This window comes from Paramormyrops kingsleyae, chromosome 19, assembly GCF_048594095.1.
Source record: "Paramormyrops kingsleyae isolate MSU_618 chromosome 19, PKINGS_0.4, whole genome shotgun sequence".
NCBI lineage: Eukaryota > Metazoa > Chordata > Actinopteri > Osteoglossiformes > Mormyridae > Paramormyrops > Paramormyrops kingsleyae.
Genome location: NC_132815.1, coordinates 13934512 through 14077521, shown reverse-complemented (window position 1 = coordinate 14077521; position 143010 = coordinate 13934512). Strand labels below are relative to the sequence as shown.

General features: G+C 42.4%; 8 protein-coding genes, 1 long non-coding RNA gene and 1 other non-coding gene across 20 annotated transcripts; 6 read left to right on the top strand and 4 right to left on the bottom strand.

Annotated features, from left to right (window-relative positions):
* The first annotated feature begins 25878 nt into the window (after positions 1-25878).
* On the top strand, positions 25879-37477 carry LOC111841326 (uncharacterized). Its single transcript, XM_023806998.2, has 3 exons — positions 25879-26215; positions 30467-30948; positions 35836-37477. The coding sequence occupies exons 2-3, from the start codon at positions 30473-30475 to the stop codon at positions 35972-35974; spliced, it is 615 nt and encodes a 204-aa protein (XP_023662766.1). The 5' UTR covers positions 25879-26215; positions 30467-30472; the 3' UTR covers positions 35975-37477.
* Positions 37478-38883: 1406 nt separating this feature from the next.
* Positions 38884-45657, top strand: LOC111841318 (neuronal acetylcholine receptor subunit alpha-2-like). The gene is made up of 7 exons (XM_023806990.2): positions 38884-39123; positions 39604-40266; positions 42250-42401; positions 42818-42862; positions 43222-43331; positions 44002-45091; positions 45269-45657. Exons 2-7 carry the CDS (start codon positions 40203-40205, stop codon positions 45392-45394), a joined length of 1587 nt encoding a protein of 528 aa, XP_023662758.1. The 5' UTR covers positions 38884-39123; positions 39604-40202; the 3' UTR covers positions 45395-45657.
* Positions 45658-46018: 361 nt separating this feature from the next.
* On the bottom strand, positions 46019-85990 carry LOC111841315 (protein-tyrosine kinase 2-beta-like). Of its 2 annotated transcripts, XM_023806976.1 has the most exons (31): positions 85862-85990; positions 75235-75471; positions 73742-73920; positions 70879-70966; positions 70471-70550; positions 67523-67585; positions 67344-67398; positions 67096-67236; positions 66587-66661; positions 65539-65640; positions 65019-65136; positions 64886-64925; positions 64597-64640; positions 64430-64474; positions 63864-63961; positions 63301-63382; positions 62884-62984; positions 61914-62029; positions 60764-60864; positions 59060-59149; positions 56057-56261; positions 55573-55672; positions 55427-55486; positions 54868-54990; positions 53963-54112; positions 53354-53389; positions 53054-53078; positions 51476-51522; positions 49700-49834; positions 47700-47780; positions 46019-46999 (listed from the first exon to the last, which is right to left on the bottom strand). In XM_023806976.1, the coding sequence occupies exons 2-31, from the start codon at positions 75430-75432 to the stop codon at positions 46778-46780; spliced, it is 3000 nt and encodes a 999-aa protein (XP_023662744.1). In that variant the 5' UTR covers positions 75433-75471; positions 85862-85990; the 3' UTR covers positions 46019-46777. The 2 variants fall into 2 exon arrangements, with proteins under 2 accessions (XP_023662744.1, XP_023662745.1); XM_023806977.1 differs by lacking the exon at positions 54868-54990.
* Positions 85991-86664: 674 nt separating this feature from the next.
* Positions 86665-90234, top strand: mrps10 (mitochondrial ribosomal protein S10). Its single transcript, XM_072702965.1, has 6 exons — positions 86665-86818; positions 88091-88225; positions 88316-88455; positions 89027-89135; positions 89366-89455; positions 89878-90234. The coding sequence occupies exons 1-6, from the start codon at positions 86729-86731 to the stop codon at positions 89956-89958; spliced, it is 645 nt and encodes a 214-aa protein (XP_072559066.1). The 5' UTR covers positions 86665-86728; the 3' UTR covers positions 89959-90234.
* Positions 90235-92553: 2319 nt separating this feature from the next.
* LOC111841327 (uncharacterized) lies at positions 92554-98126 on the bottom strand. Of its 3 annotated transcripts, none has more exons than XM_023807002.2 (6): positions 97856-98126; positions 96427-96534; positions 96205-96348; positions 95925-96071; positions 95664-95774; positions 92554-92592 (listed from the first exon to the last, which is right to left on the bottom strand). In XM_023807002.2, exons 2-6 carry the CDS (start codon positions 96510-96512, stop codon positions 92583-92585), a joined length of 498 nt encoding a protein of 165 aa, XP_023662770.1. In that variant the 5' UTR covers positions 96513-96534; positions 97856-98126; the 3' UTR covers positions 92554-92582. The 3 variants fall into 3 exon arrangements, with proteins under 3 accessions (XP_023662770.1, XP_023662767.1, XP_023662768.1); XM_023806999.2 differs by lacking the exon at positions 92554-92592 and adding an exon at positions 94289-95287 and having other exon boundaries at positions 97856-98125; XM_023807000.2 differs by lacking the exon at positions 92554-92592 and adding an exon at positions 94289-95287 and having other exon boundaries at positions 96427-96512; positions 97856-98125.
* An 883-nt stretch (positions 98127-99009) lies between these two features.
* On the bottom strand, positions 99010-99968 carry msgn1 (mesogenin 1). Its single transcript, XM_023807009.2, has one exon. It carries the CDS (start codon positions 99740-99742, stop codon positions 99275-99277), a length of 468 nt encoding a protein of 155 aa, XP_023662777.1. The 5' UTR covers positions 99743-99968; the 3' UTR covers positions 99010-99274.
* Positions 99969-100089: 121 nt separating this feature from the next.
* On the bottom strand, positions 100090-111980 carry LOC111841316 (GEN1 Holliday junction 5' flap endonuclease). Of its 4 annotated transcripts, none has more exons than XM_023806980.2 (14): positions 111860-111980; positions 110237-110424; positions 109717-109909; positions 109455-109631; positions 108234-108344; positions 107760-107833; positions 107529-107614; positions 106440-106590; positions 106200-106236; positions 106046-106126; positions 105254-105384; positions 105095-105156; positions 102656-102805; positions 100090-102264 (listed from the first exon to the last, which is right to left on the bottom strand). In XM_023806980.2, the coding sequence occupies exons 2-14, from the start codon at positions 110395-110397 to the stop codon at positions 100958-100960; spliced, it is 2721 nt and encodes a 906-aa protein (XP_023662748.2). In that variant the 5' UTR covers positions 110398-110424; positions 111860-111980; the 3' UTR covers positions 100090-100957. The 4 variants fall into 4 exon arrangements, with proteins under 4 accessions (XP_023662748.2, XP_023662746.2, XP_023662749.2 ...); XM_023806978.2 differs by lacking the exon at positions 111860-111980 and adding an exon at positions 111478-111664; XM_023806981.2 differs by lacking the exon at positions 111860-111980 and adding an exon at positions 111435-111464.
* On the top strand, positions 106947-107018 carry trnac-gca (transfer RNA cysteine (anticodon GCA)). Its single transcript has one exon. It is a non-coding gene; the product is annotated as a tRNA-Cys (tRNA).
* si:dkey-119f1.1 (Structural maintenance of chromosomes protein 6-like) lies at positions 111589-124861 on the top strand. Of its 4 annotated transcripts, none has more exons than XM_023806973.2 (27): positions 111589-111791; positions 112987-113145; positions 113272-113389; positions 113476-113581; positions 114410-114546; positions 114859-114920; positions 115017-115097; positions 115255-115356; positions 115696-115815; positions 116644-116742; positions 116829-116975; positions 117844-117932; positions 118016-118180; positions 118666-118844; positions 119029-119230; positions 119347-119461; positions 119900-120060; positions 120174-120309; positions 120423-120503; positions 120634-120804; positions 121090-121227; positions 121374-121519; positions 121729-121854; positions 122737-122842; positions 123457-123609; positions 123743-123840; positions 124622-124861. In XM_023806973.2, exons 2-27 carry the CDS (start codon positions 112996-112998, stop codon positions 124734-124736), a joined length of 3303 nt encoding a protein of 1100 aa, XP_023662741.2. In that variant the 5' UTR covers positions 111589-111791; positions 112987-112995; the 3' UTR covers positions 124737-124861. The 4 variants fall into 4 exon arrangements, with proteins under 4 accessions (XP_023662741.2, XP_023662743.2, XP_023662740.2 ...); XM_023806975.2 differs by lacking the exon at positions 111589-111791 and adding an exon at positions 111893-112287 and having other exon boundaries at positions 124625-124861; XM_023806972.2 differs by lacking the exon at positions 111589-111791 and adding an exon at positions 111897-112287.
* Positions 124862-125915: 1054 nt separating this feature from the next.
* Positions 125916-130335, top strand: LOC111841329 (uncharacterized). Of its 2 annotated transcripts, XR_011984040.1 has the most exons (4): positions 125916-126016; positions 126132-126225; positions 128699-128751; positions 130210-130335. It is a non-coding gene; the product is annotated as an uncharacterized lncRNA (long non-coding RNA). The 2 variants fall into 2 exon arrangements; XR_002837641.2 differs by lacking the exon at positions 125916-126016 and having other exon boundaries at positions 126087-126225.
* The last annotated feature ends 12675 nt before the right edge of the window (positions 130336-143010 follow it).

Below are 143010 nucleotides of genomic sequence, written 5' to 3'. Positions count from 1 at the left end.
TTACGCCGCAAAGAAGAAGATCAAGCTCTTCCAAGAGAACAGTCTGGTACCGGGTAGGAGTCTGGTGTACTTCTGAATTAGCTGCACTTGGAAAAGGGCCTTCTAATTTAAGCAGGTATGATGGTGCTGCGAGTTATAGAGTACATTTCATCGATAGCCCAGTGACGGAAAATACATACCTTGTTGAGAATCTTAAAAAATTATCTGGATCTTTTATCTGGGGGTTATGTAACAAACTCATGGTTTGCTTGCCAAGTCTCATTTGTAATCCTGCCCCAAGTACTAGGGCAGCAGGCTATAGTCCTCTGTAGGGGGGTGCAAGCGGAGACGCGGGAGGAGAGAGTCCTGGTTGGAAGGTGTAATGGTCTACTTAGAGATAATTAGATGAAAGCTGATGAAAGGAATGTTTTATGCCCCGTCTTCATTGTTAAATGTAAATGAGTTGGCAATTCTTTTACTTGACATTGATCCTGAGCATAGTTGGGTTGGATTCAGCGGCTGAGGCCTTCTGTCTGCATTCTTCTTCAGGCTACGTGAAGCTGGGGACGCCCCGGCTGGGTGGCGTGTGTGTGCGGCGGCTGCAGAACACGTCGATTTTCATTTCGCCACCCATGTTAAAAGTCGTCACACCGATGACGCCAACGGCGGGTCATCTCGAGAGTCAGTGAGGCACCTATTTTTCACATGTGGACCTTGGTGGATAAGATTGGCCACCCCTGTTCTAGACTACATATTACAGACATGAAAAAAATAAATAACCATTAAAATTAACCATTTTGGCAATTGTATGTTATTAATGAAGTGACATGTGTACTATACAGTCAGAGCAGACAACCCAATGTAGACTATAACTATGCCACGTCAATAAGTTAAATGGACATTAGGTGACACAAGCAGTAGTTTTCAGGTGCTGTATCTTCCGCTGTCACCATGTCAACAAAGGTAGACAAAAATAACACAAATGTTTTCTCATTAAAACTTGTCAACTTCATGGTCTTCACTTTTCTAACTTTTCTCACAAACATGCTATTATTGATGGCTATTATCGACGGTAAACTCAATGCAGAAAGAAGGGCTTGCAGTAACGGCATGACAGCAGGAACACGGGCGGGGTGGACAAACACACAGCTCTGTGCAGATGCCACACCACCACTGTGTGATCGGCCTGAGGCATGTGGATTGATGAACTCAAATGATGCCCAATTCTAATGTGATCCTAATCCTGATGTGGGGGCGACACACTGGCATAAAACTAATATTTTATGTTAAATGTGGGGGGGTGGGTCCAAACAAATAATTATGAAATGTGAGGGGGACACGTCCCCCCCAGATTTAATGGCAGCGACGCCCATGATGTTAACGTTAATATTATCTTTCCCTCCCAGTTCTCCGTAGTAGAGTTGGCCGGTCTTCATCGATTACATATCCTTTAGCCCAAAAGCAGTTAGAGCATCAGTCATAAATCTATACTATATTTTTCTTGTATTTGCACCCCAGGCCTTAGATGAGGGTTCAATGTTACAAAACACACATTTAGGCATATTTCCTTATGATTTCTTTACTTTCCATATATTTATTATTCTTTTGACTATTGATATGTCCATTGTGATGAATATTCAGCTGATTATTATTAAACTTGTTTGTTCATAATTATTTGAAAGTTTATAACATCCATTCATCTTATGAAACTGCTTGTCCTATTCAAGAGCATGGGGGGGGGGGGGTCCAGAGCCTATGGCCACAAGGCGGGGAACAAGCCAGGATGGGGCACCAACCCACACTGACCAAAGCACACCTAATGCACACTGGCAACTCAGCGTGTTTTGGGATTGTGGGGGGGGGGGGGACTGGAGTACCCAGAGGAAACCCCACAATGACACAGGAAGAACATGCAAACTCCACACACATGGAACCTTGGTGAAGACTTGAACCCTAGATCCAGAGGTGTGAGGCACCATTGCTAAGCCTGGCACCATTGGGGCAGGTGCGGCTCTGTAGGCTAAGCCTGTGTGCCATGGAGTCTTTTTGTTATATCACATATATAAATATGAGGTCTCAGTGAGCTTTGTACTGTATAGAGTTCAGACCTCTGAAATGGGCTGACAGGCACATTTGTATTTAGGCAAAGCAGGAGGGGATCACTAACATGTATACAGTGGGCAGACTCCTTCGAGCAGTTTTGCATCAAAGCCACACAGAGACAAAATAGGGAAAATGTGTCTTGTACGTCAGTGTTTTATGACTCCCGGGTGGAATGGGAGGGGGGGGGGGAGATTTATACCCCTCCCCACCCAGAGAGATTGAGAAGAAACTCCTGCAGGCAAACGGTTGCCATAATAGTTCAGTCAAGGGAAGGAGAACAGCACAATCAATAACGTGACACAGATGAAGCCGCGGCAGCAAAAGGCCGCCGTCGCATTGACATACATTTCCATGTTTTTTTTCTTGCTGTCATGAAGTCTGCAATATCGTACTGAATCTGCCCTGCATCCGCCATTAACTGGTCACATCTATATTGCAACAATGTGTCTTAAACATGGATCTTTACCAAGTGAAGTTCATGGATTCATGGTTGTGAGAAACAAATAGGAACACGACATACAGTATATGCGACAACGTTATTCACAACTGCGGATAAACGTTACATTTGAAGCAGGATCTGGCAAAATGGAACAGTCACAGAGCATGCAGGAAATGATGCGGAAGCCGGTGAATCTAAATGATTTAATTAAAATAAAATGGAAATTGCATTTCTTTTAACTAAAGCTTTAATGGGATATATTAAAAACCACTAAGCATATCATATTGACCTTAGCAGTCTTGCTGAAGGCCGTTAGCTAATTATGGGGTGTTTTTATGGCCTCTGGTGTGAGAGGTTGAGGCTTGAATCACGCCGACCTTTCCACTGCGCCGTTACGTGAAACAGGACAATGCCGGGCAGCCCTACAGGTGGGTAATGAGAGCAGAGAACGGACCACTGTTTGTGTCCATCTACAGGCAGATGCAAGTCCTTCTCAGAGCAAAAGAGCTGCAGGGAAAGAGGAAGAAACAGCCAATGAAACTGCAGCATAGAAACTGGTGTTGGCAAATTAAAACAAAGAACTGTTAAGGTACGTATATTTGCCACTTGTGTTTGCTCTGCTGTTTGACGCTGACCTGGTGTCTCAGCAGTCCCTTTAAGGGAATCCCCCCCCCCCATAAGCTGATTCTGACAAATACTTTAAGTCTTACAGATAAATACTGGGCTACAATCTGTAATTCACAGAACCATGAGGAAAAAAGTGGTACATAAATGGAAATATGCAATAAAGTGTTCTGGGGGCATGTGGCTCAGCAGGCGAAGCCTCCGTGTCTGTGATCGGAAAGTAGATCCGGCTCCAGCAGAATAATCACATGTCCGTGGGCCCCTGAACAAGGCCCTTAACTCTGAGCTCCAAGGGAGTCGTACTCTATAGCTCTCACTTGTATGTGTGTCTCATAGCAAGATGGGGTAACCGAAAAGACTATTTCCCCACCATGATTAATAAAGTGTCTATGTTCTAAAACTCTAATAAAATTTGTAAGACATTTTAGAAAGTTTACGGATACGACTGCAGACAAAAATAATTACTGCTGCGGTAATTTGGACGTCACCCATGCTGAAAAAGCCCAGGAGAGGAAGAAAACTGGGCCAGCAATCAACTTAATGGATCTCAAGTGGGTCCAAGACACAGACCTCCATTTTCCATTAATTACATTTGCAGAGTGAAATCACTATTCATCAGCATTGACTATGCTGAGAATCTGACTATATCCTCTACCGACGTAGTTGATACTTGTTGACTCGCTAACATTTGTTAGTTAACACCCAAAGTTAAAGAATTACAAAATACAGCCTCTCAGGCTCAGAGAGACTTCATGGGAATCGGCCATCAGGAACTCCTGGTAGCCCCTCTGATTTGCAAAGCTGTTGAACGCTGTTAGTGGCTTGGTGGCTCAGTGGGCCGTCCTCGTGCATTTCACGTTCAAGGTTAGGGGCTTAAATCCCACATCTGTTCTCTGTGTGTGCAGTTCTATTTAGTATCTCTATATTGCCAAAATTGTCTATGTCATATAATGAACTGAGTGGTTTTCTACTAGGTTCCCTCCTCCCATGACCCATGAACAAGCAGTTGATGGATGAATAGTATTTGATAATCTTGTTTAAACATCTTTGTTCTGTTGTGAGAGTAGGATATTCTACTAGCAGTTAACTCATGTTATATTCATCATTACCACAGAGACCAGCTGGCCTTTTCTAAAGAAGAGAGAGTCTGTAGCAGATATGTTTCCAGCTTGGGATCAAATCCACATCAGCAATGACTGGATTAATCTGCTGAACTGAAGATCTAAATTTCGAACTGATCTATTGCCATGTCTCTAGAGGTGAATGACAAGGTCATCATAGACTTATGTACACAAATCCCACTACAGATGCACCAGTATAAGCATGGGTGTAGGCATGTGGTAACACAACACCCGTGGTCTTATCCTTGTTCATTGTTCATTGTATTTAGCCTTCTGATTGGTGTATTGAGATTAAGATTAACTTTATTGCACCCAGGGGGAAATTCTAGAAATATTATTAAGAGAACAATCATTATTAATTCAATAAAAACACAAACAAAACCAAAAATTCCCCATTCCACTTACAATGCCATCATAAAAAAGTAAGTTTCTTATCTCATGTTTTCAGAAAATCCAAGTATTGATGCTAAGGCCTTTTAGGGAAGAAGCCAAATCCTTTGGTTCCCCACAGCTTCCTTGTTTCTCTCCCCCCCCACCCTTGTACAAAGTGCTCTCCTGGCTCCCGCTGTTGCAGAGATCTTCAAAATCCTTCTTGACATCCAGACACATAAAAAAGGAGCAGGACCGGCGGGGGTTTATCTGCCAAGGATCAGGACGGTTTGGCACCAGGGGACTCCTCCTCGGACGAGCCTGTCTCCACACATTGATCTTCTGTTTACACCCCATTTTTCAACCCCAGCTGACGGGATCTTTAATATCTTTAATATGTAAAGGCAAACATCGGATGTTTGCTGCTTGCATCTTTCAAATTTGCAGATAGTCTTGAAAATCATCACAGTAGAAAAAACTCCCTGGTATCTCAGTAATCCTGGCTGCATATAAGGACAGCTGAGAAAATATTTATGTCAAGTAAATTGTGGGTTTTGCTCCCTAAAGGGGATCTGACACTACATCTCAGGAAACCCTTAAATAACATCTTGCAATGTCAAAGTGCGCTGCTTGTGTTTAATCAGTAGGTTTTAGGACATACGGTACACGCTGTCAAAAGGTGCAGACTTCAAGAGACAGATATAGTGTGGGAATTAACTACTCATAAAAATGTTTAGTAAAATGTAACTGATTTTGGATCTTATTGCCTAAATATCACATTGGCTCTCCATTTAGGGCGGAAATATGTACCTAATCATATATGCCAAAATACATAGGAAAATTATATTTAAAAAAAGTCTTGATATATCAGGCTAAAGGTCGTTTGGGAATTTGGCAGGGAGTCTTCTTTTTATGCATTATTAATTGAAATTATATGATTATGGGGACGCAGGGAGCTATTAAGATCACCCAGGCATTGTGCTAGATATGCTGAGATGAGGTCTCTCTCTCTCTCTCTCTCTCTTTCTCACACACACACACACACACACAGCACAAATACAGCAGATGGTATAATTAAAGGTCAAGCAGATGCAGTTAATATTTAAAAGGTTGTCACTTAAACCATGCCCATAAGATTTAAGAATAACAACAAAGAAGACTCACATTTACATTATTTTTCATTTCCTTATACTGCATCAATAAAATATGTGGAAAACTATGGACACATCACAAGGCTAAAAATTATCACGATTAAAAATATTAAGACAAACTTAAAAACAATGAACATGAAGCTGACTGTACTGACATTACATTTGTTTTCAAAGAAAGTGTAGCAAAGGCCATTTGATTTTTTACACACTGATCATCTCCATTTTTAACGGAGGGCCAAGCTCCTCTTGGTTATTTAAAATCTGCAGCTCAGGCTTCTGTCTGTGATCGGAAGGTCGGCGGTTCAAATTCTATGGTCAGCAGATTGGATGAATCACGGTTGGGCCCTCAAGCCAGACTCTTAATCCTGATAAATGCTAGAGGAGCAGCAGATAAGTCGCTGACCCTGAGCTCTGACCCCAAGCATCACTCTCACCTGTATCTCACAGGAGAGCAAGATAGGATATGACAAAGCCAAAGAACTCCGATATACCTGTACTCAGGCTTGTACAAATGGCAAGCCCATTCATTTCAATGCCAATATCCTTTCATTTAATTTCAAAATTGTGAACCAACAAAATGCAGCAAGGCCAGTAATGGAGAGGTGAAAATATAATTAACAAATTTCACCTGTCCATACAGTAGTTCTCTTAATTGTTTAAATAGAAAATGTTATGCCCTCTTGGGCAAGGCGAAGGATGTTGCTTGTTCTTTATACACTGCCCTGAAGGATGTTTGGTAATAAATGATCCTGTTTGCAAATAAATAACCTTGGATGCAATACTAGACCAATGTACACCAGGAGTGGGCAATCTTATCCGCAAAGGGTTGGTGTGTATGCCGGTCTTTGGGATAACTTTTAGGATAACTTTTAGGATAGCCCAGGTGTGAGGACAGTCAGTCCTCTAACTAGTAATCTAGGGAGTTGCAGTGAAATCCCAGATACACAACGGCCGTCTGGGTACCCCTGCCTACTCCTGATGTACACAATGGGAAACTGACACTGAATTGACACCTAATTTTGTAATGTGGAGGAACACGCGAGATCCGCATATATGGGATGGGGGGCCAATATTCAACCTCCCAACACTGAAGGTGTGTGGCAGCAGTGCTGTGTGTCACGATCAGTCACTTTCCTGTTCACTGTTCTTGCTGTTTTTGCTGTGTGTGTTTGCTCCTGGTTCATTATGTTTTATTGCCTTTGTTTCCTGCTCGTTTCCCTTAAGAGTCAGAGTCTGTTTGCCTTATGTTCCCCCTATGCCCCTTTGTTTTTAGTTTCCTTTTTTGAGTTTGATTTATAATAAAAACCCTTTTGTGTGAGATCGTCTTTTCGCCATGCAATGCCGCCATAGCAGCTATGATGCAATCATGAAGCAAATACTGTACATTTCTATGTATCATTCATTCCCCATAACTGCTTATCTGTTCCAAGGTCAGAGTGAGCCTGGAGCCCTTTCCAGGAAGCGTGACGCTTGGAGCCTCATGGATGGAGTGCCATATGTTCAAAGCAACATACAAGTGAGAACAGCTTGGGGTCAGGCTCAGATGGTGGAGTGACCAGAGTAACTGGGGTCCAATTGTGATACATTCAAGGCCATAATTATAATATATATTGGGGGGGAGATGCTCACAATGTCCCACCCAATATACGAGTGTTTTATAATTACGGCCTTGGTTCCCCACCAGAATGTTGACACTACGGCTATGGTCCTGGATACATTGACTCTACCAGCCATGGATCTGAACTCACAACCATCTGGAAATTTGCACAGACCCACTAACCCACTGAGCTCCACACCATCCCTAACATAGAGACACCGAAATCCTCCTACCTGCATGTTTTCAGACAGCAAGAGCAAACCAGTATCCCAAAGGAAACCTACAAAGACACTGGATAGAACAAGTGAAATAAATCAAGTCCTCATTTTGCGGCTCTATCCTTGAACCTTAGACCATATCCTACATGCCTTGGGAAAGAAATGGAGGAGCTTCTATCTTTGTTTGCTTCCTCATACTGTACTGTCACCAGTGTCAAATTCCCTGCCCGTGCACAGTGTACCTAATGGGACAGCAGATGACTTACCAAGGAAATTAATTGAATTGATATATGCCATGCATTATCACTTACAGCAACACGCAGGATTAACATACCCCAGAGAAACATGTTATAGACTTTTTTCCTGAAACTACAGAGATTTAAACAGTGCTGGAAAACATGGGCAGGTAATTACTTCTGTGGTCTAGAGAGACATACAATCAGCTGCAGCTCTGTAATCATGAAAGTGAAATTGCTAGGATAAATTTAATATAGAGAATAGAGACTTCTTACTGCCAAACAACAGGGTTGGCAGAAATTGTGTTTGGTACAGTTCTGCTGTATGTCCTACATATGTGACACATATAGCCATGGAAAAAATGAAGAGACCTCAGCACAATTTTTGATTCATTCATTTCTCAGTTTATGGTGGTGCCTGTGAATGATGTACAGTATGTATTTATTTGCAAACTGCAGCCTGGCTCTTCCCTGCTTCTCCATGATGAAGGGCTTCTTCCTTGCTTTATGGGACCTGCTTCTAGGAGCCTGATATGAACTGTCCTAGCAGTGCACCTCACACCTGCACTTAATGTTTCCCATTCCTTCTGAAGGTCACTTGATGTCATCCTCCGATTCATGAGAAACTGTCAGATGACACTTCTGCCCTTTACCTGGTTTTTGGTGGTTCCCAGTGTCTCCCGCTTCACCTTATTCTTCTGTGCTGCCGTCGAAGAGATTTTGAACCTGGAAGCAACCTGCTGCTTGGCGTAACATTCTGCCAGCAGAGGCATGATTAAACCAGCATTTAAAAATGCAGACTTGTTTAAAAATATAGAGTGGTCTCTTCATTTTTTCCATGGCTGTATGTTGACACAAAGGACAATGACATGCAACATGGGCAGGCATTATACATGGGCAGGCATTATACAGAATGAACAAAATGACATGGACTGCACAGTGATAGGCATTCAGCGAGTAAGACATGCTTGACATTTTGATACAAATGTGGATGTTAAAGATAAAAAGCACATTAGGATTTTGGCAGATATCGCTGATATGAGGGAGGACTACAGTACACATTGTGAAAGACTTACTGTAAAAAGACACCTTGATACATATACATTTATTTGTTTTCTGAAGACTCTTCTTCAAGCAAGGTGGAAAATTCAATAATCAGCTGTCATAAGAGTACAGATAAAATGCTGTTAATAGCTTCTGATGAGTTACCCGGAACAGACACAGAAGATGCGAGTCAAAGGGTAACACCATGAGGATTAGGTTCCCATTAGATATCCAGTGTTGCTGAGAGTCCGTAACATAAGGATAGCCAATGACAACGACATCAAGGAACCACACATGAGACATATTTAGAGTTAAACTTATTTTCCTGTTGAGGAGGAATCACCAGATAGCATTAGCTTGCTAACTGTATAGGGTATGATCAGATGGTACTGATAATCAACTGCATGTAGGTAGGCACTCTGCATGTGAGCACCTGTAGGCAGCCAATGGGAGAGTGACAAGGAAGAGTGAGAGCATTTCGGGTGACTGAATACCAGAAATGTTGCTGTATTTTCAGCCAGCTACACTGGTTTAAACAGCACAAGTTGACAGTTCTATTTGTTAAAGAGTTAAAGTGGTCTAGTCAAGAGATGACTAGTGTCTGGATTAGGAGCTAAGCTCCATATTCTGACCAATATGGTCTGATCCTCTTGATGATATACAGAGCAAATCTACAAGATCAGGAGATAGCTGCAATGCAGTGAGAAAAGGGTAGCTGGTCATCTACCATCAACCTGGGTTCCTAGGAAAATTTGGTAAAAACAACATTGATGCTCCAAGCTTCTCAGTAATGTTGTGATGAATGGTGGAGTTGGCAGGGAAGGTTAGACGCTTGGTCTTTAAAAGGTTCAGCTGAAGGTGGTGATCCTTCATGTCAGCTGCCATATCCTCTAGGCACACAGAAATTGTGCCAAGACGAAAGTGTCGTCATGGGAGAAGGTCAGGTAGACTTAGACACCTCTGCATCCTAAGACGCCTGTAAGGGTCTACTTAATAGGGGACTATCAAACCATCTCAGGATCGTCCGTGTGATGCCAAAGTGACAGAGGGTGGACAGGAGGATCTGGTGGTTCATTGTGTCCAGAGCTGCAGAGGGTTCTAGTGGGATAAGAACACATGACCGAGATGTAGCTCTTGCATATTGCAAGGTGTCAGCAGCAGGCAAGACCAGATCTCAGTGGCGTGTCCAGCTTTGAAAACGGACTGGTGAGCATTCAGGGGGTTATTCTGTGTAGGAAAGTCGTAAAACCTAAATCTTCCAGGATAGGCTATAAATCGACCCAAATTGCAGATGGAATGCATTAAAAACCCGCATGAAGGCATTTGTTTCTTTAGTCTGTTCCAAATATCTTCGTTTAATCTGTGGCCATTCACTACATTTACAAACTTTATGAAGCTCACACTTTTTCATGCACAACTGGGATGTGTGCTGTGCGGGAATTCGCTGACTGTTCCAGTCGCTCACCGAATTAAATAAATAACCAAAGAGTGGTTTTATATTCAGCTGGCTGAAAATTAAATCCGGGGTCGGGGTATAAACCCGACTGACAGCTGCAGTATTTCTGCCGTGTCGTTTCCCCCGTTGCAGTGTAATGGACTTCGGTGATCGCTCAGCGGTCTGGGAGCAGAGTGCACGACTCAGCAGAGCTGAGCCAGATAGAACTGAACCAGGCGCACTTGGAAAGGTGGAGCTACGAGAAGCCCCATTATTAATCTCCCTCCATCTTTCTTCACCCCGACAAATTGAGAGATCGCTTAAACTTGTTGTCGTATCTCTTTAACAGGGAAGCATGCATCTAGGTTCAAATATATAAGCTGCTGTGGAGCTCTTTGCTTTATTAGTGTACTGTATGTAATCAAGAGAAAGTGGATGGGGTGGGGGTTCATGTTTGCAAATGACTGCTGAGACATCAGAATCGTGGGCACTACTTTACCAGGGCAAATAGGCTAGGACGAGATGGTCATAGAAAACACTTACTTATATTTCAATTAATTGTGCAGTTATAGTGCAACACATTTTTCTGACGTCATTAATCTAGGAACATACACAAGCACTAATACAAACCTGTCCAATTCCTGTCACGACCCATGATTTGAAACCACTGTTTAAATATTTTACTATGTGGTGCAATTTAAAAATGGCCATCGGAACAGTATGAGTGAAAGATGGGCACTCTGTTACACTGACTACAAGTGCAAAAAGCACTGATTGAAATATTAACTCTGAGTCTGTGCAATCCCATAACTAATGCTATAAAAAGCCAGGGGGGCCATTTGCAGCTTGGAGCTAATAGGATTCTTGGACAAGCCACCCCCTCGCTGAGAGCAGTAAACATCTGGAGGGACTTACCACTAGAGAGATAAAAGGGGTTTTCTGTCTCATGAAAAATGTGTTTTACCAAATAATGAAAGCAAACAGGGCTTAGTTTCATCTCGTTTTGATTACTGTCATGATACTGTGTGACTTTTTTTTATTAATGTAACGCTCTATACATGCATTTCTTCCATGATTCTTTACACCTGTCTTGACGTTGGCCCAGGGAAGTGCAATTTCAACCAATGAAAATGAAATTAACCAAACCTGTGCAGAGCCGTGTCCAACCACAGTGCTGGAAGTGCAGTGTGAACTCAGGTCCAATTCCCTGCCTCTCCTGTTAAATGAAACCTGTTTTTTCTGTTATGTGTAATTTTTTTTTTAGTTCAGTTATGAGTCTGAGAAAGTTTTCATTCAATTTAAACCAACCGTTATTCATATAAACAGTTGCCTGATTTTTCATTCGTTTTAATAGTGCGCTCCAGAAATTTACTGTAAATATCTTGAATATATGCCGCATGTGATAAAGGATAGTGAAGATCAAAGTTTAATTTGTAAATACAAGCTTGTAATCCTCAATATTAGAAAATAATTGTTAATATTCTATGAGGGCACACTGGACATTATCACATGACAAAATCACATGATGAAACAGGTCTACTGTTGGGTTGCAATGTTGGCGTAGAAACAAATAGATTTCATGTGTTTTATCACCGGGAGGCAAAAGATAAATTAAATATTCAACAGAGGTTATTTTAGTAGTGTTTTACAACTAATGCCTGTGGATTAACCTAGTTATTAATTCAATTTAAAATCCAATTGAATAGTAGTAAGGAAAAATGTCTTGAATACTTGAATATTGTTTGGTAGAATGTGTTTTAAACCTTCTTTTAAGTTCTGGTGAGAGCTTATAGCCAATGTTATCTGACTATGAAACTGGCGATGAAATGTGTGTTTTAGGAAGAGTTGCTGGCTTGACAGCTGTTCATATATTGCCAGCAGTCTCACATCGATTCCTATAATTACATGGTAGGAAGTGTAACTGACGCGTGACGCTGCTGTGGATTCTGCTGCCGCTGTGAATACTGGAGGATGCAGGGATATGTGATATAAGCGAAGCATACTGAGCTAAATGCTGCTGCAGGAATATGTATAAATGTTGAGTTAATGAGGTTCTGGGAAAGAGGACGGGAGAGGCATGGAGAAAGCTGGGTCTGGAGGCAATAACCAATTCCGGGATGGTGTGTGTGGACGTCTTTCCCTGCAGTTCGAGAAATGAAATGCCTACATATCCTTGCATGTGCTCACCTTAAAGAGCCACCCCCAGGAAGAGCAAAACAGCAACGCTATCTGAAGGGAACTGACTTATGAATATTGATCAAATGGTCCTGCTTGGATCAGGAGGCACAAGGCAGCTGATATGCATTAGCAGACCTTAAAACGTCATTGCCTTTCGTTAGCCTCGCAGGAGGCCAGCACATCCCCGAAACACTCGAGTTTCCGGAGACCAGGCACAAACGATGGGCTCGTTCCAAGTTTGATTTGTCCTTTACGCAGACATACACTGCAAATGTGTGTCGAGAAATGCGTCTCCACCTGCTCATTGGATTGTGCTCAAACGGGAATAGTTAACAAAGAAAAGTAGCATGAAAAATGAAACAAGAAAAGAACAATAGAAATAAAATAGTAAAACAAGAAAATAAAAAGCATTATCCATAACTGAATTTACATAAGGCAGCAATCAGGAAGATGTGAAATGAAAAGTGAGGAATTGCATAAAGTGTCAATGAAGTGTATAAAGTGTCATGGGAGCTACTGGGAGTCCCCATTTAACATATGGACAGCTTGAGGGTTTCCTGTTATAATACACAGGTGTGCAAGTTGAACTGGGGGAAACTGCATTAGGATTGCAAATGTTATTTACGTACTGAAGCCCCGGCATCTCAGAATACAGTTCCGGAGGATACTTTCATCATAACCAGCTCCTTGGCTGACCAAAAAATCACCTGCAAGGAGGGACTGGATTAATATTGCAAATTGTGTTTTTCGTACAGAACACTTGGCATTTTGCTCTATACCGCAAAGGGATATAACATAAAACATTTATTTATGGACTTAGTGTGTGTCTCAAAACAGGTTTTTTTTTCTCTCTTTCATTTCTTTCTGTGATTTTCAATTAATAATAAATTGTCATTTTTTGTTTATTGTACATTAAGTAAAACAAAAGCAAAAAAAAAAAAAAAAGCTAATAAAAACCACCGTACAAAATATATCAAATGCTATATTAGCATTTGAAAATAATAAGAATCATCTTGTTTTACCAAGGGCACCTGCCTGTCTGAGGATTTTCATCTCGTGCATCATCAGACTTCACACCAAACACGTAACTGAGTAAAAATCAACATATACTAAAAAAGAAAGAAAAGTAAATAGAAAACAGATATGCAAGATAATACACGTAAAATAACAGACCAGTAACAGAGACAACAAATGTGTAGGAATGTGCAAATTGTGCGAAATATGTATACATGTAGTTTATTAATAATACTAATAACTAATCAAATTTTAATATCCGCTTCCATTCAACCATCTTCCAACCACTTATCCCAGTAAGAGTCATGGGGAAACCTTGAGCCCATCCTGGGCAGCTGTCAGGATTGGTCCCTGCCCTATCCTGTCTTGTTTCCTTTTTGGCCAGCAGGGGTCACTGGCCATCCTGTTCCTTTGTTATCTGTGTATACATGTGCCTGCTTTTGACCTGTTTCTCAGTTGGTCTTTGTGGATTTTGTATGTGCTACAGCTAATGATTGTGTAAATGTTTCTTGCTTGTGCTCCCTCTGCTTATCCTCGCATGTAGTTCTCGCCCTTGTTAGTTCTTGTTTCACCTACCAGCCTTTGTTTTGACCCCTCGTGGTCCCTTTTGTTTCTAGTTTGTCTTGTTTTTTTTTTTTGCAATAAATGCCCCTTGTTGTTCCTAAGCCCCACTGTGGACTGTCCTTTGTCATGCCCTGTCGTGACAGAGGCACAGTGCATGAGAACAGAGGACACTTGGCTCTATATAATGAACACACACACACAACCATCAAAACGAGGTATAAGGACTTGGTTACTTGTCCTGTGAGAGGTTTATTTCCAGATGTTTTTTAATCAAAAGAAAAGGGAACAGACATAAATACACTGTTACAGGAGTTCAGCAATACAGAAATAAATATTACAGACAGGGTGCAGTAACAATGACCTTTGGACTTCAATCTTCTCTCCTTGTGTAGCTTTCCCTTCAATGTCCCAAAACTCTTCCAAACTCCCTGATTTGTCTCTCATGCCCTGGACCATCTCCCCTCAATCCAGCACTCAACATGTAGGCAATTAGACACCAGTAGATGTACTGACTTATCTATCAGGATACCAGTGAATTACATATAAAATTAATTTCATTAGTTACTGTATACTGCAACAACACAACATATCCATCCATTTCCCAAACCGCTTATCCTTCTGGTTCACAGAGGATCCTACAGGCACAGAGCAACCCAGGATGGGGGGCCAGCCCATCGCAGGGCACCCTCACACACCATTCACTCACAGCTATGGGCAATTTAATAACTCCAATTAGCCTCAGCATGTCTTTGGACTGTGAGGGGAAACCAGAGCACCCGGAGGAAACCCCACGATGACACGGGGAGAACATGCAAACCCTTCAACACAACATATAAAGCATAATATTATTGTTGTATTTCTACACAATGCATCATGGATGACTCCAGTCACCGAGAACTGACACTTGTCACCTTTGTTTCCTCTGGTAAGTGGCTTAGGACTCCCTGCACAAGCATGACAAGATTCAGGAACAGCTTCTATCCTAATGCATAAGAAGACTGTGTAACACACACTAATGTGCGATATGAATACTGAGCGCTACAGTACTGTTAGCTACCTCTCTTTGGTACTGATTTGACCCATGCTCATCATTTTGCCCTGTCACATATTATTTACTATTATTTATTGCTAATTCTGTAATATTGTGGCAGCACTCTCTATAGTCTGCCCACTGAACCACTTTATACTGATACTTTGCCCTGCCACACATCATTTTACTACCCAATTTCCAATGTTATATTATATGTTGTTAAATATTATATGTTGTTAGATATCTCGTAGTAGGTAGTACTTTGTACTTAGTATTTACTGTATTGTAACATTGCATCTTGTTAATTGTCGGTAGTCAGTGGAGAAGGCTTTCAAGTAAGAATTTCATTGTACTTTGTACACTATACATTGTAGATATAACAATGACACTGAATCTCTTTATATTTCTGCTTCTCATTTGAATGTATTTTTTGTATCTCACTCACTTTTTACACACACGTTTAGAAGAGAAAGTAATGTTTGTAATCATACCATCCATCCAGCAAACATGGTGCATTTTTCAGAGAGTTTAAGATCTTATTTAAAGGTCCAACAGAGAGGCGGCTACTCTGCTGAACACAGGATTTAAACCAGTGACTAGAGGTACAGAAACCTAATCCACTGAGCTCCACACTGTTGTACGCTGGTGATGGGACTGCACCTCAATAAGTGGTTAGGGAGCATGGATGATTGGATGGATGGATGCTCTTATAATTCATCTTTAGTGTTTATTATTATTAATAAACATCCAGGCACACAAATCCCAGCTCATTAAGCCAGAAAAACGTGGCACTTAGTTATTCGACTTCTGAAGTTTAACGTAGCTCATCAAACTGTTACTCTGCTTTTTTGTTTTGTTTTTTTTCTTAAATTCCACCTACATTTCAAGTACAGTTACTCTTTCAGGAATTTCAGCGAATCAAGTGCTGCGGGCATTTTCATCACCAGCTAAGATTAAAGGCCAGATAAACATAACATAACAAGGCTCAGATGACTGGGAATGCTACTGGTGTCTCTTCACTGGAAAAACATTTTAGCAGAAGTACACCCTAGAATAGAATCCAAGATTACAAGCATGATTGTTCTGTTCCATCACTCTTTTATCTACATCTTTTCCTATTACTTCTGGTGGAAAGAGCCTGAACATTTTGTTACTTTGACTGTTTAGTTTCCGTATCCTTAACCAAGTGTCTCCAGTGCAGATGCAGTGAGTATATGGCCTGAGGTTCTGGTTTGTTAAAAACACTCAAACCAGCATCATTACATGGAAAGCAAACTTTCCCATTTAAACACTGGTTCAGAGTACAGTAAATCCAAAATGTAGAATATTAGGTATTTTACCTATTGCTCAGCAGAAATATTATACTCATTTGCCAAATGTTCTATAAAATGTGCGAAATCTGTTCAATCCTGTTTACGCTTTATAGTAGCTAATCAATGGGAAACCACAGTTAAAGCTGATTTAATAGTATGTTTCAATCCTTCCACCAGCCTATTCTGCCCCCTAAGTACCCAAATTAGGGTTATGCACCTGAAACTACCATTGTGGTTAAAAAGGATGTGGTGCTTTCAGACATTAAAGCCTGTTTTTCTGATAGGTCAGTGCTCATGTATAATGGGAAAACACAGGTTCACTTGATTTACTAGCATATTTCATACTTTCAAGCAGCCCATTCTGTTACCCAAAGCCCCCAAATTAGGCTTAGCTAACTGCTAAGCTAGGGCTAGGGTTACAAAGGTTCTGGCTTTTTCAGACATAAAAACCTGTTTTTATGATTGTTTGTATTATTAGAAGCTGTTTGAGCAGATTCTAATGATATGAGGTGTGGCAGAGTCCCATACATTTGTGGTTATGCATTTGCCCATTTTCCCTGCTAATTAGGGAAAATCAAGTTTTAGCTGCTCAGTTTTAGATCCAAGATGTTTAGCTGAGAATTAAAATGGGAAAAATGTGCAAATGAGCAATTAAAGCTATACACTGTGAAAAAATAGAATGAGAATCGCTTCATGAAGAGGCATTGCCATATTCAGGTATCCAACCCTCTGTACTTTCTATTATAATGTCTCAGTCAAATTGGCAAAAATCATATTATCCATCCATCCATCTCTCAGTTACAGATAAACAGGATCAGTGTTGTAGACTCGGTTCAGGAAAACATGGAGCTAAGCGATTATGCTTTAGATGGGATCCTCATCCATCACACACACATAGAACACACTTATCCATGCAGTTACACAATGCTTGGCGCCAATTTAATAAAACCATCAGGCATCAACACAGCTGAATTGGGCCTGGGGGAAAAAAGTGGGGAACTTTGTGGTGAAACCAGGGAACCAACAGAACCCCCTGGAGTTGGGAGGCAACGGAGAACAGGTGGCGTACATTTATCAGGAATGACATTTCTGTAGAGAAAGATGCCACTGTTTAGGCACTGATTTAACAAGGAGTTCAGTTGTTTTCTTTCTGAGAATATTATTGCTTTTTATTTTTCACCGTGTTTACGTTACGCTTATTTCAGATACTTATAGGTCCATAAATGGAAAACACACTTAAACATTAATAAACATTTTTGACACAGGAAAATATTAATATTACTCTTTAGTACAAACATCAGCGAGGAAAACATTTGAAACTTTGATGGTCAGACTCTAATGATCAGTATTTCTCTAACTGGTTGAGGTCAAGGCTGTTGGAGTTGGTTCTATGCTGGTCCCAGTTCAGACTCTGGTGAAAACAGAGGATAGAGTCACCGGCAGGGGCAGGTATGTTTTTTTTGGGGCCCCACACAAGAAGTCAAAAACCCCTATATTTGTTTGTGGCCAATAGGGGGCCCCCAAACATGGAGGGCCCCATGCAAATATGTCCTTTGAGTGATAGTGAGCACCATTGCTGGTGATAAGGCACAGTGATGGGACACTGATGGAGGTACTTGATTTGAAACATATTTTGTTTTATGACGCAGGTGTCAGACAGCATAAATCTATTAATAAAGTGCCCAGTCACACACTTCACACTTCAACCTTATGGGTTTGCATGTCATTGCTTGAATTATCAGCTGCACTTGGATTTTGTGTAGCGTTGTCACATAACAATGTGAAATGTGTTTGGGATCACAGGAAAGAAAGGACAGTATGAATTGTATGCTATATAGGGGTAGAAACACCTAAAATACAGGAAATTCAATAAATGAATCATCTGTTAAGAGCCCAAGGTGTAACGTCCGTCATGGACGCCTGACCCTCCTGTCTCCTCCCTTAAGTGGCTCTAATCAGCCAGGCCGGTTGCTTATCTCCCCTTGTTATTCTTTGATTTAAGTCCCTGTTCATCTCATGGGCCCCAGTCCAGTCACTGAAGTCAGTCGTCTTGTTGCCTGTGCCCTTGCCACTGGTCATCTTCCCATTCTGACCCCTCGCCGTCCAGTTTATTTCCCTGTTCTGGTCAATAAAGCCCCCTTTTGTTCTCCAAAACTGCTGCCCCTGAGTCACAACACAAGGAAGGATTCTTATGAGCGAGAATCAAGTGAATCAGGTTTTTCTAACAATTAAGTGATGAGGGTGACGGCTTCAGAAACTGCTTGATTTTATTTATTTATTTATTTTACAATACCATAGATCAGTATTGTAAGTAAGTGCAAGATCTCGTAAGCAATGACAGTATCATAAACCGTCATGCTTATTATGCAGAACAGAACCGTGTGTATGCCGTCCAGTTGTTTGATTACATTGTGACAGTCAGTGCAATTCAGTTTATAAGCGTCCTTCCATTACCAGTGATGTTTGTCTCGGCTTCTTTCCCAAAGCAATAACCAGGCTTCATATGAGCTGGATTTATTGAGGAATAAAAGAATCGCTCTTAACAACCAGATACTTTTAATTTAAAGCCCCAGAGTTCTGACACAAAAGGAGATCCACTCAGATCTGTCGGTTTAAAGAAAATCCTACAGCTTATTATTCGTAAATACATTTTATCGACTTGGTATCCAGCTGTGTCCAAGTTCCCTGTGTTCAGGTTTATTCTTAATCCGCGGCTTCAGCTCTCTTTCTGTTTATTTTGGGTTGCTGACGCCGCAGCAGATTCATTGCATGTTAAAAATAAGAAGTATGGTTCTCTAATTAACAAACTCTGTTCTGCCACAAGGTTTCAGAAGGACCATTTCACCTTGCTGTACCGGTAAGATGATCAGGTCTGGAAATTTCAGGTCAGGTTCTTTAGCTCCAGGGAGGATACACTGACATCTATGGAAGGAGAAAAAATACAATATCTAAAAGTCCTATGAATGGTGAGAGGGAAAGCAAGGAGTGAAAGTACTGTTATGCACAGCAAACCACAGGAGAGTCTAGATTTCACTTCCTGAAGCTCTTGGGCATAAGGTTCCTCTCATAATCCACTCCACATATAAGTTTTCATGGGAACATTTACATTGTTTCTGTTCAAAATAACAATTGTGACATGTCATAAATTCACCGTTAGAGGCCTCTGACGCCAGCCTTGGATTGGATTTGGATAGAAAACCAGAATGTTCCCCTGCACAAAAGCAGCCCTAGGGAACGATGCATCAAGGATTAATGCGACTCTGTGTGTGTAGTGGCTGCAGCTGCACCAGTAAGTGCAATTAGCCAATCAACAGTCAGGATTTGTAGAACTGGTTTTCATGGCGTGGTCCACAAGTATGCAGCAGGTGATCCTTGGAGTGACTTTGGCAGCATACCTAAAGCTATTTAGGTGACAGGAAAGAACGCTTTGAGTTTCAATGAAGTTTGAGTTATGGAGACCCACATTGCATCATTCTGCCTATTATGGCCTAATGTTTTAGTGTTTTATTCTGATGCACCACAAATTAAATGATGTCAAAACATAAAACGGGACGTTTCTGCATCAATATCCTTGCCTAGTCCATGGGTTGCCACAACTTTGTAGCCCAGGACCTTCAACATAACTGTGCCAGAGACTCACAACCCATATTTCGCTGGCTGGAGGGGACCGGGGAAGTGGGGGATGTTCTTTTGCTATATTTTGCTGAAGGTTCCCCTGAATATTTATACACTTGAAATCAATCAGGGATTTGCAACTGGGGGAACGCTGTCATTTAGGGAACCGTGGAATAACCAAGCCCCCCACCCCCCCCCCCATACAGGACCCTACAGTGGAAATAAATCACTGGTGTATTCCACTGTTGTGATTGCATGGTTTTACCTTTGCACTTATTATTGTTTGTACTGTTTTGTAATTGCTCTGGACGTCTATTATTGTTCCCACCAAGATACAGGTAGGATCTTGGAATAACAAAACTTATTAGACAAAAAATGAAGGTGAGAAATGGTCTGACCATGGAGCCAGAATGTAAACTTGTCTGGCTTAGATTCAGTGGGTGGTGTTTAAGGGTGACCCTCTGTTTTATGGCATGCTAAATCCATGCTCTTCCACAGCCCCCCCCCCCCCCCCCACCCTTATTCATTCTACATCACGGTGACCTCATCCCATCCCTTTAAGCCATTTCCTGGCTCCAGATAAAGTCTTTGATTCCTATTCAACATCATTCTCCTCCACTATCTGAAGCCAATTACTCAAGTGTATGCAATTCACTGTTGGGAGTTTTTAATCATTCATAATGTCATGAGTCAGATGACAGCTCAGCAAACAAAATGCAATTAGGAAATTAATTTTCCTTACAAATGTTGCTGAAGTGCAACGTCGTTGTTTGAATTTAGTCACCAGATAAGAACATCACAGTTTTAAAGCAGAAATCAGGCAAAAGTGTCAAAGGGTGATAACTTCATTTACAAGGTGCCCAAAACTGTGCTCATATTACTCCTAATCAATGTCACATTCATTTACTGGATTATGCTATTGGCCTGAACCAGTGTACTACAGTATATACACATTATGTAATCTATATCTATATCCTAGGATGCTGACCAGTATAAGTGGTTAGAAAATGAATGGATGGATGGATGGATGGATGAATTGATTGACCATTTATAGAAATGACAAGGATAAGCAGTTGGTAGATGGTGGGATGGAAGGAAGGAATTGAGACTTTACATTATTTGGGTACAGGAGTGAAGAATGGATTAATAGAAGCAGTGGAGACATATGAAAACAAAACAAAAAAATCAGCATTTTAACCTTTGGAGCTAAGTAAATGCACACAAAACATAAAGGATAGCAGATTTTAGGAAGGACTGTGAAGGTCTGGGCCATCCGAGCCTAAGAGAAAAGAACAGAAGCCAAACTCTTATGAACAACAATAGGGCATGGATGTACAGTATGTATGAATGAATGAATGAATGAATGAATGAATGAGCAAAGACACAAACAGTTCCTTCACCCACCCATCTTACTGATATAACCCGGGAGTCGTAAATATATAGGGCTATTGTGTTAAAAAAAAACACAACATGGCACAAATATAGGACTTTTCGAAGATTTATAAGTGGAGGGACAAATGTGTCCCCGACTGGAGGTCTTCCTGGTGCATCATGGAATGTAGGGATGGTAGCCAAAGTTATTTACAAAGCACTCATAAAAAGGCTACAGTGTTAACTGACAGCACCGATACTTGAACTAAAGAACAAAATTAAATCACCAAATAATTTTTATAGCACCTTTATACAGTGGTACCTCGGTTCTCAAACTCACTAGAACTTGAATTTCTTGAAAGTCGAACAAACCAGTTTGACCTAGAACTCGATCTGAATATCAGAAGTCGAACCGTGAACGCTGACCTAATATAAATTGTACACGCCAGGAAATGAGTCATACTACAATGCAATTCTTACTTGAATGCCTTCTTCACAGACTTGACGATTAACCAAATAAAGCAGCGAAACATTACAGTAACTAACAATAAATAAACCACTAACTTACGTGTACTATTAGAGCATTTATGTCATTTATTTAAACTTTATTTTACCAGGTAAATTAACTGAAAACCAGTTCTCACTGCTTTACGTGATATTCAGGAAAAATAGCAGATTACACATCGGAACTGCCTGGGATACAAACGTCATTCGTGGAACTAAACTCTTCAGCCAATAAGGGCAAAGGTGTGTCGTCACGGAGGCAGTTTCAATTTGTGCAGCCGGGTGAGAGGTGCACAATGCATCTAACCGTAATGCATTGCATCAGGATCAGAATGCTATATAAGATCTTGCAGGATAAGATCTTTATCGTTTTGGAAGCCATTAAGAAAAAAATGCTCTTCTTGTTTTATCCTGTTCATTTTGTGTTTAAATGCTTAAAAAAAAAAAACATATTTAGGTGTAATTTTGGGGGGCCGGGAACCAATAAATTGGTTTTCCATTATTTCTTATGGGAAAAATTCCATCTGAACTTTTTAGGATTCGATCCGGAGTCCAGAACAGATTAAGTTCAAGAACCGAGGTACCACTGTATTTGATTACCACATGCTGCTTGTATTTAATGTTATCAAGATTTATGGAAAATATTCGGTAACTTTACTTGAAAGGACATGAATAATGTAGTAATACACGCTTACTTAATGAATCAATTAACCAGTAACTAAGTGTTTGTTAAGCACTGGTCCCATGTTGATTCAACAATAAATTATGACAGTTCATGTATTTCATGGGGAAACCTATATTGATTTGTTCTTGAGTAGTAAATGAGTTAATAAGCATCTTTTTGCCCTCCCTCGTTTTCCATTGTTAACTAATTAGTTAACTGTTAACTAATATAGTGCCTGAATGGAATACATGAACTGTCATGGTTGATTAATGATGAACAAGCATGGGATCAGTATGTAACTAACACTTAGTTACTGGTTAATTAATTAATGCATTAAGAAAGCATGTACTACTACATTATTCAGGTCCCATCAAATAAAGTGTGACCAAATATTCTACTGCATTTTCACTGAACATAAAACAATCTATTATATATTTTTTATTTTTTATTTTTTTGTTTGCATGCACTGCATTTAATTCAGCCTTAAGTGAAGTATGTCGAGTTCAGTTTTTGGTTGCTTTCAGGGATGTTCTGTTTATTGGCAGGCAGGCGTCGTGGGAGCATGACCATGGGAAGCATGATCAATTTGAGGTCTGCTGCATATCACTAAGCCCTTCTGCACAATCGCAGCACATGCACGCGTCTTACCTTAATGGGCTCTGCTCTCCGCCATCCCAGATCAATGGGAAAACAATTAAACTGCACTTAATCATGCATGCCTGATCTGACTTCAGAAATGTAACATTTTTGCACTCTGCATTAAGGTTTTGATCCAAAATATAGCTTTTTAGCTAAATATATTACTTTATATTCCTGCATTACTGCTTACACTTGTACCTGGGCATTCAATGGAAGGTCAGCCGAGTTTTACTCATGCTTAGTTGACTCCTTAACAGCACGTATGCTTGTAAGGTGCTATATGCATCACTTGTACATCACTTTGGACAAAAGCGTCTGCTACTTAAAGTAAATGTAAGTATGTCCTTTAGTTTATGTGATTTCTCAATCTGAAGGTTAGCTGAGCTCTTTATGTGGCTCTGTGGGGTAGGACTTTGTGCACATGCTTGGAAGGTCATCACTTCAAATCCTGTGGCTAGTACAGCGACGTCACCGTTGGGCCCTTGAGAAAGGTCCTTAACCCCAGTTACTCCAGAGATGCTGGTTAGCCCTCTGCTCGCTGATCCTCACCTCAATATCAATTTGGGCAGGAGCATCTGCTGGTTATGTAAGACCGATTTTATGGCACACTAATGCGCACGTAAGATCCGTGTCACACAATCCCAGATATATACTTAGGACTGATTTATATGGAAGTACCATTTATGACAATTGGATGATTGCCATGGACAGTCAGAATGCTTTATTGTTGCGAAGTTTCCATCTGTGTGGGATCAGTCCCTCTAGCCAACGACTTCACCATAGTGAAATATAAACATTTTTTGTTTAGCTCCGCATAATGTAAATTATTTACATTTTCCTTACTGAGGGTAGTATATGTATTATTAGAACAACGCTGCTGGATCTAGCTGCTTTTTCACAGGGAATTGGGCCCATTAACACTCACCTTGAATGTGGACACGGTTTATAGGCAAACACAGGGACACAGCCTGTGATTTGTGAGCTCGTTTGCTTCCTCACTAAAAGGCAGACTCACACACGCGTGACCCAAGGCCAGAAAGGAAATTCCCGAAATGAAGGCCCACACCAGCCAAACAGGTGGCTTGTGTGGATTTACATTTACTTATTTAACAGACACTTGTCTGTTAAAGGAACAAGGGTTGAAGTGAGGATCAGGGAGCAGTATAAGCCAGCGTCCCAGCAGTAATCGGGGTTAAGGGCCTTGCTAACGGGTCCAGTGGTGATATAATTACTCTGGAGGCTACAGGATTTGATCTGCTGAATCAGGAGGGGTGGCGTGCAGCTCAGCAGGTTGAGAATCTGTGCCAGCTCACATCTGCTGGCTTGAGGGCTTGAATTGCACCTCTACTCCATGTGACTTTGCATGTTTCCTTTCTGCTCTGCATGTTCCCTTTGGGTATCACAGCGTCATTAGACATTCCGAGTCTCTAAGCTGCGGCTCACATTTGGGTGGATTCCTGTCTTCGACAGTGTGGAAGGTGCTTCCTCCCTGCCTGCTCTTATTCTGTACAGTCCAGACTAAACATGCCTGGCTCTCCTGCAGCTGTCATGCTGATGCAGCTGACATGAGAATGCAGGCTGTGCCCTGGGAGAGTCGGGGAGCACATCTGGGAGACACAGCTTACAGCGAAATTATATGGGGGCAGGTTAGAGTCGCTGCTTTTCATGGTAATACAAACCTTCCAGGGATGTGTCAGGTTAGATTTTGGTGGGATGAACAGCATCATCACACACATTTACTGTATCTACAGTATGTTATCCAGCATGGTATTGTGAAGTTTAAGATGGATGGATGGATGGATAGATGGATGGATGGAGACTTATATATATATGCTATGTTAATATAATCAGAAATGGCACTGAAAATAAATGTGGCATAATTATTTCTTTCACAGTCATTAATATAGTCCAACATAGTAGCTAATTTAATAAACACTAAGTGGCTTAATCTCCTTTTGTTGCAATGCACGTGTGGACAACAGTATTAAGTTTTTCTCTGGAAAATGTAACTCAAAGCTGACCTGCATTTCTACTGTCACTCGTGGGGCTGGCCCGTATTACACCAGGGAGCAGGAATAATCGAGGAGGACCTGAAATTAACCACAGTACTTGCAGTAATTACCATGTCGTAGTATGAAGAGATTTTTCACAGATTGTTGTTTTGCTTCCATAATTTAGCCGCGGTTTTTTTACTCACATGTATTACATTTTTTATTTATTAAGATCTTTTGTTTGCTGGTTTGTAATAGGCCTACTTAATGTTAATTATTAGTCACGCAAATATCAGTTGTTTTGCATTCGGTGCGCGAAAAGGCGTTAGGGGTCTTCGTGTGTGTTTTTTTTTTTTAGATTAAAGGTGTTTCGAAGAACTTTGAAAACACTCTAATGAGGTCGTGTAATTTTTGTATTTTGTATAATACCACTGGCTACCTGAAACAATAAGGTCTACAATTATCTAAAATAGGTAGGGTGTTCCTTAGGTTAAACAAAGAATCATCATTGTTGAACTGCAATGAGCACACATGTTCTGCCGTATTTTTGCATTTTCGCTTTATGTCTCGTCGTTAACAGCTTCTCTTGGTTTAAATGCTCAGTACATCTTGCCAGTTCAGGGGCGCTTTCCAGTCTGCTTGTCTTTTATACCTCGGATTTCATCTGTCATCCATTAGTCCGGGTGCAGATGGGGAGTAGATTACAGCTTTACCCCGGCCCCTCGCACTGCAAAAGAAAGGAGTCATTGAACACCAGCTTCGCTCAAAACATGCCCTCCCTGCACCGGCGGAGAGGGGGCTCCGGGAGCCCACCTTCCACTGAGAACGAAAAGCGAATCTGCAGAGAGACGTTCGGTGGCCGACTGAGGGGGAGGGAGGGGGCCGCCATCCGTTTCCCGGCGCAGAGAGGAATCCGTCCCAGCCGGTGAAGGGGACAGAGGAGGACGGATTCACGGGACCCCAGCCGTGCTCCAGGACTCGGGAACTTGCTGGAGCCTCGTAAACGCAGCACGTCAGTAAGTGCCCTGTTTTTTCAGCCGGGTTTCATCTATAAAAGAGGATATTTTTATCTCTGCCTCTAACCCGTCGATTCTGTGGAACTTCCTTAAGAGTCACTTAGCTGCGCAAATTTTAAAAAGTACTTTTAGAAAAGTTTTTTTTGTAATCATTTAAAAGGAATGAAAGGATTTCGCAAACGCGGTTAACTGGTTAAAAGCACCATAAATGTAGGCTACATCCTGAGGATAAGTGAGTAAAAAAGTGTAAATGTGCAGCAATTAATACAGAACTTCTGAAGGCAGCAGAAGCAGCCAAGAATGTAAATGGATGTAAATCCAAGGCTGACGGCGTTTCTGTTTTGTGTATTTTAAACCTCTTCAACACTTCTGCATTCAGCTGAGCAGAAAGATTTTTTTTCTAATGCCATGTAGTGGCTTTTAATAACCATGGATAAATTTCTAAATGGGGAGGTAATTATTTTAATTTTTTTTAATTTTATGAGGCTTACCTATTAGTTGACTGCTTTGTAATTAAGTTTGAAAAATCAAGAACTACACGTTGAGGCTGTCCCTTTTGCTTCAAACATCTTGGTCACCATGAACCAACACGGTGGTGATCAGTGGAGTCACCCTTATAATCCTAATTAGTGGGAAGTGATCTGCGCAGGAGCGTGCAGTTGGCTGGTCTCCCTGGCATGTCATGGCGTCTCTGCCTTCACGCTGTCAATCCTGCCCCCAGAGCACAAGGGCAGAGGTGTCAACCCATGGTGTGTGTTCCTGTCCTAAATCCAACACTGATGGCCCAGCTGTCAAAGTCACCGTCACTGTGGGGACAGTCCTCACACCATAGTCCATTTAGTGTGGACACTTCACACCCGCTCTTAGGAAAGTCTTGTGGCACCTCATGGAATAGCACTTGAAGTGCGATGATAACGTGCCAATATTTACAGTACCAGGGAAAAGTTTGGACACAGCAAGCCGCCCATAAAGGAGAGTCACAGTGTCGCATCGCATGACCCGGCCACCTGACCGAAACACAGCAGAAATGGTTTTGGAGGAGTTTGACCAGAGAGTGAAGGGAAAGTGGCCAATGAGTGTTCAGCATGTATGTGGGACCTCCTTCAGGACAGCTGGAAAAGCATCTCAGGAGGCCACCTTATTAGACTGGCATAGAGGAGACAGTAGGGTCAGCCAGTCCATGGAGTAACTGGGGTTGAGGGCTTTGCTCAAGGGCCCAATGGTGAGATCACACTGCCAACCCAGGGATTTGAACCAGCAACCTTCTAAATACCAACCCACAGAGCTGCCCCCGTCAACAAATTATTTTTTTGTTAAACACATTTTTGGTCAGTGCATCACTCCATAAATGTTATTTTATAGTTTCGATGTCGTTATACTTATTCTAGAATGCAGAGAATACTACAAATAAACATTTCTATGGGTAAGTGTTTCCAAACTTTTGACTGCCAGTGTATGTGGACGTGAATGAAGGCATCTATGGTTGGAGATGCAAAACTCATTATTCTCCAACCATGCTATTCCCTAGATATTTTGCTGGAAACCTACTGTCAGCCGAGGAATGCTTTGATTTCTGCTTCAGAGCCGTAATACAGGGTTAGATTCCTTTCTCACTGGGTGTTGCCGTCTGGCTGACGGAAATGCCTGCGTGAAATGACATAAAAACTGTTCAGAAGTCTCGTTTTGTTTTGTAAAAATTCACGGAGCCATTCAGCTGCAGTATGTCATTAACATGGCAGCACAAAGTAGTTTTCCTCTCAGAACAACACATCACCTCACTGACAATGGGGATCGTCACCAAAATAAACAAAAAAAAAACAAAGGTTAATGCACTATTAGGCCTATTATCAGAACTGTTTACATGTTTTCAGCAATGATAACATTGTAATCACAAAGTGTTACCTTTATTCTGAAACAGCCGATACATTACATTTAGAAGTGGAACAAAGCAGTTGTAAAACTGAGGAATTTAAGCCATAAAGGTTTGAAAAGTCTTTTTTAACGCAGTTCATGCATTTGTATCCATCTTAAACTGCTACTAATTGAAACCAGTAAAACAGTTTTAAAATGAGTCCATTTCTATCTGGTAACCATTCCAGTGTGTGAACTGTTATGCTATTTAGGACAAAAAGTTCCAAAAGCATGTGTAGGCATTAATTTCAATAAAAGAAAATGTACCATAGGCTGACAGCCAGCAGTAATGTGCATGTAAGAGATCTGGGTTGGTCTTGTTTGCATTCAGTGTGGGTCCCTTAGCCACTGTAATTCCAGAGAGGTCACTGTTCAGGATTAATCAGAAACAGGAGACCACTGGGGCCACAACCAGTAAAGGCTTTTATACAGAAGCTTATAGCCCAAAAATATATGTACATTTTAGTATGTCTTCTCACACTATTTAAAAGAAGAACTGAACTAGAATTACGCATTAAGTTGTTGTTTTTCAGAAGTTGTTCAAAATGTCCCTGTAGTATGGAGAAAACATGCCATTTTTTGTAGCATGTAATTTGCTGGGAATGCAGACCGAATATTTTCAAGTTCTTGCTGAGGCTGATGTTGTTACCTCCGGACCAAATGTGCTCCGACAGCGGAAAAGCGCAGCTCCTGCCGCTGGCCGCCGCATATCGGGTTACGGCGGCGCTGAGGCCTGGCGGGAAGCAGAGGCTCCGGCAGCGAGTCTCCTGCCCACTGGGGCGTCGCAGGATGCAGTCGTGATGGAGGATGGAAATGGATTTGATTCGTAGGTGGTTGCTGGCTTTGTTGTTGAAGTTGGTAGCAAGCGGCATAAACATATAATGTGCTTGGATGCAGATAGATAGATAGATAGATAGATAGATAGATAGATAGATAGATAGATAGATAGATAGATAGATAGATAGATAGATAGATAGATAGATAGATAGATAGATAGATAGATAGATAGATAGATGTAAGTTAATCAGACAAAACACAGGATAGGATGTTGGGTACTCCCCACTTAACTCAATCCGATGTGCAGAGGAGACTAAAATAACAAACCAGAAAAACCGTTTCCAGATGTGCTGTGAATGGTGAAGGCCAGCTCAGCGTAGCGGCGTGTTCAGCAGCTCTGGCGAAACCCCAGTCACTTCCCCAGAACACAGTCTTCATCCTTCTGGTTTTTACCCATCAATCCTGACTGTATCCCCTCTACTCCAGAATATGGTGTTTATCTCCTAGTCTTTATCTCAGGATCTGGTGATTTTCTCTTGGTTGTGGGCCTGGAATTCAGTATATGTTTCTAGTTATATGTCTTTATCCCAGACACTGTTCTTTATCTTCAGGTCTTAATTCCAAGTACAGTCTTTATATTAAAACTGAAATAACTCTTCATCTGCTGAGTCCTACAATCAGGTATTTGTTAAAGAATAAAACTGGAACTAAAGAGTTATGTCCACATTTAAAGTGAATCATCACTTCCATTCATATTTCCATTCATTATCAATTTCCACAGCTTTCCTCAATCTTGAGTTTAATCTGAACCCTTAGTGTTAATACAAACAGATTGGTGTGTTTGCATATGCATGCCATGATTAAATGGGTCTCTCTTCACCAAGAGGAATGCTGTAGACTGTTTTCTTATGCAGCTCTTTTCTGTGCAAATCTAGACAATCTGAATTTATACATCATTTGCCGTCCATCAAACTAGTACTGCATCATGGCAGCGATATAGGCGGCACAAAGCGAATCCCTCCTTACCAGCTAATAATATGTGATATTAACCTCCTCACAGCTCAGATTGAGGGCAGCCCGACAATAAAAAGAGGTCATCTGTCTCAGGTCAGGAATTCCATCAGACGTTCCATTGCCGTGTGTCCAGGTTGCTCCGAAAGAGCCTCTAATTGCCCCCATGTGGATGACGGCTGACTCCACAATCAATCACAACCTTGCAAGTTGGCAGAGACCTCGGCAGCCAGAGGGGCAGCTTTCACACTGGGGCCAAAGGTGGGATGCTGTTTGGGTTGCCGAGTTTTGGCTCAGAGGCAAGAGCACAGACCTTGGAGTCATGAGCCCCGAGGTGTGGTTTCAACCATGGTAGATGCTAAATGCTGGAATCATCTGGAAACTATGGGGAGCATCATTGTTCTTCCAGATGGGGTTTTCAGGTAGATTTACCCCAAGATCCATTATCTTGGTTACTATCACCAGACTGGAACCTGTAGGCTGTTTATCTTTATAGCAGCATATGTGTTGTTTGTTTTATGCAGAATTCTTGCATTTCTGTCTCCCTTGTAGGTCATAATGCTGGTCTTCTGGGTGCTGGGCACTTTCTTCCTGTCCATGGTGGTGCCCAGCTTCTCTCAAAGCGGGGATGGGGAGCTGGGTTCAGGGGAGGTCTATCTGAATATGAGCCGAGGCCCTTCCATCGAGCCCAAGGATGCTCCAAATGAGAGCGAGTTGGACCAGGAGACAGACCCTGACCGCTGCTCTGCGAGCTTCTACAGGTGCCCTGCCTCCGCTCGCCGCCTCAAAGCCATGAGGGATGAGGTTCACTACCTCCAGGCCATCCAGCATGGCAACCAGGCTGTGATGGAGAACCTGATCCAGTATGTCAGCACTGAGATGGGTGATCAGAGCTACCAAGAGGTGATCCAGGAGAACATTGTTGGAATCAAAGAAGACCACCTTAATCTTGAGGAGGTGGTTAAGAAGATTGTAGAAGATTTGGAAACCCAGTTGGAGGGGGGTATCCTGGAGTCATTGGCAGAGAAAAACAAGTAAGTTACCCCTCTCCCACACAAACCCACTCGGACAAACTGCTCACACTGGTTTTCTTCAAAACAACATCAAGCTAAGTGAGTTAGGCTAAGTTAAAGTTTAAGTGCAATCTGAGAAGGTATTTCTCTATGTATTCAGTTATTGACCACATTGGTCATCTTTGTCAAAAATGAACTCAGCTTTCCAACTTATCATACTGGAAGGGTCAGAATAATGTTGACTGGCTTGTCAAGGCCCAGGGAGACTAGATTCCCTCTATACTGAGCACAAAGCCTGATGGAACACAGTCATGAGAAATGCTAGGATGTTGTGTCCTTGAAAGTTGCTAATTTGAATCCCAAGCTAGGCAGGGTGATGTCACTGTTGGGCCCTTGAGCAAGGTCCTTGTCCCCCAAATGCTCCAAGGACTGACAGATCTTAATTTCTGAAGTGTAGATCACGGTGGATTCAGGACTGGACAATATAAATGACATATTGACTGTCATATAAAATTTAAATAATGAGAAATTTAGGTAAACTGTTGATGAGGAGCATTGCCTTATAGCAGGGTTTCTCAATCCAGTCCTTGGGTTGCCCAATTGCCAGGGAATTTGGAGAGAGCAAAAACGTGAACCGGCTGGTGGTCCCCGAGGACTGGGTCAGGAAACCCCGCCTTACAGCACACATCCCCCTTGTCACATCATAGAAATGAATGCAATACCCACCAGTCATGCGGTAGTCTTTTAAGAATGGATAACCTACATCTAAAAACACAGCAAGGTTGATTGAGTTAGCCGCATGCTTCGGTTTTGTAAATGTCATGAATGAGGTAAGTGCTCCCTCAGAGCAAACTTCAAGTGTTGGTGAAGAAAGCAACAGCTCAGCAAACACAACATTAAACAGGAAATACTGATAAACGTACAAAGATATCGGTGCCGTGGCAGTAGGCTAGTTTTTTGCAGTATAAAGTCCGACATGCAACAGATTGTTGCTGTGCACCGTGTAGAAACACCAGCAATTAGGGATTCCACTTTCAATATGGAGAAATATGGGACAAATCGCATCCTATATTGGTTAAAAGCAGGACACCACATTTCATTTTGCTTTACATGACAGGTGATATTTCTACTGGCAATACACGTGTTCCCTGAAACCAGCAGCAAGGCAGTCAGAGGAAAAAAACAAGCAACAAACTGTACAGTCAGCATTTTCTACTGCTGTGCCCTATGGCAAAAAACGTTTATTTTTGTATGATTATTTTATTAAAATGAGACTTCAGTTTGCAGTCCATTCAATTTGCTGCATTTTTTAAGGGGTATTCTAAGGGAATTTCTAGAAAAAATGGAGCCTAAAAGCAGGGTCATTAAGGTTGACAAAAACTAAGGCTGTAAGAAAACATTTTCATTATCTGAAATGATAGAAGACTTGGAAATAAAATTTAAAAACTACAACTGAACAAAACCTATAAATATTGTTTCCGAAAGTAACTGAAATAAAATAAAAACGTCAAACACTTTTAAATTATTATAAAAAATACCTGGAATATGTTTTGCCCGTTTTGAGGACAGTATATACTGAGCACTGTGCCTTCATATAAAATTACTAAAACTTAAAATGTAGCTAAAATACTTAAAGGCTAAACAGAACTACAGTCATGTGAAAAAATTAGGACACCTTTTAAATATTTGGTACTTCACACAGCTTAAGGAATTCTGCACTGGAGAGTGGGGAAAACTTTCTGCCAGTGATTTCAAAGATTGATATATGGTTTCGAAAATGTCTTATTGACGTTATTTCGGCCAAAGGGGGACATACTAGCTATTAGGGCACAGAGTTTTCCTCTGTGGAGATTCCCATCAGTACATTTCCTCTGCTAAATAATTTTTTTTCTTCTCTTGTTTTTGCATAGGTGATACAATTACATCACCTTTATCTACAGATATAATTTGAAAGATTTAATATTGATATTTAAGAACTATTTTTCACATGACTATATATCTTAATACTAAAACATAACAAAAACCACAATACACAAAAACTAACTAAAACTAAATTGGATTTCACATAATTGAAACAATAAAATTTTTAAATCAAAACTACAATAACACTGCCTTGAAATAAATAACTTGATAAAAATGACTTGAATTATTGTCAGAGGTGCCGTCGGGCAAGCAGGAAATCAGGAGCAAGGAAACGGAAAGTCAGGGAATACGGGGTTTAAGTGGAACAAGCAGACGAGTCTACACACGGCTCTCGACGTCAGTGATGGAACTGGGGATACACACTCTGACGTGGACTTAAATGCACAGGACTTAATGAAACAACAAGAAACAGCTGATAACATCGGGGTTTCACATGAGGTTAACAAGGGGGGCGTGGCACACAGGAGGACCATAAGAGCCCCCCCCCCCCCCCCCCCCCCCAAAGGCGCACCTAAGGGGAGCAAAGCGGCGAGACCAGGGACACAAGACCTGGAAAACAAAAGCAAAACATCAACAGGACACCGGGAACAGGACAGACACACAAAACAGGCACAGGGACAAAAAGCAGGACAACCACTGACACACCACAGAGAAGGCAGACAGGCAGAGGGGCACCAAAAAAATGAGACACAGGGAGAACATCGACGGGAGGTACGAAAGGGCCAGGAGTGAGCAAAGGAGAACCGGAGGGATGAGGAGCAGACATAGGGGGGCACAAAACCGGGAGGTAGGAAGGCAGACGAGGGGAAACGGGGAGCCTAAGGGAACCCCAGTGGGCAAAAGGGGGCAGCCGTAGGGGCCACAGGCAACCGGGAGGCCGGAGCAGGAGGGACCCTCATAGAGAGCGAGGAGATAGGTGGAGGAACAGGCAGAGGAGGCAAGGAGGGAGTCAGAGGGGGCACCAGGGGAGGCGAGGAGGAAGACGGAGGGGACTTCAGCGCAGGCAAGGAGGCAGGCAAAGCCGCAGCAGGCGACGGCGTAGCCACAGCCGGCGAAGGCACAGCCAAACAACAAGGCGGAGTAGAGGGACCCGCAGGCCATCAGCAAGTCAAGACGGGGGAACCCGTAGGCGACCAATGAGGCATCAGAGGCTGGGCCAAAGATGGCCGACGAGGTGCCGGAGGGGGACCCGCAGGCGACCGCCAAGCGGGAGCCCAGGGAACCATCAGGCGACTGCCGAGCCACAGCCACAGGGACCGAGGGCAAGCCAGGGGGCCGGGCGGGTGGGACACGACCCCGGCCAAGGTGTCCTCTCCCTTTCTGGGAGACTGAAAAGTGGGGACCTGGCCAGGATCTACCATGCTGTGGTGGTGGCTGGGGAGTTACTTCCCCGAAGTCCAGTGGGGTCCAGTGGGGGTTCTCTCCCTTTCTCCCCCCCCATCAGAGAAATCCCCAAATGGTCCCATTCAAGCTCCTCCTCCCCCAAGGGGAAAGGAGCGGTGGTCGAGTAGTCCAGGACCTCCTTGGGGGACTTGGACTGGGGTCATGGGAGCTGGTGACACAGGTACAGGTGATCAGGAGTTGGGGAATTGGAACCTCAGGAACAGGAACCACCAGGGCAGGAGTCACAGGGAGCAGATCAGGAGTCACGGGAACAGTGGGAGGTGGAGCATTATCTGCCGGTACTGAAGCAGGAGGCAGAGGAACCTCGGGCGGTGAAGCAGGAGGCGCAGGAACCTTCGGCGGCGAAGCAAGAGGTGCAGGAACCATAGGGGGCGCTGCATCATCTGCCGGCACAGGAATCACTGGGGCTGGAGCCGGAGCTGGCGTCCGGGAAGCCGGCGCTGCCCCTTTAAGAGCCTTGGGGATCCGTGATATGGCATCCCAAATGGACCTGGCTCCTTTAAGGGCCAGGCACGTTCCTGGAAAGGGGCAAGCTGCCAATCCAGGCAGCAAAGCGGCAGGTGGGAAACAGCGGCAGTTAAATCCTCCAGAGCGAACACCTCTGGATTTAAAATCGGGAGGGCCTCCTCTGAAGTTACGATGGGGGAGGAAGCGGAGATCGAGACAGCCCCCAAGAATATTACCGGGCCGTCCTCCGGTCGATGTTGTCTCCACTTCTTTTTTCTCCGGCTGGCAGCTTTCGGTGGAATCCGGGGTGCTTCTGGGGGCTCGGAGGACGAAGCGGGAGGCAGATCGGCAGTACGGGCCACCTGCCGAGTTGTCAGCTCCGTTATCCTCCGCAGCAGCTGCCAGAGATTATCGCGTACCTCCAGGGCGAGGTGCGCGTCTTCAACCATGGACATCCGCTCCAGGATGTCCCGGTTTCGGCTGGCTAGCGCCCAAGCCTCGAGATCCTCTTCGACTTCGGGCTGGTTGAGCCAGTAGGTGACCTCATCAACCAAACCAAGATATCGAGCCTCGGTCAGGGGGGGGGGTACCTTTTTTGCGAGTTCCGTCATTCTGTCAGAGGCGCCGTCGGGCAAGCAGGAAATCAGGAGCAGGAAAACGGAAAGTCGGGGAATACAGGGTTTATTAAGTGGAACAAGCAGACGAGTCTACACACGGCTAACGACGTTAATGATGGAACTGGAGATGCACACTCTGACGTGGACTTAAATACACAGGACTGAATGAAACAAGAAGAAACAGCTGTTAACATCAGGGTTTCACATGAGGTTAACGAGGGGGGCGTGGCACACAGGAGGACCGCAAGAGCCAGGCGTGACAATTATAGCATGATAATTATCGACATTGACTGACATGAAAAAACTTTAGCGTGATAAAATATTTTTCCATATCGGCCAGGTGTACTTTCAACAAAAGCATCCGATAAATAAATCAATGTAAAGATAAGAGTCAGGTCAGCCACCCAGCTCTGCCTCACAAAGGTTGCTGTGAAGAACCCAAATATGTCTGTCCGTGAACTCAGACAGGGCACAAGCTCCTCTGCACTCATTGACCACTGTCATGTGATCTTTTCAGAATCTTAGAGGAGTCCCTGGCCATTGAGACCATGCTATCGGCTGCTGCAGGCATGGCCCAGAAGCTGGAGGGCTCGGCACAGACACTCTATTCTTCTTTCACCAAGCAGCTAAAAAGGCCCGTTGTCACTCTCCACTGAGCCCTCAAAACTTGCTCTCTGTTTGCTGTACTTGGAAATAGTATGAATGTCTTAATGACTTGTGGTTTTACCTGGTTTACAGCTGCCTGCATTGTACAGTGAGCACAGCTTGGCAAGGTGCTCATTCCATTTTTACACTAAGCAGGAATGAGCCTGAACAAGAATGAACAAGGCTGGACCAGGCTTAATTTACTTGTTTTCCTATTATAATTATGAACTGCAGGGTTGAATGATGTACAAATGTTGTGTCATAGACCGAGTTAAAATGATTAGCTAACCTTATGGCATAGCATCCAGAAACTGTCCGTTAAGAACAGAAATGAATATCGACAAAATAATACATTTTAAAAAAAAAATACAAATGCACGATCCCAGTTGGGTTCAGATTTATTGAACAAATCAGCCCCTTCCTTGGGATTACCTTCAAATGAAAAGCTTTTGATTTTTGCTTCACATTTTTGTAACACAAACAACAAGGGACTTGTACTATACTAAGCGCTATGAAAAGAAACATTTCTCATTAAAGTGTGACAACTCCATACACCACTGGAGAAATATCCCGCAAAGTACTGTAAATGTACATGTGTGCTTGAGTTTCTGTTACTTCACTTTTACACCATGTACTGAAATCACATGAAACTTTGAACGGTTTAAGGAACAGGTCACAAAAACTCCGTGGAATGTTACAGATTCTTGCCGTCTTTTTAGTATAGTTGGTGACGGCAGAACAAATTCTACGGCACGCCTGATATATTTGGAAACACAGAAGCAGCCTCTTTGGAATATACAGCATAATACACTTTGTACATTTATACAGAGAAGTTATGATGAGCTTTAATTTTCATAGATAATTTTTCACTGAGCAGCAATATATATATATATATATATATATATATATATATATAAATAACAGTTTATTTTCAGCATTTCCCATAATTCTATCATACCTATATAGTTTTTTATATATATAACAAGCACTATTTGTATGATATTTATACAAATACAGCAGATTTGCAACTGTTGTTGATAATACACATCGATAAACTACATCATTTGGGGTGCTGGGCTCTTACAAAAATATGCTTTTATCATAATACCTTATGCTTGTTACATTTATTGAACTAGATTAATAGGTGAAGGGCATTTTGTTTTGTGGGGGGGCTTGTATTTTGCTGTGGGTCATCGTGGGTTTGGTTAGTCTCAGCTCAGCTTCCTTAGAGCAGGACTGGGACGGACAGGGACACCGAGAGCAGCCCATAGCCCTAAGTGCGGAGGCGGGCAGTGTCCCGAAGACGTGCGGGTGAATCGTGAAGGTCAGCCCGAGGGTGGCTACTTTTACTACCTCTACAACACGTCCGTTGTGTCGGATGTCAGGTTTGTGATCCAAGGTCAGCTGCGGCTGCATTTGTAAAGATACTTAGCGCATGTCCGCACTGAAATGCTTTCCGACTTATTTCTATATGTTGAGCCCTAATAAACTTTTAATTTACCATGCATCATAAATGTGGTGTTCGTCGTTTTTTTTCTGTTGTCATTTCCTGTGCATCGCTGGATGAGCAGCGCAGTGTTAGGATCTATTTCTTACTTTGCTACGTATAAACGGTGACCTGTATGGAGCCCAGTGTTTTGAATGAAAAAATGTGTTCATTAGAAAAATCACTAAAATTCCTTCTTTCTTAAAGTAATACCTCCTTCTGGGGTTGTACTGTAGATCTTACTCCATACTTTGCGACAATAATGCTTATTTCACGCTTCGTTGGAGACCTTTTTCGACTAGATTATCTTGAATTCGTGTCAGTTCGCTGTTAACTATAGTTACTTCAGAAATAAGGGTCAAAATCGATTTTAATCTAGCGTCCGTCAGTTTATCTGCTATAACATTACCCTTAAAGAAGAAGGAATGAGGCTCGTTGAGTTGTTATAGTGGAGAGGAAATCCTGGATCAGTTGAAATAAATCCAACACTTTCATTGGTACAGTATATAGGCTATGCCCCTGCGTAGAGGCTGCTTTGCTAAGGAAATTCAAGTCTTTTATTAATTTTTAATCCCTATTTTTATTTTGAGTGTCTGCCCTCTAGCTGCTCTCGGTAACAATTGCAATAACAGCGTAAGGCGCCGCTTCTCTTAGAGTGATTTCCCGTGGGTCGCATTGCAGAACTGAAAAGTTGGCAACACTAAATTCTCCTGGTCTTCTCCGTCAGCTGGAACACGTTTATTTCCGCTTTGCTTGTAAGAAATAACATTTAAAAATAAAGAAATAGAATGACGTGTGTGCAAATGTTAAAGCTGAGGTCTAGTTGCCAAAAGGCCTTGATTGAATGAGTCAAGAAGCGAAATGCAGCCTATATTAATCATAATAAATCATATGAAGATTTGTAATTATCTGTTACGGTGATTGTAGCTCGAGGCAAACCATATCCGTAATTAAGCCAAACCCAGACTTCACTTCGTGTAGGAAGACATCACTATTATATTATTATAATTGCTCTGTTTTTCTGCCATTAACCACAGGCGACTTTAAAATATCACCGCCTTGTATCGTTTCCACTGTTGATGAGCTTACAACCGCTCAGACAGTTTAATTTTAATAGAAAAGTTTACATGTTAATATCGGAAAGAGGGTAACATAAATTTTATGATTATCTGAAGAACATGAAACACTGGATTCCCGTCTCCTACCTTGCGAACAATTACAACGTTTTTCCCGCGGTGTACAAATTTGCAGAACCCTGCACTTCCAGGGCTGCAGAAAAGCACTCGGGGGTCTTTTATACGGTTTGACAGCCATCGCCAGGTATATGTCCCTTTGCCAGCCCGTCAGCTGCTCTTGTTTGCGATTGATGGATGATCTGTAAAGCCGGGTCCCTCCTCTGCTTCCTGACATCACTCAGCTTCGGAGCTGCAGAGGGAGATACCGGGGGGGACTACCTCCACTTTGCCTCCTGGCTGGGAGCGCTCCACTCCTAGACAAGGAGAAATAAAGGAATTAACCAAGAATCAGCACTACATACAATGTATGGGGAGAAGGCAAGGCGAGAACAAAAATGTATGCAATTTCTTCCTAATATATAATTTCTTGGAGTATAGAACGGCAATTTTAAATATATATACTTGTTTTAGCATATTGTGGACACCATTCTCCTAGGAGGTAAGAAGCTACATGTTCTGTTTCTTTATTCTTACGTTTTTATTACTTGCTTGATAAAAACGGGTCTAGACATTACTTTTGCTGTAGCCTGGTAACTTGTTGATATGTGTACAAATGGAAATAAAACATCTTGGGAATGAAGGACGATCGAGTGCCTCTTTTAACAAATTACCCATCTAAGCATGACGCCTCAGGGAAGCCCTTTCCGTAGTAAACGGTGAATCCGGAATTATTTGATTTTTTTTCAGTGAGAAACCTATCAGAAATGTTACTGAACGGATAAATTGTCAATTTCTCTTCTATCTAAACCTACCTGCCGTCATAGCGCGCAGACCATAAGCACATATTAGCGCTGTCTGTTATTTTGTTTAATATGAACTTGACTTGCAAAACAAGTTTGTTGAGCTACGAGTCTGATTTCACTGGTGTCCGGTAACATAATATAGCCTAAATGTTGTGCGTCTTTATTATGTCTTGCAGGTTATGTGACAGAGAAGCGCGATGTGAAAAACACTTAAAAGGATTATGGAGAAATGCCGGCATCCAGATTTTTAATGCTCCTGGACAAATTACTTACGTTACATTTATATGAAAACGCTGAAAAAAACTTCGCAAGTGTTTTTTTTTAAAGTTTGTATTATTGATAAATACGCCGTTTCAAGTGTGACCCACCTCTGAATTAATAATATAAGGATACTTTCTGCATTTCAGCACTATTGAAGGGATAGTTCCAGTTTGACAACATGCAAATTTGCATGGAGAGAATGAAACAGAGATAAATAAAATATTTGGTCAAAAACGTTTTTTAAAACGTTTTGGATTCGCACTTTATGTTAAAAAATATCCGACTAATACCAAATCTCCCCTAATTTCCAATAAAAATGTTGCAGGAATTGCAAGAAAAAAATGTTTTTTTTTTGTTTTGTTTTTTTTTACTCATTTCAAAACGAGAGGATTTACGAAAGATGAAACTGAAGATCCAGTTTTACCCAAAAATCTTTTTCTGCGGTATCACCTACCCGGAAAATTAAAGCGTATGTTTCCTAAAGAAGTTCACATTAACTCCGACTGGGTGCAATATGGGGCGCGATTTCGTCACCCTGAAAATAGTACTCCTCTGTGGTTTTCTTCTATGTAAATCAAGTAAGTGTGCAATTCACTTTACCTCACATTTGTCGTTAAAGCCATGTATGTTCCGGCAATAAATATATTGCCTCATTGATAAGTTTGGTCTTAATTTAGCTCACTGTAATTAGTGCTGGACTGCTGCTTAATAATAGGATGCATTATCCATTATAATCCCTTCTTGGATTTCTGCTACAGCCACAACTATAAGCTAATGTTTATTTGAGTCAAAGATACAAATATCTTTGCAGAAAAATATAATTTGTCTTTACATTTGACCATTTATGTCTCACGGGCTATGTATATAAACATTTGTTCCTAATTATCAATCAGTTTCATGATTTTGCAGCAAAGTTTTCATCTGAACTGTGCAAGCAGGTTAAATATGAATGTGTATTTGAGATTGTGCCCTAAATTTCAGTAAACAACCATTTGTTATATTATATCTAATTTCTGCTGGTGTTCTCACCTAGAGATCTCAGCACCCTGACTGGTGCTCCTTGAGCTTGAAAGGAGCTGCTGACAGAGGGCAAGTTTAACGTTAAATCACCGAGCGCCTCAGGGTGGCAGAGAGCCCAAAAAACATACTGGGCACTGAGGAGATGTTTGAGTTTGGAGATCACAGCCACATTCTCGTCAGCTGACGAACCACTTTGATCTTCTCTTGATGAGAGCTTCTGTCAATGCAGCAGACCAACTTTCCACCCTGCAGTTTAACAAATTCAGTGCTTCTCCAGCACAATGCTGAAGCTCATATGGCCATTCACCAGATCAAATCCATTGCATCTCCAGCACAATGCTGAAGCTCATATGGCCATTCACCAGATCAAATCCAGTGCTTCTCCAGCACAATGCTGAAGCTCATATGGCCATTCACCAGATCAAATCCAGTGCTTCTCCAGCACAATGCTGAAGCTCATATGGCCATTCACCAGATCAAATCCAGTGCTTCTCCAGCACAATGCTGAAGCTCATATGGCCATTCACCAGATCAAATCCAGTGCATCTCCAGCACAGTGCTGAAGCTCATATGGCCATTCACCAGATCAAATCCAGTGCTTCTCCAGCACAATGCTGAAGCTCATATGGCCATTCACCAGATCAAATCCAGTGCATCTCCAGCACAATGCTGAAGCTCATATGGCCATTCACCAGATCAAATCCAGTGCTTCTCCAGCACAATGCTGAAGCTCATATGGCCATTCACCAAATGAAATACAGGGCATCTCCAGCACAAACCTTCATTCACCAAATCAAATTTAAGTCCCTGACATCTATATTATTACCCAAACAAGTTTATCGAAAGTTGCGAGACAGGTCAGCTAACATGTCAAAATCTACAGCAGGATAATCACTTGTAAAATATCTGTTAAAAGTCATCAATGTAAAAGACCTATTTAATATGTGCTCTGCATTTAAAAAGTGATTTGAGAGTTTAACGTTTCAATCTTCATAGCGTCAAACTTAGGTTCTTACATATCCTATACATCTCTTATAAGAAGTATTCCTATATTTTGTTCATTGACTCCCTTGACTATTACCATGCTTCCTGAGTTGATTAGAGTGTGATAATTCGTGTTGACAGTCTCTCATTAAGACTTTAAAACTTTTGTGAAGTTTCCTTTCGGGAGGGGTTTGGAAAGTTAAATATTCTGTGTCTGAAATGTCTGTTACTTTACAACTGCTTTTTTCATGAATGACTGTGAAGAATTCCAGGTTTTAGAAACGATTCAGTGCAGATGCGTCGGTGATGTATTTTGTTTCATTCTGATTAATCTAGCAGTTTTCAACGAAGTCACAAACAGTATAAAAAAATAATTAATGCAAACTACTGTCCCGAAAGGCAATTTGAAAAACATGTGACATGAGAAGCAACACTCTGACAGGTGTCATCAAATGTTTCCAGAGCTGGAACGATGTTGTAGCATCTTATTTGCGTTTTGTGGACATACAAAGACCCAAGGAGGTAACAGCCAGCCTCCCGTGTGCTCTGCCTCGCAGTATTCTGCCTCGAGAAGACCCACTCACACGCGGAGGACGAGCTCTTCAAAAAGCTCTTCGTCGGCTACAACAAATGGTCCAGGCCTGTGCCGAATATCTCTGACGTGGTAATCGTTAAGTTTGGGCTCTCTATAGCCCAACTCATAGACGTGGTGAGTAACTGCTAAGGTGGATGCTTGTCCGTCTTGACCATCTTACTAGTTTGTTAAAAGATGATACTTTAAATTGCAGATTTTTTTATCTGTAGAATAACTTCAGTTGGAAAATTTGCTCCAGGCTGATTTCTTTATCTATCTATCTTTTTGTCCTTGCAATGTTTCATTCCAGCCAAGACATGTTTCATTCAATTATTGCCTTATGCCTCTTGGGGTGTTTTAAAATGATAAAAGATTATTCATCAAACCTCAAAGACCTTCCTTTAGCACAGCTTTAGTCATTCATCCACCTCGTCATTTAGGATATTAAACTGAAGATGGGGCTGGCTGCCCTTCGCAGCTGTGATGACCCCCCCCCCCCAAAGAGTCCAGCTGCCAGACTCACCCCACTCTCTTGTCCCTTTTCTCTGCAGGATGAGAAGAATCAGATGATGACAACCAATGTGTGGCTGAAGCAGGTGAGATTTGAGGAAGCTCAGCTGACTGCCCCTGGGGAGGGAGAGGTTTCTGAGCTGGGGGGCACCTTCTGATTTCACCTCACACTCCACCATCAAATTTTCTCTTTCCCTCTCATTCACCAGCGATACAAACTGGAATCACATCTGATATGTCAATACGAAAGGCTTACCTTATGTCTTTTGTCTTTATTTTTATAATTTGCATGTTTTTCATGAAGGAAAATAATGTGAACATAAGTGATTTAAGGTAATATAGTATCTGTTTGTATCTGTTAGTATGGATGTCAGCCAAATTTGTAGAATAATAGCATCAGATTGTAGGTGTTCCTTGTGGGCTGTGAACATTACTTGTCTCCTAGGAATGGAATGATTATAAACTACAGTGGAAGCCGTCAGATTACGACAACGTGACATCGATCCGGGTTCCCTCCGAGCTTATCTGGGTCCCCGATATCGTCCTGTACAACAAGTGAGTGTACTGAGCGGGGGGATAGTGAAGAGGCTTCTGTATGCTTCCACAAAATTCACCTATAACAGGGAAATCCTGAATTTTTCTTGGGGGTATTTTTAATTTTTATTTTTAATTTTTAATGGCAGTTTTCCTTGTATAGCTTTGGGTCAACTTCCTGGGATTTTCACACAGTATGGTGTCTAGAGTTTACACAGAATGGCGTGACCAACACAACCATCCAGTCAATGGCATTTCTGTGACTGAAAGCACCTAGTTAATTAATAAGGTAGCAGGAGAAAGGCAAGACTTGTTAAAAATAATGGGCACAGACACAAGTACAAAAACAACAGCTTAGTGTAAGACTGGTGTGCAGATTGGCCTCTTTGAATTCATGTCTCGTCTACCTTTGAAGAGATATTGAAGGTAAAAATGGGTCCTGCCCGGTACTACAGTATCTACGGCGTGTGCGTCATGGCAACAACTGTCAAAGCTGCATTATCCTGCCATCTAGTGTTCATATCTTAAATTGCAGTTTGAAAAAGTATAAGCTGTACAAGGGACCAAATGTTCAAGACACAATGTATACTCAGACTTCAGCTTTGTGATATAATCACACAGTTAAGGATACATGCCTTGCGTTTCACTGTTGATGGTTAGGTAGCATGGTTACTGTTTTTCTGTCCCTCAGTGCGGATGGGGAATTTGCTGTGACGCACATGACCAAAGCGCATCTCTTCTACACTGGATTGGTCCGCTGGGTGCCGCCGGCCATCTACAAGAGCTCCTGCAGCATCGACGTCACCTTCTTCCCCTTCGACCAGCAGAACTGCAAGATGAAGTTCGGCTCCTGGACTTACGACAAAGCGAAGATTGACCTGGAGCGCATTGAGAACACGGTGGACCTGAAGGACTATTGGGAGAGCGGGGAGTGGGCCATCATAAATGCTGTAGGCACCTACAACACCAAGAAGTACGACTGCTGTCATGAGATCTACCCAGACATCACCTACTACTTCATCATCCGCCGACTACCCCTCTTCTACACCATCAACCTCATCATCCCTTGCTTGCTGATCTCCTGCCTAACTGTGCTGGTCTTCTACCTGCCTTCAGACTGTGGGGAGAAGATCACCCTCTGCATCTCAGTGCTGCTGTCCCTCACCGTCTTCCTCCTGCTTATCACCGAGATCATCCCTTCCACCTCGCTGGTCATCCCACTCATCGGGGAGTACCTCCTGTTCACCATGATCTTCGTCACCCTCTCCATCGTGATCACTGTCTTTGTGCTGAACGTGCATCACCGTTCCCCCAGCACCCACAAGATGCCCCACTGGGTGCACTCGGTCTTCCTGGAGTTCATTCCACGGTGGCTCTTCATGAAAAGGCCCGTCCCGGACGAGAGGCGTCGCCGGCTGCTGCAGCACCGGACCCAGCCCCGATGCCGGAATGTCCACCTGAGTACTTCCAAAAGCTGGCTGCAGGAGACGGACGTTGGCGGGCGCTGCAGCGATGTGGAGCTGGGCGCCCTGGCCCCCTTGCATCTCGCCTCGCCTCGCCAGCGTGCTTACAGCCCGCTACTCCACAAGCAGAACCTCCAGTCTCGGCTAGAGGGTGTAGCAAGGCAGCTGGGGGGAAGGGTCGACCCCAACAAACGCAGCTTCAAGATTGACAACTTGGTGTCGGACGCCACTCTCGCGCTCTCCCCCAGTGTCGTCCGCGCTCTGGAAGGGGTGCACTACATCGCAGAACACCTAAGAGCAGAGGATGCCGACTTCTCTGTGAGTGCCTCTCATCTGTAGACCTTACATGAAGGACTGGTTTCTTTAGCTTAGAAAACAATCTCAAACTTAAGAATAGCGAGACGGTTGTCACACATTCTAAGTCCTCAGTGGTTTTTCGATTCGGTTTCGATCGTGGCCACTGTTTGGTTTCAAGTTCCTCTCTTCCTTTTGCAGGTGAAGGAGGACTGGAAATATGTCGCCATGGTGATCGACCGCATCTTCCTGTGGATGTTTATCATCGTCTGCCTGCTAGGCACCATCGGACTCTTCCTGCCTCCTTGGCTGGCAGGCATGATTTAGACCCACGTTCCACCCTGCATCACAGACTCATGCGGGCGTTTCCCAAACCGGGAAGCCGACCATGAATCCTTAGAAGTAAAACAATCCGGTTTTTCAGTGAGGGCACACCTTAAATCAGATGGGGGGTTCTTGTTTACCTGGTAGTTTGCCAAGACCTATTTCTCTCTATCCAAAAATCACACTGTGGCTGGGATTTACACGCGCATAGTATATGTTATTTTTAAAAGCTGCCATGTACTGTATAATAAAAGATTACCAAATGATTTATGAAGTTTATGTAACACATACACATTTCTATTGTGTAAAAATATTTCCTTTCTCAGGTCATTAAGTCATTAAGCATATATCTCACACAGGTAAGGGCATAACTTTGAGTTGAGCATTGGGGGAAATGCTCTCCCAAGACCAGGCCATTAGGAGGTCAATGGGAGCCATGAAAGCAATGACCTAGAGGGAAGAGACTTGATGACAATTCATCACTGACACCGGAGTCTGCGACCCACATCCAGCAGGTCTTGGGAGAACATTTCCTCCACATCCTGGCTGCAGGCGCGAGGTGTCAGAAAGCAGGGGGGGGGGGGCACACATCTTTTTTGGGACCTAAAAATGAGTCCAACCAGCATCTCCAAATTGCCTGAAATTTCCAGGATTTTGTATTGTTTCATGCTGACATTTGCTTTCTACAGTCAGAATATTTTATGTGAAGATTTGTTCTGCTTTGACACACTTCTTTACGTTCTGTCCCCCCAACAATGGGCACCCAAAGGAATCATACATGCAGTGAGTGGGACACGTCTGTTTTTTTCCCCCAGACGGAACTGGGAAAACATCAGACTGACTAGAAAAAATAATTATTCTGATATGACAGGTAAAAGGCACTATAGAGTAATTACGCCAGTCTTTTTAATTAATACCATAAACATACAATCCAAATTTACAGATTACAACTGCAGTAAAAATATTTTTATTGCAGCTATTAAATATAAAATTAATGAAAAAATATTCATTCTAAAATAATTTTTCATGTCATAATACCCTGCTCAGAATTGGAAGAATTTTTCCAAAGTATGAATCATTTAAGTCTTTGTTTTGCACAGATGGTACAATACTGTCAGTTTATTTAATCTGTTTAATTGGCACATCCGCTCCATTTGGTTTATTTGCAACTTTGCGCGCGTGTGTGTTCGTGTGTGTGTGGGTGAGAGAGACAGCATGTATCTCCGAGTCCTTATTAAAAACAGCTGTACCATAAAAACCTATTAAAGCAACCGGAATGTTAGTTGTGAGGGAGATGACCGTCTCCCTTCAGTTCCTGTGCCCAACAGGCAATGGCAGCCAGCATGTCACTGTCACTGGGCACTTTGGCCCCTCGGCCCGTGCCGCCTACGGGTCCTCCGGCTTAGGTCTGGCCACGTTGGCGCGCACGCGGGCCTGGTCCACCGCGTCCAGCAGGTTCTTGGCATCCATGGCCAGCGTGTGGGCGGCGGCCAGCATCTGCTTCTTGCACTCCTCTTTCAGGGAGGTGACGGCGTTCTGCTGCGCCAGACGCATCTTGCTGATCAGCTCCGCCATGTCTTTGTTCAGCAGCTTCTGAGTGCCTTCGATCTGTGGGGAGAGACGATCACGGCGTACGTCACCATCTCTGTACCATGACTGTTAGTGCTGTTCCTACTATTCCACGTTCTTCTTCTTTCGGACAATAAAGTAATTGACGCGAGACTTCTTTCCACTTTCCAAACTCTTTAGTATGTCAACATACCACAGTACAAACTGCAAAGTTCTTTCAATATCGAAACAATATGTTTTTGTAACCACGGTCAAAGAGTGTTGCGCCCTCAGTCCCATACAGCACTACCGTAATTTTTACGGCACGTAACCCGTGACGTCAGACAATTCTTCATATCCGGCAAACAATATTAAACTGTCACTCCTTTAAACATTACTATAATATTATACTTCACAAAGAAACAACATCATATTCTCTTATCTATACTATGGCTCTAACAATGACTGTCCTTTTCGTGCACGAAAGGGCCTACCTACTACAGATGCCATCATCCCAAGACCTATGCTAAAGGTCTGGGGACATTATGATCTATCTGTCAGCTTTTAAAAATGAAGCTTTTCATAAGGAGGAGCGGATCAATGATCAGCAACACTCTGCAGAGTCCGCCAGGGAGCGGACGTCCAAGAACCACACATCCTTGTGCAGAACCGTGGATCCCCGCCCGGTTCTGAGGGAAGGAGTGACACCCGTGAGGGGGCAGAGGTTACAGAAAGTGAGGAGTGGCCTCAGGCCAAGTACCTCAGTCCTGATGGAATCATGGAGAGTCGGGAGGACTTGGTCCACACTGTTAATGAGGCTCCGCAGGGTCAGGCCGACCGACTGAAACAGACAGACACAGGCAAAATTACAACCGTCACATCAGAAGAAAAAATAATGTCACAAACAGGGGCAAATAAATGGATGGGCTATCCTAGGCTATAGCCTAAGCCCCAGCAATCAGGGCTCCACATTGCCTTGGAAAAAGTACTAAATCATTAGCACCTGAGTGTCCATGCTGATATCAGCTTAGAGCCTCCAGATAAGTTAATCCACTACTGGTCATACAGATCGCTTTTCAAAAAATCTATATAGAAGATCTAAACATCTGTTAACAATGGGTCAAACATATGATAATGAATAATTAAAAAGTTTCTATGGAATCTAGAAACACCACCAAGAGATACTGATATTATCGCTGAAGCTCCCTAATCTACAAATGGTTTCTACCTGCATTTGAATATAACAACAACAGATGGTAGACAGTAGCTATGTTACATGGTGCATGTGCATTGCATGTCACTGCTAGCATGTACTTCCTGTCTTTGACTCGCAGTCCCTGGGGGGGATGGTGTCAACCACCCTTGAAGTGACAGACCACCCACAACAAGAGATCTATAGGGCTGAAAGGGGAGGAGACAGGAGGTAGAGAAAGATTCCCTACAGCTGTCGCAGGATCCATGAGTGTGTCTGTATGTTTTTTATGGGTGTAGGTCTGGGCGGAGCTTCAAAACTTTCCTCTCACGCTACCATTGTAAACATCATAAAAATAAGCTGCACTGCAGCCAGGTTCAATCAAGAGGGACTGAAGAAGATCAGATACCAAACAACAAACAAAATGTACTGGTGTTAGGGCATAAACAATGCCAACAGAGAAGAGCCCACTTCACTCAGCATGTACCCAGGCTGATAAAGGGATCTGCAACACTCTTCCAGTTCAGCCCCAAACGTTCACAGAAGAGTCTGTGAATGTGCAATGTCCATCCATCCATCCATCCATCAACCATTTAACCAGTACACAGTCACCCGGAATACACAATTCTTGGTATGAGTAGATCTTTCAAAATTAGTGAAAGAACCGAGGCTCTCTGACTGCAAAGGCGATTGCTGAGAGAGAAAACGAAATTGATGTTGGTAAATGCAAGAGTTTCACGTCAATATGCGGCCTTTAACTTCATAATGATGTGGATTCACAGCTAGATACTGAATACATTTATGCATATATGTTTGACACAATCATCTTTGGCTAATTTCCCTATGCATGTGCCCTAAGCCACTGTCATCAACTACATTCTAAATTAATCATAATTTGCACCTTATTTTCAGAGATACGTTTTGGTTTGTGAAGGCCGGAAATTCAATTTCCATACTAACATCAAAAGAGGAATCTTTGTATTACTCACCTTGGTTCAACAGTGATTACAAATGCATCTTCTCTCTCTATTCCTCTCCTCCTTTTTCTGCTAATCTCCCAGCCATGTCAATTAACCAAGAATGCCTTCTGTTGGCCAGCAATGGATGATGCGCTGCACTCCCATATTAATATCTGAGTAGCTACTAGCCAGCAACTTAACTGAAAGGGTTTAATGCCCTTACTGATTATATGCTTGAGCTGATTCTCTTTGGGCATATTAATTATTAACAATGCACTTATCTGCTCTGACCCAATGTCATTTTGGACATAAATGTACTATTAGTCTCAATACTCCAGTGCAGAAGATGAATAGACCCCATAATAAGTTTTGTATGCATTTTCAGCTAAAGAGTTTGCAATTCTGATGCACTGAATACCTAACTGGAAAATGCTAATACTGCTATTTGTTAAATAAGGCCACTTTAATTAACTGCCAGCCTGGAAGAGGGCCGACAACCATGAACGTTAAAGACTTGGCTTTTCCGAGGGAATAAATCTTTTTTCACATCATTGTACGCGTGAAACGCAAACACTAATGGCTGCCATGACCATCCCCGTCCCACCTCACCTTGACCACACCAACATACTCAGACGGCTGTAGCATGTTGACATCGTTCTTCAGCTGCACCACCATCTTCACCAGCTCCATAATGAAGTGGTACACCTGGTCGTTGGAGCGGTCCATCTCTGCAGTGGGGGCCGGCTGCGAGGGGGCAGGGCAGAGAGTGAGCCAGTCAGGCCGCTGACGTTGTGACACAGAGTGAGACCTCTCCAGTGTCTAGTGTCTCCAGGATAGTGTCGCTCAGTTAGGTGTGCTGCTATGGTTACATGAAGGGCCGTAAAAAACAGCAGAAATTTCATAGTAGAGGTGACTGCAGTTGGCATTGCGAATTTTGGTGCAAAGTTCACTGCAGTGCACCCCTCCCCCTTCCTCGAATTTCTACAGTCCCTTATAAATTCACCCTTGGTGACCCTTGAGTGAGAAGTGCACCCTGAGCAGTGTTTTACTTTGAAACCCAAAATCTCAGCAACATCAGTCACTTCGATGGCCATGGTCATTCAGGTGTATCACAAAGTATAAAATGTGCTTCATAATCCATAAAATAAGGAGAGACTCAACTGCATTCCAGTGCCACTGCACAATGCTGTTATGGGGGATGCAGATGATACCCTGACCAGGGGCCTGTATCACAAAGCTGTATTTTTGGGTTAGCAAGATAACTTGTTGGATTTAAGGTAGTACGGGCTAAATGCAAGTGAACAAAGATGAAGTCCATTTTAACTGGGCCACCTTAAATCCGATGAGTTATCTAGCTAACCAACAAATCTCGGTTTGTGACAGAGGCTCCATGGGAGGGGAGTTCATAAGGGAGTACAGGCTAATGACAGAGGATGGAGGCCAGGAGCTGCTATACCTCTGCTTACACTCTCCCTGTGCGACTTCCCACCCTGTCAGAAACAGGGGGGGGGGCTCTGGATCTCCCCCCAAGTGCAAAGCTGCTTCCTGTGAAAACGCTGCCGTTTCATGTCTTATGGTGCCTTTCCACTGCCACCAGGCACCGAGTCGCACCCAACCCATACCGCCACCTGGCGGTTTTCCATTGCAAAGTATGCGAGCCGCACTGGAGCGGTACCGGCGCTGACGTGACCCGGCTTACTAACAGGGCCGAAAGCGTGACTAAACTGAGCTGGTTACATCGCCACCGTCTGATTGGCTGAGAGCGCAGAGACACAACTGATCTGTGCTGATAAGCATGGATTATCTGAAGGAAAAAAAATAATATTCTATATATTATTAATTATTAGTAGTATCACATATCACAATGTATTATTACATTCCCGATAACTCTGACCTCCTACTTAAAGTACTACAGAACAGTTAAACACAGCGGATTTGTCAGGAAAATTTACATAAGCAAGTGCTAATTCCACTAGCGTTTGAGGCTAATGTAACTCACCAATGTGTTATCCAAAATTACCACACAGTTATAAATAAATACAATAAAAAATGTTTAGGTTTTGCGAATATCTACTGTAAGAATTTGGTCACACTCGGTGGACAGAGGTCAATGACGCCACGAAGGGCCAGAAATAAAGGAAATTTATCCCATGTTACCTGCATGAGATTAACTGCCACACCTGAGAGGTCACACCTGTGGGTGCTCCCCCCCCCCCCCTCCCCCTCCCCCTCCCCCGGGCCTCCACGCCTCAAATTACCACCATCTGCTAAATGAGGCCATTTAGCAGAAGGAAACTTTCTGCCTGCTATACATCAAAGGTTTTTAACAGGGTGGTGCTGGCGTCTGCTGGCCAGGGCGAGGACGCGGGCCAGCGTGATAGTCACCTTTGTGCTCAGTCTTGGGGGCTTCTCTGGGGGGGCGGTGAAATCAGCTGGGGAGGACAGAAACAGAGACAGTTCAGGATGTCTGTAAATAATGAATGCAATAAAAGATGCCTATAATACCCAACTTCCTATGCAGCACAGGACCAAGGTAAGTACAGTGTATTTAGGGTATAATCACTTTGCAGGTTATTATCTACGTCAAATTATGTGCTGTTATGTATCAGAGTATAAGGAATATTAGTCTGGTCTCACCGGCTTCAAAACCTTGACAAATCCAGCCTCAGTTAACAGAAAACACTTAACAGGTTTCACTAAGGCGTTATTTATTCAACAAGGGTGGCACAGCGGCGCAGTGGGCCGCACTGTCACCTCAGCCCTCTAGCACTGGGGGCAAAAACCCTACGTTTGTCGAGTCTGCACCTTCTCGCAGTGTTGAGTGGATACTCCAGTGTCCTCTGAACTCAGATTAACTGGTGTCTCCAAAAGACGTATAGAGTATGACTGTGGAGGTGTGTGTGTCCTGTGACGGACTGGTGTCCCATTCCTAGTGTGCACCTCAGGCTTGCCCCCCATGCTGCCTGGGATAGATGTCACCCCCCCCCCCACTGTCCCTGAACAGGTACTAAAAGGAAGATGGATGGGTTATTTAAAAAAAAAAAAGTAAGCAGCCAAATTGCAGGAGCTTCTTCGTGGATTTGCCCTTCACTCTCCCTTGTCGCCACACCTGTGTGTCACACTCTGTGACGACCATGTCTTGGTGTTCTCTCTGAACACCAAGGTCACTGTAGATTTGGGGTTTTAGTGGAGACTCACCCTTCTTTTTACCAGAATACCTACAGGGGCTCTGCCTTTTCCAGCTCTAAATAACGTCATAAACACCAAACAAGGCAAAACAAGGAAGTGAGGCAAATGTCAAAAAGAAAAGAAACAGAATGAATGAACAAAATTTGTTATTGAGAAATCGTGTGTTATAAAAAGTTAAAATGCATGCAAAGCATGTTGTTCTGTCCATTTCCACAGAGTTTCACTACAAGTTTGCTGAATGAGGTCAAAGCAACGGTCTAGGTTTCGCGAAGGAAGGGGGACCTGGTTATAGAGCTGTGTTTGGTGATAACCAGACGCAGAGTTTCACCACAAACACCATATGCCCTGTGGGCTGTGCATAAACAAGTCTTCAGTCAGCAGTTAGGGGAAGGGGTGTTTTAAAGAAGAGTGAGCCAAAATTCCTACAAAACAACAAGACACTGATAAACTCATTCAGGAAGGCCATAAATATATTTTATTTTTCACATCACCGCACATGAACAAGCACTGCAGAATTAAATATAGAAGCAAACACATTTGGCGATAAAAATACTTTTGTAGAAGTAACTACAATTAGCTGAATAACATGAAATGGCTTCGTTTTGACGTCACACTAGGACTCAAATCTAGCCTTATTTGTCAATATGAATTTTTAAGATGACTATAGACTGGTCTGGATTTAGAACTCGGGCATAATTGACCACAATGAGCCATAATTCAGAAAGAGAATGGAGTGATACCAGGCCAAGACTATGGGGACGATTCAGGACTCACCATATCCCGATTCCCGTTCAGGAGTCTAGAAAAAGCAAGTGCAAGTTTATTCAAACCGCTCAAAACAGGCCATCTAATAGGCTGAGTGACGTTTTTTAAACCAACGGAAACTGATTTGAATAACTATACGCGTGATTTACTTGTGCTCAAAATGAAATATGCTGGACTAAATTCAACCACGATTAAGTATAAAAAGCAAGAGTGACACATTTTTGTCAGATGAGTTAATTGAAACAAAATAACGCGCATAAAATGATTTTAAAAAAGACAACAAAACAAAACAAAATGAAGGTACTATACCACTGGAGTGGGCAGGTCATCTGGCATCATGGGGTCCTGTGATTGGACGAGATGATTTGGTGGTGAGGAACTGACTGCATGCTCAGGAGAATGTACAAATCAGCACTTACAAAGACACCAAAGGCAGAGCTCATGACAGCCTGAGGTCAGACGAAATAACAAAGGAAGGAACATTAAGATTCCCTGAGTCTTGGACAGCCTACAAAATGTAGAGCCAGTCTCCATACCCACACAGTCTAAACAAAGCTAGACGGGTGAAGGAATGGCCTCATGATTAAACAACTAGCATCCCATAATGATGGGGCTGTGGATCAGTATAAGCACAGTAATGCATTATAGATATCAAAGTTGTCTATAACAGTGTTTAAATATTATACTTACCATACAAGTCCACAAGGAAACAATCAACAGGAACATCAAATATTTGTATATAAAAATGTTTGGCTATGACATAATTTGTTCTGTGAATGATGAGACAGTTAAATGTAATCAGCTCATTAGCTCAGGTGGTAAGAGCGTCGAGGCCGTGGGTTCCATGCCCATACAGGCCGCATTTGGCTTCTGAAGAACCCGCCGGAAGCCCAAAGCCCTCAGCTCTCGGTGCCTCACCAGCAGCTTCTTCTCCTTCTCCAGCCACTTCTTGTCCTCCATCATCTCCTGCTTCTGCCTCTTCAGCGTCTCCTGCAGGCGCTGCCGCTCCATCTCCCAGATGCGCTGTGCGTCCTCCATGCTGCTCGGCTCTATGATCAGATCTCCCTCCTTTGAGAAGCGCAGACCGTTGCTTTAATCTCACTCACCACACTTTTAGTGAGTTTCCATGGAAACGGACAGATCAACATGCTTTGCATGCATTTTAACTTTTTTGAAATACAAGATTTCTCAAATGCAATTTTGTTCGTTCACTTAGATTATTATTTTTTTTTTTACACATTTGCCTTACTGTCTTTTTATGACGTTAATTAGAGCCGGAAAAGGCAGGGCTGCTGTAGGTATTCTGGTGAAAAGAGGGGTGAGTCTCTGCTAAAACCCCAAATCTGTGGTGACTTGGTGTGGTGACAAAGAAGAACAAAGTGCAAATTCAAAAATAAAGCTACTCTGGGTTTTAATGAGGCCACAAAAAAGGGAGAACAAGGTCAGCTGGGGAACACGAGCCGAGGACAAGTTAGACACACAAATACATGAAGGATATATCAGACAAATATTAGAGAAACTGCTCCATTACTGAAGCACCAAACCAGTGAATGAAAGAACAGAACAGAGCATGGAAATGGCTGCAGAAAGGGCTTGGGGGGGGGAGGGGGGGAAGTGGAGAGCAGAGAGATGGCTCTGTTTACTCATAACTCTGCAGCATCAGCAATAAACTAAAAGCCTGAAGTTTGCTTGAAAGGCCTGAGGTTGCTGTCTGGCATTGCTCTTGCAAGGGAGGAACCTCGATACCGGGCCCCCACCCCAGGATCACCCCAGGGCCACCCCCGGGCTCTCTCCGGCACTGGCTGAGCGGGTAGCGGTCTTACCCCCACACTGCAGCGGCGAGGGGCCGACTTAGGCAGCGGCAGCAAGTGGCTGGAGTCGAAGGGCGACTGGTAGTCACAAGGGCTAGCGATGGCAGGAGAGCTGGCACACAGCGACTCGGGCAGCTGGGGAAGCGGAGCAGTGGGCAGCGTGCGGACAGACGGGCAGACAGACAGACGCATGGGAGCGCTGGGCGCAAAGTGACACGGCGCCGAACACTGTGCCACACACAGCTATGACAATCACACCCTGCAAGGAGGCATCGGAGGAATGTTCTCATCCCCAGAAATCCATCCATTCCATAAGCCTACTTCATACATCATGTGTCACTATGGTCCCTGTGTCATCCAGAATCTAAATTATGAATTAGGCATACTATATGTAATACAGTATAATAAGTATATATATATACACTTTTCAAGGTAATAAAATGTAATTAAAATGTAACAACGTGCTTCTAAATTGTCCAGAAAAACATACACTTTGCATAAAGAAATCCACAGCTACACAGCTTACATATAATGACCAGCAGGTGGCGATATCAGGCACATGAAAGCATACCTGGATTTGTAGGCCTACGCCAAGGGTGTTTCCAAAGCGTGGGGGCTTCATCCTCGAGGGCTGCAAAGAGAATAGTGGGGGTGCGGGGCAATCAGATAGGAGAGTCATGCAGGAGTGGGTGGGAAGTTTAACGATGGGGCAGGTACCTTGGGGGGAGGGTCATTTAAGGGAATCCTGGGGTCTAAGGTCCTGGTGGGGCGCATCCTCTGCTCCGCCTCCTGCTCTTTCTCCATCTTGTGCACATCACTGTGGGGGGGGGGGGGGGAGTAGTCGTATCTCAGCATTATGAACCTACACGTTTTCTTTAATGGCAGGTCGTAAACATGGCCGACTTATACAGCTCCTTGGTTTAATGAGCTACATTCAGCAGCCTAACAGGCCAACCAAAAAAAAAAAAAACAAACAAAAAAAAAATCGCTCTCAGCTTTTCACCAAAAATGTCGCCCGACTAAAATGCTGTTAAAAAAAGCAACACTACAACCACAAGGCTTTGATAACAGGAAATTAACCCAAATAGCACTTCACTGTAGCATCCGGCTCCCAGAAACACATGACAACACATGTGCTTCACTGGTACCCAGTGTCATCAGCAAAGTTCAGCCAGTCACTCAGGAAGTTAGCAGGCCGTACCTCAGTTTGCACACTAACTCCTTGAAGGTGGGCCTCTCCTTGGGGTCATAAGTCCAGCAGCGGGTCATGAGGCTGTAGAGAGTGGGGGGGCACTCTTCAGGCTTGGGCAGGCGGACCCCCTGCTCCAGGTGATTGATCACATCCTTGTTCTCGAGCCAGAAGAAGGGCTGCTGGCCTCGGCTCATGATCTCCCACATGCACACGGCTGCACACGCAAACACACACACACAGGGCCAGGAGTTATACACGGCCCAGCTGAGATTTTATAGCTTTCAGTGCATAATCTGATATTATTATTTGTCTATGTTGAATATCACTACCATGGACTGTCAACAACAACCGGGCAACTGATATGAGCCTCATTGAGCCAACAATACATGTACATTAATTAATGTACACGCACATCTAAACACACCGGGAAGTGAATTTGCTCAGCAATGCATTTTCCAAACCACAGCTTTCTTTCCAATACCTCTGTAGGACCGGAGAGATGGATTATATTTTTAAGGAAAATCTCAGATGACCAAGACCATCTTCTCCATTTTCTTCCACGGACTTCCTATTGGCTGTGCAAACGATGCGTCAGATCACGGCGCGCAAAAGCCCAACAAATTTGACCTTTGGCCACGAGATCACTGCATGCCATGTGCTACCCTGACTGCTGTGCTTCTCTTAGCGCAGTGGAAAACCGCCACCCAAGCCATAGGAAACAATGGGTTTGCGTTTGTCACGTCTGCTGAGAAAGAGCCTTAATACTGCCCACACTGGAAACTGACAAGATTGCAAAGAACATGCTATCTGCACCCATCAAGCTGCTACACCAGCTTGTCAGAGTAACACACCCCACCCCCCACTATAGGCACCCAGGCACTGGCAGTACAAGAACATGCAGTGAGACAGCTGGTCAGAGCAGTGAACACGTGGAAGGCTGCTGGCCGGGACAGAATGCCCAGTGAAATACCGGGGTCTCTCCTCTCACCTCAGCACCTGGATTATGGACCTTCTAACAAAGCACCTCCTCTCTGTCAGGCTGGGCCCACCTCGCCCCCCCCCCCCACTCTCAGCACCGAGTCCACTACTCTACTCACTCTACACACATGACTGTACACCCTCCTATACAGTACCTCCAACTCTATAATAAAATTTCCAGATGACACTGCAGTGGTCGGCCTCATCTCAGGAGGGGGCGAGTCCGTCTACCGGGATGAGGTCCATAAACTGACCTTGTGGTGCTCTGCGAATAACCTGATACTGAACACAAGGAAAACAAAAGAACTGATTCTGGACTTCAGGAAGTGCAGAACCGGGCCGCTCTCCCATCTTTATAAATGGAGACTGCGTGAAAATACTCCACAGTTTTAAATTCCTGGCGACCCACATATCAGACAACCTCTCCTGGTCGATAAACATCACGGCTGCTGTGAAAAAGGGCACAGCAGCGCCTGCACGTTCTGCAAGTCCTCAAGAAGAACAGCCTGTGTGGTAGGCAGCTGGCAGCCCTCCACCGCTCTGCCAAGGAGAGCATCTGAACATACTGCTGTACAGTATGGTATGAACATACTGCTGTACAGTATGGTATGAACATACTGCTGAACAGTATGGTATGAACATACTGCTGAACAGTATGGTATGAACATACTGCTGAACAGTATGGTATGAACATACTGCTGTACAGTATGGTATGAACATACTGCTGAACAGTATGGTATGAACATACTGCTGAACAGTATGGTATGAACATACTGCTGTACAGTATGGTATGAACATACTGCTGAACAGTATGGTATGAACATACTGCTGTACAGTATGGTATGAACATACTGCTGAACAGTATGGTATGCAGACTGACCGAGCGGAAAGCCCTACACAGAGTCATAAAGTCAGCACAGAATATCATTGGCTGTCCTCTTCCCTCACTTGAGGGTATTGCTGACACCCCCTACCTCTCCATATACCTCTTCTCAGCCCTATTTGACCTTCTGCCCTCAGGCAGGCAGTAACGGTCAATAGAAACATGCAGACTTCCGGGGAATTTTGTTTTCCTAAACCCATACAGACTCTCAATAAACATACACAGTGACTCTACAACCCACCTGATAAAATTTAGTAATATTTTATTAATAATATTTATTAACTTGTATCTGTGCATTTCATTGTATCAGTCAAATATTGTAACTGGGTACTTGCACTTATGCCATTTTACTTTTTTTTGCCTTTGTTTTGATGTTTTGTATGTGTGTCACAGTATGTTTTAATACCACTGCAATGGACATTTGAAATTTCATTGTATTATGAATACAGTGACAATAAAGGCATCGTCATTTTATCCTCACTGCTATTTATGAGGCCAGTTCTAATACAGACAACCAAACGTAAGAAACAATACTAACCTCACACAGTTACCCAGTACCCTAAAAACTAATCTGATAGCTAAGTAGCTAGAAAACTCTTTTTTTTGGCAGCCGTTAGTAGTGTCTTTCCAGCTAAATAAACGAGATCGAGACGAATACTGAGGACGAGAACGCGTCACACTGACAGCACTCCTCTACCGCTAAATACAACATAAACATGTCAAGGAAGCGAATTGGATTCACAGGTCATAAAAATATGTGCTCCTCCTCCCAGATCTACCCTAACCTCCTGTCAGAGTAGTTTATTATTTCATAAAACACAACGGAACTCTCTAATACCTCTGCTGCAGTTTAATGGACTTTAAATATTTTTGCCGCTGAGGAACGGCTCAAGATGGCACCCATCAATACGCCGTGGGTGGATGATGAAAATCCTCAGAGGCGAGATGGAACACAAAGCATATAAATTGAGAGTCAGGTGGAATGAGCAAGGGGTGGGGGAGTACGATTTATGAATATTCTGGCCCTGCCAGTATGCAAACGAAACGACCAAATTTCCATTCAGCTAACTGGCAGGTGCTCGTTTTCTTTTTGGCAGTCCTACACTGAATGAATCGCTCCGTGCAGATGGATGGTGTGGGGAGTCACTCACCAAACATCCAAACATCACTCGCCGAGGTGAAGCGCCGGAAGTTTATGGACTCCGGGGCCATCCACTTGATCGGGAGCCGCGTAACAGAAGCTGTGTGAGGGGGGGGGATGCAGATTAAGGCTCCAGTTTGCAGATTTTACTCCATCAGCTGCTTGGTCAGTATCAGCCCAATACTGATAATGGGTATCGGATCGGTGCCATTTCTACTATTAATAAAATTATTTTTTGCCTTATCTTGCCCAAGGATGGGACACATGATTACTTGCTCAGTTAAAAGAGGCCCATACACCACAATGCTACAGCTAGGCCTGGCACTACATTATCAACTTATCGCACGATATATGGTCATTTTTTCTGACCTCAATATTGGAAAATTGTGTTTACATAAGAATGAATGCTCCCAATATTTTAGTCACGCTGCTTCTGCCCTCTCATCTGCGTCACAAGTACAGCGCGGGGCTAATTCATACTTCACGTGAAAGTGAGTCTGTGCAACAGCGCAGCGCTAGATCATCCACGGTCCTGAATGTTCATACTTTTAGTGCCAGCATGCCAGGCCAAACTGTTTTTATAAGTCATGTTAATGAAGTGTGGCATCATTGTTATAAGAATAAAGAAGAATTTAACTAAAACTAACCACGGACTTACAGTACATAATGCAGGGTTATCATTAATGAAAACATTTCCATAATTAGAAATACAATAAGAAACGAAAATAAAACTACAATTAAGAGACAACTATAAATATTGGTTCTGAAACCAACAAAATAATAACGAATGTCAAATACTTCCCGTGACTGATTTAAAATACTATTTAGCTAAATAAATGGTTTGTTTATCTTTGGGCTACTCAATGAATTTTAATCAAAGAAACAGCCAACAGCACCATATCATGACATTGTGTAGAAGCCAGCAAAGTCCTACAACTTTCCATCCCTAGAAATAAAATGACTAAAACCCAAAGTAAAACAACAACCAAACAGATTTACATCTTTAAAATAAGCTAATGAAACCACACCTAAAACAAAACTAGATTTCAAACTAAAATAAAAAATAATATAAAAACTAAATGAAAAAGTCAAAATGATAATAATCCTGAGGCAAAAACATACATACTCTTCCCCTGGCCAATGAATCATCGCTCGCGTCACTGAGCGGAGCCTCATACAGTAATTTGTTCCTTTACAGGGTAATGCGGGCAATATACCAACCCAGTACATTGCCTGTAAAGGAAAAAATGACTCTCTATACCCCTGTGCCAAATGTTTAATATATAATGCTGTTCTTGTTAACAGCCTGAGAGTCCATTTTGTCTTTGTTTGTTTGTGGTTTTATTTATGTTTTATTTGTTTAGGATATTTACATTTTTTGATATTCCAATTCCATATCTTAATATTCTCAAGAAGTTCATTAAAAGAGTGCCGTTTCATTCTTTCGCTAATATCATTATATCAGTGTCATAAAATGATCTTAAAATGACAATATTGTTTATCGCAGTAATGTCTAGGACAAAAAAAAGTAGTTATGATAAGCCTAGCTACAACGAATTCACCATTAGGCCAACATCTGGATCGCTAGGTAAGGCCAGAATGGTGGAGAAACGCAGAGACTCAGCTTCCTTATTTCGCACCCATTCATTATGCACAACATTACCCGCCGAAGCCGTGAAACCTTAAAGCTCACCTTTGTAACCTTAAAGCTCACCTTTGTAATATTCTTCTTCCTCGATGTACCTGGAGAGCCCGAAGTCTCCCAGTTTCACACATTCCGCCGCAGCCACCAGCACGTTCCTGACGGCAATATCTCTGAGTGAACAAGGCAGACGCATCAGCTGACTGTAGAGGACTAAATCAGCATAGCTAGCTACTTAAAAGCAGCATGAAACACTGCGTCATAATGTGGGCATTATGGATGGATGGTATATCCCTTTAAGATATCTGTATTAGAACACTAATTGCTGTATGCCATATAATGCTAAAATATAACACAATATAATAATGTAAGATTTACATTATCAATACATGCTATGCTGAAGGCTTTAGCCGAAGGACACATGCATGTTATAAGTTACCATAAAGGTCCCAGAATAAAGTTCATGTGGAACGTTTTACACGCTGTTAAAATGACCAGTTCCAAATTGCAGGCAAATCTCACCAGAAGTATCTTGTGTTGTGATTAAACTAATTCAATAAACAATGTAAAAAAAATAATTCTAGGAAAACTAACAATTAGTATCAGACACATCAACATGTATGATACAGTCTTGGGCTACTTGTTTCATCTCTGAATCACCGAAGCGTTTTTTTCCGGCTGTTATCGGAAGCTGCTACAAATAACAGAATGACCACAGAGGACAACGGTGCAGACAGTAAGCCAGAGAGGCAGAGCAGCACACAGGACTTTCACTAGAAAAAGTGAAATTTTAATGCTTTTTGCCCATTTAACCCTTCAGTAAATTCTGATACTTCCGTCTGACAGCACATTCAGGATCAATTTCTACCCCCTAGGGTAGCTTATTACATCAGAATTTATACACATTAGCATAATATTGCAATAAAAAAAAAAAAGAAAGATGCAGCTTTTCATTTTGTCTGTAATAATACTATTTTAACAAAGAATCAAATGTCCCATTCGCCTTGTCCGATGAAAAAAACTAAACATTTAAGCAGTTTCTGCCAAGAAGTTGAAGTTGATATTTGCTCACGCACAATATTGGGAAAATCTCTGCAAAACAGTGCAAATAACCATTTTCCAGGCATACTTGTCCTGCCATGTTTGTTCACCTGCTGCCCCATTAGGGAATAAAGGCTTCTGGCGATGTAAAAACACTGGGGAGGGAAAGAGCGCCATTTACCTGTGAACCATGTTGATCCCCTCCAGATACGCAAGAGCTTTGCCTATCTGCAAGATGTAGAGCGCCAAGGTGACGTTGGTCAGCGTGTGATGGTTTTCTATCAGGTAGTTTCCCAGCTACAACAAAGGAGAGGGAGGATTAAACACAAGGTTTTTCACTATTAAGTCTGTCCTGCGTCATCAAACCATTTAACGTTCTTTAATTCAGTCTTTTTATCCACTTTTAGAAGGCTTAGAAGAGCACTGCAGAGCCTATGGATCTCTACAAAACTACGTCTATTCCTCATTCCTCTTGTTTGACAGCTTTTGTTTTCTTGTAATTTTAGTACGTAATATGTCCCCAGAAGGCCACGCGCAGATTAACTTATCCACCACGAGCAATTTAGCAGCTGATGGAAACACACAAAGTAAGACAGCAGATGATGTGGTGGATATCTAAGGTGAAGCTTGCTACTGATAGTTCCCACAGTGGCCCTGATTCATCCATCCACCTTCCATAATCTTTTATCCATATTCTAACGCTTCATTATCTATAATTCCCTAGGAAGCACAAGGAATGAGGCAACGGACAAGCAGAATGAGATGCCAGTCCATCACAGGGCATGCGCACACACACACACACACCAGAGTGCTACAGAGATACCAATACACCTAAACCACATGTCTTTGAACTTTGAGATGAGTAGATGGAGCAATCCCACACAAACCCGAGGAGAATGAGCAAACTGGGTGGAAATCGAACCCGCGGCCTAGGAAATGTGGCGTTACAGGATCACCCGCCTCTAATTTCTGCTTCTCTGATTACACATCCTGTGGTATGAATGGATAACGGCTGTCTGTACTTAGTTATCATACGGGACATACTCATTCAAGGTGACATCTAACATTTCAAGCTCTTACACTTATAATACTTTTACGTGGGAGAAGCACAGGCAAAGCGTCTTAGCAGGATATACAGCGCGACGACTCACCTCTCCATACTTGTACAGCTCCATGACAATCCACACAGGATCTTCTTCTATGATGCCAATCAGACTAACGATGTGTGGGTGGTCCAGCTTCTTCATGATCACTGAGGACCAAAGAGGTTTGGGACAAGATACACAACAGTCTGGCTCCATCCATTCAAAATGAAGAATAAGCAACCTCAGGGAAGCCCTTTGGCCTCAGCTCTGTACTCTATAGCTATGTAGTTAGGTTTAACACAGTAAGTGTGAGGGACACATATACCCAAATCAACTTATTCAATAAGCTAATAGCGCAAAGACATTGTTGGTTCCTAGGGGCAGATGTAGTGACAGGTGTTGGCCAACAGGGGGTTCCCAGACCTCAGTGGCCCCATGTAAATGCGATGTTTGAGTGGTGGTAAATATCATCACTGTTCCTACCAGCCTCGCTCATAAACTTTTCCCTGACGTCGGGGGAACAGTCCTTGCAGGTCTTTATCGCCACGGTGATCCTCTCCCCCGTCTGTTTCGGGCACACAGTAGAACATTGGTAGCAGCTCATAACGTAATAATTGCACATAATGTAATAACTATAAAGGATCCCTCCTTCCTCACTAATCTGATACTATCATCTCAATTTTAACATAAATGCAGCTGTAACCAAGACAATTATGAATAATGTAAAAGCCAAAATGTAATAGCAAATCAAAATATAATAAGCTTCTAATATTTAAAATCCTCATCCAAGAATGTAATAATGATTTTACGCAGAAGGTACTACATTATATGGCATTTATTATTTGCTATTATTAGTTCTTATATTTGTTAATACATCATATCTAGCTATTCCAGTACGTGTACTTATTGCACACTGTGCGTGGTCAGATGTTACAGCAGGTCATGATGTTTTCCTCACCCCACAATTTCCTCCAAGAAACCTGAGAAAGCAGCCAGCAGAAAGGAACAGAGGCGAAAGAGCTGACACGGATGACACGGATACTTGCCGACTTTTTGTAAACTCCCTCGTGAACTTCCCCGAAGAAACCCTCGCCTAGGATTCGGCCCAGAACAATGGCTTCTCTTGCCAGTCCATATTTTACCACTAAGATTAAAAAAAACAAAACATTAGTGACTTATGAAGTGACAGTTACATGGTAAAATAACCAAACGATTAACTAATGCTCTGAACAGCTATAAATAATTATTTTGATGTTTTATATCATCATCAATAGGCACTTAAAATGCATAACCAGTCTAATTTTCAGGTGCAAGGCATGGCATTTCTCTAAAATGTCTTCTGTCTGTCTGTCTTCTGTCCTGTTCTAAAGGATACCCATTGGCATTTTAAAAGTAAATAACATTAAAAGTAAATGATATTAAAAGTGGAAACCAGAAAATAAGCATTAATGATTGTGGGGACTCCTGCGATAAATTATACAAAAGAGGTTCCCTTTGCCAAAGGAGAGTGATTTACTCTCAAACAGGAATAAAAATGACCTTAGTGTGGATGAAGCTAGAGGGCACAAGCATGACATCGTCTTAGAGAGAGGGGGGGCAGCCCTTTGCTTACCAGACTTAGGCCTTTCGTCCGGTATTTCGGCATAAATGTCCGACTCTAAAGAGACAAGCATGACATCATTTTTGGTCAGAGACTAATGGACAGCACGGTATGTGCAGAAATTAACACAGAGGGGTGGGGGGGGGGGGGGGGTCGAGGGGGGAGGACAGGACACGTACCGAAGCTGCCCCTGAATGAACTGCTGGACTCCTTCCTCTCATTGCTGAAGAAACACAACAGCGTGATCACACCCCATCTGACAACAGTCGCTGACTCAACAGATGACAGCAGGGTCACTTCAGCTTAACATCATTTATGCATTTATTCACTTCACTATAATTGTTCCTCACCTTTATGCTGCTGTATTTATTGTCTAAATACACACTGCACAATGTGTACAAATCCTTGTGCCCCCCCCCCCCTTCCATGTTGTTCAGAACAATCATTAAAGTTTAACAATCAACTTACTTCTTTGGAATTTCAGGGAGAGCAAGTTTTGATTTCCTGTCTAATAAATGACAGACATAAACAAATTATTAATTCAAGACTAATGAGATGATCAGAATATGTGTCATTTTTATCATAAAGCCACTGTACTTACCTTTCTTCAGCTTGACAATTAAGGAAATATCCGAGCCGGTCATCAAGCGACAGTAGCCGTCTATCAGGTCAGCCATGTTTTCTGCCACGGCCAGTGTATTTGTGTTGATGGACAGCGGCTGAAGAGAAGGTCACAAGATGCAATGTTAGTCAAGATACACTAGACCTTACAGAGATTTAAAGAAAAGAGCTTCTTACTGCAGTTAAACTACAGTTGACAGTTGTAAAGAAACCCATTAATTCATCTTCTAAATTAAGGTGGAACCATCACTTATGCTGTCAATTAGTGGTGCTACTAATACACTGAAAATACCACAGAAGTGCAACGGAATGTGCCATGAACTGTGAAATGACTTTATAAAGTACTTGTTGAAATCCACATTCACACTTCAAAGTGAGTGCATTAATCAAGAGCCAAACAAGATGACTGCTTACTTTATTCCAGTGCACAGACAAGTTAAAGTCACACTGGTGATTTCATTTACAGGACAGACACCATTAAAAAGGTTTTAACCTTTTACCTGCTTTACTCCTTCTATATCCAGGTGTAACAGACCTTTGTTGTTCTCCTGCACAGAACATTTCATACTTCTAACCTGTTTGAAGGCTGCTAAGTAGATAGGCTGTGCGGGGATAAGAAAGACATTAATTATGTCATGTTCATACGTATTGTTCCCTTCCTACTTATGGCAGTTTTAGCTTTTCCCTTGTTTCACTAGTGTAGATGGTAAAGCCCACAGTGAGGAAGCACTCCCCTTTGCTGCAGTGAAAGTCCAGTGCGATCTCTTTGCATATACAGCTCTGGAAAAATTAAGTGACCACGGCAACATTTGAAGTTTCACTTATTTCTCAGTTTATGGGAATGTGTTTGGGTAAAATATAAATGTTTTTTTTGCAAACTCCAGCCTGGCTCTTCCTTGCTTCTCATTGATAAAGGGCTTCTTCCTTGCTGTATGGGTCTTTAAATGCTTCTAGGAGTCCCAGCTGCCCCATCTGTCCTAGCAGCTCAATGTTTCCCATTCCTTATGAAGGTCACTTGATGTCTGAATTATAAGGCACCGTTGGAAAAGTTGGGGGTCATCTTGGGGGGTGCTTCTGCCCCCTACCTGACTGGTTTTTGGTCATTCATAGTATCTTCTGTTTCACCTTGTTCTTGTGTACTGCTGTCTTAGAAATATTGAGCCTGGAAGCCGCATGCAGCTCAGTGTAACCTTCTGCCAGCAGAACCATGAATATAAAATATAGGGCAGTCTCTTAATTTTTTCCAGAGCTTTATACTTCCAGTTAATTTATTATTAATGTCTATTTATTTCCTTAATATTCCTTGCTATGATGTTCTGTTTGTGTACAGTATACTATGTTTACTTGTCTGAGCTCGGCGTGCTGTCTTTGCTGATGCTTAGCAGGAATTACCGAACCCAATGCTGACACTAACATGCTCCACACAGATCGATCTGTCCAGGTAAACCACAGATACGGGGCTTTTGTTATGGAACCGCAATGCCAAAAATGAAACAGGAAGACAGAGAGCCTCGGGGAAGGCGCAGGGCGGACGACGGCGGTTCTAACCGCGCTGTACTTCTGAGTGCGCTGCCGGATGCCCTTGGGCCCGACGACAAGCTCCACTGCCAGGCTCCAGCCTTGCTGCAGGGAGAACGAGAAGATTAAATTAAAGTGAAAATGTCCCCTAAAAATACAGAGGAAAGTCTTGATCTGCTATTTGAAAATGGACAGAAAACGGAAATAACTTTAAAAATACGTTAAATAAATATTAATATACACATTTTTGTTAGCCACTTAATATTTTTTTACCTCTTATTGAAAAGGCAAAAAAATAAATTAAATGTAAACAAAATCAATATGAAATTTTTACATTTATCTTTGCAGCAATCATCCAATGGGAGAACGGGAGATTTCATTTTGATTGGATAGTTATTATCACAGACAAAATGAAAAGCTGTATGTCTTTTTCTTAATTGGAATATTATGTTTATGTGTATAAAATTTGGCATGTGCATACTAATTAATGATCAGACAGACGGAGAGATAGACAGTCAGATCTTCAATGAGATTCTCACCACTAGCTCACAGGAAAACACCTCATCATCAAAACTGGAAAAGTCTCCAAATGTCTCAAAGAACTTCATCATGCAGTCTTCCTCCTTGAGCGTCGCATACTGCTGGAACGTCTGCTGGATCATCTTCCTCAGCTGCTTGGGCTGTCACAGAGCATCAGCAGTTAGGGACCAGCTGGGATATCGGTCACCTTGGTCACATGCTCGGGGCATGTCCATGGCAACAAGGTAGATTTAAGGACAAATGTTACCTTCATGCTATCAATTAGCTCTCGTGGAAAAAACAAATCTAAACCAACATCCTTCCTTGAAAAGAGAGAGAGAAAAAAAGCAGTATTATTCACTATAAAAAATAATCTACAGCTGCATAATATATAAGCATTAAATAGTGTTAATTCCAATAAAATTCTAATAAATGTTGATCACTCACTCCAACAGGTCCAAATTGGACTTCTTCTCCAGTCCCTTGGCATTCATATCTTTATAAAACCGTCTGCAAAACAAAAACACTGACATGAAAAAGGAAGGAACAGGCCAAGCAGAAATATGAATTACCAAGGAAGTAAATTAAATATCCCCAAGTTAGACTGATTATGCGAGTCAGTCACATAACATGAAAAAACAAAAGAACATAAAGGAAAATAAAATGACAACAGAGTGAATATAAATACCTGGGTCTGGGTGATATGGCAAAATATTTTTATCACAATCATTTTTCAGCTCATTCGATATCGATAATTATCATCAAATAATTCTTGAAATTCCCTTAGGATTCCCTGAAAACAGACTCCGAATATGAAAAAGGATTAAATGGACTGCAAACTAAAAATATATTTTAAGAAATAAACCATACAAAAATAAAGTTGGAGTTTTATTATAGTTATTTTTGCTTTAGTGTTTATTTTTATATTATTTTCACTTGAAATCCAGTATCGTTTTACTAAATTTTCAATGTAGTTTTATTAGTTTTTACGTAAAAGGTAAGAGAGTATTTGACATTTGATTTTATTTCAGTTCATTTTGGAAGAAATGTTTATAGTTTTCATTTAATTGTAGTTCTTAATTTTATTTTCAGATTCTATTTTATTTCCGCTTGCTAAATCATTTCTTATATGTTTAGTTTTCATTTACAATAATAACCATGGTATAGCGTAGCACCAGAAAACGCTGATAGCATGGTTGCTGTTTTTTTTTCCCCTAACTGCCTTGCTGCTTGTTCTAGAGAACGGATTTGACATGGCAGAGTACCAAACCATCTCGTACTGTATGGGATTGTCCCGTATTGAAGAATAAAATGCTGTGTTCCATATTGAACCAACACAGGGGGGCTCCTGTTCTGCCCTTTTTACCTACAAGACAAAAACTGCTCATGCATAAGTCAACATTACGCCCTAAATCTCCAAAGTCAGAAAGTTTTTTGCTAATCTTGCATATTTAGCAGAAACGGAGTATGTTAGTTTTAACGTCGATTATCTTAAGGGTTATTCATATTTTGTTGATATTTGTGTTTATTATGTGGATTAAACAAATCAAGGTGATTGTTATTATATTGTTTGCATGCTTAAGGACTCTGAATTCTGAATTTACATAGATAAAAATATTACATTTCTCAAAAGATTTGTCATAAAGGTTTGTTTGGATATTTCAGATGAGTTAGTTTTACTTTCCTTTAGGTGCCGTGTGACCACAGCAGTAGGACGGCGTTTCTCAAATGTGCCAAATATAAGACACACTTCTCCACTTAGGTCCCTGACAAACGTTATGAAAAATAAACTTTGTTCAGTTTTTATTTAAACCTGCTTGCTTGGTTTTTATTATAAACATTCACAGATTTTGTACAAAACTGAGGAAGTGAGATATTCCATCACATTGTGGGGACATTTGGTATTCACAATGTGGTAAAAACCAACCAACCCACACACACACACACACACACACACACAGACCGACAGGCACATATAAGTAAGACACACAGTAAACCTCAATGTTTCACGTTCACTTATTCATTTGTCTTCACTTATTCTTCACATAAAACGAATGAAGGCAAGCGAGTCTCAGTTTGATAAATAGGTATTTGTACAATTTTTCTTTTTTAAAATGTTGAAAATAGGTTGCACGCACCTGAACATACAGGGTAATACGTTCTGATTTGATATTTCTTATGTGTCTGTTATTCTTTTGTTTAAAGTCATTCAGCTGTATATTAGGGAAGTGATATAGAAGCTTGGTTTTCAGAAGAAAAACATTTTTAGCTTACTTTATTCTCATCACTATATTCCAAACAAGCAAAATATTTTTTACCTCATAATACGTAATTTGGTAAGTTAAATGTATTTTCTTGACACAGTATAAATATTGTGAAGTTAATCTTTCTATATCCTTCTTTGGTACAAGTCTTGAAACTACAGCAGGAACTACTTCACCAATGAAGATCATTTTATGACATTACATTCTTATCATGGTATTAAATTTATTATAACACCCGCTATCCAACTGAATTCTGGAGTTTGTACCACCACAAATACTGGTAAGGCAGAAAAAAATGGCAAAACAAACTTCCTGTGGCATTTGGTGTCCATTCTTCAGACATTTCTGTTGTGTGATAGGTATAATGTGTGCTATCAAGCAATGGTCTTTATCAACAGTTTAGCAAATAAAATTACATTTTATACCACAGTAAGTGGATACATAATTTATAAACACCAACCCCTATCATGACCCAATCAATGAGGCACAGAAAGGGAAACATTCATTAGCATTACAGTCAATCATAGCAATGCAAACCAGCCCTGGAGGTGTGACACAACCTCACAACCTTCTGACATTTTCATCAGTGTCAGACAGTCCCTGGGACAATTGTGAGTAAAGGGCTCAAAGCCCCAATGGTAAAATCACTCTACTGACCTGGAGATTTGAACCAAAAACCTTCCAATCTTGCGCACAGTTTCTTAAGCCACTGAGTCATGCACAGCTGCTGATATTCAGTACATTTCTGCCATTGATCACTCAAGCTTCCCGCCATCTTGGCTCACTTTGCCTCAGTCTTACTGCCATTGATCACTCAAGCTTCCCACCATCTTGGCTCACTTTGCCTCTAGCTTACTGCCATTGATCACTCAAGCTTCCCGCCATCTTGGCTCACTTTGCCTCTGGCTTACTGCCATTGATCACTCAAGCTTCCCGCCATCTTGGCTCATTTTGCCTCAGTCTTACTGCCATTGATCACTCAAGCTTCCCGCCATCTTGGCTCACTTTGCCTCTAGCTTACTGCCATTGATCACTCAAGCTTCCCGCCATCTTGGCTCATTTTGCCTCAGTCTTACTGCCATTGATCACTCAAGCTTCCCGCCATCTTGGCTCACTTTGCCTCTGGCTTACCTTATTTCCAGACACCCCAGCTGCAGGGCCATCCCATCGCTCACTTTGGATGCGTGATGGTGCATATAGTCACTCCGAACCTGTTTAGCATCCAGAATCACAGGGTTATTGAACAGCCTTCTGCTCACTGCAGGGCACGTGTACTGATACACAATGGGCACTAGAGACTGGAGGAAACACATATAACATGGAATATAAACCGGCAACCTTAAAGGTACGAGGCAATACTGCTTCCCACTGTGTTACAGACATACATTAAAAGTAATAAAAATGTGTATAAATCAATAAAAAAAAACCTTGAATGCAAAACCAAGCCTTTATCCAAAGAACTGAAGCACTGAACAATGACATTTTAAACATTATCCATGCAGTCATTTGTAAAGCAATAAGCAATTAATAAGTAATTACCTGCTGATAGAAATACAATAAAGTGGTCTTGTCATCTTTGAATTTCTCCAAGTAATTTTCTGGAATATATCGAATCCGTAGATCGTATCTGGGGGAAAAAGGGAATCATATATATCTGGTCAGGTCAAGTTGGAGATCGTGAATTGGTACCACACCCTGCTACACCCACCACATGACAAGATGCCTCGGGATCTCGCCTGGCAACCCCCCAGGCCGACACGTAGTCCAGTCCCACCCATGGAAATGCCCACCTATCTGCTGCGCCCCCTGGTGGGCGTCCCCTTACCCATGTCCAGCCGCCTGGGTCCTCAGCAATGAGGATCCTGAGAGCCGGATCACCCTCAGGGAAACACCAAATGGCCATAATGCTGTAACTAACGTTCCCTCACAATGCAGGTAATGTGCCTCATTCAGGACTCCCTGAGCAAGCGCTCGCTCTACACAAAGTCAACCCAGCGGTAACCAAGGATTCTCCAAAGAGACATAGTAACGAAGGGGTCCAGTCTTCATCTCCAGTCACAGGATAGTGTCCATGTCTCAGAACCATACAGCAAAACAGGGAGCACCAGGACTCTAAAGACTTGGACCTTCATCCTCTTACAAAGATATCAGGAGCTCCACACACCCCTTTCCAGCGACCTCATGACCCCCCATGCTCTCCCAATCCATCTATGGACTTACAATGAAGAGTCACCAAGGATATGAATGTCGCTGCCGAGTTATGTGAAGCTCGAGGGAGTCGTCATTCTCTCCGCAGACAGACATACTGCTGATGGCTGTGCCCAAGAGGTCATTGAAGGCCTGTATCTTGGTTTATATCCAGGACACTTGCAAACCCAGATACTCAGACTCCTTGCTCAGTCTCTCCAGAGCCCCGATCAGACCCTCCGTTGACTCCAAGAAGATCACAACATCGTCGGCAGTCAAGATTAGTGAATCTATCCCCACCAACAGCTAGAACCACAGAGGTTCTGCTTCCACTCTGCACACACTCACAGAACCAGTGTACAGGCAGTCCATAACGTGCAGCAACTTCAGGGGGATCCAAAGAAGTCTCAGGATATCCCACAGAACAGCTCGATCTACTGAGTTGAACCCTTCATGAAAATCGACAAATGACCAATCTGGGACAATGGTTGTATGGGACTCTGGATCCACGCATAAAAAACGTATGCAACAACCAGAAGAGCAATTATTAACAGCAAAATTAACAGGGGAATAGTATGTACAGCTCCTATACAGGTAATATTAAATTAAAAAATAATAAAGTGCAACGTTAAGTGAGCTACCTGTCTAAACATTCTGTGTTAACATTTTCTCTAAGCTTTGACAACCTTGAAGTGATTTGGCTTCTCTATATTATATAAAAAGAGCACATATAGGCAATATTAAATGTAAAAGTAACAGTACAAAACCAAGTTGGTACCCTAATGAGAAACCTGTTTCTTTATGGTGAGGTTATTTGTAAAAAGATAAGCATGTCAACACTCTCTGAAACGAGGCGACCACTACCAAATCTTATCTTTATAAAGAAAAATATTTTTACTTGACAAGAACATATATGAAATTAAGCATATCAATGCCAAAAAGTAACCTCAGCAATCGGAGCACAAGTGCAGATAGATAATCAATATTACAAACTTCACAACCCTCTGGAGCGCAGAATGTTTTTGATACAGCAGAGCCACGTAAAGGAGGCAGAAAAGAAAAGCGTTGTGGTTAGTGATCGCGTCATCTTAATAAAGGAGATGACAAGTTTTTAAAAATGAAATACTCTATTAACAGCCACTATCGGTTTAATACTCGCTGCGGCACAAAGAAACCAAGTTTACATGACTCTCACGGTTACACGCTGAAAAAACGTACGCATTACACGGCAAACATCACACAATAACGACATTTACAATTAACATAAATGCACAAATACACAATTAATTCACCCACTGTGCGGTACAACGTATGACGGCTGCTGTCCGACCGCAGGGCGTCACACTATGTCAGCCAATTGTCGACAGTGGGTGAGATAACCGCTCATCAGGGGCGGATCTAGAAAAATATTTATGTGGTGGCAAGAGGGGGGCAGGAATTTCTGAGGGGTGGCAACGTATGGCAGACGTTTATATATTGAATTTAATCATAGTTATCACCAGGGCTCTCAACTTTTCCAAGAAAACCAAGGGGGGGGGGGGGGTTACGACCGTCATCTCTCGACGTTATCTCGTGCTGCATTCAGCGCAGTCGGACATTGGAGATTCACGCTCGTAAATGTCAAATTGGCCGTAATTTTTCTTTTAATTCGTTGCTGCCAACTGGGATGGCAGCAGGGGTGGCAAGGCTTTCTTTTAGGGTGGCATTTGCCACCCTATGCCACCCCGGTAGATCCGCCCCTGCCGCTCATACAATGTCCTATTGCTGAAACGATGCCGATTACATTTAAAGTATGTTGCTACGTTTAAGCAGGAGGTGGGTAATTTACTCCGACTGCTGTTTTGTAATAACATTTAAATTCTAGCCCTTGAAAAATAAGAAAACCCCAGTTTTTTTATGAACTTTTAGGTACTTTTTTGGGAAAATACATCATCTTATTTTTGCGGCAATACGTATGGGAAAACGGCATAGCGTAATACCATGATTTACATGTGTGCATTGAAAAATTGGGGAAGTACAGTTTGAGAATATACTATTACACCCCTAATGAACACTTTTTCTATCATCTCTAATCAGACTGAAAACAAACACAGCTAGCGGCTGAGGAAGTCTGGAAATACCGACATTCATAAGGTTCCCAGATGGCTCCAAACTAAAATTTGATTTTACTTGATTTAGTCTGGACCCCTGAACCCTTCATGTGAAAGATCCTCACCTCCACTCCGCTTCCAGGTGCTGCTTCTCATATTTCTGCTCCACCTCCCCGACCGTCAGGTCCGGGTGCAGCCAGTGAAGCTCATCCGACTTCAGATGCTTCAGCAGCAGCCCATAGCATCCTGGGTACTTGATGTTTGGACCCAGCCGCCCACTCGTCAGGATGGACTGGATGATGCCCTGGGGGAGTTTGCACAACACCGAACTTACACTTCCTTCGTTGCTGAAATTGACCCAATCTAAGTAGACAGCAGCCAATTAAATGTTACAAAATCAACTTCCTCATGTGACATCTTTCCTTTTCTTAAAATTATCGCTTAGCTACATAAAATGCCACATTATGGGAAGTGCGTGCTTTCCTTTTTTCTAAGACTTGACAACGAAAAGGTGAAATGTGGGCCAAACTCGTCTCAAGAAATAAAACTGAATGGCCTGCGCTTCTCCCCAGCCTATTATGATTACAAACAGCAACACGTGGAACAACTGCAGTCACATCATTTTCTAAGAAATGAAACACAAATCACTTTATTATACTGTTGTCATGAGTCCTTAATCCAGAAGATCAGACGCCGAAGCAAATTGTGGTTATTAAGCAACATTTTCTTAAAAAAAAAAGAAAAAAAAAAACTTTCTTTTTCTGCTCTTTCTGCTCTGCAGGCTATCCAATGGGCTTGGCCAAAAGTGACATCACTCTATGACCCTCAGGATTTCAACCAGCAACCTTCCAAGCATGTGCCATTAGCCTGTAGAGCCACCTAAAGTGCTTAGCTAATCTTCACTTCCAGAAATCACATAAACGACAGGACACATTTACGTCAGCACGTGACTCAGTGGGCTAAGCCTGTGTGCCTGTGATCGGACCGGTTTGAAGCCAGCTTCAGCACGTCTGCGGGTCCTTCAGCAAGGCCCTCGACCCCCAGCTCCCTGGGTGTCCCAACAGGTGGCCAGCTTACTCTTGCCTACAAAGAGCAAGTTGGGGGAGGCATAAAGGGAATTTCCCCACGGGGTCAAAAAAGTATCAATTATTATTAAAAAAATATATAAGAATAATAATAAATGACACATTATTGACCATTTTGGAGAAATTCTCTTTTCGCCTCCCCCTACACATGAAGGTAAGAGCAGGCTTGGCAGCAAAAGGCAGCCACCTGTAGTGGCTCCCATGGAGCCGGGGGTTGATGGCCTTGCTCACGGGCCTATTCTCCTAAGGCTGGGCTCCAGTCGGAGACCTCTTGACCACTCATACAGAGGCTTGTCCCACTGAGCCACACACAGTCCCACACGCTGCCATATTCAGCAAACCCTTTGGTCCAAAGCAATGTACAAGTCAGGCAAATAGTAAACACACATGCTGTCAGGAGTTGCATCTAGGAGAAGCTTCCAATGAATGTCCTGGTACAAGTGTAAGCAAAAGCTACACATCGTCTTTCAGCAAAGCAACAACCTAATAAAAATCAGTTTAACACTGGGTATAAATTTCAGGAGAATTCTCACCCTGATTTCCCATGAACTGTCACACTTGACCAGTTTGAAGTTCTTGCCCAGGTTGGAACTGTTACTGATGAAACAGACTTTGAGGATCTTCGGCGACCCCCCTTCTCCAACAGGGGGGGCCCCAGAGCTATCATCAGGCTTCTCCTTGGCAGTGGGGCTGGGCAACTTCCATGCCAGGGTGGTGGTGTCACCCGACATCTCCGTGCGTCGTCAAGGAAACCAGCACACCATCACACCCTAGATGCAGATGTACCCATATCCGGTTATGTGACATTTATCTCTCATGAAGCTCTCACACTTCAATGACGGACATACAGACTTTTTCATTCATTAAATATCTAATGTAAAATGAACTTTGCATTGGTTTTAGACTTTTACATTTTAGATTAGGTACTTTCTGTTAAACAAGGCTTCATTTTAAAGATGTACCTCCACATCAGGAAAGCAGGAAAGACCCAGGCTGTTGAGGTTTGCTACATACAGTATTATGTCAAATGTTTTTTTTTTTGCATTTTAATGCAACTCAATCCTTTTGAATTAGTTTCAAGCACTTAATTGAAAACAAATATGATATGGAAAGAGGCCTGGCTTAACCACTCAGATCAGGACCTACTGTCATTAGATGCATGTGTGTTGAAACTGAGTAAGTGCTCCGTGTCACACCTTGCAGAACGAGCACACAGGCTTCTGTGTAGGAAATGTGGCTTTTCGGTCAAGCTGTCAGAGAGACACACTGTCTGTGGGCTTCAACTGTCGCAGAACACACATTTTCTATCGGCTACCACAGACAGCTTATTGTCTATGGGTGTCAACACTACTTTCTATGACTTTCACACTATTCTGAGTCACGAAGTGAAAAAGCCACTGGCCTAGATCAAAGATCAAATTTATGCATGCACCCTGAAGCACTGCTGTGAACGGCTTGACCCAGTCTTGACTAACATCTCTAATGAATCGCTGGACATCTGCCCTCTTCACACATGCTTTAAATCCTCCACCATCATAAGAGTCCATAAAATGTGAAGGCTATGGAACGGAATGACTACAGGGTAACTGCCCTGACCTGTGTAACCAAGGTGTTTGAATACCTGGTCATAGCCCACCAGAGGAACATCACAGAGCCCCTGCTTTACTCCATGCTGTTTGCATATAGAGCAAATAGGTCAGTCAAGGACACAGTAAATTCGTCCCTGCACTTCATATTACAGCATCTCAAAACTTCTCTTTATGTTTGTGGACCTCAGTTCAGCTCCTTGGGTGCTACAGGTTAAATGTCTGCTGCTCCAGAGATCAGTCTGTGAAGATCCTGAAATTTGTATGATACCATCGTGAACAGCCCCATAACCAAAGGCAACGAGTCTGGCTACAGACAGGGAGTCAAGCAGTTGATGCGCTGGTACAGCTAGACTCACAAGGTTCCGAACACCAAAAAGACTGTAGAGATAGTGATGAACCCACTCCACCCCCCCCCCCCCCCCCAAACCCCAAGACAGTCTACGGTTTCCACTGAGGGGTCAGTTGAGTTCTTGGGTAAAACAATTTCCAGGGACCTACGGTGGGAGAGCAACACAGACTGCACTGCCAGGAGAGCACAGCAGAAGATGTTCTCTCTCGAACCACAGGCCCCGATGGTCCTGTTTTACACTGCCATCATTGAGGCAGTCCTCACCTCCTCCACAGCTGTGCAGGTTGGCTCCTCTACATCACAGGAGCATACCAAGTTCCAATAAATCACCAGTGCAGCAGAGAAGATCATTGGGTGTAGCCTGCTGGTTCTCCAGAATATCTGCAACAACAGGGTCAGGAGAGCTGACCCCTCTCACCCAGGACACCACCTCTCTCATCCTCTACTCTCTGACAGCCAAAACCACCAGACACAAAGCTTCTCTCCCAAAGCAGAGTCCCTCACCAACAGTAAACGGTCTGCTAACAGACACTTTGCACTGTAGTCATCGGAGATCCTGTAACTCTTTCTAGCATCAACCTTGCTTAGTTACAGTAATTTGTCTGTTTTACCCATTATTCCATTATATGTTGCTTCTAACTGCAGGTAGGCAACCTTGTGTTAAAATCATGTGTAAATTGCCCTGAAATTGTCTTACCTGTTATACGTTATATCGGGGCACACCCAGCAATCTGTGTACATTTAAATACAATAAAGATCTTATTCGTGATTCGTATTCTTTAAACTTCTACAGTAAAATCCAGTTATAACGGACTTCATGGGACCTGGCAAAACAGTCCGTTATATCCAAAGTCCGTCACATCCAGAGTTGCTGGATGCCTAGAACACAACTACAGGACACAATTTCCTCATGCCACACCTCAGCAGACACACTTGTGGTATAGATTATTATATTATACAGGTATATTATATTATACACCAGATGCGTGACTATTAATAATCCCGACTACGTACGTATCTGCGCTGGATATCACCGGCACGCCACACGCCTTGTAGGCGGAGCCTGCATGTCTGTTATAGCCGAACAAAACTACAGTTAAAAGCGGCCCTGGGGACCAAATTGTTTGTCCATTATAAGCAAAATTCCATTATATGCGAGTCCACTATATCCGATGCTTTTTCTGCATGTTCTTAAAGGAGCTTGGCCGGGACCAGTGGACCTCGTCCGTTATAGATCATATTCCGTTATGAGCGAGTCCACTATAACGGGATTTTACTGTATAAAAAAAACATTTCCACAGCCCAAGGAATAGTTCCATGAGCTGTGTCTCAACAAGGAGACAGGGTCCAAATATAAGCCCCAAGGACAGAGACGCACATCACTTCCCTTCTTTGGTAATTCCCCTTTTCCTGACACCTCAGCAAAGTGTTTGTATCTGAGTGGCTGAGTACTATCATGAATACAAACACCGGAAGTCCACAAAGCGAAAGCTGAAAGCTGCCACTTCTTGTGAAAGGACGTATTTTACAGCGCTTGCCTACCCATGCTTCATACATGCCTACCCATGCTTCATACATGCCTACCCATGCTTCATACATGCCTACCCATGCTTCATACATGTCTACCCATGACTCATACAGACTTTGAATCTCAATGAATCATAGAATATTGTCCTGATGTTTGTGAGAGTTAGATGAATCTACAGCATTACAGAACTAAGATACTTTATTGATCTTTGTTGGGAAATTGTCTTCTCGTCTATCCTGTCTTGCTCTCCATGAGACACACAGACACATATACAGGTGAGGGCAAGGGGGGGGGGGGTTAAAGGCTTGTTCAGAGGTCCAATGGAGGCAGCAGTCTGCCAGCCCCAGAAGTCAAACCAGTGACCATTTGGGCACAAGTCCAAACCCACTGAGCCACGTGCGCGCTTCCTAAACACTTCCTAAACTACATATTAATTCCTGGGCCCGCTTCCACTGAAAGCTAACCACACACTAAGACACAATCCTCAGCATCATGCTGCATTATGAGAGTATTATGGAGGCTAAAGCAAATCAGAACCTCTAAGTTAAACAAGAATGAGAGAGAAAAAATAGGGCTCAGCCTGCAGATAACCTGAACGTGTGGCTCTCAGCATGTACCATCTGCTCTGGAATGCTATCCTTATGGGCTTGCTGAGAGTGAAAGGAAAACATGCACATATATTATATGTACATCTTCCAGCCACTTCCATCGAGTACAGCAGTGTTTCCCAATCCGGTCCACAGGGACCCACAGCTGGTCCACATTTTTGTTCCCTCCCAACTCCCTAGCAAAAACATGGAGTCTGTGAGACCCCAAGAACTGGATTGGGAAACTGCAGTACAGGATACAAGGGTCACAGAGAGCCAGGAGCCAATATCAGAAAGGCAGGGGACACTGGGATCCCAGTCTATATCAGGACAAACACACACACACTCTAACTATAGGTAATTTCAGAGTGCTAATATGGCCACCTGCATGTTTTTGGACTGTGGGAGGAAAGCAAAGTATCCTATTGTCAACTGTATCAACCGAATACAGTCGACCCTTCCATATCGCAGAGGTTAGGGCCACAGGCCCCCTGCGATCTGGAAAAACCACATTAAATTTCTTGTTCCCCTTGGCGAGTGAAGCAACCAGAGCAAAAACAAAGCAAAATGACAGTGAGATTCTGAGGCTGCCGTAAACACTCTTAGCGTCCTCCTAACCAACACTGTACATATATTTTATGCATTTATTAGTCACTCAACTTTTTTGTTGTCTGCTGGTCTTTGCGTGTCATCTGCGGCTTTCGTGAAAATCCCAAAAAAATCCCATTTAATTTCTTATGCCGACCCAGCAATACATTTAAACTGGACAGGGGAAGTCGCGATGCAGAATGGTCGACTGTTACTGCATTGCGATTGACGCATCTTGAGAAACAGCTGAGGTTTGAGAAACAGCTGCTCACTCTAGGCAAGCATCACACTAACCTCCCCAAAGTAACTTCCTGTGACATGTTCTTGCCGCATAAAAGTGATAATGTGCAGAAATTTACAGGAAGCTCTGGCCTATACACCACATTTTAAACATTTGTGTACTGCCACCTCCATTACACCATTTTCAAGTAGAATGGCTTGAACTAATTAAGCTAACACATAAGCTGTGCTGTAACATTAATTACTATTCTACTTTATAATTTTTCTCTTTGCCCCTGACTGTGTTTAAAAGACGACAAAAGGCAGTAATTTAATTTTATATTATACCTGAACCACTTTGTTAATTTGGCCTTCCAAATATAATAAAAGACTAAGCACTGCTCATTCAAACAATCTAGCTTCCTAATGCAAAGTGGGATTCTTTTGCATTGTTTATAACACATGATCTATAACAAAAACATTATTCCTTCAGTCTAATAAAGAAAAAACTTGGCAAAGACTAAGAACACTGCAGAAGTACTACTTATCAGGAAAGGTTAACACCATGATATTTCACTACGAGTCAACAAAGGATAAGTACATTATGCTAATGAGCTACTTGCTAAAAAGGAATAAAAAACACCATGCTAATTAGCTACCTTGCTTTTAAGTCCAAGACTACCATGCTAATGAACTATCATCCAGCATAGGCTAAGAGCACCATGCTACTGGACTACCTGATAACCAGTGTTAATTACAAGTAATGTAATTAATTACCTTTTCAAATTAAATAACGCAATTAAACATACTGAAATTTAAATGGGCTCGTTAGATTTGTCTTGCAAGAAAATATTAATGGACTAATGCAGCCAATTCCGCTAATTTCCTGTTTATGATCTAATGCCATACGGCGTCACGGTGGCACGATGAATGGGTGACATTAAGTACAGTGTTAGACTGTCACAGCAGCAACACTAAAATAATATAACCGCTCAGACAGCCCACATGCATTGGCGCAATGTCTCTGTGATGCTTGAAAATCCATCGGCAAAGAATCTCTATGTCAAAGAGATATCGCTACCGAATACCGACTCGACATTCTCCCGAATTTTGTGTGATGAATTTCAGCAGCAGCACAATGTCAAAGAGATCACTATGGGATGTTTACCCAAGCCCTCTTTTTCCCGATGAAGTTATATAACCCACAATAGGGTAATATGTCTACAGCAGGGGTGCCCAATCTTATCCGCAAAGGGCCGGTGTGTATGCAGGTTTTCGCTGCAGCTCCCTAATTAGATTACTAATTAGAGGACTGATTGGCTGAATAGTCCTCACACCTGGGTTGGAACAGCTGACCTACAGGTTATCCCAAAAACCTGCATACACACCGGCCCTTCGCGGATAAGATTGGCCACCCCTGTTCTTCAGGGTAGATCTGTTCTGTTTTCCCCACGTCGCCATACCGTTTAAAGCCAGGAACCAAAACAATTTAACTGATTAAAAGTTACACATTTATTATTTAAAAAATTGACAACATGACAAAACCAGAAACAATAGGCCTAACAGTTATGCTGAACTGATTAAAGCAAAACTATTGAAAAATCATGCACTCGCCACAACACACATTAGCGTATGTATTAATTTAAATATTGTTAATAGGCCTAAATGCACTAAACACCATGCTAATGAACTACCTGCCAGTACAGGCTAAGCAGACCACGTTAATACTACCTACAATCAGGCAGAATGAGCGGGCTGGACTTCAGCAATGAAATGAATATTAACTTTGTGCAAACACCAGTCCTGGCCCAACTAGGAAGAATGCAAACCAGACTACAGTTTGCACCGAAGGCCTATCACCAGTGAACCACCACAAAAAGACTAATATCTCAATGGGCAAGTCTCAGCAAACAAATAAGCCATTTCTCTGTCAAGAAAGAAAGAGCATCCATCATTTGTTACATGACCCAGGACACGAGCTTCAGAAAACAGAAATAAATTGACAATGTGTTTTTGGATTTTGTGGAATGCCCTTATAAAACTGCATAGAGGTCAGCCTGATAACTGTGGGAAAGGCCCTGCAGCTAATAGGCTAAGAGACAATCTAAAGCAACACCTAGCTTTACATTCCTTCTGCTACTGAAAGGCCTTCAAGCCAGCACAAGTTAGGCCGGTACACAAGTTGTTATGGTAACAATACTTACTGGAAAGATACTATCAGGGTTTCAGACACGTCAGGTAGGAAACAAGGCAGAACAGAACTAAGGAAAAAGGCTTTGAATCAATATGATGATGTGTTTTTGAATGGTGCAAAAAGAAGGCAAAATAAAGCACGGAACATATATAACACATCAACACAGCATGTGTGTAAGAACCGTGAAAAGCAAACGGATCTAAGCCAATCAGACTCAGAGGGTATCTGTGAAGAACCCCTTAGCATGTCAGTACATTAACATGAATAAATGTCCTCAAGCAGAAGAAAAGGAATGTGCACGAAAACAAACATGGCAGAAAACAGCTCTGCTCGTAATGCCACACGATAACTTGAGTTTGTATTGACTACAAACTGCCCTTATTAAAAACCAGGTTTTTATTAACTGGGAAATCCAGGCACAGATTGCACTCATGTCATCTTAGGGAGCATTCCCATCTTTATGAAAATGTTTTTGCGATAATGCCTCGACACAAAGCAATATGGCAATGAAGGGAAAACAGAGGAAATCTGTATATCGGTACATGTACAGTACGGCACAAACGTCCTAGGCAGCCAAAGAAAATGATGTTTATGTTAGAGTAAAACTATGCTATTTTACCTGTCAAAGTCTGTCAGCTTAGCCATTTCAAAACGTCTTCTAAAATCACCCTAGTATTTGCAGCAACTATCCAATACACCCATGTGAAATTTTGATTAGTTTTTATTGTGTTACTCTTAACTTGCATATTTTCTAATGCTAAATCGTGTTTTTCATTCTGAGCAAAAATACATTTATTACCCAGATAAATAGCTTTAAACATTTCTTTTGACTGCCTAAGGCTTTTGCACAGTACTGGATGTCATCTAGAAGCAAGGTGTCTTTGTCTACTGACATCAGCATGTAATTTAACGACCACATCATTTAGAAATAAATCTGTATACTATTATAACTGGTATAACTGGTATTATTGTTTAGTGATGAATGTTCCCTGAATGTTCCCTTTCTGCCTATGAAGGTACACAAACATGTAATAATTATGTGAATTATTATGAGCTAGTTATGTTTCAAAACTATGTCTTTTAGCAGTTGCTAAATTAAGTCTTCAACTCAATCTCTATCTCAAGTGTAGCCCATTTTTTGTATGTCTAGTGGAACCTATGCATGTCCGTGCATTGCGCATGTGCAAGATAAGTGATTAGGTATTTCCAGTAGGTGGCAGCACCAACGTTCACAGATCAGCAGTCAACAACGAAAAATTTTAATACTGTATTTTAAAAACCCTACGCTATTCTGACATTTTGAAATACTGTCGATAAAATTCACTAAGTGGGGGGGGGGGGGGTTAATTTTGTCGTAAGGATTTCAAAACGCCGTCGTATGCCTTATTACCGTAACACCCCTGGGCCAAACGCACACTGACTGCAGCTGTCTGCAGCCAACCTCTGATGACGAAATTCATGTCACTTCTCCTCGTCTGCAACCCGAAAGCGCACGCGGAAAAGTGAAGTATATATTGGGCCATATGGGAGTGAGGAAAGGGATGCATTGTTGCCGCTACCTAATTAAATGCCTGCTCTGTTTGCCTACTTTTTCTGTTTTTCTTTTTCCTTGGAAATTACCTAAGTAAGCTCATTTTATTAGAACTTTATAAGCGCAACTGTTAAATGACAACATAATATGGCCTAATTGTGCCATTAACCAACAGAATTCCGTAAGCATGCAAGGGGGGTGGGGCGGGACCTGCATCCAGCAGAAACACTGCATGCTGCAGTGCAAAATTTGAAGCTCTCCTACTTCAGAATTCACCTATAGATCCATTCCGGAACAGCTATATGCTCCAGGGTCAGTTAGCATATTGAAAGAAACCAAAGCCATACATTTTCGCCTTTGTTGAACCACTGACCATTTCTCAGAAGACAAACGAAATATGCAAAAACCAACTTTACTGAGCTTACTGAAAGTGGCTGGAAATTTTTTAACTTGCTAAGCCGGCAAGTCAATGATGCAGCGTATTATCTAATATCATCAGCTAACTCATGGAAACTCACTGACCGTATCATGGTTTCATTAAGCTATTTTAAAAAGATTCTTGATCCCCCAGATAAACCACATGTATTACATCACACCTGGTTCAACATAAAGTGTGGTACCAGAAATAACCATATATATTTCCTTATTCAATATCCACAATTTCCTTTGGAATTATCTATATGTTACATAACACCACATGGCATTGTGTCTTTAGATCTTGTTTTTAAATATAAAATATAGAATTTAGAAATCACAGTTTTCTAGTGAGTCATAACATACTTCATTACTGGCAATACCAATCTTGCATGTAAATTCAAACAACTGACCAGCAAGTTTTTCAATGAGATCTGGAAATTATACGGAAATTTGGTGTAGATCTAGGAGGCAGCCGGTTGTTGACGAAATCTCTCAATAAATGAACGGGTCAGTGCATCAGGCCATATGTATTTTTATATGAGCATCTCTGGAGCAATCGCATGTTAAGGGCCTGGCTGGGAGGCCCAATGGTAGAAACAATCTGTTGATCTTTGAATTTGAACCAGCAACTTTTCAATGACAGAAACGCATCCTGCCTATCCAGAAACAGCCCACCACGGGCTCACACCGTTCCCACTGCCATAATAACCAATTAATCTGGTTGTTCCCATAAACCTGTAATGGATAGCACAACATAGGGCTATAGGCGATTAATCAAGTTTTAATTTCAATTCCCTGTGACTGTACTCACACTTGACCTATAGTGATCCCGAGCCGCCAACGACTATATAACAAAATAAAATACAACAATTATTGGGCCGCATTGCATTTCGCAATGACGTATATGTTTGTCTTGTTAAAAATCCAGCCCTTTGTTTATTTCTCAGTTGAATTATATTTAAAGTAAAAAAAATCCAGTGTTAATAAGACAAGTTTTTTTAAAGTTCAATAAATGCATATTTCCAAAGGCAATGAGTAATTGCATCAAATAATAAAGATCTTAGTATTGACCAAAATAATAATGATCGTGATTTTTGCCATAATCGAGCAGCCCTAGCACAACGATTGCATTTTACTTTAAAAAAAAAAAATGACAGCAATAGATGTTTAAGCTTATGAATTAGTAAAAGTTCCACTCATCTAGTAACCACTGATCCCGGTTAGGGATGTGGTGTGGGTGCAAAATTATATATATTATTTTCAGGTCATGGCAACTATTATAACAGCATTTTTGTATATCGATCATTGCCAATTCGTGTATATCACTCCCAATACTTGTACACTTGTAATACAGCAAACAATGTTTTTGAAGGTAAATGAATGCTATAGTAGCTGGCTTGTTGTGGCATTCATTTAGCTGTGGACTTCATGTACAAATCGGAGCACATGCAATTAGTGCCTTTTAGAGACAAGCGTGTGTGTGTTTTTGTTTTCTCAAAATGTATTTCTCCGAACACTTATAATAAATTGGTCATGAAGATAGTGAACTTAACACTTTTTCCAACTGTAACATTCCATTGTGAAAAAATTTCATTTTTTTCGACATTATTGACACCCCCTTCCTGATCGCTGTTATATATGTACGTTAATTCATACCCCGCGGCAACAAACGCCGCGCTTTCATCGTGCAGAAACTTGCCGCGATGAAGTAATGCGCAATCCTACACCCTTCACATGTCCCGCAACTTCGCGGCAAATAGCGGCATATAATATTTTAGAAACAGATACGCGTACAAAAACACTTAAGTTATTGCTTTCCTGATACATATTTACACGAGTTATCCAGGAAATTTGAAAAAATGCCATGATAGTCAATGTGATATATGGAGTCACTATATGCATCATACATTTACTTCAGTACGAGATGAACTTAACGTAATGCTGGAAGTCAAGACCTATACATGTTACGCACAGTACGTTTGATTTATAATGTTAATACATGAAAATCCCCGGGTGCATATGCCTATACATTCCTCAGTTTTTTTGCCCCCAACCAAGACAAAGTTCAACTTCCTTATTTTCCACAATTCAAGAGGTACAATCTGCCTCAAATGACACGCAACGTTTTGACACATTTCACTCATTTTGTGCCACCAACCTGCAAGGCTGCGTTCAATTCCTGCTTTCTCCAAATTCAGCGCGTGGTTAAAAGGAAATTATGCTGCAAGTTTGTTTTAGGTTGCAGTCGATGAAAAGGTGCTCACAGGCCACACCCCTGACTCTTATGCCACTTCCTTATTACCCGTGATAACTGTAGCTTGTAAAGTTTCTTTCTTACGGAAAAAGCTTCGTGACAGAAGAATGACACGTTTTGAAACTCTCCTGCTTTTCATTTACGAGCCAACCAAGACCGCAGTTTAATTTTATTTCAGCACTTCTCAGAAATATGTTACTATTATGCTATGTATTTCCTGATTTTTAAAATGTGTTTAACGATTCTTTTTAAAAGTAATACTAATATACATAATTTATCGCTCGGTTGAGTGTTTTCTATTATTGTACGCCTATCGTAGATATTGCTTAAACACACATACACTGCATGTACACAGGAACCTGCCATTGACTTTGCCCCAGTAAAACACCTGTTGATGGTTTCCACCTGTTTGAGAGATTTTCCCAATACCTTGACAAGCAGCAATTATAACTTTATTTTCTATTTTGAAAAACAGGAAATTCCACAGGTTTCAGGGGAGCCGAGGACAGTATTTGGTAGACCTGATTTGAGTTCTTAGGGATTTACCGGAATTAACTAATCGTTAATTTTTAATAAATGCATAGCGTCCATCACCTATATAAATATTTAAATATTAGCACATAAATTCGTCTTTATTAGTCTTTCTCTGGTGCATTTAAAATGACACTTCGTCTGGGTAAATAACAGAATAGTTTTAACTTTATAGTGACTTTTATACTCCAGCACATTAGGTGGCAGCATCGTTTTCTTTCTTGAAGTAGAGAGACCGGTATGAACCACTTCCGGTCAATGATGGCGGCCTCCGTCGGCGTAGTAAGGTGTTTTCGACTCTTGTGTCGAAGACTGCGACTTCCAGAGCAGGTTGTTTTTTTTTTGTTTTTTTAAAATGTTTTTTGGTTGTGTCTTTATAACACGGGTGTACCGAGGTTGGTCTTGTTACATGGGTGGGGTTAATTCGCCTTAATCTGTTGGGTTTTCATCAAAGGACCTTGACATGTCACTAATCGGTTAATATACGGTGAATGATAGCTGTCTGGTGCAGAGCTGAAGGGTTGTTTAACGTTTAGTTATTTGTTGGCGATAGTGATTCGCGTGGTTTTAGGGGAGTGGCTAATGCTCACGGCACGTACCTACCATTAACAAGAGTACTTAGGTTATAGTATCTATCCAATTAACTTCCTAGCTGTGAAATAAAATTACATTTTAAAAAAATAGGCAAACATTAGCCTTGTATGACGTTTTGTTGTGCTGTGTGGAACTTGTTATCCAGAGCTGCTAGCTCTGCTTAGCTGGCTGCTGTGAGATTTTTAATTCCATACAAGTCTGCACACCTATGCACGCGTATTTACATGTATGTAACAGTTTTATTACTTTACGGTTTGCAAACTACCCCAATGCTTTTGATGTAGTTAATTTTAGGTTTGTCATGGAATTCTGTAGATTTCTTGCGTGTCAGAAAGCATCATCTCTACTTTGTACTGTTCTGTTCTTTCTTTAATTGGTCAGAGGCCCTTTTTTTATAGATGAATTTAAAATTTCAAGTTGGAAAAAAAAATGGGATTTCTCATGTGGCCCCCTTGGGGGAACACCACATAACCAGTGGGTAATGAGAGTTTGAGACTCCTTTCTGTGAAATGAGCACTTGCTCAGGGAGTCCCAAATGAGGCACATTACCTGCATTGTGAAAATTTGTGAGGGAGCGTCGATTACGGCACTACGGCCATGTGGCGCGTTTCCCTGAGGGTGATCCGGCTCGCAGGATCCTCATTGCTGAGAACCCAAACGGCTGGACCAGGCCGAGGGGACGCCCACGTAACACCTGGCAGACAGACAGCCATTTCCGGAAGAGGGGTGGTCAACCGGGATCCCAAGGTCTTTCACTATAGGGGGGGGGTGGCAGCAACACACTGTAGAAGTGCCAACTCCCCGACCTGACCTGATCTGACCTGACCATGGCCAAGTACTATAGTTACATTATTACTTTTTGTGGAGTTACATGACATATGAAGGCATTGTTGCCTTAGTGACACATATTTGTAAGATAGCGTTGATTAAAAAAAAAAAAAAAAAAGTTGTAAAAGAATTTAAATGACACATTTGTTGAACTTCCTTAAAATTACCTTTTTTCCACAGGAAATAAGATGTGTGCATTCCAGTCGGAGTACTGGGAAATGTGGGACTTTGTTTGTGTCGGGTATTGGACAGAGCGCCTGGAACGCAGCAGCACGCCTGCACACGGGGAGTGTTTTCCACTCTCTCCCCCCAGCTGTGAGTAGCCTGTCCCCCCCCCCAGTCTGATAGCTACCTGTGGTTTCTGCATGCATTGTAAATCCCAAGTGTCTGTGTCTTCCCCATCAGATCACAGTCACAGACGAAGCAGATGTGCTGTATGGGAAGGTGGAGGTCCTTGTTAAGGGACATGACAAGGCGGTTTTGGACAGCTATGAGTTTTTCACCACCGTGGCTGCACAGGAGCTCGGGATCACTATAGGTCAAGTGTGAGTACAGTCACAGGGAATCAGGGGTGGTCTGCTCAGGAACTCAGAATCACTATATGTCAAGTGTGAGTACAGTCACAGGGAATCAGGGGTGGTCTGCTCAGGAACTCGGGATCACTATATGTCAAGTGTGAGTACAGTCACAGGGAATCAGGGGTGGTCTGCTCAGGAGCTTGGGATCACTATATGTCAAGTGTGAGTACAGTCACAGGGAATCAGGGGTGGTCTGCTCAGGAGCTCGGGATCACTATAGGTCAAGTGTGAGTACAGTCACAGGGAATCAGGGGTGGTCTGCTCAGGAACTCGGGATCACTATATGTCAAGTGTGAGTACAGTCACAGGGAATCAGGGGTGGTCTGCTCAGGAGCTTGGGATCACTATAGGTCAAGTGTGAGTACAGTCACAGGGAAAATTTGGGTTTTAAATTGTAATGGGGGACAAAGAGAATAGTTTTAAGATGGATTACTCGGGTGTCATTGCCACCTGCCAGATGATGATACATCTCTGTCCTTCGCGATCTGTCAATCCTCTTCCGGTAGTGATGGGGGGTGGAATTTTATTTTTATTTCAGTTACGAACCCAAAAAGAAGATTGAAAGACTGACTGTCCTTAAGTCTGTTCACATCCACAAGAAGCACAGGGTACAGTATGAGATGAGGACACACTACAGGTGTATAGAGGTGAGGACTCTGGACAATCCCGCATCATGCGCCTGACTGAAGGTGCCGCTCTGGTGGATCTTAAAACAGCTTTGGTGTTTTGTAATTCGTTACCGAAATTTGCTTCAATACCTGATCATCAGTTAGTTGTATGAAGTAGAACTTGACTAAACCTTTTATCTTCCCTCTTTTTACAAACTTTCCTCATATGTGTTATTACTGGGGCTGAAGATGTGATTTCCCCCCCGTAGTTTTTACGGTTAACAGGTTCTACCGCAGAGGTGTTTCTAGAGTACATTCAGCGTAACCTGCCGGAAGGGGTTGCAATGGAGGTGACTAAGGTAATTAGGCTGTTTTAGCATTTCTCACCATGTCTTCCAGGTCAATTATTCAGTTCTTCATTCCAGGAGCATCACAGCATAAGTCAGATTTTCATGGGAAGCCAAGTTGGTAAATGTTGCACTAACTGAACCTAGTCAGAAACCTCTCTGTACAAGGTTATTAGAAGTTCAAAGGGTGCTGAATAACCTTTTCATAATGCAGCCCACCAGAACCAGGACTGACAATCAGTTGTTTAATATATCTGTCCTTATTGGTTTTTAGAACAAAAGCAGTGTCACTAAGAGAAAGTTGAGATTTTTGTGGTATCTTTTTTGCATCTTTGTAGTTCATAGTTTCTCTGAGGGTAATATACATGCAATACAAACACAAATCAAATGGAGGAGTTTAATTTCTAAGAAAAAAATGTTATTTTGTGATACAGACTGCAATAGAAAAGATCCCAGACCACATCCTGGAGCCACTGTGGAACTCCACCCCCCAGAAAGAACAGTCCAGCCAATAAGGAGCAAGAAGGCATGGCAATACAACAGACCTTCACAGTGTTACATCAGAGGCATTCAACAGACAAAATGTACACTCAGTGCTGGTCTAAGCTGAAGCTGTACTGTTACGATGTACCCTCTCTATTTCAGTACTTCAAATTCCATCAAAGGGCAAAGTTCAGTTTTTGGAGTTAAAATTGTCTGTAGTTCCTGAAAAGGCAAAAATTCCATTGTCATCTTGATGTCAATAGTGTGTTGTATAAATAATTCTGATTCAATAAAATGTTTTCACTATGTTTTCACAGTTATCATTGTTTGTATTATATCTAATAGAAGGATAAAGATTCAGTCACGGTAAAAGTGGATGAGTTACTTTTCCTGGGGGAGCAGCTTGTATAGTAGATTTCACCCTGGGTTGGCTGTCATACCTTCACCTGAAGTTTTTAGCCACCGGTTTACATGAACTGGGCAGATAACCATATAAAACATGTGAATTCAACTCACAAAGTATGAATGAATGAATGAGTCAAGAAGACAATATTCCATCCCCTGAGTCACAATAATGCAGACTTCTTGGATATCACAGATAACACAACGGCAGTCCTGAATCCTCTCCTTGATTAACCCCCTCTGTCTGTGTGTGTGTGTGAGTGAGTGTGATCGTTATGTTCCTACTCAATCACATCCCATTCAACTAAATGTGAACTTGGATATAGAAAGTTTGGAGAAAGAAAGAAGACAGACGCTGAATAGCTGCGTTTACTCAAGGACAGGAGTGGGAACCAGCACCCCACATAAATTAATCTGCTTACAGTGGAAACATGATGGATTGCAGTGAACTCTGCCTTTCCCTTGTCAATCATGATTGGACAAGCTACTTAAAAGTACTGTGTCTAATTTCAAGAGATTCTACTTGTGAGAAATGAGATGTTTACCGAATGTTCATGTTCATGTCTACTACATTCATACAGAATCATACAGAAAACCACAAAGAAACATTCAAAGAAAAAGTTATTTATTGAAACGCAGAGATGAACATAGCAAGAATTTTATTTAAGATGATAACATAAAGACTAAAGTAACTGTGTTTGTTAAGTTTGTAAAACAGATTTAGTTGTAACAATGAAAACAAACCCCTTTGTTTTGAAAAATGCTTTCAAAATAAGGCACAGTAATGCTGACACTTCCCAATTGTATTTCCTGATGTTTCCGAAATCACACCAGGTGAAAAGTTGTGTTAATTTTATTGCATAATTCACATTTCACAACACACATTTCCCTCCTAACTTGTCCTGTTATACAAGCACAAAATATTTTATTAAATGACAAAACTTGAGGTGGACATCGAAATTCCAGTGGTAGGTTAGCGTAATCTAAATGGTTAGTTTTATATTTACTAACTATCAAAAATTAAAATATCTGATCAATGAAAATTTGGCCTAGAAGTTTCCGCCACTGCGTCAGCGGGCAAAGCTGCCACTTCAGATCATCACACCAGTGTTGCTGTAGTTTTCTTTTTTTATCATTTAGGTTTTTGTGTTATTTCCAATTTTCATTTGAAATCCAGTTTCATTTAGTTCATTTTCTGTATGGTTTTAATAGTTTTTATTTAATAGATGGATTTCTTATTTTATTTCTGGGGGCAGACAAAGCTATACGGCTATTTTTTGTGCTTGATTTGTAGAAAACCTACATGAATTTACAGTGCACAGTATGAATTAATTTTCTCATAATGGGCAAAACATGTTCCCTGTATTATTAATGGTCATTATGTATAAATAAATCGTTATTTTAGCTACGTATTATTTAAAAAGCAGTAATGGAAAGTATTAGATGTTTTTTTTTATTTTATCTGTTTCAAAAAGATTTTTGTAGTTTCTTTTAGATGTAATTTTTAGTTCTGTTTTTGTGTCTTACTTCAGTTTGCAGTTCCATAAATGTTTTCTTTCAGCTTTTGTTAATAGTAACCCTGACTCACACAGACAAAGAAGCCAAGTGGTGAGCTAAAATCATCGGGGCATTTGCACACCAGGGTAGCATAGTAGTTATAAACCCATTCAGTGCCCGAGTTACCTGGAGGGCCCTGGTTATAGTGAGCTTGAGCAAGATACATACAGTGCTTACCAGCACTCAAACCGTGGATTTGTGTCGCCACAGTCACCACAATAAATATAAAATAAACACAAATTGCTAACCAGCTAGCAAGCCACGATTTTGACTATACTTACTAGGTTAGACATTTATTTAGTTTTTTAAACATCTGAGTGTGACAGGAGGTGCCACAGTGACTTTCTGAGTGGGTACATAGCCGAAAAATCAGGAGTAGAGTGGCAACTAAATAAGAGGTATATGACAGCTTTATTCACTTTCCAGGCAAAAGGGTTTTTTATCCACATGCCTCTGAAAATGTCTGGGCTTTTGTATGTGGGTCCACATGCTATAAAATCCTGTTTGTTAGGATCAACACCAACAGCACTCCCTTCCTGCTCGGTCCCATGCCTGCGAATTCTGAAGTCAGCTGGATAGCTGGGTGAAAAGAGAACTCACCTTGCCCAGGGGGGGGGGGGGGAGGGCTGCTGCAGGCTTCGAGGGAGGGGGAGGGGTGGAGATGTGCGGCCGTCAACTGCTGACTTCGAAGGGATTTCTATGTCACCCTTCAGGAGACAATAACAGTCAACTTTCACCTTGGGAGGGGGACTTCAGTTTCACACCTGGCTGGCAGTCAGAATGCATTTACTAAGCGAGAAGCAAAATAATAGTAATAATAATAATTAATAAAAAAGGGGGTGAAGAGAGGGGTTCTTCAAACTTCAGTCTTGAGGGCCGTTTGGAGTCAGACATTTCTATTACAGCCCAGATAAAATTAATCTGCTGTTTCTTCTCAACTCCTAAACTAATATCAACCAAACCCTCCATCCCTGGGTTCGATTTTATCAAATATTTAATTAAAACTATTTATGAGATGAGCATGTATAGTTATTTGCATGTCACTGCACATTTCCAGTGTGCTTTTTAATAAAACTTTCACATCTTATTTTCTTACACATCCATCAGACCTTTAGAGTAATTTTATACCTTAACATTAATTTCATAAATATTTACTAATACAAATATACAGGTCTCTACAGGCTGCATAATAAAACAAGTTCTCTGAAAAAATATTTTAAGGCTGCAGACCCCTGTGATCCAGCATTGGACTAGAGGATGTAGAAAATGGATGGATGGAAATATTTCACATTTTTTTCACATTCCAAAGTAAGTTGTCTGAAAAGTAAAATGCAAATGTAAATTAACATTTACATTAAGACAATGCAATCTGCTCCAATGGCCACAGAAGACAGCAAATAACCGACTCATGTCAATGTTTTCTACTTTAATGTTCCTCCCATAATATTTCTTATGAACCACTCATAAAATGTATGTGAAAGCAATTCACCACACCTGGAACCAATGCAGCTAATCCAAGGCATTGCATACTTACATGCATCATCATACCATTCATTTGATTACTCACACCCCATTTTTTAAGTAACATTAGTAAAAAAAGACACCACTAGATGCAGTGTAACTTTGGAGTATGTGAGCCAGCTGGCTTGTTGTTAACAGATACAATTAAAAAAATCAGAAACCAAAGATTAAAAGGGATTAAAATTGTAATTATACTGAGCCTCCCAGATTACTTCTGTCATCTTTATCAAGCACAGTAATACCTTTATAAGATATCAAATGCCCTATTTGTACCATAATGCTTATGGGTATCAACAGGGACATTAAACATATATAATATAATATAATATAATATAATATAATATAATATAATATAATATAATATAATATAATATAATATATACTTTTTTGCAAAGGACAAAAAGGTCTCCTTAATAAATTTGCACAAAAGTTATTAGATTTCAGCCCTCAGCATTAATTTTTCATATAAAGACAATAATTTTCAAACTTGACCAGACTGCAAGTTAATTTTCATACATGGTTCTTGGTCCTCCAACTTCAATGTCTAATTTGTAGCGACAGACGCTGCCCTGCACCATAAAGTTTTCATCAGTGACACTACTGTGGAACACTGTCAACAGCGAGTAGCACAACGGCATCATACTGATTATTTTAATGATAAAGTGCGGTTAGATATTTGGTTTACAGACTTTGAAATTTCAGCCATTTTATGAATGGCGCTGTGAAAACATACAGTAGGTGTCCGTTTGGAGACACGCAGATCTGAGTGCAGGAATCCATCACCTCGCAATTATTACTGCTACCTTCCACACTGACACGTTAAGGCCGGCTAATGGAAACACACTGGCATATTTAATTTAAAAAAAACAATAACGGAACAGCTCACAGTTTATTTTTAGTTTTATTTTTCTCCTTTATATCTATGTGAAAATTGAACTTTGTCTTCGAAATGCACATTCACAAAACCACATGATTTATATTAATTACAGTATGTAAAGATATTGTAACACACAATATATAGGATTTCATACTGAATTGAAATAGTTCCTTCTTCAGAAATTTGCCTTTGAATATAAATGCAAATATGTGTATAATTCATTATATGTTTTCAGTATAGTATGCATTAATTTTCATTTTAAAAGTCCATTTAACAATAAAATGTAGTACACAAATGTCACTAGACATGTATTACCTTAATATAGCTGCACATTAAAGACATTAAAACTCCTGTTACTCTGAAAAATCATAAACATTTAATGTACATGTTTTCTGGTTTATCTTTTCAGCATGTAAAATTCTTCACAGCTTATGATGCTGTTTTGTTTGTGCTATGGTTATCATTTTAAATTACTTTTTTATATTAAAGGAAAAACTGTGGAGGTCCAAGGACAAAGAAGAGGAACCTAAGCCTAACATCTGAGGGCTGTTGTTTTGTCACTCTCTGATTTTGCCTCTCTATGTTCCCGCACTCATCTTCTGCTCCGGTAAACGTTTGGTGCTGATAACAAAACACTGTGCACAGAATGCTGGTGAGACACCGCTTTGAGGACAGACATTTTCAATCCCTGTTTTTAGAGGAAACTAAACATTATTTTAATTGTTATTGTCAAGATGGTCCAAGTTCAGACTCAAACAGGCCAATATGTCCACTCTTGTATGTGGGGCCACTGTTCTGTGTTATATTCCGACTGTTTATCTGGAAGGCATTTCAGAGAACATTAGGTATTTCAATAGGGTTTTCTGGTTAGATGGAATTGTGGGCCCTTGGCTATGTGTATAGCATTAAGGCGGTTTTAATAGCGCCGGCCACCAGGGGGCCCCGGCCAGCGCTGGCCTCTGCCAAGAGGAGAGTGAGGCGGAGAAGCTGGTCCATTGTGGAAGCTGCGTAAAAGGATAAAATCACACATTTGATTCTTCTGCTGAGCCACGTGGTTCATCTAAGCTTCCATTACCCACTGGTGTGATTTCTAATAACTCTGATGAATTGTGACTTGATTTAATTGATTTTTATTGTTCTCGCAGACTCATGCAGTCATTTAACTCTGGTCGCAACATAAAACAAAAGGCAAAAAAAGTGTCCTTTACCACATTTGCTTTAAACGCAATGTACTTTACCACATGGATGCCCCCTACTGGTTAACCTTAGTGTTACTGGAGTTAATTGACAGAACAGGAAGAAGGAAAAAGGAAATGAGTTGGAATTCTGCTTGGCTAAGAGTACTGCATGTATGGGAAATGTGTGGGAGAGCAGCCTTACCCTCTGGGGCAAAAATGTCGAGGTGGACCTGGGGGAAACCCCCGACCACGGAAATGAGGGGGGTATCCCCGACAGATAGGATATCGTGGAGGAGGTAGAGGGCCCCCTGGCCTGGAGGGGGGGCAAATGGGCCGACAGTGTCCATTACTACACAAACATCACTAAAAGTTAAAAAAAATTGATGCAATGTTGCAGAAGAATGTTCCTCTAATAATGGATGCAGGTATAGCAGGCATGTCAAGCAGGGTCGGGGCTTTTTACCTGTTCATGGGTGGGTGGAGCCCTCTCATGTGCATCGGTGGGGCGGGAAGAGGGAGCGGGGGAGGGGGATGAGGACACATCCCCATGACACCCCTTGCCCGGCGACCCCGGAGCTCTGGGTAAGGCCGCATCCTTCCTAACCCTCGCCTGTAACAGAAAGCCATCAAACTAGCCTACGTCTTTGCTTGACTGACTGCTATGCACAATTCCTTGCCCGCCTTCATTTTGCATTCTAAATATAATGAAACTTTTAAAGATGTGCACTTAACACCAGCTGTACCTTTCAGGTCCAAAGCCATTCATAGCGTTGTCCCTTCCTCTGTCTCGCCAGGAGGGGGCGTATCTTTTCATCGTTATGCCCCGACCACCACGGCCGCCTCTGCCTATCCGCCCTTCTCGACCATGCCCCTTAATCCTCCCTCCCCTAGGCAGAGGGCAAGATGCCTTCGTTACGGGAACTGATTAAGCGGCTTGCTTTAATGAACACAGTGACGAGGCGCACCTGTCTTTACTCGCCAATACGCTCCCCTGCGTGGACGGTGGATCGGGATCTGTGGACTCCACAGCCTGCTCTGCGTCACCTTCCATCTGGGGAGACGTTGACGGACACCTGGGTGAGCATTACATAAAGCACTGTTTCCGGACACTTTCTCAAGATATGTCTCGTGCAAGCCACGTCAACAGCAAACACAGCTCTGCATGAACTGTCATGCATCATTGGAAATACTACAGTCAGTTGGGTCCATTGCCTTGGAAATGTAACCTGTTTTCAAATAGATGACAATTAGTTGAGGGTAATCAGGCATGAAAAGAACAAATGTCGTCGCTTTATAAATATATTCATTTATTAATTATGCTTGAGAGGTTTCCAGGTACCAGATAAACACAGCGTACGACTTCCTGCCACTGGCGATTAAACACTGCTTTAAACTTCAAACCAGGGAAGACTTAAACGTAACTGTTTGAAAATGCGTTAGAACTTTGCAGTTATGTACTCTTTATGTGCATTAAGCCGGGACTGTGCAATGACAGCGCTTGTGAGACTGGATATACGTATCTGGGTGCAACTGACCGCACTTCCAAGAGCTTCCAGCCTTCTGTACACGTTAAAAATGCACCAATATAGGTTTTTTTAAAGGCCGATCGCAATTCCTGCAATAAAAAGAGCTTAAGAAATGTGTCACCGCTGCTCTAATCCATTTCAGCACCATCACCCGCGGGAAAGCACCTTCTCAGCGTCAGGCTACTTTACAAGAACAAGGATTCGCCAAGGCTAATTGCCATGTCTTAGGTGAAAAGCCTCATTTTCATAATATTGTTTTCTTACATTTCTATTTTTTTTTTTAAATAGTGAATATACTACAGAACCTTCCCTTCTGTTTTGCATTTGAATAATATATAACAGTATAAGGCGGAGAGTAACATTCCCCGGAGACAAACTGCGTGCTTACTAGTCTGGTGCACTACAATAAACATTGTCAATAACTGATTCATCACAATCACATTTATAACCAAAATAAATGTATCGAGCAAAAGAAATAGAAAGGATTCAGTAGAATAGCCTGTTTAGATATTTTTTTTAGTAATTTCTCAACGTCGCGCATCAATAGCTGCTATTCCGATTATCTGTATATAGCCTCGTTCTAAAAAAATAGTTTTATGATAATCAATTCAGGCTGTGAAAACAGACAAATCAGAGAAAAGTAAATTTCGCACTAGCAGTTAGAAACAGCAGCAGAAGTTACAAAATTTCATGTCCACGGTAATGCAAACCACGTATCATTAAATATATTAATTACACGACAGATCGAGTATTATTTTTTACTCTCGTTCTATGCAGTTATAAGAAATGAAAACAGGCAAAGCGATTATGGGCTAAATCTAATACCACGATTCACATGTATGTGTCACTGATAGAAGATGTAACTTACCTCACCGCAAGGAAAATCCCTGTAACAGGACTGAGAACAAATAGGCTACGTGAAATTGAATTAGGCTGCTCAGTATTACATTAAAAACGAATCGATACGGGAGGCGACTGTAAAAGGCAGCGACGAGCAGCCGTCGCCGGCTGCCCCGAAATGGCGGCTTGCGTGAAGCCAGCAGGTCCCGGATTTCTGAGACCGGGACACGATGTATCGGGCGGCAAGGCCCGCCCACAAGAAACGCAGGCGGTTCCGGCTCCAAGGTACGAAGTGAGTGTCGGAGAAATCCGGTACCGGGCGCGGAGAAGCGGCACCTCTCGCACCAGCATTAGGAAAGGAAATGATAAAGCCTTACATTGCAGTACCCAAAGAGGGAACTGAAAAAACAATGAATGAATCCATCCATCCATCCGTCCGTCCATCTTTCAGCCGATTATCCTGTCTATTTCCCACATTAAGGAACAAAAAATACAATATTTACCTGAAATGGTTTTATAATTCAGATCAAGAAGTTTGTACATGTTTATTAAAATTTTATTAAATCACCACCCATTTGCGGACTGCAATTGGTGCCTCTGGTTTCCACATCCCCAACAATCATCAACCAACTTGAAGGACATTAAACAAACTCTTTGAATAATCGGTTTCCATTTTCCAACATCTCTTTTATTGGGGGGGGGGGGGGGGGGCGGTGCCTGGAGGTACATCCAAGGGACCGAAATGTGTTTAGAGGGGCATGGGTACTCTGACAGATTCAAGGGGCCCCACACTTTACAGGGGGCTTTGAATATATACAATTTGTCAGGGAGGTCAAAAGTGACATTTTGTAAGGCAGCACAGAAATTCTAGGTCTGACCCTGATGCACCTTTAAACTTTATGAAGCATGCATCCACGTCACTTCTTACACTGTATTTCTCAGTATTATGTGGTGTTTTTCTTATGCTGCCTGTCAAAACAATCCCATTATAAACTCGGTACCGTTAACCTTATACTTAAAAGTGGAGAACACGTCTTAGAATGCACATTTATTATGAATTAGCCAGGTAAGTCAAAGTAAGTCAGGGAGGGGGCAAACATACAGTTATACTTGTCAGAAATAAAATTTTAGCCTCTTCTTCAAACACAGGTCAGCACATTAAATAAAACTATACAATGACCATTAGCACACCACGGTATTTTTATTGAGGCTAGTAGTAAAAATATAGGTTAATCACGCTTGAAAAAAAACTTCAATCGACATGCAAGCGCCAAGAGCATAGTACTATATACACAACACATGACAAAATCAATGAAAACTATTTTCGGCACTCGTTGTAAAACATTAAATGGATATTAAAATGAAATTTTAACAAATAGAAGCATTGCACACCAAATCCACACCAACGTCGGTGAAATATCAGTCTTTCAAAAAAGGTACGGACTGTTTACGAAGCTTTCAGGAGGTCGGAAAGTTCATTGATGTACTGAATTGTGTATTTCAGAGTCTGGATTTTGGTGAGGGGCTGTCCCCTCTGACTGTAGTCCGGGGGTAAGTAGTCGCGCAGCTGATGCAGCGCGTCAGCCAGGCTTCGCATCCGCATCTTCTCCCGCTCGCTCGCCTTCATGCGGCGCTTAATGGACATTTTCGGCTTAGAGGGCTTCTCCTGGTAGCCGCCGCTATTCCTCTGAGGATAGGGGAAATCTAGGCTCCTCCGGTCGCTGGAGCTTGGTGGCATCTCCGGGGAGGAACACGTGGAGTCGAAAGAGGTATCGGAAGACGCGCAGAGGGGCGAGTCTGCATCAGTACCGAAAGACTTGTCCGGGCTCCTCCAGTCCCAGCTGGAAAGGATTGTGGAAGTTACTAATTCGATTTCAGTGTCCAAGTAGGCGATGTCCTCGGACACGTTCTCCATACCGACGTGGCGTCCTGATAGCGTGGAAAAAGCCTGAAGCCGTCCGAGGGAGCTTCGCTCGTTTTTATAACAGGTGCGGCGCTCAGGCGCTTTATGGATTCGCGGCTCCCGCGGAAGTTCAAAGCAAACGCAGGTGCGAATCCGCGGCGTGAGTTTGGCGAGCAGACGCTAATAAGCCCAAATAGGCGGCTAACGTGCGTCAGAAAGAAAAACAATTAGATTTACTTTTGTGAAAATGGCTATTTAAATTAGCGCGACCGCAGTTATCGGTTTGATGCGATCAGACTAATGAAGAAATGAAAGGAGTCTGTTACACCTATTTTTTCACGGCGAGTCGAGACAGCGTCTTGGGGACTGATTCGTTGTGTCTGTTTATTAAAAATAAAACAAACATAGACAAAATAAAATATATACAAAGCAACTAACACCAAATAAGATACATCATGACAAACATAATAAACTCAAAACAACTTAGCACAGAGATCACAGAATGGACGGCAATAAAGATTTACGTTTGTTATTAGTTAACTTAGGAAGACAAATAGCAATCGTAACTACTAAAGACCCATTTTTATCTATTTATTTTTTTTCCTCCTTGTTACCATTTCATAATTGTTCAAACCGCAGTAGTGTATCATTCGGTCAGACCACGATAGTTTTATTTTGTGTCGATCAATTCAAACATTTGACAAGCGCCCCGCATTCATTACACACCTTATTTACAGGGTTTATTGAAAGTGAAAAAGTGGAATCTTTCATGTCTGACAAAGGTGTTCGTTACAGCTCCCATGATCAATAGATTCCGACCTGAGCGTCTTCCAAGCTGGCGAAAGTGACGGCGAAATACATTCACACCTTCCCACGACATGGGAAGCAGCGCGTTTCGTAGCGATCAGGGCATTCTGTGACTTGTCACATTATAGTCAAAACGAAAATACACCTCCAATGCCTCTTGTACACTTAAGTTTTATATGAAACCGTTATAATAATCATTATTCTTTTCTTTGCAAAATTTTTACAGAAATTTTATACTTTTAAAAGTGAGACTAACCTAATTAATTTCTCTAATCTAATTTGGAAAATGCATACGTAATTTTAATGAGGACATTTGTAAATGCAAAGTAAAAGGTATCACTCGTTAAATGGGTCACAGATAAAGAACACGATTAAATACAGGCTATAAAAACAGCTAAACATTCTTTCAGATTAGGTGTCCTAAATGAATCTGAGTTTTAGCCTCTCTGCTAAAGGCAGCGGGCTGTCCAAAGAAATGACTGAGTCATCTCCCTCACTGGGACCTGTTTGACAGGATGGGCTCTGAGTAACATCTCTGAGATCAGAAGGTACCATGGTGTTCCCATCCTCAGCAGGCCCACAGCCCCCCCTATCCCAGTCAGAGGTTCCCTTCATGGTGACATGAGGTGTGACTCTGTCCCCTGTCCTCTGTTGGTGATCTGCACCATGTGGGTATCTGAGCCCAGGCTTCCCCTTCACAGTCGTCGTCTTTCTGACCACCGGAACATTCTCCGCATTGCTGTCGTCGCTTGACGAACACAAGCCGTCGCACACGCTTTTTTTCACAGCCCGAGTCTTCTTTCCCCTACTATTCCCATGATGCCCTGCTCCAGCATTATCTTTCGTTCTTACAAATCTGTATTTCGGGGACGGTCGGATCCACAGACGCGGGTCTTCAGATTTCTGCGTCGTTATGTGCGTGCCTTCTGGGCCACAAAGGGAACTCTCTGTGCCCTTCCTCGCGTCGTCACTGCCACCAGGAGGCGTGGGAAGTGTCTGGGCTCTCTGCAGAAGCTTGGCAGTATGGTTTACTTTAGCGAGCGGCTGTGATGGAGTGGAACTGCTACCGCTGCTCGGAATGGACCGTAAGCCTTGGGTCTGGTGTGTTCGTGTTATCACGTCAGCAGTCACTTTTTGGTGCCCTGTGGCATTTTTCACTAAAACTCTGCATCTCAGAGAATCCTCTGAACAACTGACTGCAGAGGGTCGATTTGGGTGTCTTACACCAGATGGATTTACAGGTTCCCCTCCAGGCGCCCTGCAGTGCCCCAAGACTCCTATGGAGTGTTCCTCCAGGCTGGGGCTTGCAGGGAGAGTCTCCCCACGCTGACCGCTCTGAGTCTGCGGAGAGGAGCTGAAAGAGCAGGCATCCCAGTCAATCTCGCTCAAGTGCAGCTCGCCGATGATCGTCGACTCAGATGGAGATGACGACACTGTGGTGGGTGCAGTCCCGGGGAATGAGGGAGGCTTGGACGGTGAATCCTCATTGGCTGGGGCTCTCGGTGGAGGACCGAGGCCAGAGCAGCCTGCAGGGGGCGCCTGTCCTTGTTCGGTGGAACGTGAATGGTCAGAGGATCCGTTACTAGATGGGGATGTACTCTGCTTCCCGGTGGCAGAGTCGACCTTCCCTTCTGAACAGCCATGCAGATTCATCAGGGCAAACATCTCCGAGACATCATCCGACCCTTCACGTGTGCCATCTCTCTTCCCATTTCGACGTTTCTTTTCTAGAAGACGCAGAAGCATAGAATTCAGGCGATTGCTGAGAATGCCCACTGGTAAACCCCCCCCCCCTCTCCACCCACACACTCACGGTACATCTGGCATTTAATAATTTAACATGTCATCCTAGCAGAGGAACTGAAAGTCAGGGGGATAATCAGATGTGCCGGAAGCGACAGGTGTGCCCAGCGTGTTAACTCTTGTTAATCAAAGTCTTTCAAGTCAGCATTTTCAGGTGTCAGGGTACTAAATCCAACAGATTGTCGCAAACTTTAGAGCCTTTGATCAGTATCGCCTTTCAAGCTTTAACGGGGCTTGCAAAAAATGTGTTGCTCTCACGTATCTTTTTTTTTTCCCTTCCCTCATTCCCTAAAGGGGCTTGTGTCCAAAACTCACGTTTTTGTTTGTTCTGCTCCGCTTCCTCCTTCTCGTTCAAGAATCGCTCTACGATGCCAGGATATGCAGACCGGAACAGGGACTCCTCCTCGATTGTTGTCACCACATCCCTGAGTTCGTCTGGGCAGTCTCCGGGGTGGAGGAAGTGCTCTGTGAGGATAGATGTGATTAAATAAACTTGCTTATCCCTGGGGAAAATCCCATGTGTGCATCAGCAGGATATGCAAAGCACAGATGAAAGTACATATAGAAGAAGACAGACGAAGTGCCACAACAACACACAGTGCAAAAAAGGAGAAGTTCTACTCTTTCATATTTTGAACTTGCTGTATACAGGCTTGCTCTAGATCAGAGGTCTCAAACTACCGGCCTGCAGGCCACAACCAGAACAAAATGGTTACTGGTTTCAAAGTAAATGACTGAAAATGTGGCTCAGTACCGTGCTTCGAAGAAGTTCTCCAGCATCTTCAGAGCTAGCAGAATACCCATTTGCTAAGAATGAATTCCATGTACGTTTGTATTTATATATTCTCGTAACAGTTTCCTGGCCTAACTTTGAATTCTTACGATATGATATGGTTTTCATACGTTTACATACATATTGCCTATGTTGTTATTTTGAAGTTTATGCCAACAAAAAGTGCTGCTAATTATATTTGTGGTCTTCAATACAGAACTTGTTGAAATGATGGCAGTTTGCTTATCAGTGTACCATTTTCAGAACATTTTAACCGTACCACAGTAATACCGATAAGCACACTTCAGATGGAACATACAGGCGTACGATGCAGCACAGAACGCAAAGCAAAGTTTGGAGATAGGAAATAGGAATGCGGACACGATTGCAATAGTGACCGTATTCCTTACTAGCATTGTCCAAAGAGTTCAAGTGGGTAACGTGTCTCTTTGGAAGCACAGACCAAATAAATCAGAAAGCAGACCCAGGCTGTCCGATGGTCGTGTCCAGGCTATTCTTAGAGCATCCACTGCCAACCCCCTTAATGTAAACGTTACTCATCTTACTGAGCACTGTCAGGTTTCTGGTAGCAAGCAATAATCTAAGGGACATTTTTTCAGTTTTGATCCATGTTCAATATACACCTGCCGAGAATGATACAGATTCTGATACAAGAGCTCTTCTTATTTTAATATTAAAATTATATATATATATATATATATATATATATATATATATATATATATATATATATATATATATATATATATATATATATTGTTGTCAAATGCATAAAATACTTCCAGACTGTCACCCTCTTATCTGCTGTTCTTAGGCTCCTCGTACTGCGAAGGGTATGCGCATGACGTCACAGCAGGCGGAAGTCACTGCGCTCACACCCACTGAGTAGCAAAAAGCTGAGTGGTAACGTTAGTGTTCAGCATGAATGCTGCAAAAAAAACATCTAAAATGGGAAAGCTGTCGTGCGATTGATTGTCCAAATCAATTTAACAAGAAATAGGAGCTATCGTTTTACATACTGCCGAAAACGAAATAAGTATCGAACATAGATTGGTCACATATGACCCAAACCCGATCCGTCTAATAGTTTCAAGTTAAAAATGATGGGACACATTTTTTTGGGTGTGATTTCTCACGTGCCCCCCCCCTTGAGGGAACACCACTTAGCCAGTGGCCCCCAGGTAATTTGAGTTTGAGACCCCTGCTTTAAACGATATTTCATTGTATTTGTACAGCAACAATAAAGGTCTCTTCTTCTTCTAAATGCAGTCACCAGCAGTCGTGGAAAGCATTACACAGAATTTGCATAAATTTAACATTTAGAAAATGTTTAGGAAAGTTGGCCGGTCTGAGCGAGCTGGCGTGGAAACTGGGCCGCAGGACTGCCATGGGCGCTGGGGGACTTAGACAGCTAGTTTCCCGGCCGAGAGAGGAAGCAGACTTGGCACCTTCACTGCCCTGTGTGTGATCTGTCACCTCTGGGCCTCGTTCACCCGACCTCACAGGGAGACAACAGGAGACCACAGGGTTTCCGTCAGCAGCCGCGGTGGGCAGCACCCATCAGAGGCCTGCGCCGACAGCGCCACGAATACAGCACGCCTACTTATTATGGTTCGACTCCTCTACAAACGACTGCTGCTCTTATTCACACCCGTGGCTCAAGGTGAACGTCATGTTCCTCAGGAAAACATGATCATTTTAATACGTATTCAGGTTGAGAATACAACAGTTCAGCTAAGCAAACAATTACTTTTGACATGAAATGCTTAATTAGCAACTGTTACCAAATAAACAGTCATTTTATTTTATTGCACTGTCATTACAATCCTTATAGCAATTTTCAATAATGACCACATGGACAAACACGTGGGATGAAATCCTTCCACCAGAAATTTTCAATTAAAAATGTGCGTAAATGTCAACAACACAAAACAAAATGGTGACTGATAAATAGTTCCTACCGGGTTTCTTCCATATTATTTCAAAGCTGGCAATTCCATTTCTCACCCGTGTCTTGCATATCCTGTTTCATTAAACAAACAAACAAAAAAACAAATGACAAACAGGCAGAGCCGTAAACATGCAGCATGTAAAGCTGCCTTTGGTGACCCCCCCCTTACCGCAGGGGCTCTATCGGGGAGGAAGTCCTCCTGCCACACTTGATGTTCATCATTTCTGTGTAGGTCATCAACACCAGCACTTTCTCACTGGTGTAGTGCTTTGGCCACTCCAATTTTTCCAGGGCAAAGTTCTAAGACAAAAAAAAAATCATTACATGACAGATGAAATGTAATGTCCTAAGGCAGCATACAGCAGAAACTGCATATAGTGACCATGTCTGTCTGGGTGAAATTGATCACTATAAGCAGATGTTCATTATAACAGTTTTGTTTGTTTATGTCTCAGGCAGGTAACCATCTAACTGACATTTGTATATTTATTACATGAATATAAAACTGTAGGTAATAAAACCTACAGCGTCGCTATTTACCAAATTTCATCGAATACAGAACAGCTGTTTAAAATGATTTTCAAATTACAGTACTGTACAACTTAAACTAAACTGTATAACTCAAATACGCTATAATACAGTACAGGACTGTATATAAAAGATAGCTTATTGTGGTTTCGCTGCTGCATCTCCTTGGCTCATTGTTGGCAAGCTTTGATCAGTCTTTATTTTTCACTGAGAGAAAATAACTTTCTTTTTCCCGTCGTGTTTTCTGTGCACGTAGCAGATTGCTAGCCAGGAGTAGACAGGTTACTGTATTTAAATATTTATGGTATATCATTTTATTATAAATCAACATTAATCAAAAGGCTCATATACAGCATCATATAAATGTTCTTTATATTAACCAAAAATATTTAACTTAGGAACTGCAAGAATGGAATACATAGTCTTACAATACCTGCATTAGCAACAGGTTAGGTTTTCTTCTTGTAATATTCTCAGTGTGTCTGTCCTTAGGCACTAGAAACTCATGTATTACCTGGGGAAAAAAGAAATACTGTTATCTTAAGAAAATCACGTTTCATTTTAGTTTACTGAATGTCCAGTATTACCTCTGTAAAAGGGAATCCCTTGCATGCCAAAGCCTTCCTGTGAAAAAAAAAAAGGTTTTAAAATGACTATTATTTGTATTTGAATATAAAAATAAATAGATAAATCAATTTTTATGGGTGATTTAATTTGGTCAGCTAAAGTTAAATAAATAAATAAAATAATGATAAAAGCTCTGAATCTCTCCTTTGTCCATACATTCGAGGCTGAGTAATTAAGAAGCTGACCAGCAGGAGGCGCACCGTTTAACGATGGACTCGACGGTACCACTCTGCCGTGTCAGCTCGGCACGATGCCAGTCACACGGACACAGGTAGTCGTAGTCCTGGGGCTCGCAGAACCGTGTGCTTCCACAGAGCCCACAGCCGCGCTGCTGGTGAGCCTTCGCTGTCCCTAATGGGGGGGAGAAGTGGACACAGACGTAAACACGACGTCACTTCGCTGGTTAATGGCCATGTATGTACACTCCACCGCATACAAGAGATCATTATCGTGCAGAATTGTGGTGAATAAAAACTAGTCATGTTTTTTAAGTCTGTATTCAGGACAGTACTACCTTCGATAGGATGTCAGACTCCTTCTCATTCAGATTCTTATTTGTAACTCTGCCAGTCTTGGCACTAAACCAACATGCCATGCTTTATAATAATGTCCCCCTGACAAGCTGGGCCTTCGGAAGCAGGCACAAATACCTTCAAATTAAAAACACTCACTTGTATGGTTTATTTATTTAACTAGATAAGGCGTAAGGGGGTATAGCTCAGTGGTAGAGCATTTGACTGCAGATCAAGAGGTCCCAGGTTCAAATCCTGGTGCCCCCTAAATGTTACTCAAATATTCCAGAATTTCCCTCTTGGATCAACAAAGCTTATCTTATCAAATATTTTTATGCAAAGTGACACACAAGTGAGAGAGCAGAGTCAAGCAGTCAGAATCAGAAACGCTGAAATCACAATGGCTGCCAAACCAGATATCAGCGTCATTCCCTGGAGCGACTGGTATGAAGGGTGTTGCTCAAGGCCACAACGGTGAAATCATTCTTCCAGTCACAGTATTTGAACCCGAGACCTTCTAACAGGTCCAGAGACCTAAACCACAGAGCCACACACCACCCTACATATTTATACGTATGACTGCTAGGATGTGTTTTAATAAAAGCATCCATCACTGCAGTACCTGGGAACACTGGTTGTATAAGATGATGCATTTTATGATGCAGTGTGTGTATATGTACATATTACACGCTGTATAATAAAATGAGTATTTGCTGAAGTGTAAGAGAGTTATGTGATGTGGCACTGGGGACAGGTGTGAGCCGGGGGTGATGTCACCTGGGTGACGGCACATGGGGCAGTGGGTGACCTTCTTCACACGTCTCTCTGGCATTTCCTGGTCGTCATCACTCCACTGTCGGAATCTGTGGCAGCAAAGCAAACACCTATTACTGCACAGGAAACGCTGGGTGGGAACCTTCATTTAGATGTTTACATTTACGACAAAGCAAGGAATGGTTCATTGTTAAAATAAGGTCAAGTTTACCAACACAAGCAAGGCGTTCTTACTTCTGTAGGAGTGTCTGTCCGCTCAAAGTCTGAATGAGCTTCAAAGTCAGTTCTTTTCCAACCCCTGCTATTCCCTAGTGAAAATTATTACTTTTAGACTTTCCAGAATCATATGTAATACATGAAATATTCATATCGTTTCGCTGTACAGCATTTTAGCTAATTTATCTTTCACAATGAACTAGTCACATTGCAAACTAGTTATAAATCAGATTATGTATTTTTTTTCTCCTAAAGAGTTTATATTGTAGTTTATTTGACATCTATTCTATCTTTCAAATTTTATGTAATTTTTATTTGTGATATATTACTTTTTCATTTTGTTATATAGGGTTCATTATGTCCAGTGGTGTCTCTGTCAACCTGTCCAATTGTAGGAGACGCAATTTCCCTCCAGGATCAATAAAGTTTTTTTCTGATTCTGATGTTAGCATTTAACTGTAATAATATTCTTCCTCTTAGAGGAAATGTTACCTTAGGAACGTAGTCACAGCCCAGTAGTATAGCTAGACCCACAAGAGTCTCTCGCTCCAGGTGGAGCTCAGTCCTTACTCTCTCCATCTTATAACAGTCAACTTGTGGGTCCTGAAAGCAGTGAGAACAGTGAAAGGTTTGTGGTACAATTAGGCAACATAATTAATATGATGCTGTAAAAAGCACAACGTTTTTTTGTCATCTGGGATGGCAGTGGGGACAAAGGCAGAGTTTTATTAATTAGAATCAAAAGCATTAAATAGGTTACTTCAGCATGTCACCCATCCATCCATTTCGTGTAACAACTTGCCCTATTCAGGGTTGTGAGGGTCCAGAGCCTATCCCAGAAACCACAGATGCAAGGCAGGGAACAACCCAGTATGGGGTACGAACCCATCGCAGGGCACACTCACACACCATTCACACCTATGGACAGTTTGGTAACTCCAATTCACCTCAGCATGTTTTTGGACTGTGGGGGGAAACTGGAGAACCAGGTGGAAACCTCTCAGTTAATTTTGTCGTAAAGATTTCAATATACCTTGGAATGCCATATTGTCGTAGTACCACCCAAGTCTAGAGTAATAACTGTTGATAAAAGTTTCACTACACTGCTTGTATTCTTGTTCGTTGCAGTACAGCTGCCTTCTCTTGGTCTGGTGGATCATCACTGCCGGCTGTATGCATGCACTGACCGCAACCAGCCGCATGCGCAGCCAAATGTAGTATGAAAACAAGCCGCCGTGCACACGATCATCCGCAGCCCGAAAGTGAATGTGGTAAAGTGAAGTACTGATTTGCCTTTACTCAAGGGCCCGTAGTCATGTACCTATTTTGCCTGGGGCAGGCAAATTTTAGTTTGTCAAAATGGATTTCTGGTTTTTAACAGCATAATCAATATCGCTGCAAATATGTAAATAGAAATAAATATACATACCTTGCTCCAAACGTGCAGGAAGCATTAAAAAAAAAAAACTAAAGGGACTTGCCTATGGATGGAACTTAAACCAACCAAGTGCTGACAACAGAAATAAGGTTTATAAACTCATAGTGGTTGGGATTATGACGTGCCTGATTAAAACTTTAAATCTGGTTACTTTATGTGTTAAATTTTGTTCAGATTTTGTTTAAATTATGCAGCGATCATCAGAGCAGATTAAGTCCACTCATGTTCCCATCGCTAATGTTACACAGCAAGCAAAAAGAAAACTAGGAAGGAACCTTAGTGTTCATGTTGAAGTTCCTGTACACCGTCTGTCCTCCATACAAGAAAACGTCACCGTCGTTAGTGATGCAGCCGTCGACAGAGCCGGACGAATCCAGGAAAGCACACATGGCCTCTGCCTCGCCTTTGGCTGTGACCCAGGGGATGCCCAAGCAGTCCAGCATTTCAGCACACTGTGAGGACAAAGCCGTGTTTAGCCTTTCAGCAAGGGAGCTCATTTGTACAACACGAACATGACAACGTGCATAAAAGACTGACCTCTCTGAGGACAAACTTGAAGCGGGATCTGCCGGTCTGCGCCGGTTTGGGAGCCGGCTTTCGGGAAGGTCCAAACCTCAGGGCGGTTCTCTTGCTCATGGTCTCTGCCTTTATTTGTGGGGCCTCTCCTTCCAAGACAAAAATGAGCTTAATGCCCATTAGTGTGAGGGCTGAAACTCTGAAGAATAAATTTCTACAGGGAAGAAAAACCAGAGTCAAGGACAGCTTCAATCTTTTATATTCATCTTAAGAACGTATTTCCTCCTCAAAATACTTAAAATATAATTTACGAATGATTGTGAACTTAACTAGAATAGCTTCACAATACAGGATGAGTCTGACTGTTCAGAGTTAAGAATCGGCTGATGGCCTACTGTTAATCAATAAGCACAGAAACATCAGTGTCATCAGATTCCAGACTGTCTCACTGACTGGTAAATGCTCAGTTGATTCAGTCAAATACAAATTTATAAGCTTAGAGTAGGTCATGAATGAAGGTCAATTGAGCCTCGTGACTCACCGGAGATGGGGTTTAGCTACCCGCCCTGCCATCTCTTTTACGGACTGGGATTCACAAACCCATAGACTCAGATCCACTGCCAGGGTCTTCCCAGCAAGGCTATACAGGGGCACAGACTCCCGCACTGGCTCCAGGATAGACCACAAGTCGCTCACTCCCATCGCTTCAGTGGCTGTGACACAGTCAACCTTAAGAGCAGTCCAAAGTAACAACAGCTCCGTGATCATGTGTGAAGGCAGATAACAGGGCTAGCTAATTAACAAAGGATCAGCACAGAGCAAAGAAAAAATTCATTTGCAAACATCATATATAAGCTGCTCGCTATCACATATGTATTAGCTTATTACTAATACTTATAATTAATATTACTAAACAGAATCGCTCCAACTCATTTCCAGTAAATTATGATAAATAAGGTATACATTAGAAAATTACTAGTTATTCAGATTTTCATTTTATCAATTCATCCTCCAACCATTTTTCCCAGAAAGGATCAGAGGGGGTCTGGAGCATATGCCCAGCAACACAAGGCACTAGGCAGGGGACACCCTGGACAGGAAGGCAGTCTATCGCGGAACACACACACACACACCGTTTATATTATCAATGTCAAGGACCCTGGAATACATGCAAACTCGACACACACAGCTTGGGCAGGAGAAAAACAACCAACACCCATTTTCAGTTTATGTATCGGGATATTCAGCACATTTTTAGTTTCTCATAGACTATCAATGGGTGCGTTTCTTCCTGCTTATAGCGTAACTAAAACATCGCACAGAACTTGTCATTTCCGACAGCGCTAGTGAACACAAAAACAAAGTCATTTAATGTTCATTTATTCCTTCTCCTTAATAAACTATAACCCAAATCAATTAATAATTTGTGTAATTACATTTTATGGTTTATTCGAGAAATTACTAGTTAAGCCTGAATAACTGCAGGGAGATAGCTTTGTCACATAAAAGATAACTCACAACCAGGGAACTATGAACCACTGGCACGACTGTTTAAATATTAATATGCACTTTCACGGACTAAACGAGACCCTCTTTGTTACTACTATGAAAAGTCGCTTTGAATTAGAAAAAGGATTTTCAATTTTAATAATCATTGACTTTACAAAACTACTAAACATTTTGAATTTAACTAAGAAAAATTTCCTAAACTATTTAATCACATTAAAACTGTTAAACACCTTTCAATGCACCATAAAGGATGACGAAATTACACACATTTACCTCGAAAACTCCGGTTTTACTAATATTTTGTAAACAATTTTCAAACTCGCGCCACAGCTATTTCCGGTTCCGGTTTAGGGGGTGGGCTCCTCTTTGGAATAAACTTCCGGTATTCTACAGAGAACGTTGTAATATATTGAGAATTTTAAATCATTGTTTCTTGAATGTAAACATTAAATACCGGATTTCATTTTTTGTTGTATAGCTTTGCTCTAATAAAATCAATTGTCAACGTTTGGGCTAACTGAACTATTGAGATAATCTGAAGGCTGCAATGAACTGAGGAATTGGTTGATTTTCCGGACAGTTATGAGGTAGCCTGGACTGGGGCGAAGAATTTAGCTCTTCTTTAACCATGTGGCTGTACCACGGGTGGCAGTACGTTTCAGGTTTCACTTTACAGGCGGACGTCATGAACCCGCCAAAGAAGCGCGCCGTGCGCGGAATTCGGCGTCCCCCCGGCTTCCAGTCTCTGCGGCGGGTGGGACTTGGGCCAGTCTGCGCTGTCGATCTCAGAGCTGCGCTGCCCATTGGATATGTCGCTGGTTCTCATTGGTTTAGACAATTTGATGATTGACAAGTTGCGTTCAGTCCCACCTACCGAGGGTTTCGGAAGCGTCGCTTTCCGCTGGATTTCGGCGCTGTGGATTTCTGTATGAATTCGGAGCGGTGGCGTGATGTTACTTTTAGGTTAATATATTTACATTATTTAAATAGGACAGGCATATTTGATTTCGCATAGAAGACTCGATTAGATCTTTCGCAGGAAACTGGGAAGTTAACTTGCATCCGGCTCTGTGTCAATTTAGAGTAAGTACTGCTAATTTGAAGTTATAGTTAAATAATACACTTTGTAAATTATGTTATCATCAGCCTGATGAATTATCTGATTAGTCACAACTTTACAACCGGAACTTGATGGGATAGGAAGGCGAGGGAATAGCGACTTGTCATATGAATTTATATTTAATAACAAATATTTTAATATACGCATACATAATATATGTGCATTCATTGATGTATATAACGTTGCGAAAGTCAAGCAAGAAAAAAAATCGAAGATTGAAGAAAGATGTCGCGTTTGATAAATAAAAGGTGGAATTAAAAACTGCTAGGTGTAGAGGAACTGTATAGTGTAAAGTTATTATTTATATCCGGAAAGGAACAATGTTTATAAGTGTCGGCTAATGCCAAGCGAATGCCCGCCCGTCTGAGCTGTAGAGCGGTTTAGGGCAAAACGAAACATCTCATGTAGTTTCACTTTCGAAGACCTGACTTGATTAATTCACTTATTGTTAAGTGGCCTGCAAGTCGGATATTCTTCAGCCATATACGCATGCTACAGCTGAAGGGTTGGTTATTCATCAGCATGTGTGTGTTTGTTGATGTTTAATTCCCGTTTGTGATGAGAGATTTTGATCAGCATGTTTCCCTGCCTTTTCCGTCATGTTTCCTTGAGCGGTGCCTGCAGACGTGATATTTGTAAAACTAACTCCGTCCGTTTTTCAGCATCTAGGTATGTCTAAAAGAAAGAGTAATTCACCGAACGCGAGTAACCATGTTAAGAGAACCAGGTCTGGCCTAAGGGAGGAAAATGGGGAAGATGAAGATGACGAAGATGTTATTGGACCAAGTCAGCCCACTCCAGTCCCATACACTTCACAGAGGGTGGGAATATACTCATATGTAGACACGTGTAAATATAGTTAGATGTACTTAATACAGTGTCTGTGCATGAAAATCTTACCAGTCTAAGCAAATAATGACATGCTAGCCTCTTTTAATTTCTTTAAGACATCTGCAGAAGTGGGCATAGTGGAAAGTATTTTCTTGAAGAATTTTATGTGCCACGGCCTGCTGGGACCTTTTGCTTTTGGACCGAATGTCAACTTTGTCGTTGGAAACAATGGGAGTGAGTAGCTTTAACCACCCGCCTGTTGTGCTTTTGGTGCAGGTGGCCCAGGTTTGATGTATTTACCTGCTTTACTCTCCCGGCAGGTGGTAAAAGTGCTGTACTGACTGCCCTGATTGTTGGCCTGGGAGGTAAAGCACACACAACAAACAGAGGATCCTCTCTTAGGGGCTTTGTGAAGGAGGGAGAAAGGTCAGCCTTACCTGTTTCCCTTCATATTACTTCTGCTACTATTTTCCCCAGATTTCTCCCATATTTCAAGGCTGTTTCCTGGCACCCACCTGTTTTGTTGTTTCTCCCATTATTTGCATGGCCTTTAAACTTCATTATAAATAATTGGTACACACACATGGATCACTAAGTTTTATATGCTTGTCTGATGTCACCCTGGCAACCTGAAAACCCACAACCTGATTCAGTGAATCAGCATGCTAACTGAATTTGATTGTGTGTGTGTGTGTGTGTGTGTGTATGTGTGTGTAAATTTGGTTAATAATGTAATTTACTTATCCAACCCCCCCAATTTTTCTGAACCTAAATGTTGATAGGTATGCATGTTACCCTGTAATGGACAAAAAGGCGGAAGATTCAGTGTCTTTTGCTTGGTTGTGGGTTCAAATCCCGCATCTGTTCTGCGTGTTTGGAGTTTGCATGTTCTCCCTATGTCAAGCAACTGGAGGATGAATGCAGTGAAAAGCATGCAGTTTTACTGCTAGTGTTTTACACTGTTACTTATGTTTGTTTATGTTGTTTTTTGTGAATTGGCATGTTGTTTTTTGTTGTCTCTCTATGATTTTATTTTCCCTTTGATCACTTGGCTTTGCTTTTTATTGTAGCTCACTCTGTGTGTTCAGTCCCGGAAAAACTGGCAGAGCCACCGTTGTGTAAATTTGTCACATGACACATGATGCTGCTCTCTGACACAGTGGGGGCAAGGTGCAACCTCATGAATCTGATCAGTGTGTTCCCAATGTGACATGCTTAGGCCATGCTCCAACAGGTGTGTGTCTTCCTAAATAGCTCGGCAGATGTCTCCATAACGTTACGCAACCGGGGCCAGGATGCGTATAAGCCAGAGGTGTTTGGCGAGTCCATCGTCGTAGAGCTCAGGATCTCCAGCGAAGGGCTGAGAACCTACAAGCTAAGGAGCACAGCTGGTAATCTATCACACTCTTTGTCAGGGTTTCCTCTAGCTGCCACTTTCCAAAACCATGGAAGGGGATTGGAGTCTCTGAATTGTCCATAGGGTTTCATGGTATGTGTGTGTAGGTTTGTACCGTCTACATGCTCCATGTTTCCTGGGATAGACTCCAGGCTCAGTGGGACCTGGTACTGGCTAGTTATGGAAGATGAGTGCAAGTGGTCTGTAGTGCTTAGCATGGCAGCAACATAGCTGAAGTTCTTATTCATTAGCATAGCAATAAAAGCAACCTGGAAATGCCTTTTTTTTTATTTTATTTAAATTAAAGGTCACCTCGTTTCAACAAAGAAGGAAGAGCTTGTTTCCATCCTGGACCACTTCAACATCCAGGTAGAAGAGTGTACTGAAAGGCTGCAAGGTGCCCCCATGCCATGCTCAAAGGAGCAAGGAAAGTATCACCAGTTAAGAATAACTTGTTTTGCACAGGTGGACAACCCAGTATCGATACTGACCCAGGAAATGAGCAAGCACTTCCTGCACTCCAAAGGTGAAGGAGATAAATACAAGGTGAACACATAAAACCATCATCTTCTCCTGGCTCTGCATGTTATAACACCTACAGTACCTTTTACTGCAGTGCTGGCTGCAGGTCCTCCTAACGTCTTGACCAGATTGGCCACACATGGTAAACCTCTAGCTTTTCCACTGCCCCTTCTTCCCTCAGTTCTTCATGAAGGCTACGCAGCTGGAGCAGATGAAGGAGGATTATGCATACATCATGAAGACGAAGACGGTGACGCAGAACACCATCGAGAAGCATGAAGAGGTGAGGCTCCCTCTGTCTTAAAGCTGCAGTCCTTTTCTTCTCCAGCAGGTAGCACTGCAGTAGTACAGTCTAACTGGGTGCCTCTTGGGTGTATCTGCCAAGTTAATTTTTCTTTTTTGAATATCTTTACTTTTAACAACATTGCCTAAGTGGGTTTTTAATTCAGTGCTAGTGACATGACTCATTAAACATTTAATTTGAAGCATTTAATGTTTTAGCTTTGTTTTTTGAAATAATCACTTTATAAATATTCAAGCCCTTGATTCAGGCTTTGCAGGACTTGCTGACAACGGTAGGTTAGATGTAATAATGTAATAATCTATGAATTGTTCTGGCCAGTGCTTGGAAGACCTGAAGCGCAAATATTTGGAGAAAGAGGACAAGTACAAAAGCTTGGCTTCCCTGGATGAGATGCAGACCAAGCTGGAGGAGCTGCAGAATCAGATGGCCTGGGCTCTGGTGGGTCCTCCTGACGCTTTTTATCTGCAGGCTTTAGCTAAATAAAGGGCCTTTATTTGTCAAAATGGACTCATTATATCTTGCCACAGCCCAGTCAAATGTCTCACTGGAGCTCGTGCTCCCCGTAATCTTCCCAGCAGACCTTGTTCCTCATGAGAATATCAGCCTACGCAGAGTCAGCCGGACTTCCTAACCCTGACACGCTTCTGTATCCATGGCTTTGATCGTATGCGGTGGAGAATGCAGGCGACAACTTAAATGAAACATACCAAAGAATGGGTTCTATCTGTATGAATATGAAATTGCTGCAGATTTGGGGACATTTCAGAGATAACGAGTGAATGAATTAATGGATGGATGAATGTTACATTTATATAACGCTTTTTCGAGACCGCACCCATTCTTCACTAGTACGCTCACCATGCAGTAGCTAAGGTGGTGAAGGGGCAGGAGAGAATTCACCAGGTAAAGGAGATGATGAGGAGGCCAGATTTGAAAGGGCCACAAACCGTATTACTTTATTTAATTGCTTTATTAACTTTATTATTCAAGATGAATTTCACCAGGATCCTATCCTGAATAAGCAGCATGGGATATGCATTTGTATAAGATTCATGGACCGTGTTTCTGATCTGCAGAGCGCAGTCGTTGGGTTATAATAGTGTGAGTTGTTAGTGCTGATTTCTGCTTGTTGATTTTACGTTTTCTGCCTGTTGTTGGCGTCACAGTGCCTGATTTTCACTATTAACGCATGTCTATCACTTAAATGTCTAGTTGATGTTTGCTTTAAATATTTAAGTCTAATCAGAAAGGTTTTGTCATCTTTAGGTCACTGAAATGGAGAAGGAGATGAAACCCTCGGAGGAGAGAGTTGCTGTGGAGGAGAAGGCCACCATTAAATATGACCAGAAAGTAGAGGAATGGAAGGTAGAGTCTCGGCGACCTTTGACAGACATTTCATGGAGCCTCCATGTCTGTTTATGGTGCATCTTCACTGCCTTCTCCCTCCTCAGACGAAGGTGGTCGAGGCGGAGACGAGGTACAAGGAGATCCACGACCAGCTTGAGGGCATTTCCGAGCGGGTGCAGCAGCTGCAGCCTCAATGTGCCACGTTGAAGACTGAGGCCCAGAACTTCAACCGGGCCTTCAAGCAGTCTGAGGTAGTCGAACTGGCGGGTCAGCGACTGCTGTTTGACCATTATGCATCCATTCCTTCTAGTTTCAAGTGGTTTGCATTTGAATTGCTGGCAGCAGTTTGGAATTTTGCTCTGCCTGGGAAGCTCCTCTAGATGCTAAAATGATCAAATCTCAGTGCGGTTGTGGACACAACATTTAAAGAAGTCTGATAGCCCCTTGAAATTAGTGAGCCAAAGGCTGCTAGGATTGCTGTCAATGCCATAGGCCTTGTTCACCCTGACTGAAACTATCTACTGCAAATGTGACTAAGAAATATATGCCACACAGATGGTTCCAGAGCTGTAGATAAGGAAGGAACCTATCTTAGTGTGCTAGCATGACCCTAAGTTACTCTCCCAATTGGGAGGGAACGCAGCTCCTCAGGGAATGTAAGATTAACTCTTACTTTGCTGGATTACAGAATATGCCAAACCTTAGTGGCAGCAAATCATATAAGAGTGCGGGGTAGGAACATGTGATCCACATACTGTAGTATTAAAAGTGAAGTGAAAAATACTGAAGTATTTTACTCTGAGTCAAGTGTTGTTCGAATGTCAGAAATCATGAAAGCGGAAGAGGCCTTAGCACATGACTTGCAAGGAAAAGCAGCACTGGAGGGAGTAGGAAGTGAGTGGCCTAGGAAGATATGCAAACTGGAGATGAGCTAACAAGAGAACAATAGGAAACATCTGAAACATCACCTGGCTGCCGATCTTGTGCAGGGACATCATTCGCAGAAAAGGATTGAAACATTTTGTAAGTCGGGGGGTTTCCTTTGCATGCAGGGAACCCCTTTGCACACAGGCAAACAGGAAGGACAATAACGGTGGATTTTTGCTCGTCTACCTTCAGGCCGCATTCCATCGCTCCAAGACCACCTTAAGAGATCTCGAAAAGGACAACGAGCAGCTGACAAGGCGTGTGGACGAGCTGAAGCACAGGTGTCACTATGACCGACGGCGGGTTGGAAATCGGCAGGTTGGGTGCCAGGCGACGCCCTTTCTGATGCCCCTTTGTTGTGCAGTATCAGTCAGGCCATGGGCGCGGACAGCAGGCGGAGGATGGAGCGTATCGAAACGCTGCAGGCTGAGCTGGACACCCTAAAGCACAAGGACTCTACCCTCGCCCAACAGATTGAGCAGTTCCAGCAGGCAGTGGCCAGAGGCAAAGAGGAACTGGGCAAGATAAGGTTAGCTCACTTTGAGGACACTAAATACTGCTGAACCACACCAGTACGTCCACTCTACGAGACTCTTGATTCTGATTAGCCTCAACCCCGTCGCCTCGATCTGTGTTTGTCAAACGGGTCCTCAGACCCCAAGACAATCCATGTTTTTTTCTCCCTCCAAGCTCCGAGGGAGAAATAATGTGGACCATCTGTGGGTCTGTGAGGACCGGGTTGTGAAACCCTAGTCTATATTATAGATTGAAGTCCTCAAAGATCTCATTGGTAAAAGAGGGAGCGATCTGTTTGGCTTGGCTTCATCTTAGAGAGGATGTTTATATCACTGATTTTGAAACATAATAATGCAGGTGAACTATATTTTGATGGATTGTATACATTTGGTATTTAAATCTAAAGACTCCTTGGTACCCAATTGGCTAATATGTAGGTTTTAGATTTAGAAAGATTCTGATTGGCTGCTTGCATCTGAATATTATCTGACGCTCCAGCTGCGAAGAGCGGGAGTTGCAGCGCTCCATAGAGGCCAAGCAGAGGGAGCACAGGGCCCTGGTGGCCAGCAGGACGGACAAAATCAAGCGCTTCGGGGAGCACATGCCGGCGCTGCTGCAAGCCATCGACGAGGCCCACAAGGGGGCGCAGTTCAAGCAAAAGCCAGTGGGACCTCTCGGTAATCTTGATATCTAAAGATAAGATAAAGATGCTTTATTGTCATTGTACAAGTACAATGAGATTTCGTTTGGAGCTCGCCAAGAGATACACAGTAAACCACACCTGTATGGTTCACATCTATGGTTCATTCGTCTGTGGTCCAAGTCAGCTGGTTCAGGAGGTGTCCCTATCCATGCTGGCAGGATTCTGTATGCGTCTGAAGGACCCCGAGCTGGCCATGGCCGTGGAGAGCTGCCTGAAGACCCTGATGACGGCCTTCTGCTGTGACAACTACAAGGACGAGAAGGTGCTTCAAAGCCTCATGAGTCGCCACTTCCCTCAGGGCAGGAGGCCCCCGATCATTGTCAGCGAGTTCTCCGGCACCATCTACAACATCCGCGGGAAGTACGAGCACCCCCGAGCACCCCCGGGCACCCAGCCCTCACCCAGACGTCGTCCCGCAACAAACGTGCCTCACTGGAGCAAGATATTGTTCTGAATGTTTTTCTGTCTTTCTCCAGATCAGCCCAACACCCGAAGTATCCCACTGTGCTCCAAGCCCTAGAGATCGACAACCCGGTGGTGGCCAACTGCCTGATCGATATGCGGGCCGTTGAAACCATCTTGCTGATTAAGGCATGTTTTGTGGTCTCATTCTGTCCATTATCAGGTCTTCCTGTCTACCCAGTTACTTTGTAAATGTAGTTTTGTAGGGAGTGCATGATTAATAATGAAACTATTACATTGACCAATTGACTATGTATCGCATTCATATTATTTCCCAGCCAATATATCTAAGCGGACTGACAATCTTGATAGGTGTGTTTTTTGTTTTTTTTTTCCCCCAGTTTAGCGATACTGTCAGAAAAAAATGTTACTTTAATGTGACAAGCAGATTATTGCGTTTCTTTGTTGTGAGGTATATTTCAGTTTTTGGCTCTTGTATCCATTTAGTTTTTCCCATTTTTGGTAGCTTGTTCGATAGCTAAATGCAGTGCCTTGCACGTGTTTGTGCCTGTCGAACGTTGAGGGGATGCAAGGGGATTGACTGCATTTGCTTGATCCATCCTTCAGAGCAACCAGGAAGCGCGGCAGGTGATGCAGACCGGCGCTCCACCTGTTAACTGCAGGGAGGCCTTCACTAAGGACGGGGACCAGGTCTTCTTCAACCGCTACTACTCTTGCGAGTACCACAGGGCACAGTACCTGAGCAGGGATGTGGAGGAGCAGATCAGGTATGTGGAGTGGTGCTGGTTTGGGGTGGAGGCATGTGATGATGGTGCGTTAATAAGGTAGAGGAGGGCCAGGGGCAGGAATTGTCCCAGACTACCTGACTGTCACACTGCAGGCTCCTGCAGTCAGAGATTGAGAACCAGAGGGCTCTCGTCACGAGGGTTAAGGCTCAGAAGAAGGAGGTGGAGGACAGCATCCGAAATAACGAGAACCTACTCAGCCGAGCCTATAACGACGGGAAGAAGGCCAAGGTGCGTTTTGGGAAGACAAACTTTTTGGGAAGCGAGGTGCTGCGTGTTTTGTAAGGACAGCATGAGCTGTGTGTGTGTGTCTGAGGTTCATGTCAATTTCCTCGCCTCAATAGGACAGATTCCGGAAGCTTCAGCTGGAAATGACCGATCTGCAGAATGTGGAGGAACCCCAGTCCGAAGACTTGCAGCCTCTTGTAAGCACATGGGCAGCCTCAGCCCGTTTCGGGCCTCCTTCCGTTCCCAGTGTCTGCACTTTGTACGCCTCAAGGAATAAAAATGGTATTTTGTCATGGGTCACATTGATGCCCCCCCTCCACCTATCAGGAGGAGGAGCTGCAGGAGATCTCAGTGAAGATCAGCTCGGCGAGGCAGGAGAGAGACGTCGCCCATCAGAAGATGGCTAAGCTGAAGAAGGAATTTGAGGAGGCGGAACACAACTATCGCCAGCAGAAGGAAGCCATCAGCAGTGTGGCAGAAGAAGCAGATCCCATTAAGGTGGGCAGACCACGGCTGACCATACTGGCATCCCATCCAGGATGGATCCCTGCCTTGCGCACTATTCGGCCTGCGATAGGTTCCAGGCCCCCTGCTGCATTGTCATGGCTGGATGGATTGATACCTTAAAAGAACTTCCTTGTCGAATATTAAAGTTATAACACGCCAGGGCGCAAAGCAGTTAAGAACATGGATGTGTATGCTAAGGGTTGGCAGTTCAAATCTCTTTTATTACTGAGCCTAAACGATTTTAGTAACCAGAGTGCTGTCCGGTCCCGCCTACAGGAAGAGCTGAGCAAAAGTGACCAGGATGTGGAACGATGCAAGCATCACAAGAAGCACTACGAAGAGAAACGAAAGGCACACATCGGTGGGATTCAGAAGCTGAAGGCCGATCTGGGAGTCAGAAAGAAGGAACTAGAGGTAGACAGGATGGGCCACTGGTCTTAGGGTGGATTGGGAATGATCTAGTACTTAAGGCATTAAACCTGCTCGCTGTGGTCGCCCCCATCGTGATGTTGAGTGTAAACTACGAAGAAATGTAACATGTCCAACTTTGTGCCCTATAGGCGTCCATCCTGAAAGCTTCTGAGATTTGCCCTGAACGTTTGGAGGTCAGGAGGACAGCCAAGAGTCTGGACAGCGAGATAAACCGGCTGAAGCAGAAGATCAGCAACCAGCAAGACCTGCAAGGGGACCGAGACGAGGTCATAAGGTACCCAACATCTGAGGAACATCTGGACTGCACTGGATGTTGCGGCTCCCTATCTGACGCCTTTGATACCTGTCTTTGCTTGGTGGTCTGTAAATCTAACCTTTACAGTTCCAGAAAAAATGGTGTTAGTGTTTGACTTTGAGCGTTTCTGCATCTAAATGCTCTAAGTGCTCAGTATAGATTTTCACCAAGGGCCACACTCTCCACAGGCAATACCAAGAGGCCCTGGAAAACTACAAGAACATCGTGATGCAGGTGAAGAACCTGAAGAAGTTCATCGGCCTGATGGCGAAGATAATGAACAGCCGACACAAAGTCTACACTGAGATGAGAATGTAAGTGCTTGTTCGTCTCATGGGAAGCCGTCAGAGCCTGACAAGGGGGGTCCTTTGTGGTCCTCCGTCAGACGTGTCTGTGAAATGCTCTTTTGTTCTCCTTTATTACTGTTCATTAGTCTCCTTTCCACCACCATCTTCGTCTTACAGTTGAATGTGCTTATAGTAGTTGAATATATTTTTCTCATAGTCTGTTTGTTTATGAACTTACACAACCAGTCATAAGTTTTTGCAAAACACAGGTTTTCACCACTTTTCCATTTATTTAATTAATGGCAGATTGGAAAGTTGAGTGAACAACTGTAAATGAAAATATGTCAAATTAAATGAGTGTCCTTTATAACATGAAAAAAGTATGTAACAGTGCATGTCTAACATCCTATTAACTGGTTGTGTGGTCAAATTCTCAGCCGTCCTTTTAACTTTAAATGCACTAGTTATCTGTTTCATCCCATGAACCACAGCAGTATTTAATGTCCCTCGTAGGAAGAATGCCTCAGATTTCCTCTGCTGTTATAATTGATGGGGAGGTTATTTTGATGAATCCAAAATATGACATTTTCTTGCTAATAAAGGTACTCAAATGGTGAACAAACTGTAAATTTGTTAGCAAAGAATATTAAGTGTATTTTTAGTAAATGTTAAGGAGTAACATGCAAGTGTAAAAATCTCTGTGCAGAAAAACTTTTGACTGGTAGTGAGTGTCTGATTCTTTGTAAACCTGCACTCAGTCTGACAGCAGTTTGATGTAATTAACATGGTAGGATGGCAACAATTGGGGAAAAAACATGCTAATTTCTTTAAATTGTGAGACCTGATTTGTAAGAGCACAGCAGTGAAATGGGTTCCTCACAGACCACTGGTGTTTCTGAATGTCCTCAGGTATCTCTCTGTGCGCTGTAAGTATTACTTTGATTCTATGCTGTCTCAGCGAGGATACACGGGGAAGATGACTTTCAACCACAAAAATGAGACATTGGCCATTTCGGTAAGAGGACCAAAAAATGCTTTTTTTTGTTATTGGCCAAGAAGAATATTAAGTAATTGGAAGTATGATTAATTAGCATCGGAGACCTAGGACATTTTCGTCACACGTATCCAGGGAATACAATGAAATTCTTATACCTCAGGTGTGGGGGCTGGGGGTGCGTGTGGGGATCGGGCAAACGGTAGTGCGATTTAAGAATAAGTATATGTAGAACTTAAGTAACGCAGTGTGGGGAAAATATAGGGTTAGGATGTGTAAATTGACAGTATTACAGTACTGAAAGTGCAAAGTGCATTAACAATATAGTAATGTGCAGTACATTGGTTAGGTGATGTGTGCACAGGTACAGACCAGCAGCTGTTATTTATCAACCATGTTCCTGTTGAGCTGTGATTGCGTATGAGTGTGTTCCCTCCTACGGACTGGGATCCCTTCCGGGTTGTGTCCTGCCTTAAGGTTTCTCTTTCCCTCTACTGGATAAGTGTGATGGGTAGATGAGTGCATGGTTTGGCTGTCAGATGTATCACGCTATGTTTGGGTTTGCCTCAAACTGTTCACGTTGGCTTTTGTTAATCATTCTGCTGAAAAGAACGTTTTTCTGGTGGTCATCTCAGGTCCAACCAGGAGAGGGCGACAAAGCGCCGTTGAGCGACATGCGCTCCCTGTCTGGGGGAGAGCGATCATTCTCTACAGTCTGCTTTGTGCTCTCCTTATGGGCCATCGCCGAGGCTCCTTTCCGCTGCCTAGATGAGTTTGACGTTTATATGGTGAGAGTCCAGCTGCAACCCAGTCTTTGTGGGTCACCCTGATTTCACCATTTGCTGTCATTTTTCTTCTCCTACACTGTCTTGTTCTAACTAAAGTTTGGCCGTTTGCTGTTGTTTTAATGTATATTTTTAGGACATGGTCAACCGAAGAATTTCTATGGACATGATGCTGAAAATCGCAGCCAGCCAACGCTACAGGCAGTTCATATTTCTTACCCCCCAAAGCATGTGGTAGGTCTGAACCAGCACCTTGTCTCTACATTAACGACCCTCTGGGACGTTAACTTTTTGTGCCTGACATGAATTGCGCAGAAGAATGACTTAATCTGTCCCAAAGCAAGCTTCTGTCACTTTCTGTGGCCAGACACAGAATAAAGAGGGCGGTTTGAGCAGGGTTAAGAGGGCAGTAACACAATGGTGTTTGAAAGCACAGTTTCTATAAACAGGAGACTGGGGTGCAGCTTTGCCTTTATTCATAAAGACAAGTGGGAATTTGAGATCTAACAAACCTTGAAACGTCACTTGGGAAATCTCTCTTTTTCTTGGAGAAAAGAAATTTGAATGTGAAGCCTAAGGTCAGGGCTTCCTACATTTATTTATTTAGCAGACGTTTTTGTCCAAACCAACATGAAAGTGAGGGTCCGAGAGCAGAGGCAGCCAGTTGAGTTAAGGGACTTGCTCATGGGTCCAACTATTGCTCCACCCTGTCAGCCAGGATTGGACCTTCCAATCACCAGTACAAGTACAAATCAGCAGAGCCAGACATTGCCCTGTTTTAGCGTCCAGTATTGTTCTGCCGCACAAAGGCAAAATCAGGTCTCTAAAGCTGATTTATCCTGGGATAAAATATCACGGCCATGTATTTTCCCCAACATGCTCCCAAATACAAATGACAACCATATTCCAGGTTTGGTTGTGAACTGTGAAAGCATCTGACAAGCATGCAGTGACCATGACAGTATTACCACTGTGTTTCTGCATCGTTTGGCAAAACTTTCCTTTTGTTTTCCAGTAGCCTCCAAGTCAACAACTTGATCCGGATTCTGCGCCTCAAAGACCCTGATCGAACCCAGACCATCCTACCCTTTGGCAGGAGGAATGTGGTGGAGGACTCCCAGGACCAGTGACAAGTCATTCCTGCCTGAGACAAGAACTGCTAAAAAAATATTTTTTTTTGTATACTGTTCTTTTAAATGTCAGTTATTTGGTAAATATTGGTCATGTTTAAATAAAAATATCTCCCTTCTTATTATGCCCCATCCCATCCATCCATTTTCTGAAGCCACTTAATCCCAACTGGGGTCTCGGGGGGGACCGGAGCCTATCCTGGGAACAATGGGCACAGGCAGGAACCAACCCTGGGCAATCGCCAACACACCGCAGGGCACACACACTCACACACACTCACACAGGGCCAATTTAGCCTCACCAATCAACCTATCCTGCATGTTTTTGGACCGTGGGAGGAAACCGGAGCCTCTGGCGAAAACCCACATGAACACAGGGAGTGCGTGCAAACTCCACACAGAAAGGATTAGGGACCGAAGCCAGGAACTGGCTAACCACTGCGGCACCACACTGCCCTATGCCGCATCCCATTCCATAAATAGAGTCTGTGACTGGCAACCCGTTTTGTCCCTCTTATTCAGCCACTGCAGTTCCACGTCCATCAGAAAGGAGGCGATGTAGCTAAGGGGATGGGAGCTTCATAGGAAGTCCAAATCTCCAAAATACCTGACAAACTCGTCAGAACCAGGGGTGGGTTTGTTCTTTCTGGGGCCTGACTCAAAAACTTTGGGGCCTGAAATGAAGTGAGTATGTGGCCAATAGACACCTGGATGGTGTGAGTGGTGGTAATCACCCATGCCCCCCCCCCCCCCCCCAATCCCCCCTCTCCTGCTAACCTGCTAAATCCCATCTGATAGCCTTGACACAGTTGAATTCCGGTATTGAGTGAGGAAATTAACCATTAATCATTAAAAACAAAACAAGCTTCTCCGGACAGGATGTCCCATTGATGTGCTTGTGCTTATAGAAAAAGGAGAGTAACTGCTATTTAAATCGAGTGTAATATCAGCAAAGTAATCGATGTGTCGTATAGCAAAATGACAAGGATTCACAGTTGCCTGCCATACCGCTTTAAGGGAAGAAGATCAGCCCTTTTAGGATCAGCAGTTTCCTCTTTGAAATCCGGCACTGCGTTGCATGAATCACTGTCATTGTTTGGTGTGACCGGGTTGCACGCTGGAATCTTACTCTAACATTTTCATATTTTCACGGCGAACAAAAAATACTAAATAAACCATGAAACCGAAGCCAATATGGGGAGCCATAACCAGCATGTTTGAAAACATCGAGCCCCGGGACAGGCAGCCTGGCGAGGCCGGGTACCTGCAGCAGGTAGACGGTGAGAACAGCGGCGCTCCGCTCGACTGCCAAAGGCAGCATTTACTGGTGGGAAGCAGAGTAAGGGAAAGAGACAGATGTGCGAGAGAAATACATTTTGCTTTTTTACCGGAGAGATACGAGCCTTTGGTAGAAGAAGACGAAGCAAGGGAGAGAGCAAAAGAAGAGAAGAAGAGAAAAAAGAGGGAAAAGTACAAGAAGTACAGGAAGGTATACGTGCATTTGCTAAATATTTATACATACTACATTTACCAGTGATCAATTGTTCGACATTACTGGTTAAAGTGAACGATTTCACTTGGTATTCATACTGATCCCGTCATTTCTAAAGTAGCCCCAAAATGACTGTACACAGTGGCGTGCACAGACATTTTGGGGGGCAAGTGCTCCAGGGGGAAAAAAGGGCACTTTTTGCATATGTGGAAAACCTTTTCTTTTTATAATAAAAAAAACGCACAGGTTAAATGCAATTTGACTTTTATTTCAAAACATTCTCTAAAAATCAAAAATCACACCACAAAAAGATAAAATCTGTATCCAACTCTAAACTATATACATACATATTCCCAACACAGTGCGTAAATGTCTGCGAGCATCGCTGAGTCAGTAACAACCAGTTAGGCTAAAGACTGCATCTTTAGACAGTTGGACGGTGTTCTAACTTTCTCACAGGAGACACCTACTAAAGACAGTCAAAGACATTAATTTCAATCTTACCAAAGTAGGACAGTAGTTGACGTTAGTTATGGAAAGGCTAATCCACAAAAACGGAGAAACGTCCATAATTCTATTATTCATAATCATGTCAAGGTTTTAGGTTTTTCTGCAGTTCCATCTCTAAAAAGTGTGATGTCTTCCCGTCACTGACTTCAGTTTGAAAACTTTGTATTTATTCACAGATTTCCGTGAGATCATCCTAAAATTTGTAACGAAAAATGGGCTCAAAAGAGCCCTCTGCCTAACGGCATGTAGCCTATAGCATAACGTGATATTTTCAATAGTGTATGCAAAAAGGTCGGAATTGATGGAGAGTGGGGTTGCCTAAATGGTTTAGGTTACATTTTAAATGTGTCGTTTTTTTGTTTATCCATATGGATGGATGGAGGGGGCAAGCTGGCAAAGTTTGTCATGTGCAGTTTCTGACAGGCTACTTCACAACAAAACAATTGCAGGTTGGTCTTAGAGGGCAAACAGAATAATTTCACTCGATTCATGGGTTACTTGACTGGTTGGGAAGGGAAAGAGCTGCCGTGTTGTCCGCCGTGGCTCCCAGTCGCTATAGTTAGCCTACTATGCCTACTCCAAGTAGTCCTATGTCATGCCGCTGCTACACGCCTCACAACAAATGAACTGCAAGCGTGTTCACGTGACACGGTGACAGTGAAAAAGCGACAGGGTTCGGGTGTCTTTGAAGAAGGGGCACAAATCAAGCCATTATTTTCACACCTTTTTAAATCGCGCAGCTTTAAAAAAAAAAAAAAATCACGTCTTTCAAAAGGGCACTTTTTTGGACTGAGGGCAAAAGGGCAAGTGCTTCAGCACCACCTCGTCTCTATCTGTGCACGCCAGTGACTGTACATCGTTATTAACAAAAATTATTCATATCATATTGGCCTGTTAGAAACTGCGCCTCATACACAACCGCTGTTCTCTGGATGCAGTGAAATACTATGTTTTCCAATCATAATTTCAGTCTTCCTTTAAAGCAGAGTTTTTATAGCTTTGCTTAAATACGAATTATGCAGATTTGAAATGTATTATTATTATTATTATGTGTACATTATTTGTTAGTGTCTTTGTGTGTGTGTATATATATATATATATATACATACACACACATATAGATATGTACATTATATATAGTAAAATTATTATTATTATTATTATTATTATTATTATTATTATTATGTGTATGTGTATGTGCATGTGCATGTATTGTGGTCTGTTCTTCAGTAAATAAGTAGACTTTCGGCGGGCACGCCTATGTCAGCTTGGACTTTCTCCTGCCAGCAAATCGTTAATGAAGCGGGTTGTAAATGTCGTACATAACCGCGTGTTTTGAGCCATAAATATGTGCCGTGAAGCTTTCCGTTTTCTTCAGTGTGAATCACCTGTAGGCCCATTTATTTATTTTTTCTCAGTGGATTGGCTTTATTTAAATTTCACGAATGCCCTAGAAAAGATGAATTACTGTAGTACCTATCTTAATGAGTCAATACATTTCATTACTTTATGTAGATTTGTTACAAACTGTGCAGTTTATAGTTTACTGTTTACGAATGTTTGTGCAGGTAAATATTTATACCAGCCAATTTAGGTCCAGTCCTTCCGTTAGGGACACAACTGGGCCAAACTAATTAGCATCCATTAATAGGCCAGGTAAATGATCAATTTTGAAAATCTGTCGGAAGACGGATTAAATCCCTAAACACGCACCCTCGGAAGCTGTGTGCTAGTAGAGGCTATATAAATAAATTGAAAGGAAATTATCTTAAAGATTATTATTTGAAAGATTTTGAGGTGCATCTAATATAATTAAGATACATCTTTTGGCGATTGAGTTAAAATATTATTTTAAAAAAAACGATTTTTGAAAGGAGTTTCGGTATTTGCACATTTTTAGGTTTATTGACGTGTCCGGATATTTAAAAACTAAATTAAATGACCTCATTGTTTGTTTCAGTTTTTTTCTCAGTAGATTCGCCCCAGTCTGAGTAAACATATTTCGTGAAATCGGTAAGTGTTAACTAAAATTTAAGTACGATGTTATTTCAGTGTTATCCGGTGTGGGTTCGTGTGCTTTGATTTCAGTTTTGTCAATCAACGCGTAATCTAATATTTGTGACCACTGATTTTTCCCTGACAATTTCTCATAATTGAATTGACCGATGAACCTTAAGGCAGCACACTCACTGGGAAATGAATACGATGTGTAAAATAAAGAGTGAAAATCGTGTTAACGGATTTTAGTTGGCTGATCTATTTAAGATGTGACTGCAGACCGTGGGAACCGTTGCGGTTTTGTGGGTATTTTTAGATTATTGTTAGGACGTCCAAATCCAGGAAAATACCAGGATGCGTTTAACTTCGTGTCGAACAATACAGTGGTGAGGAACTTATAGGTCATACTGCTGTATGGATATAGTTTCTTCTGTATTTATTTTTTTAAAAATCTATCTATTTTTACTTTGTTTATTTATTGTATTCGAGCAAGGTCGGCTTGGCTACTGATCCACATATTTACAAATAAACCACACAGTTTGTGAAGTAACATCGTCCTGTTTAGGAAAATTGCACAACCATCAAAGAATTGTACATTAACACAATTAACCTTGTTTCATTATGTTACAGGCCGAGTTTAATGCTTCTGGGTGCCCCGGGATTGTGTGCCTCACCTCAGGCTTTGCATCGCAAACAGATCGCTTAATCGGTCCGTGTAACACTAAATACAGAAAGATACGGGGGATCCCGGGCAGTGACGAGATGCCTCGGGGTTTCCCCCTGAGACAGCGAGGTTAGGGAAGGGCGGTACAGGGGCCGCGCACCTTGGGGAGACTGCAGCCGGGTGCGGCTTTTCCTGCGGACGCCGCCCTGTCGGCGGCGGGATCATTGTCCTTCAGTTCGTCCGGCCCTTTTGTCAGTCCTCTTTCTTTGAATGGAGACCATCCCTTTTCCTCCAGCTTTGGCTCCTGGTTTGTGCTGAATCTTATACCTTTGGATTGTTTCTCAATTATTTAATTTAATGCGTATCCTGCGAGGTTTTTATGACGTCCGCCAGCTTAATGGGACTGACGCGTTTATTCAGCTTTTATCCTGTATTCTAAAAAGTTTGAGGTGTGTGTGTGTGTGTGTGTGTGTGTGTGTTTGATAGGGAAATGTGTCGAAAATTGCGCAGTATTGTGTGTAGGCGATTTAAGTTTATAATTTTTTGAAGAGTAGCAGGTGCTAAACGGGGCTTTGCGTTCATTTAATGGTTTTAAATTTGTATAACGTTCCTGGCGACCAGCTATAAACGGCAACCAGGCACGTGGCTTCCTGGTGCATCTGGTATCTGCATGAATAAATCGCTGTGATTTATAGTGGATGACTGATCTCACCGTGTTATCTTGAGTGGAATGGTTTGCACATCGTTTAAACATACAGTAGGCCTGTATATTTCTGCTAGCTACTGAAGCATGCTTTTTCCCTCCCCAGAACGTTGGAAAGGCCCTGAGGTTCAGCTGGAAATGCCTGGTTTCTGGTCTGCAAGGATTCACAGTGGGATACTGCCTGTCGCTGTCCGCGGCAGCTGTGCTTATCCCAGATGTACATAGAGCGTGGCCCCCCAGCTGAGTCCATGCACCATTTTCTCAATGATTGATGTTTACTTGGCGCACTACCCTGCTGATCTTCAGCAAGCATCCACAATCTTTTTAGAACACATTGTCACATATCCCCCCGATTTTCTGATAATTAGTCATTAGCATCAAGATTGAACTCTACTCCAACTTGGACTTGGACAAATCTTTGTCCGGAATGATCTGAAATGGTGAGAAAGGTAAATGACTATTCCCTGTGAGATGTATGGGTTGTTATTGCGATGCACAATGTTTCAGAGTGATGTAATTCAACAGAGGTTTTATGGCATGTTGCCAGTGCACAATTGCAATGATTAATTTGCATTGCTGAATGATTCATAGAGTGGCCCAGCTGAAAGCGAAGTATGTAGCCAATGGAATTTCGAGAGGGTCTCTTACTTTGACGTGGAAGCCAACTGTGGTTCATGAATGGAGGTCTGGTTGGCTGGGAGAATCTAAGGTGAAGGAATAAGGAAAGATGTATATTTATATAGGGATTGAAGAATGTAATGAACTTGGGGAGCTGAGGGAGGAAAAAGGTGAAGTGGAAATTCCAGACACCCATCTGCATCCTGTTGACATCCTATCTACTTCCCGCATAAGGCCGTTTCAGCACGTGGTATTTGGCAAAGTCCTTAACAAACGCGAGCGTGGATGTAACCAGCGGAATTAGCGGTGTATGGTTATCCTGAGCCACCCCCAGGATGCACTTCTGCACAGCTGTGTGTCTGGATGTTTGCTGATCAATTCTGAAATCTATACCGCAAGAAAACTGACACTGTACTTTACAAACCGATTGCCTTTAAATGTTATTTTTTTTTGCTATGTAAGAAACGTGGCGATGTGTAACATCAACAGCAGTGCTGTGTTGACTAATATACTGGGTATTATGAGATCTCCCTCCTTTATCTGATTCATATTAAGACATTATGGAGAAGAGATACAATTGTACTGAAGATAATGATCTTGTGAAATACTTCACTTTGAATGTATTATTCACACATGTATTTTTATCAAATGGGAAAGACTAAAAGAGTCTGTGAGCATGGGGGTCCTGTGGTTTGCAGAGAGGTTGTGGCCTTTAGCACAAAGTTACTGTGTGTAATATGACCCACTCAGTTTTGTACCCTTTGTATATATATATTTCAAAATTTAAATGTCCACTTAGGAGATTTGCACACCAAACAATTTACTATGCATAGATGTAAAGACATGTTGATGTTAAAGTTAGAAACACTTAATGTCATGTCAATTAAAAATGTTTTGAACACACTGTATGTGAATGGCTGATAAGCCCTGATCTTCACTATATTATATACCTGTGGTCAGAGTAAATCCCAAAACGGATGCCAGTCAGTTTTAAATCTTAGGAATGGCTCCGCTGTTGTATGTTGAACAGTAAAAATTAAACTCTTCAAATGTAATTTGGTGATAATTCTCTGCTCTGCTGATCAAAATTTACTCCTCACATTTTCAGCACAATGAATGAAGTTAGTCTTATTTTTATAGAGGAACTTGAAGCGATTGGCATCTGTAGGTTCTGAAAACACTATGGTCCCCAGGATATTTTGACATTTCTGTGCACTACCAAGGTCTTATCAGTCATCATACTGTTTTCTGACCATATTTCACTTACAGTCTAAGACTGAGGAATAATTCTAGGCTTGGGATTGTGAGGTATTAACTGCCTGTGTACTAAACAGTTTGTGTGCGTCATAATTATCAAGATAAATTAATACTTAAATGTATTTTAAATGGAATCATTTGAGTTTCAAATCTCCTTTGGTTTAATGTAGCACATTTATTATTTTTTTAATGTTAAACGTTAACATGCATATTAAACCTTTTAAGCAGTTATTTTTCCTTGTCTGTTTCTATTTCCATCCATCCATCTTCCAGCTGCTTATGCTGACCCCTACTGGTGAGTCCCAGAACTTGTGGTCCTGCGTGGCATGGCAGAGCTTTTAAATATCAGAGATGAGTGCAGCAAGCTTTAAGAGCAGGACTGCTTCATGTCCATTTTGGTGCAATATATTTTAAAAATTTCAATTTATATTATCTTTGGTGCATGGAACAAATTATCACTGTCTTTTTACGTACCATTTGGGGGCAGTCCAAGTACCACTGGTGGTACACGTAACTGTTTAAAAACCACTGCTTTAAGGCATAAGCTCCTGGCTAATGATGGATGGATTTATGGATAGGTGAATTTTTCTCTATGTTTCAGATAATTTTTTTCTGCTGAAGTCCAACGGAAAGGAATTTTGTGGCAGTTTGACCACAAGAGGGCGATAGAGACTAAACTCTACTAAAGGCCATCCTTTGTATTCCGGAATGACGAAGCTCGTAATGCAAGAAAAACATTAAGCATGATCTTTCTGTGGAAAAAAGGTGATTCAGCACTATATTCATCAGTGTAAATATCTAAGTTGAGGGAAAACAGGCTAAATGCAGATATGACTGTAATAACAAAGAACTTAATCCTTATGGTTATAAACTTGATGGCTACAGGCAGTGTAATATAAGATGAACTTTATTGATCCCAGGAGAAAATTATAGGTAGCTGTCATTTGGACCCGCACCTCCACTGCACCCTGAACGCTGCACCTTCGATCCCGCACCTCCACTGCACCCTGAACTGTGCCTTCGATCCCGCACCTCTGCTGCACCCCGAACACTGTGCCTTTGATCCCATACCTCCGCTGCATCCTGAACACTGTGCCTTCGATCCCACACCTCCGCTGCACCCTGAACTGTGCCTTCGATCCCGCACCTCTGCTGCACCCCGAACACTGTGCCTTTGATCCCATACCTCCGCTGCATCCTGAACACTGTGCCTTCGATCCCGCACCTCTGCTGCACCCCGAACACTGTGCCTTTGATCCCATACCTCCGCTACATCCTGAACACTGTGCCTTCGATCCCACACCTCCGCTGCACCCTGAACACTGTGCCTTCAATCCCGCACCTCTGCTGCACCCTGAACACTGTGCCTTTGATCCCATACCTCCGCTGCATCCTGAACACTGTGCCTTTGATCCCGCACCTCCACTGCACCCTGAACGCTGCACCTTCGATCCCGCACCTCCGCTGCACCCTGAACGCTGCGCCATCGATCCCACACCTCCGCTGCACCCTGAACGCTGCCCCTTTGATCCCGCACCTCCGCTGCACCCTGAACACTGTGCCTTCGATCCCGCACCTCCGCTGCACCCTGAACACTGTGCCTTCGATCCCGCACCTCTGCTGCACCCCGAACACTGTGCCTTTGATCCCATACCTCCGCTGCATCCTGAACACTGCCTTCGATCCCGCACCTCCGCTGCACCCCGAACACTGTGCCTTTGATCCCACACCTCCGCTGCACCCCGAACACTGTGCCTTTGATCCCATACCTCCGCTGCATCCTGAACACTGTGCCTTCGATCCCGCACCTCTGCTGCACCCCGAACACTGTGCCTTTGATCCCATACCTCCGCTGCATCCTGAACACTGTGCCTTTGATCCCACACCTCCACTGCATCCTGAACACTGTGCCTTCGATCCCGCACCTCCGCTGCACCCTGAACACTGTGCCTTCGATCCCACACCTCCGCTGCACCCCGAACACTGTGCCTTTGATCCCATACCTCCGCTGCATCCTGAACACTGTGCCTTCGATCCCGCACCTCTGCTGCACCCCGAACACTGTGCCTTTGATCCCATACCCCCGCTGCATCCTGAACACTGTGCCTTTGATCCCACACCTCCACTGCATCCTGAACACTGTGCCTTCGATCCCGCACCTCCGCTGCACCCTGAACACTGTGCCTTTGATCCCACACCTCCGCTGCACCCCGAACACTGTGCCTTTGATCCCATACCTCCGCTGCATCCTGAACACTGTACCTTTGATCCCATACCTCCGCTGCATCCTGAACACTGTGCCTTCGATCCCGCACCTCTGCTGCACCCTGAACACTGTGCCTTCGATCCCGCACCTCCGCTGCACCCTGAACACTGTGCCTTTGATCCCGCACCTCCGCTGCACCCTGAACACTGTGCCTTTGATCCCGCACCTCCGCTGCACCCCGAACACTGTGCCTTTGATCCCATACCTCCGCTGCATCCTGAACACTGTGCCTTTGATCCCTTACCTCCGCTGCATCCCGAACACTGTGCCTTCGATCCGCACCTCCGCTGCCCCCTGAATGCTGCGCCATCGATCACTCAGCCATCTTGACATTGAACTGTATTTCAGTTTTTATACTTTCACAATAGATAAATGGAAACTTTGACACTAATAAGATCAAAGATTGTTCTAAATTGTCAAATTAAGGAAAATGTCTGAGATAAGCTCCAGGCCCTAACTGCAGCCCTGTCCTGGGTGCGTGGTTTGAAAATTGTTGGATGGATGGATGGATGGATGGATGGATGGATGGATAGATGGATAGATGGATGGATGGATGACCATTTTTCCTCTATCCAATTTCCATGCTCACTTATCCTTTGCAAGGTCACGATGAGTCTGCAGCCAATCCCTGGCATTACAGACAGGAGGCTCCCGGACAAGAGGCCAGTGCATCACAGTGAACGTACACCAGGCATTTCTATAGACACGTCCCAATGGGGGAATCAGACTACCCACAGTAAACTCACAGGAGCCTGGAGGGGGTGATCGAACAGCCCGTGAGGTGTGAGGTCATGGAGTGACTCACTAAGACACTGAGTCACATCTAATAAACTATACATTACATATAGTATGATATTACATGTCATACAACTGGACATTATGCAGATTACTTCAACTGGAGTGCCTTTCCTGGGAATAATGCAGCCAGGCTATGCTTGGGTTTCAGGTTTCAAGGCCACGTCATAAACCACTATGCTACCTAAGAATTAGCTGCAAAAAAAAAAGCAAAGTACAAGCAGCTGATATGCAGTGCAGCTCTTCCTGTCACACTATTGCTGTGCGGGTTGTACTTCCCAAGTACTAAGAAGCACCAGTATCCATAAAACCCAATTAAGGATTAAATGGAAATGAAAGCACCAATCTCAAAGTAAATGGATTTAAAACATCCCTTTCCAGTAAACATCAATGTATAGCCTGATTCATACCAAAGTCGCAAACAGCCTTAACTGCACCGATGTGGGCTTGATCAAAGCACCTCAGCCTGGTCTAACAGTTGTTAGAAGGTGTGACTGATGTGAACCGGCATTCATGGGAGACATGAACATCTGGCTGTAACCTCAAGACCATCAGATTTTTGGTTTAAATCCCACAGAGCCCCAGGTCAGCCTTATTAACCAATACAATTAATCTGAATCATCCATATTCCTTAATTGTATATCCAGCTTTGCATTGGGCCTGGACCCTATTCCATCACAGGGGACACACTCACAGCAATGTCAATTTAGAACAACCATTCTTCCAGAAAAAAAGGTTCTTTGTGCTGTGGGACGAGGCTCACACTAACAGTGCAGAGCAAGGATGCGATTTGAATCCCAGCACTGGTGTGGTCAGTGAACCACCAGTCTCTACATAAGCTGCTGAGATCCTGTTAAACGTGGCCTTATAAATGTATAAACTGTTTGTTGCTTTAAGCAAACAAAATGGAAAGTGAAAGCAACGTGAATGACAGTAGATTATACTTTATGATCCAGTTATTAATTTGCATAATTTTCTAGAGAGTTACAGTAAATGATTTTAATGAAATACACGTCAGTGTATTTTGTGTTCTTCGTCACATGGCTTCTTAGCTAGCGTCATTACTATTAATCTTACGATGAACATTTTTTTGTAAGTTATGTAATTCTCCTCCCTCTAAGCTGTACCTATCGATCACAATGCAACTGATAATGCCTGGACGCAGTCTATCCCATTACATGCTCGCTGTTACCAGAAGCATGAGTAATCGGACTTCCAAAGTAATAAGCCCATGGTCTAAATAAGAGTAAAACTGGCTCTGCAAAGGAAATGTTTAAAAGTTTGTGAAGATACTTTTTTGAGGTAGCCTATATGGATTGATTACAGATAACATATTGCATGATAGGCTTATTATACGCGATAAATATCTGCATGTATAAAAACCAATTTATACTGTTAGCAGTGCATGCAAATTGGTCTAACGCGTGTAAACCGTTTAAAAGAGGCTGAATCTGAAAGATGTTGAGTTTTTTCTGGGCCCGGCAGGGAAATGGTGAAAGGAGCAGGTCATCACCCGGCTATTTAGCGAAGCGTTACCTCCCAGGGGGGCGGCTCACCGCCCCGGAGACGCGTCGCCAAGCTGCTGAGAAGCGAGCATCTTCCGTCTAAATGCCTTTCCTGGAAAGCAACATCACGGCGGAGCTTCGCTCCAGGCGCCGATTTCATGTATCGATCGCTGTAATGACCGCAAAGGTATTTAATTCGGGAAGGACGCACAATGCACTCTAAGGTCTTTCTAGGAAAAACGCATTTCGGGCACATAAACATCAGATTAGACCGGCCATTGCAGGGGAAGATGGTTGAGACAGTAATGAAATGTGGGCTTCAAGAGAAACCTTGACAACCTTTGCACTGTTGAACACTCTTCCAATGGACTTTAATATATACTCCATTATAGGTAGATATGTATGTAACAAACCACTTATTTGAAATACTCATATTAAGCATTACATCATAACCCTGCACATGGTATTCACCACGATAAATTACATTTCAAAATCCATATCAAGCTTAAAACAAATCAATTTTGAAATTATGTGCTTTTCCTCTGGTAGTGAGTTTAATACATTTTTTAAATTTAAAAACCCCAAGAGTTTCACTTAAATAAGGAGGACCTATTATACTATTTTAACTATTCATGATTTCATTTTTTGTCTCGACTTGAATAGATTCACATGCTTCAATGTACCAAAACGCATTTTTCTCATACTGTACATCTCTATTCACCCTCTGTCTGAAACTCTTTGCTAGAGCTTTAAGTCCTACCCCCAGTGAGCCCAGTGTGCTCTGATTGGACAGTTTGCTCGATGGGTCAGCTTGTCCTACACGTTCTGGCCCTGTCCTGCAGTCTGCAGATAGATCCTTGCAGGTAGGCAGCCAATAAGAATTGTGTTACGAGGTGACCTCACCATGTCACAGAAGTAAAGACTGGTATTAAAACAAGGTGTTTCAGGCATATTAGAGAAGAGTGGTTTCTGTAGTGATAGTTACTTCCTTTGATGTGTATTATGGGCCTTGAAACTTTGCAGATCGTTTCCATGCATATAAAGCTACATGATACACTAAAGGAAAGAGAAAAAAATAGAAAGGCATACATTTCCTTTAATTGAAATTATTTAAAAATGCTAAATATATTAGGCACATTTCAGAAATAGCATATCAGTATATGTGTTTAAGTAGACTTAATTGTCAGATGTTATACCACTGAGTAAATGACCTTGGATACAAAGACATTCTGTATTGGATTGCTCCACACATAAAGCATTAACGGACTGACATTTCCTTGGACATGGGACTCGTACTTCCTTTGCCAGCAGATGCTTCCTTGCGATGGTGATGCAGTCATTGTGTTCAGAGATGTCTCTCTGCTTGTATAACTCATGAGATCATGACCCCCAACTCGATTGGAGCGAAGCGATTCAAAGTCCTGGCTGCTGTCTTTCCCCAAGACCGTTTTGATGCTGCTCTGACGGAAACCCAATCTGAGTGCACCTCCTCACTCCTCTCTCAAATTAGAGTAGCACCCCGATCCTGTATAAGTGCCCTTTGACCATCTTGTTAAAACACTTCACAGTTCCTATACAAAGACATTAATTATCTTCTTCATTACCCCGTAGGTTAGTCACGGCTTTGAATCCCAGAGAGAATTCTTCACCATTATTTATCCCCTAGGCGTTTTCCATCAGTGAGCTTTACTCAATGTTACCCAGCTGGCTTTCCGTAGTGGATGCTTCTTCTTCAGGAATAAGCTCACTTTCTGAAGTTTTCACAACAGTGCATACAAAGAGAAAAATATTTGCATGCAACTGCACGTGTTTTTAATTACAGCCCCCTTGTCCTTTGAATACGGTTGATGGGAAGCTTTATTAAGACGCCGTGAATTCACCGGGCTGCTCTCCAAAGATGATCCGCCCCCCCCCCCCCCCACACACACACACACACCTTATTCCAGGCTCTACTCTGTTCGTGCTCTGCTGTTCGCTTAGCTTAGGGAGTCTTGGTGCTGCCCACGGCCTCTCATCTATCTCCCTGCTCCAGCATCTCCATTGGCTACCCCAGTTTACTGTACTCCATTAGCTTTCGCTGACGTCTTTGGGCATCTCTTGATTGGACGACCAGGCGTGGACGTGTGCCCCCTCGTCAGCGATCGGTCCTGCAGCTTAACCTTTGTTCCCTGATTCCTGATATTATGCGACCAATTTTCTCAATAGCCTCATCAAAAGAATCTCAACATTTTTGTTAACTGCTTTTCATGAAGAGCTGGATGTGCTCTACACAAACACACCAATTAATATCAAAAGAAGCAAAATATTGTAGGTGTTCCAATTTGCACTTTAAAGCTTTACAGAGGCCCAGTAATTTTACCACTCAAAAAACAATGCAGTGTCATTAATAAAAATAAAAATAAAAACAGGAAAATGGTATATGTTTACAGTCCTACCAAAGGACACAAAGTTAATTCTTAAAATGTCCTTGCAGATTACATACATCCTTATTCCCTCTGCAGATGCACTTTGTGTAAACAATATTAATATATTTTTGGTTACATAATGTTGTGTTTATTATTATGTTGAAAAGTCTGTGAAACAGTCATACAGGGGCTATTGGCGTAATTGTTACCTCTATGTGAATGGACAGTTTGCTGAATATTAAGGTTGACGAAGAGATCCCAATGAAAAAAAGGATTAGAGAACCAACATTTCTGGTAGGATGCTGCCTACGTGAACAAATTCTGTGGAATGTGAAGTGTGTACATTACCAGGCCCAATTTTGTTCCCACAAAGCCAGCTAATTTTCTGCGTTGGCAACTTGGTTTTAGGTTAAAATGATGAAAAAAATGATTGCCTTGAAATCTGGCTGGTATTAGAATTTTAACAGTGTGTTTGACAGTAACATAGTATCAGTTACTGCATTCATTGACTGTATTTATGATTAGAATATAGATTTCAAAGACTGACATTAAAAATCTTTTTCTTTCTTTCCCGTAACAATTTGTTTATAAAATCAGATCGTTTTACTGGATTTGGATGATAATGATAAACAGTAACTGAATGGGGAATTTGTAACGAGATTTATAAGAATGAGGCTGAAAGCTTTACATGGAAATCACAGTGTAGGCTGCTGACATGGCGACGGATGCCGGGCTCATGGGCAGCCCCCCCCCCACAGGCTATGCGGTTTTCTCTTAGCTTGTCGGGATGCTCAGGTCCGCCGCGTGAAATCTGCCGTGATCATTTACACTGGTGCCTGGTGACATGGGCCACGCAGTCACATAGGGTTATTATGTGGAAGATCATGGAGCTCACATCATTCATCTGTCAGGAGATGCGACTCTGCTCACTGACCAGGCACTTTTCATCTCATGACTAGATTAGTTCACCCCTTTACTGGCAGCACTATCAGTAAGTGCTTGGAACCCACTGCAGATGATTGAAAATACAGCAGCATCTCAGTCATGGTATAGATATTATACCAAACATTTCTGTATGTAACATAGTCTATTCATATTGTGGTTCTACAGATTTCTATTTAGATTTTATCTAGACTATTTTATTTTATATTGTTCTTGTGTCTCTGTCGTGTGTTGTGGCAGTCATCGCATAAGCAATTTCCTCCGGAATCATTAAAGTTTTCTGATTCTGATTCTGATTCAATCAGCCAACCTTCGCTCCTGTAACATCTTCCCTTATCTCCCTCAGTTGGCTTCCTATAGGTGCTTCCAGCCCCTCTCTCTGACCCTTGCAGGCTCTCTGTCTACCACTAATCAGCCATTGTTAATTCATACACATAGTTTTTTTCTTAGTTCTCCTTTGACTGATATTAGTATGTAAATCATTTCCCACAGCTAAATGTACACAGTGTTTCTACTCGATTATTGGAAAATCAACCAAACCGCACTTTTATGTAAGTTGCCTTTCTGACAACTGTATGACGTCTTATCTGCTTTGCTTGTACATTGCTGTGCTACAAAGGTATCTGCTAAAATAAACGCAGCAACCTGAAATGCATAGAGCTATATGGTAAATCTGAATAATGAATCCTACAAAGAAGCACAAAATGAAGCTGGTTTCTCAAAATTTTGGAATAACAGATAGAGAGAAAAACATGACTTTCTCCCTGTCTTTGTGAGCATTGATAATTATTTTAACACCCAAAGGGCCTCAAATTTTGACTGAATTAAAAGCAGACCCACACTTCAGCCTTCTGGGACTGAAAATTAATCGCAGTCCCAGAAAGTAAACAAGCATAACCCACAGTCTGCATGTTGCAAGGGTCTCCTCTGAGTGATCTGCTTTCTGTCAGTCCAACATCATGCAGAAAGACTATCTGGTACCTTAGTGTGTGAATGTGTTTGTCTGTGGACCCTACAATGGACTGTCTGGTCTATAATAGGCTTGTTAAGGGTGCCCCCCCCCCCACCTTATGCTTTATGATATCTGAAATACGGCAGATGTGTCATGTATAATTCAAACGGCATGTCCGGTGTCAGAGATTGCTGAACATATTCATCTAGAATCTGGAGGTGACTGGAAATATGGACAAAAGTATTGGGACGCACCTCTTATTCATTGTATTCGGGTATTTCATTCAGACCCCTTGTCACAGATGTATAGAATCAAGCATGTAGCCATGCAGTCAGGTTCACAAATATTTGTGAATGAATTGGTCATTCTGAAGAGCTTAGTGCAGGGGTAGCCAATCTTATCGGCAAAGGGCCGGTGTGTATGCAGTAGTGATGCGCGGGTTGACCCGCGCATCAGACATTTTTAAAATATCGTGGGTGCGGGCGGGCGGGTCAAAAAGTTACAAAACGCATTTCATTATTGATCAAAACGTGTTTACACGGGGTTCGAATTACCACGAGGATCTCCTAGTTCTACAGAGTGTGGTCACCAAGTGCTGAGGCACATAGTATGTAAAAGTCACCAATGCGCTGTTGACTCAATAACTGCAGAAACTTCCTCAGCACAAAATCTATGCCAGCATGACTGTGCCCCAGTGCACTAAGCAAGGTCCATAAAGACATAGTTGGGTGAATCTGGTGTGGAAGAACTTGACTGGCCCACACAGAGCCCTTCTGTGACGACTTGAACAAGGATACAAAGTCTGCAACAAATCTGTATAATAAGTGAGAAATTAAAAGAAAATGTGTAATGAAAATAAAATGTAAATGACAAGTGGTTATTTTAGATTTCTTGTACACCTGTCTTAAAATGTAAGGGATACTGGAGCTTGCTGGTTGAGGTGGTGGGATGGCTCGCGGCGGGTGCCGGAAAATTTCCCTTATTTTCAAATCCAAAACTTGACAGGTATGGACGAGGGTTTAATACATGGAGCTGCAGTCCATCTACTCAGTGGGTCTGACCAGAGGCACAAATCAAGTCATGTCTGCAGCTACAAAGGGGACTTTGTAAATTCCCATGCACACCTGCCCTGTAAAACAAACGAATCCTGTTTGTTCACATTTGTGAAGATTGATTTTGGCAAACAAATGCTTTAACCAAAAGGTTTAACAAGCTTGTATTGTAGGAAAGAATGCCCTCTGTTTGGTTAACCGATATCTGTGTTATGTGAGTAATTGTTCTTATATAAAGCATATTTCCTTTTATAAACTACAAAAAAAAAAAGATTTACGACAGGGATTTTCCTTATGCTAGTTCAAGGACTCCTACTCCACTCAGCCTCTTTTACTCCAAACACGTTTTAAATATTAAAATTTCAGCCATTTATCTTGTGTCCCAACTTGTACATTTATGATTCAAGATGAAACATTTATTGAAAAAAAGAACGTGTCAAAGTTAATAAAAACACACCCCGATCCCACTGAAGAGTCATTCGTCTCTTGAAAGCTGCCTTCCCACCTGAGCTGTCCATGCCCTTTTTTTTATCAGAGTTTCCAATTCTCCTCTGAACTGCCAGATTGTGGAATCTCACCCAGATGTACGGATCAGACCATTTAAATCTTGTTTGGAATGGCCTGTTCCAAAAGTGAGCGTGTAACCCTACTGGCAACCTCCTATCTCCAACAGTGGCTGGTCCTCACTAACCCCTCAAACACTGGTCCACCCAACCAGCTGCAAAACACATTTTAATTCGTAGTGCCAAGAATCCATGAACTGTGCTTCCTTCAGACATTTAAGAGTCAAACGTATTTTAAACTTGACCTCACGAGTTACAGTGATGCAATCGCTGTAATTAATATACTGTAGCAGTAATAGATTGAAGCGAGGTGTCATTAAAGGTATCTAAAGAGATCTGGTGCAAGTCCCAGAAGAAGCCTGGGTGTATTAACCCTATCATACCCAAGATGCTCAGATAGAATTGCTCCATTAAAACATGTAGCTGTGTATGACTCACTTTATACAGGATAAGCTATGCCATCCATTGCTTATCCAATATAGAGTCCCAGTGAGTGAGGATTCTATTCTAGAAAGTGTAGGACACAAGGCAGCAGACTCCCGAGAATGGACA

Excerpts from the sequence above, each read along its gene's own strand:
- LOC111841326 (XM_023806998.2), top strand. The coding sequence starts at position 30,473 with ATGCTGGTCTTCTGGGTGCTGGGCACTTTCTTCCTGTCCATGGTGGTG. Across the intron at positions 30,949-35,835 it reads TCATTGGCAGAGAAAAACAA|AATCTTAGAGGAGTCCCTGG; the intron begins GTAAGTTACCCC and ends TGATCTTTTCAG.
- LOC111841318 (XM_023806990.2), top strand. The coding sequence starts at position 40,203 with ATGGGGCGCGATTTCGTCACCCTGAAAATAGTACTCCTCTGTGGTTTT. Across the intron at positions 40,267-42,249 it reads TTTTCTTCTATGTAAATCAA|TATTCTGCCTCGAGAAGACC; the intron begins GTAAGTGTGCAA and ends TCTGCCTCGCAG. Across the intron at positions 43,332-44,001 it reads GATATCGTCCTGTACAACAA|TGCGGATGGGGAATTTGCTG; the intron begins GTGAGTGTACTG and ends TCTGTCCCTCAG.
- LOC111841315 (XM_023806976.1), bottom strand. The coding sequence starts at position 75,432 with ATGTCGGGTGACACCACCACCCTGGCATGGAAGTTGCCCAGCCCCACT. Across the intron at positions 65,641-66,586 it reads GCACTCAGAAGTACAGCGCG|CCTATCTACTTAGCAGCCTT; the intron begins GTTAGAACCGCC and ends ATCCCCGCACAG. Across the intron at positions 62,030-62,883 it reads AGCTGTACAAGTATGGAGAG|CTGGGAAACTACCTGATAGA; the intron begins GTGAGTCGTCGC and ends CCTTTGTTGTAG.
- mrps10 (XM_072702965.1), top strand. The coding sequence starts at position 86,729 with ATGAACCACTTCCGGTCAATGATGGCGGCCTCCGTCGGCGTAGTAAGG. Across the intron at positions 88,226-88,315 it reads TCCACTCTCTCCCCCCAGCT|ATCACAGTCACAGACGAAGC; the intron begins GTGAGTAGCCTG and ends CTTCCCCATCAG. Across the intron at positions 89,136-89,365 it reads CACACTACAGGTGTATAGAG|TTTTTACGGTTAACAGGTTC; the intron begins GTGAGGACTCTG and ends TCCCCCCCGTAG.
- LOC111841327 (XM_023806999.2), bottom strand. The coding sequence starts at position 96,512 with ATGGAAGGTGACGCAGAGCAGGCTGTGGAGTCCACAGATCCCGATCCA. Across the intron at positions 96,349-96,426 it reads GTATTGGCGAGTAAAGACAG|GGGAGGGAGGATTAAGGGGC; the intron begins GTGCGCCTCGTC and ends CCCTCTGCCTAG. Across the intron at positions 95,775-95,924 it reads CTCCACCCACCCATGAACAG|GCCAGGGGGCCCTCTACCTC; the intron begins GTAAAAAGCCCC and ends CCCCCCCTCCAG.
- msgn1 (XM_023807009.2), bottom strand. The coding sequence starts at position 99,742 with ATGGAGAACGTGTCCGAGGACATCGCCTACTTGGACACTGAAATCGAA.
- LOC111841316 (XM_023806980.2), bottom strand. The coding sequence starts at position 110,397 with ATGGGAGTGAGCGACTTGTGGTCTATCCTGGAGCCAGTGCGGGAGTCT. Across the intron at positions 107,834-108,233 it reads GCTGTGACTACGTTCCTAAG|GGAATAGCAGGGGTTGGAAA; the intron begins GTAACATTTCCT and ends AATTTTCACTAG. Across the intron at positions 105,157-105,253 it reads TCCCCGATAGAGCCCCTGCG|GATATGCAAGACACGGGTGA; the intron begins GTAAGGGGGGGG and ends TTAATGAAACAG.
- si:dkey-119f1.1 (XM_023806973.2), top strand. The coding sequence starts at position 112,996 with ATGTCTAAAAGAAAGAGTAATTCACCGAACGCGAGTAACCATGTTAAG. Across the intron at positions 113,146-113,271 it reads TCCCATACACTTCACAGAGG|ACATCTGCAGAAGTGGGCAT; the intron begins GTGGGAATATAC and ends AATTTCTTTAAG. Across the intron at positions 116,976-117,843 it reads GGGCCTTCAAGCAGTCTGAG|GCCGCATTCCATCGCTCCAA; the intron begins GTAGTCGAACTG and ends GTCTACCTTCAG.